The sequence below is a fragment of the Notolabrus celidotus genome, chromosome 12, assembly GCF_009762535.1.
Source record: "Notolabrus celidotus isolate fNotCel1 chromosome 12, fNotCel1.pri, whole genome shotgun sequence".
NCBI classification, from domain to species: domain Eukaryota; kingdom Metazoa; phylum Chordata; class Actinopteri; order Labriformes; family Labridae; genus Notolabrus; species Notolabrus celidotus.
The window spans coordinates 3,823,125-3,934,831 of NC_048283.1; the positions used below are offsets into that span (position 1 = coordinate 3,823,125).

At 40.3% G+C, this 111,707-nt stretch overlaps 2 protein-coding genes and 1 long non-coding RNA gene across 3 annotated transcripts; 2 read left to right on the top strand and 1 right to left on the bottom strand.

Moving 5' to 3' along the window:
* Positions 1 to 16,032: 16,032 nt before the first annotated feature.
* LOC117823447 lies at positions 16,033 to 35,144 on the bottom strand. Its single transcript, XR_004633405.1, has 4 exons — positions 34,947 to 35,144; positions 32,635 to 32,698; positions 16,480 to 16,675; positions 16,033 to 16,341 (listed from the first exon to the last, which is right to left on the bottom strand). It is a non-coding gene; the product is annotated as an uncharacterized LOC117823447 (long non-coding RNA).
* meox2a (mesenchyme homeobox 2a) lies at positions 19,514 to 32,137 on the top strand. The gene is made up of 3 exons (XM_034698649.1): positions 19,514 to 20,553; positions 25,126 to 25,298; positions 31,225 to 32,137. The coding sequence occupies exons 1-3, from the start codon at positions 19,986 to 19,988 to the stop codon at positions 31,441 to 31,443; spliced, it is 960 nt and encodes a 319-aa protein (XP_034554540.1). The 5' UTR covers positions 19,514 to 19,985; the 3' UTR covers positions 31,444 to 32,137.
* A 58-nt stretch (positions 35,145 to 35,202) lies between the features above and the next one.
* On the top strand, positions 35,203 to 111,458 carry agmo (alkylglycerol monooxygenase). The gene is made up of 13 exons (XM_034697945.1): positions 35,203 to 35,665; positions 43,976 to 44,106; positions 46,091 to 46,242; positions 64,380 to 64,483; positions 67,650 to 67,745; positions 69,829 to 69,895; positions 70,480 to 70,545; positions 72,525 to 72,604; positions 72,995 to 73,129; positions 79,798 to 79,914; positions 84,060 to 84,142; positions 87,514 to 87,619; positions 110,864 to 111,458. The coding sequence occupies exons 1-13, from the start codon at positions 35,546 to 35,548 to the stop codon at positions 110,942 to 110,944; spliced, it is 1,338 nt and encodes a 445-aa protein (XP_034553836.1). The 5' UTR covers positions 35,203 to 35,545; the 3' UTR covers positions 110,945 to 111,458.
* The last annotated feature ends 249 nt before the right edge of the window (positions 111,459 to 111,707 follow it).

Below are 111,707 nucleotides of genomic sequence, written 5' to 3' on the forward strand. Positions count from 1 at the left end.
TAATCCTGACCCTAACCCTAACCCTAATCCTAATCCTAACCCTAACCCTAACCCTAAACCTAACCCTAACCCTAATCCTAACCCTAACCCCAATCCTAACCCTAACCCTAACCCTAACCCTAACCCCAATCCTAACCCTAATCCTGACCCTAACCCTAACCCTAATCCTAACCCTAATCCTAACCCTAACCCCAATCCTAACCCTAACCCTAACCCTAACCCTAACCCCAATCCTAACCCTAATCCTGACCCTAAACCTAAACCTAACCCTAACCCTAACCCTAACCCTAACCCTAATCCTAACCCTAACCCTATGTTGTTGGCTGGTTTGACAGAAAAGCCTTCTCAATATATGACAATATGTGACCAGCAGAGGTGGGTGAAGTGACTCTGGGTGAATTGGTTGTGGGCGATAGGTCAATACCTCCAGAGTATCAATGCTACTGAAGGCTTAGCTGTCTCCCACACCCACACACAAGGTCCTTAATATTACCCAGACTTGTAAAGTGAATTGCTTCTGACATCAAATCAGCAAAGACAAAGGCTAACAGAGCTGTATCGAGGTCCCTCGTCTTTGAATCGTGGAGACGTCTCTTGTTCTGCTGGTTTATGTTCAGCCTCCCTGATTATTAATGATTCTCAGGTGTGGGTGATCCTGGTCCTCACTGAGGGGAGCGAGGCTGACATGAGGAAGACAAAGAAAAGAAGAGAGGGAGGAATCTCTTCCAAGTGAGAAAGCAGAGGAAATTCAGTGGACATAACAAACACCTACAAATGGAAATGTAAATCACTCTCATCGAAACGATCTCTGATCCAAGTTGTCGTCCCACGCTGCTTCCTGAGTGAGTCTGTTTCTTCAGACTGAACACTTCTCTATTGTTTCCTGCTGAGAGACGAACTGCAGCGATGCAACATTCAGAGACCAGGTGTTGTTCTCTTCTCTTTCAGTCTCTCTGACTCCTTTTGACCTTTGTATCTTTATGGAAAATAAGCTAAGCAGTCACTCTCAAATTTAGGTCAGCTTGTTGTGTTGTGATACTTTCTTTCAACAAAGAACCACAGAATATTTGCAGAGAGTTGATATGATTATCCTTCATCACGGTGACTCATGTATTAGTTTTGCGTGTTGATGATTTTCTGGCGCTCTCTGTTCTCTGTTTGGGAATGAAGCAGGATCAAGATGCATTCCAAACCCCCTGCAAAGGTTTTAATTATACATCTGTCATGCTTTATAATGAATATGATGACAACAAATATACAGCTAGTGATGCAAATTGTAAATTGTTGAAAAATGTGCATGTGTACATTGTGACATAAAAACATGAACACTTGGTGCTCCCACTCAGTCTCACTGCACTTTGCAAAACAGTCAAAGAAGTTTAATCTATAGATCCCTGCACATGGACACATATTTTAAAAGTCATTGCAAGATAAAGTGAGAGTGATACAACACTTAGAATTAGCATTTGTTTATTTCTTTGAGTTTGGAAGTTTAACTCAAGTGACAAAATCCAATCTGCATTAAACACCCACACTTTAATGTACAACTCATAAACATGCTGTTGTAAGTGCAGCTGCAACACCAACAGTTTCCTCCTTCTGTTCGGGGACAGATAGTGTAGTGTATGTGTAGTGTTCCTGTGCAGGTTCTTCTGGAGCGCTCGCCAAGTTTGTTTTGGTGTTTTTCCACCTCTGCATTTGTCCGCACCGGTCTGCATCTTCCCCTTTAAGACATCCAGGCAGCCAATCAGTGCAGTGCCTCATTATAACAACATCCCTGCCCACTCTGATCACTGCATGGATAATTAAGAGGCTGCAGATACTCCACACAGACTGAATTTGTGATGTTTTTTTATTTTACCAGGAATAGTCCCATTGAGATACAAAGTCTCTTTTACAAGGGAGTCCTGGCCAAGACAGCAGCATGCAACGTTTCACATTGAGAACAAAACAAATAGTAACAAGTAGCTATTACATCAATTTATAAATAAGCAGTGTTAAGCTCTAAAACATGTGCACAAGCTGATCAGATGATCCTTTATCCTAGTTTTAAAATCCTCCAATTGAATTAAAGAATCCAGTTTTCGGTGACCTTGAAGCTCAGACCAGGATGAGGGAGAAAAAACATTAAAAGTATCCATCCATCCATTATCTTGACCGCTTATCCCGTTTGGGGTCACGGGGGGCTGGAGCCTATCCCAGCTGGCTTCGGGCGGAAGGCAGAGTACACCCTGGACAGGTCGCCAACCTATCACAGGGCTAACACAGAGAGACAGACAACCATTCACGCACACACTCACACCTACGGGGCAATTTAGAGTGATCAATCAACCAGAGCATGTTTTTGGATTGTGGGAGGAAGCCGGAGAACCCGGAGAGAACCCACGCATGCACGGGGAGAACATGCAAACTCCACACAGAAAGGCACCCGCCCAGCCGGGGATACGAACCAGGAACCTTCTAGCTGTGAGGCAACAGCGCTACCCACTGCACCACCGCACACCCACATTAAAAGTACTTTTACCAAAAACAGAGTGAGACCAAGGAATGACAAATTCATCTATGGGACTGAAGATTACAGCCACCGACAACTTTAGGAGTCAATAAGGAGCACAAATAAGACAGCAGCTCCTGTAGGACGGCCTTATACAGAAAGACATACCAATGCTCCATTCTTCTGTTGTGTAAGGAAGTCAAGCCTACCTTTTCATACAAGATACAGTGATGTGTGAGGAATCCTAGACCAGAAACAAACCGCAATGCATCAAGGGACACCGAGTCCAACATGTTCAGAGAGGTTGAGGAAGCATGCATACTAAGAGAATCACCATAGTCGTACTCACAAATGAATTCAAGACCTTTCTCAAAAGACAACAAGGACATGTTGTAAACAGCAAAAATAACATTATATGGGACCTACAAAACTTCTGTGATATCCTATTGAATTTAAAAATAACAGATATTGTTTGTTTAAAGCAAAAGTTATAAAAAATGATAAAGACACATTTTAGGGGCTTCCTGTTTAGCCAGTGATCAGCGATAACAAACTTCAAGCCAAGTGGAAAAATAATAATAATGCTATAATACTCCCCTAATACACTTGTTGCTTTGTGTATTGTACAGCCAGTATCTGCAATTCAGCAATATTATGCTCTTAGTTCTAAAGCTAGAAGATACCAGAAGATGATGCTGATTTTCACAACATGCATTGAAAAAATTACTCCAGTGTCACACCAACAAATAACTTCTGCATCTCTGCATCATCATCCTCCAATCCAATTTTCCATCAGGCTGAGTAAACTATATACAGCAGCTTTGCTATCAGCTGTGCTTCAGTTAGTGACCTCTGTTCCCTTTGGGAGCCAGGCCAACATTGCTGTCTTCTGTTTACTCATATTTTCCTCATTTATCCAGAACTTTAGAGACATGCAGGTTTGCTTGCATGTTACCCTCTGGTGAAAACACAGAAGTGTGCATCATGTCATGCCTGCAACAGAACAAAAGCATGATGTAGCGTGACATAGGTAACGCAGTTTAGGTGCTATGATTATTCACATTAAGGAGAGGACAGGAAAGGGAACAAAATCCCCTGTATGCCAAAAATGAAGATTACAGATGGAAGCCAAACATGTCTAATACCAAAACTTGGTCTGGCGCCTTCAGATTCTGAACGTCTGGACAGAATCTATGAATGCAGATTAGACACCATAGATGTTTGAGTGGTTACTTTGGTAAAGCCTCATCTGAAAACTCTCTCCAGCTGGTTCTGATGTTCAGAACAGAGCAGGTTGTTGCAGCCTTGTTGCATGATGCAGAAACTCACTTAAAGATGAGTGCGATACAGCTGAAGTGTGACTGCAGACCTTCTGTCCACTGTAAAAGCTGCAGTTCCTCTGGGGTCATAGTTGGTCTGAAACATTCCAGCAGGAAGTCCCTCCTCCTCCCTGTCCTCCCCCTCCTCCTCCGCCTCCCTTTGTTTTAATGAAGCCCCTGGGAGGTTCTGGAAAGCCCTGGAACTCAATGCAGTCCATCCCGTCCAAACCGCCGCCTCCTCTTCAGTCCCAGCGAGCTCGGACCAAACCCTGCTCTGCCTCCTGCGCGCTGGCCCTGTTGCCACAGCAACTGCAAACAGGACGGGGACAGGGTCCTGCTATGATTTCAACAGATGTCCTGACACACACAGAGCAGAAATATACGCTCGGTTCTGGTCAGTTGTAGCGTGACTTTCTGTGGATCCGCTCCACAGAAAACACATTTTATATATTATGCGTGTTAGAGCGACATGTTTGGGTCATCATTTTTAACAAGGAACAACAGCTGGCCTGAGGTGTCACTGAATAAAGTTCAGGAAATCCACACTACACCGTAAAACAACCTATGTAACCCTGTCGTCATGACAAAGAGGGGGGTACTGCACCCATACGGCCTGCCTCTGTATCCTCCCATTGTCCCCGCCATGCGTCATGTCCACACGGAGCAGGCTGCAGAGACCAGCGCCTGATTGGACGACGACTTGGGATTGTTCTGGTCCATAGTCGGGAGGGAAATGCTTGGGAACTCCACTTCCCAGCGTGAGAGGAGATGCAGAGCAGAAAGACTCCCCTGGGATGCAGCCGATGACCCCGCTGAGTGCAAAATATGCAGAGGTCAGCGGGTCCCTATTGGTGGAGAGCTAAATATGACTGACAGTGAGCAGCAATAACCCTTGACTCTAGAGCTGCTACACAGACACGCTATTAATTTGTGGGCAGATAAATGTCAAGAAAACAGCGCTGCATTTCAAACCTTTTAGAGGCTGGTGGTTTGGTCCCGTCGACCAACAACAAACTCAACAAAGAATCACAGCAGCCTCTGGGGCACAGGGGGGGTCTATTTGTTTCTTTGGGTGTGTCTTGTTAAAAAACTATTTACCTTGTCAGTGCCCAATCCTCATATCTTACCTGCCCATGGATATATCACCTGCTGCAGATCCTATCCCATTAAAACCTTAATGACAAGTCAAAACCATACATCATATCTTTCTTAAATGAAATGAAATAACAGAAAATAAACGAGTGAATGGAAAATTATAAAACATATACAAAACAGTACAAGTTGCTCCAGTCCCTTTGGTTAGAAGTTTGCATATCAACTGTTGCACATCAAATTTTGGACATATGTTGTTGCTCTTGAAAGTTTTGGACATACTAGTGCATTTCAAATAATTACAATATTGTTAAAAAGTTTTTTTTTCTTCTTAATAACTCAAGTTTGGTAAATAGGGTCAAAGCAAAATATTTTTATGTTTTGAAAAAACTTTTTTTTTGGTGCTTTTTGCTAAAATCATGCATAAAACAATGTTCACATGTAAGAATTGTAGCATATCCAAAATTGTCACTTTTTAAATAGCAGATGGAAAATATTCAACTTTTTAACAATACTCAAATGATTTTGATATCTACATATACAACTGCAAATGAAAGTTTCTCACATATGTATACATACCTTGAGTAAAACAATAAAGTGTTCCTTTGTCTTCTGTATTTTGCAAGTGTATTACTTTGCAGAAAATTATGGAAAAAATCTAATTTTGCACTTTTATTGTTGCATATTAAAATTGTGCACATATATAATTTTTTTAACTTTGCACCTTTATTATTGTGCACATAAATTCAACACATTGGAACAAGTTGTGATTTATACTGAGAACAAAACAACAAGCTTCTGTGACTTAAAAAAGCTCTGTATGAAACAAGGAAGAGCGGATGATGAAATCAAGTTGCTCTCATTCTCCATGGACTTATGACTGTCAGTTCACTCCACCTTAATAATGATTAAACCCTCCAATACTAAAATAACAGCATGTACTAACTGTATTTAGTTACAACAACATTAAGAGAACACTGAATTCTAAACCTCTAAATAACTTTGTAGGGATATGCAGACATATTTAACTCAAGTTGCTCGTCCCTTAATTCCAATGAAGACAAACCTACAGGGACACTACATCAAACTTTGGCACACATGTTGATTCACAGGAAAAAAATGCTCAAATATTTGTTTGCATCTGCATTTGAACATAAAATTACTATTGGCAAGAAGTCAGCACATGTAACAGATGTCTGCATTACTCACACACTCATAGGTCTTGGCACATTTGCATGCACACAACCACATCCATACAATCGAACCTCATTTTAACCCCCCACCAGTAGAGGTCTCTGTTCTCCTGCTGCACACCGCTCCTCCTGCCACCTCAGAGGTGATGAAAGCTGCATCTGCTGCAAGTTCATAATACAACACACAATATAACACAGATAGTTTCAGAGTAAATTAAAGCAATAAAAGCAGAGAAAGCAAAGGAAGACATGTCAGAGTTACATCTGGTGATAGATAATGAAGCTGAGATTTATTCTGACTTTGTGGTAGGATTCAGGATTTTGTAGGTTGGCAAAATATCAGTGTAGCATTTGATTCCAATGTCTAAAAGACATACCAAATAAAAGTGATTGAACTAAACTCCAGCTTAATAACCTCCGCCTTTTCTCATTGAAATTCCAAAAGAGTGGTGAGGACCAAGCTGCAGGGATCGGAAGGGTTTAAGAATCAAGCCCTCATATATTATGCTGCTGTCTGTTTTACGACAGAGGATTAGGGCCATATTAAATAACGACAAAAGACACAAGTTCAATAATAAAGTTGTAATATCATAAGAATTTAGCCGTAAGAGGAATAGTCACAAATTTATAAGAATAAAGAAGTTAATATATTAAAACAATCTCTTACATTTATTAGATTTAAGTCGTAAATGTATGTGAAATAAGTTGTAAATATATGAGAATAAACTTGTACATGTACACGGCTAAAATTGTCATTGTATGAGAAAGATGTCTTAATTACAAGCTCTGATTAAAGCTATACTAAAAAGCTTTAAGCTGATTGCACCAAAATGAGGAACATGGATCATCTTGTTAAACACAGCAGCTGAGGACAAACAGGAGTTGTATAAGCGTGCACGGGGCTGCTCTTCTTCATAACAGACTCTTGCACAATATCTTCAGAGTCTCGATTCTATAGGACTATTAAAATATGAGTTCACAAGATGCTCCAAGATGTTCCCCGCTTCAGTGCAGACTGATCCTCTGATCCGTCCCTTCAAAGTTATAAAAGCCAAACCTCAGCCTTGAAGTATGACTTTGTTCTGATGCATTGACGACTTTATCCTTGTAAGTGTTCTACTGTAATTCTGAAATCTCAATTTTCTTAATTAAGGTGGCTCTAAAACTCTGTCATAATTTGTTGCCGTCTATCATATCCATGCACACACGAACAGACACTCTTGGGGTCTGACTAATACCTGAAGAAGCCACTCCTGTCTCAAAGGGTTCGACTCACCACTACCCCTGTAAATGTCCTGGCTTTTAGCAACAAATTAGTATCAACAGATTTTCCTGGTGTGTGTGTGTAGCTCATGAAGTGCTAAGGCTGAGTTATTAGCCAGGAATCTGACAATATGTTGGCAAGAACTACATTTTTTTCTCTCCAAGATTAAGACAACTTTGTAATTTGATGAATATATTGTGTGTTTTATAACTCCAGTGTCCAAACACAATTTCTCCCCTATCTTTAATGAAATACTGCAGGTACCCTAACACAGTTTTATAAATTTAAAGTGTGTTGTGAATTAATATGAGACAGAAAACAACTTTAATTCAGTACTACTTCAAATATGGAGAAGTTCAGCATTTAGATTTGTACACTTTTGGAAACTTTGCTCCATTTTAAAGGATAGAAAATTGAATCTGTGCATCAAAACGTTCCAAACGTCTGCTGCAGATTGGTTTGCACGTACGGCTGATTTCAAGGAGACGGTGTAGAGAATCGAACACTTTGACGACCCACCGTGGAATAAGCGGTGATGAGGCTTAGCAGATGTCACGGTGATGGCGCTGAGTCAGAATTAAGTGTTAATGAGATTCACCAGCTCCGACACATTGACTGAACATCAGTCAGAAAAACAGGCTGCTCCCCCTGTACAGTAAAACTCTGCAGAATAAAAGCTCTGGGATTCGTCCAGAAACTCCCAGGAACCTAAAGAGAGAAGGAAGCCGTAAAATCATAAAAGGTTGGCTTCACTCTTCTGAATGATTCGATTTATTAGAACAGCATGTTGAAGCATCAGAGGGACGCCGAGTGATGCAATATGGCTGCAACCATTGGACATAATATGTTTCAGTGTTTCTGTGCAGGAAGTTTAGCGTGCAGGGGGGGGTTTGTTGGATGGTAGGTGGGCGGGCGGGCGGGCGGGCGATCCAATTGAAGAAATAAAATCACTAATGGCCCCGTTCACAAATCGAGGAGTCTGGTTTTGTTCCCCTCCTGGCACCAAATCCCCCCTTTTACTAAAAGACGGCGAGGAGTGTGAAGGGGGCGAAACGAGGGAGGGCGTTTACAAATTTAGTCTGGGAGGAAACGGGTTTAGCGCTGCGGCTGGCTGGAGCCTGGTGCCGCTTTTGGGTTTGGTGGGTTGTGCCGGGTCCAGATCTAAATGGAGGTTTCAATGCGGCGACCCCGAGCCGTTTGAGGTGTGGTCTGAGTCGGTGCAAGGCCCTGCACAGCATCACACGCGTCTACGACAGGCTCCAAAGACTTCAAGCTGGAGGCGGAGGGGGAAGCATCACACCAGGCGGCTTCAACCCCCCTCCATTATAGAGGATGATGTCACTCTGGCTGTCCGCGGCCATTACAGACACAGAGAGCGGCCACCAAAGAGCTGCACGGCTCACACACTGTTCTCTTAGTGTGTTTAATGACTGAGGAAATCAGACTGTTAGGAACAGAGACATCATTAGAGCCAGAGTAGAGCTGTTTTATGTCAGAAATATCAACTCTTTGGAAGAATATTAGCATGTTTTTAATGTATTTATAAAGATTTGATTCAAAACTCAGAATCCGGAGAGGTGGGACATGTTTAGGTATGGGTAGTTTGTCTTATGTTGAGCACTATCCACTACTGTTTTAATGGTTATTGGCTGTAAGCAGGAAAAGAGTTGATGAGTGAAGAACTTAAAATTGAAGGCCCTAATGTACCTACTGGCATTTATACAACAAATATTTAGCTATAGTTTATGTAAGACAGACATCTACATGTAAGTGCAACTAAAAATCCACACTAGGATGTAATTTCTCAACTACACTCCATTCTTGCTTCCTAAAGGTCCTGAATGGTAATGTTTTTTTTGACGTTTCCAGAGAGCCCTCGTCGTCTATAAGCAACGTTTTAAATTTGTTTGCAAGAAGCATCACTAATTCAAAATCTGTAGAGGATCTCTGGCCTCTCATACCCCTTTTCGACTGCGGCAGTGTCAGGGCCGGTTAAGAGCCGGCGCTCAATTGAGAACCGTTTTTTCGTGTTTGGACTGCGAGTGAACCGGCTCCCGGCCGGGAAAACCGGTTCCAGAGCGGCTCCAGCTCTTTGCTGGTCTAGAACCACGAACAGCTTACATCAGGGGGTTGCCGTGATCAAAAACACAAACCAAACATGTTTCCGCCATCATCCTGCAGTGAAAAAATAAAAGAGACTAATGGATTCCAAGGCAAAGCAGTGGTCAACCGAGGAGATCAGCTGCTGTTGTCGGCCATCGTTGTTGTTATGAAGGAAAGTTTGCACTAGCGCTGCTGGGAAAAGCGGTCACATAAATCTGACGTCATGGCGTGCCTGTTCCACGGGCTCCAGCGGGCTGAAAAACAAACGGGTGCCGTGTTGGTTCGCGAGTTCAACCAGCTCTGACCCAGCGTGAGCACCAGCCCGGAAATACAACCCGGTTTACGTTGATTGAAAATAGGTATCAGTTTCTAACCTCATCATCGAGTGGGCAGGGATGATGTTGTGATAATAAGGCACTTTGCTGATTGCCTGAGGGAAGGGTGCAGAGGCAGAGGCAAAGGCGGGAAAACACCAAAGCAAACATGGCGAGCGCTCCAGAAGAACCCGCAGCAGTCCCAAGCCAAATGTTTTGTGTAAACAGCTGTGGTGACTCTGATGGCCAGTTAATTGAGTTGTTGTTGGCTGTTGGTGAAGATCTTTTCAGAGGGTCAGTATCAAAGAAAACCCACCTCTCCTGACGCTCATAGCTGAAGAAGTCCGAGGTGAAGTGTGTGGCACAGACAAAGAAAATAAGCACCAACAGTAACCAACACATTGTCGTGCTTTATGGTCCTCTGGTGCTGGGACAGAATACAGACATTTAGGTTGGTTTTTGCAACCAACTGCTCTATTGGTGGTTGCAAAAACCAACTCAAATGTCTATATTCAGGGAGTGTTATTGCATGCATGTCACTGCCAATCAATCCTGCCATTAAGTCATCACAGAAGCCAAGTCAAATCGCCATGTGGAAGCTAAGTATAAGTGGGCATCTGAAACAATGCAGAGGCTTTTACGGTTCCACATTCTCAGTGTTGGGCTGGAGAAAAACCAAAGTATTTACATGAAGGCAAAGAAAAATGTGTTCTCATTTTATTGGACTTTAAAAGTGCCAATCGGACCACTAACAATGGGGATGCACAGAAAAGAGAGTCTTGGTCTTCTGTCACTCACTGCTGGCTACAACAGGAGGCTTGAGAAGTTGGCCATCACTTCCAGGAGCTTTAACTTATCAAACAATAGCCAATGGGTTAAGAGATTTACATGTTTGGGCTTAAATTCCTTGTTACCTTTAATTTGAGTTATGAGTACCACCAAAAACGGTCATCTTTCGAGTGTTATAGCCAAGTCATAAAGTACAGCATCTTGGTCAGTGGTTAAAGGTATGAAAATGTCTTGTGTTATTTATAGATGGAGGTTGAAAGGACGGATAGGTCAGAGAAAAACAGACTCTCATTCCGGTGACAGTGGTTTCATTCCCACATAACAAGTGGTAAGGGTTTTCTTCCTTTTGTGTTAAAAAAATGTCATGAAGTAGTAGTAGTAGTTCTGTATCATGTCTTTGTCAGGGTTTGGAGGTACAATAGTACGGGTGTAATGTTACTTTATTTAGCAGAGATTTCTCGTCTCTACTTTACTGTATTCATTTCAGTCTGTCTCACAATCAGTTAAAAACTCTTCACAGGAGCTTCAAACATAAACTCTAAACTTCTGACTGGATGATGCTTATTGTTAATTCTTGATTTGTACTGTTTATTTTGAAGGTCTAACCAATTGTTGCATATTTATAATTTTGACCTTTGCATTGGTCACATACCAAGCTGCTGTTTATGAAAAGTTTGAGTACGAGCAGTTTAATTCACCTCTTTCCAAAGCAGACACATAATACTTTAAATCGGTGGTTCTTAAGTGTCCGGCAACCTCAAGAAGTCGATCATGGAGGTCCACAGCAATTTACTTGCACCGTAAATCCATCCATAAGTAACACACTGACAGAATATATGACTGTATGGGTCATCATTTTCATGCATTTAATGTAAAATAAAAAGAAATGAATAATAATAGAAAGCAAAACCAAGACCAAATGACAGAAACGGGTTCATCAGAGTGCATTCAGTCAGTTATAGTTTATTTGTTATGGAGGTATACAATATTTTATGACAGTTAAAGATTAAATGGTTAAAAAGGGAAGAAGAAAAGGCAAAATAAAACACACAATAAGCAGTGACATAGCTGCAGAAAATCAGACCTGAGTGCAGGTTTGTTGCTGCATTAACCAGGTTTCCTGCAAGAACAATTATATTTCTAAACAATATATATTTCTAAACTCATTGGAACAATATTTAATCAGTACAGGCGACTCAAATGAATAAGACTCTTATTTCTGGTTTTGATTTGAATTGTTTTTATAGGCCATAGATCAGGGAAGGTAAACTTCCTTCACACCTTTAAAAATATCAGAATCAGAATCAGCTTTATTGGCCAGGTATGCTTGAACACACAAGGAATTTGACTTTGGTAAACTATGAATGTATAATATGTTTTTCATTCAAAGATGAAAAGCAGAGTTTTGTAAGTAGATAAAATGTTGATGCACAAATGTTATTTTTCCATCAGGCTTCATGAGAAGAGTTTAAAATCAGAACACACTGTTTGTAATCAAAGCTGTCAACATTTTCCATGGATGCCTTCACTGCGTCTCTCTCCCTGAGCTGACTGCTGTTCTCCACATGTGACAGAGCCGTAAACACAGACAACATCTCGCATCGTCGTATATCACTGACGTCCTGCTGTCCTCCGAACAGACCGTCATCCCACGACTGCAGTAAATCTGCGGCTGTGTGTGAGAGGAAACGAGCAGCGACGACAGTTTCCTCACCGCTGCAGATGTTCATCTCAGCAAACGCTGTCACTGACTGTCGCTGGTTTGATGTTAAACAGGAGCCGACCGAGGAGATGTGATTTATCTCTGAGGCTAACAAAAGTCACATCAAGAGGAAACACCACAAGGATCTTTGAAGAACAAGACTAGATGGTGACATGGGGATTTTTTTTAAATGCTCTGAATCTAAAAAAGTTTAAACATCTTAATTCTGACAAAACATAGTGTGCCCCAAAATACAGCAGATGTTAAGTTTACCGTCAACTTCTAAAGTGGAAACATTTTTAATGGTCAAATAATTAATTGGCAGCAAAATTCTCTGATTTCAGCTTCTTAAGTGTGTTATTTTGTGTAAAGAAATGCAGATAACTGTATCAAAAAGGAAATAAACCAGTAAATATTCACATTTTTTAAGCTGAAACATAAAAGTTTGACTCAAAGTGTTAGCTCATTAACTTTTAGAGTGATCAGGGTTTGATAATCCATCATATTTAAGTCAAAATTATAAAAATCCTGCTTCTTAAATGTGAATAATTTCTGTTAGAGTTATGATAACACCTCTGGGTGTTGTTAAAATAATAAATTTAAGGGTGCTTTCTTGAACTTTTGAAAACATTGATGATATTTTTTGCAACTTTTGAGTATTTATAAGACAAACCACCAGTCGACTGATCCAGAAAACAACCATCTAACTTGATGAAATTACAAACAATCAAAATTATCTCAGCTCAGGCGCTGATTTGGCCTGATGGCTAAATTGCGCGCCCATGAAGCGGTTTGCCCGGGCTCAATTCCAGCCTGCAGCCCCCCTCCAGCACGTCACTCCACTCTCTCCCTGTTTCCAGCACCATCCACTGTCCTACCCACTCTAATAAAGGTGCAAAAAGCTCCAAAAATACAACTTAAAAAAACTAAAAACATTATCTCAGCTCAGTTTTGTCCTCAAACAAACAATACTCTTGATAGCTTTTGTTTAAAACTTTCAATAATAGATGCACATTTTTAAGAGCAGACATCAGGAGTTCCTCTCTGTGTAAATATAGGATCTGAAGTGAGTCAAAAGTTTCCCTAAAAGTCAGAGATCTGCATCCTTAAAGGTCTTCACTGACGCCACAGTCCTGCAGGGTTAAGATGACTCACAGAGAGGACATTTGTTATCATGCAAGAAGTCCTGCTGTTACAAAGCTCATCAGATCTAACCTCACTGCTCGTCGTGCATGGTGTGTATATCACGAGAGGCTCACTGAGTGCAAAGTTTCCCTATTAGACTGAGGAAACACACACACACACACACACACACACACACACACACACACTGGGATCTTTAAAGCTCATATTAGAGTCTGAGGGCGACATCAAAGATTTCTGCAGTAACACTCAGAACACGTCGACGTTAGAGCGAGCGTGCGAGGTGAGAGCGGCTTCACTGATGACACTTTATCAAACTGTTTCATCGACTCGAGCCAAGAATGAAGAAATCTCTTAATGCTGGTCTCCTTATTAAAAAGTATCATCAATAAAGCTGCCATCAATTCCTTTATTTATTTATTAAAGCAGCTTTTTAAATTTAAAACTGGTTCATCTCTTTAATTTCTCCCTCTCATTCAGGATTAATAAACAGTATTTATTAATATAAATATGTTTTATAACTCTGCTGTGGTTCAAATAGAAGTTTTTATCAGGTAAAGTATCATGACTTATCCTGTGAAGATGAATTAATATTATTACAGCTGTTTTATTTACTGTATCTGTCCGCAAAGGAGTTTCCACTGTCAACAAATACATCAATAAACTCTGATATGTGCTCAGATCCTTTCTAGTATAACTATAAACTCTTAAATAAATCTCTGTATTCTGTTATAAATGCAAAAAAAGGGACTAAAATAAAAGTTTGGTCCATGTTTAATGAGCTTTCAAAGGACTCCTGTGACTTATTAATGCCAAGGCCGAACTCCTTTCCCTGTTACAGAGAGCTGATCTGAAAAAGAAGTGTGTGATGCTTGTGGAAAATGGAGAGAAATCAAAAGTATACATTTCAAAAATACAATAAAGGCGCTTTAAATATGATGACGATGAACATTTAACAAGAGAGGAAGTGTCGTGTAATATTTTGATTAACGTCTGCTCAACCCTGAGAGTCTGTCGCTGCAGGAAAAACATTCTGCAAAAACCAAACTGTACCCCAGAGTGCCGGCTGCTTATTTTTCAGTGAGGACCAAACCAGAACCCTGCGGCATAATGAGGGTGCAAACTGAACCAAAGTGCTGGTTGTGTGTTTGTTTTGGTGACAGTGACACTCAGCTGTGTTTGCTATAATCCTTCCTTCTGGAGTGACTGACAGCCACAGGTTTAGCCGCACGCAGGTTCTACCTCCACTTCACTGCAGAGGAAATCTATAGAGGCCTCCAGATCACAAAAACACTCAACGAATGAGAGCCTCTCTTCATCGTTTTGACCTCCTCACCCCTTATTTTAATTCTCCTATTTATGACGTGTGTAATCATGTTAAAGGTTTATGAAATATGTGCTTTTGGAGGCAGTTTTTGGAGGTGTTCATTAACAGTCAGTGTCAGAAGTGAGCAACTGCACTTTTTATTTAACCTCCCTTTGCTTGAGGCTTTTAGCTCAACAATGCATATTTGTGGATTTACACATATCCTTAAGGACTATTTTTTTGCACTTTCTTAGAGTTCATTTTTGATCCAATGAAACTAAAAACTACAAATTAAGGATTAAATATGGTGCAGATTTAAACACACAGTTTGTACTGTTATGGTTAAAGTCAGACAGCACAAATAAAGACAGTTTTACAACTTAAATCTAACATAAGTTGAAGTTTTCTCTCTGTGCAGAGTCCATTATTATGACAGGTTACGGTCTCTATCCTTCATATTCAATATTTCTAAATGTTTCTGATATAAAATTGCATCACATCTCAAGACACATCTTTTTAAACTGTCATATTCACTCTGATTACACCTCTTCACTGCACTGTATTTGATCCTGTTCATTTTATATTTGTCTTTATTAATTGCACTGTATCATGCCTTGTTGATTTTATCAGCTTCACTTTGATATTGTTTTTTAAACTCTGCCCTGTACGGTGACCTTGAGTGCTAAGAAAGGCACCTTTTTAAATAAAATGCATTATTATTATTATTATTATTATTAATGTATTATTTTGGTAATCTATAAAGCAGAAATATGGATCACTTTGTTTATTTTAGAAGTTACTTAGTTTAGTTTAGCTTAGTTTAGTTTAGTTTAGTTTATTCACACACATCATCACAGATATACATCTATATATATTCAGTGAACATTTCAAAAATGGTCGGATGTTTGGAAAGGAGGGATCCCAAGGAAGCTATTTAAACCTTTTAATAGGGGCCCCAATACTTAGCTCCTTGAGTGATCCTTCTTGGTTTAATACCCTCACCTGAACCCCGCAGGTGTCAGGAGAAGTTTTTATGCAGCTTGTGAATATTTTGATATATTTTTTTTACACATAACATGCTCAATTTAATCACTTTCTAGCGATAAACAGTCAAAAATAACCAACTGGATATTACCTTCATGTAGTTTTTCTGTATTTAACTTCTTCCACTCAGAAGGTTCTGATAGTTTGCAAAGCAATCCTTTTGAAGCAACACAAAGGATGTTATTGCAAATAATAAAACCTTCAAATTGGGCCATTTACATGCTCAAATAAATTATTGTTGTTGATTTTTATTAAATAAAGGAGGGGAAAACATTCAAAACTGCATTTACATCACGTCAAACTCTATCAGGAGGGACTTATGCTTCAATTAGATGAATTAAATCTGTGAGGAACATTAAATTAAATTAACTGATGTACAGTATGTTATGTAGAATCTCAATCCCATCTGAATTTAACTGGCACATACCTCAAATGTTTACAAAAAGTGCTGCATGACAAGCTTGACGAATAACATTTCACATGCATACTTTCAGTCGGTGGGAAATTCTGCCTCATACAGCCCTCGAGAGGCGACGACCAGGACTGAGAGCAAACACCCCCGCCACAGGCCATCAGAGCTGCGGGACCAGGGACAGGATTGGAAACACGTGTGTATTAATACCTGCTCACGTCTCAGAGTAAATATACGGCCCGGCTAACCTGCTAATAGCTTTAATTTGTAAAGTAAACAGTAGAAGAGTTTGACACTCACTCACCTAAGGTGGCTTTCCTCTCTGCTGCGCTGCTCGCCTGCCTTCAGACTCTGCTGTAAAGGGACTGTGTGGGGGGGAGGTTTCAGCCTGCCTCCCCCGGTATATCTGTTAAAGTCATTTTCCCTCAAAGAGGAATTAATTTCCTTTCTCAGGCGGCCCACAGCGCCTGTGGCACAGCCTGGGTCGTCCACACTCAGCCCTGCAGAGAGAGAGGAGTCAGTGTGAGTCTGAGTCTGTAAAGGCCTCTGAAAACCACAAACACACAAAAACTGATTATTTTTATATGTCATTTTATTTTCATTTGAACTGTTTTCACTTTATGTAAGTGCTCTTTACCTCCTCACACACACTCACGCTGTTGGTTTGAATTTTAGAGATTTAGAAAGTAAGAAATGATTATTCATTTCAAAGTTTTAGAAAGAGAACTCTTATTTATCTCTATAAATGTGTCTGCATAAATTGCCTGACTCAAATATATTTGAAATGCACAGATGAGGAACAAATAATTAGAATTCCTTCATAATTTCCCCACAAAACCAACACAGTTCACTTAAACACCAGGATAACATCTCACATTATCGGCTCTGAGTGTCTGTCGTTGTACAAAAAGTTACATACTTGACTTTGAGGGCAAATAAATGTTGCAAATGTGCTTTACTTTGAAAAATGTAAGAATATTGCTGCTTCTTGGAGTATAAAGATGAGTAAGTGCTCTTCAGATGTGTTAATACAGTAGCAAGAAAACTGCAACATACACTTCAGTCAAAGAATGGTCATTTTAGACAAACTCCACTCATCAGAAACATGTTAATTGATCTAATGATGATAAATAAGTTTACAGCTAACACAGATTAACAGAGAAAAACAGTGAAATCTCACTCCTAATCTGGGTAACAGTGTAAAGTTGAGTGTTTCAGAGGTCCAAACAGCTTCTTCTTTGTTCAGTTTTTAATGTTCTCATGAAATATGGAATATAATCAGAGTCAGGGCTTATACTGTGGGTGGTTGTGTTTGAGGTCTAACGTGCTGTAAGTACATTTTAAATGATCTCACATGAGTGCACTGGATATTATTATTAACTGCTCACAGAAAACATCTCTATCCATCAATGTTTATTTCACTTAATATGCTATTTACTCCTGTTGACCATTTATCTCAATTACTTATTAAGACTGTGGTAAATATTTCAAACAGTGACTTCTATGGTGCCGCTTTTCTCATTTTGTCTATTCTATTTGTGATTGAATGTTTTTGAGATTTCGAGGAGTCTTGATAAACCTCATGAGCAATAATAAGAGTAAAGAAGAGGCTGAGATCACACATCATTATATCTTGTATGAGGGAGTAGGTTTATCTTCCTATAAACACCAGAGGAATGAGGCATTGGTTCATCCTCTTATATAAGGCCATACATGACCTGACTCAAACTGTCAGTGGCTGTAACATTCAGTCTCATGTAAACATCACGTGATCCCCAAACTCAGTCTGTTAAAGTGCTGTCAAAGCTGCACGTTCACCTTAAACTTTATTAACCTGGTTGGAAACATATAAAACTGAGATTAAGGATGATCTGACGAGTGCATGAACATGTTTTAAAACTGAATGCTGCTGATTTAGTGATGGATGTTCAATGTGAGTCACAGTCTGTTGTTGTTTGTGTGAAATGTTTCATACTGTCCACTCAGCAACAACAGGAATATTCTCAAATCAAATAAAGGTTCAATAAAAAAATACTACAGATGATTAAAATTGGTCCAGACCTTCAGGGCTGAGATGTGTGATGAGAGTATTCAGTTAGTTTATGGATGAGGATTAGGACTTATGGACATTTTTAAGATCTGACCCTTTTTATTTGAAGAATTATGAGTTTAAAGTAGAGAAAGGGAATTGCAAAATTAAGTCAGACTTTTTTTTTTTAAGTGGCAGAAGTGTAGAAAAAATTGAGGATGCAGTTCGGATTTTTCTTCAGAATTTGGATTTATCTTGTTTTGAAAAAATGATGACTTTTATGTCTGAATTCTAATTTATATTCTAAGAGTTTTGGTTTTTAAATCTCAGAATTGAAATATTTTCTCAAAATTCAGATTTTTTTCTCAGAATTTTAAAGGAAAAAAAAGTCAGACCTCTAAATATATGCATAAATAAATAAATAAATAAATTGGCTGGGATCCTAATCATCTTAATTATTCTGTTTGTTGGTTATTGAAATATTTCATCAGAATAAACTGATAAACATTTCATTTTTATAAACTTTTAGTTTCTGACTTTATTCCAACCATACAAGTTACATTTGTAAATATTTATCTATGTGTATAATGTTTAATTATAATAAAAGAGTCACAGGTTTGGCTTCATTGACAAATAATACTCAATCAAAAATATAATTACATAAATTAATTATTTAACAAAATGTTGTATTTTTCCTAAACTATGAAAATAAAAGCTGCAGTTTTATCTTCATGACCTCATATTGAAGGTCTCTTAAGAAAGCACTCTCATACATGAGTGGCTGTTTTATAACTTGTTTTTTGGAAGGATAAATGTGAAACCTTATTTCAGGCAGTGCAATTCATATTTTCTAGTTTTTGCTAATTATTTTGTTATCAAACTTTCATATTCCTGTAAAAGTAGTGAGGAGTCATAGATAAAGTGACTCACTAGAGCTCTTAAAAATCACAGCACGTTTTTTCAGAGTCTGCAGACGAAACTTTGGGCAAAGGAAACTCTTTCAACTCTGAAGGAAGCAACAAGCGTCCTCGCCTTCCCCCTGAAGACTAACACTATTTTAACGGGTCACAACTGACAAAGGCAGAGTGACACACTGAATTAACCCCTGACACCTCACCCCATATCCCTTCTCTTATCCCCCCTACCCTCAAACCTCTCTCCCCCAGCCCCACCCGTGAACTATGAAGGCTGTATTCTCACAGGAAAAAAAAAAAGAAAGATGGCCACCGGAGGTCAACTCCAAAATAAATGCCCCTCTTTCCTGAGACTCAGCCATTTTTAATAGTGCAGATTTATTGTGCTGAGCTTTTTGGAGGGCGATCATATGTATGTGGTCAGTAGCGCGTATGCAGTCTGTGACCCAGCCTCCCTCTCACGTTACACCCTATTTATAACATCCCCTCCGCCGGCTCCCCTCGTTCTGCAGTTCCTAGGAACCTCCTTCTGCTCCCAGCCTCGAGCTCCGGTCTCCTGCTTCTCCTGACATCCGAGAGGCTCTGCTGCAGCTGATCTGGGCTCACTGTTTATCCTGTACAGCCTGGCAACCGTCCGCACGCTCCGGATTATCACAGGACAAAAACACTCACTTTACTTTTTACTTCACTTTGTTGAATTTTTTTTTTTTTTAACTTAAGGGGAAAAAAGTTTTTGGGAGTTGAGGGAAAAGGAGAATCATCCTGGATATGTGCTTGGATCTTTTTGTTTTTTAACAACTTTACTTTTTTTCACCTAACTTTCCTGGAGGATAGTGTGTGTGAGTGTGTGTGTGTGTTTAACCTACGATGGATCACACACTGTTCGGCTGCCTGCGGAGCCCACACGCCCCGGCTCAGGCCCTGCATCCCGCCTTCACCCAGTCCCCCCTCACCCTGCACGGACGCTCGGACCACGTCTCCTACCCTGACCTGGCCTCCTCCTCTTCCTCCTCCTCCACCTCCTCTCCCTCGCCCTGCATCATCTCCAGCTACCAGGTGGACGACAGCCTGTTTCCCGGGCAACACCACCACCACCACCACCTCCCCCACGCACACCGCGGCCACCTGCCCTCCCAGCAGCATCACCACCCACCTCAACACCACACGTCCTGGCACATCCCACAGATGCCCTCACCTGGTGGGGGCACGCGCCACAACCTTTGCCACCCACACTCCCACTCGGCCCACGATAATGGGCCAACAAACCCTGACCTGGGCCACCCGGGCGCACCCAGTATGTGTGCCAGCACCCCTAGTCTGGGCAGCGGCAGCACCCCTACAGGGGCCTCCTGTGTGCCTGCAGACTTTGGCAGACAGACTCTGTCACCTGCTGAGGCCGAGAAGAGGAACGGCAAGAGGAAAAGTGACAGTTCAGGTAAGAGGAGCTGAGACCAGAGAGTTTTAGTCACTTTTTTAAGACCAAAACCTGGAGAATCTTGTTCTGCAGACTCACTTCTACAAATATTCTACATGAAAAGGTGATTATGACAAAGAAACCATCAAAGGACCTGATAAAAAAAAATCATGTTTCCAACAGTAAGTGTCTTCTGTAAGATAAACAATCACACAAAAATATCAGTGTTGCAGGAAATATCAAGACCAAGGAGGTCAAAGATCAACACACATATCAGTATCTTTAATTTAAAGACTTAAAGACAAATAAAGGTAGATAGAGTGTGAAGTTCTGCAGCTCTGACTGTCCTTAAAACAGTCTGAAGGTGTTGGCTGATACACAGGGAGGCTGAGAGCAAATCTAACATGTTTGATATAAAACCTAATCACATTTGTTGGGAATAAGATAAGATAAGATATCCTTTATTCATTTAGAGGTTAGAAAATAAAGCTCAGAGTAAAGGACTAATGTCACAGATTGTAAAAGACGACACTGACGCCTTGAGCAGCACTAAACACCCGACAGACGGAAACTTCTCAGACTTTAAAACCTGAAATAAATAACCTTAAACTCAACAAAATGATTACAAAATGTTGCAGATGTCAGCGGCATGCTGTTTTATTTGTTATCTATAAAAAAAAGTGTATTAGTTGTTTATTTAATGAATCAAATAGTATTATATTTACACGTACAGACACACTGTGTGATCTGTGAGGTAGAGTTCATCAGCGCTGTGAGATCAGGGTCACTTTTGGGGTTTTTGGAAAGATATGACTTTATTAAATTAATACTCAGAGCAGGTTCAGGTGATCTGTGCTCAGTTTCTCTTAAACCTCACACATGCATTAATTTTTTGCCTTGTGCACGGCTGTGTTGGAGACTTTGGAGTTAAGACTCAGTCCTCAAACAACCTGCAAATCAAATATAATGTGCTCAAAATTTTAAAGCTAAATAAAAGGTGCATATTTCTGAACAAATTCCCACACAGGTAAAAACCTCTTACACAACCTGCAGGAAATTTCCCAACCTGCAGTCACCACAATAATCCATCACTGCGTGACAAAGTGCCAGAGTCGGGTCGCCGGAGTTCTCCCAGGGAACGTGATATTAGTGAGAGCTCTTAGTTTTCCAGGGAAAGTGTGCTCGTCGTTCTCCCTGTCCTTTTGAGGATTGTGGCGCCGTCAGCGCTGACATGCAACCCCTTTTTTTAGAGGCTTCTTTGTACGCACAGATTAACACCTGCAGGTCTGATTTTTTAACTGTTGTGGCTGTGATCAGGAGTTTTACTGGGATGCTGGTGGTCTGCTACTGCTGCAGTTTACAGACTCAAACAGAGCACTTGTTTGTCTTCAATTTATGGAGAAATAAAATTCACTGGCAGCATGTGTTTGAAGATTTAAAGTATTAAGTACTAAAATGTAGAAAGAAGCTTGTAACATTGATCTTATTAATTATTTTAAAGGACTTTGACAGGATGAGTTTCGTGTTAGATCAAATAAGGATTCAGATATTTCCAATTTATGACAGCTTTTAGAGAGCTTAGACAGCTCAGTGTTATGGTTTCCCTTGTGGTAAACATTGACATGGAAACTGTTGCGATAGTGCACCTAACCCCAGAATGAAACATATTTTCTTTTCTCTTTAGTCCAGTCGTCGGGAGACCGAGCCTCAGCTTCTAAATCCTTCTTCCCCCTGTTGCACACTCATTACATGTGCTGTGCATTTTCCCCCGTGCTAACACCAATCACACTGATTATCGGGGCTAACTGGGCCGCTGACTCAATCAGCTGTCTAAATATTACACCGCTGCCAGTTGCACGAGATCGAGTCGTGATCAGGTTTCACCATCTGGACCAGGAACTCGAGCTAAAACCTGAATTTAGACGCAGAAATGAAAACAAAACCTGAGAGCACATTTCCACACTACCTCCTCAGATATCGCTCGAATATGAAGCGTCTTGACTTTCTGCGTGTGATACTCCGGTTGTGATTGTTTCCTCAGGGTGGGCTGACGAGGTGAGTCTGCCCCACAGTGTGTTTTCTGGGAGTCTAGTTTCTGTGGAGTTTTTCAGCCTGTATGGTGTCAGCTTTGTGCACTTTTCTAAACGTCTGGTTACACTAATGTTGTGAAGGGAGTGGTCGTCCTTAAAAAGTTACTAGATCTGCTGTGTGGAACAATAAAAGGGGCTTGAAGTCTCACTCTGTTGAGTGCAAAGGTTGTAAAAAAAGAGTGCACTGCCTGGGACACAATAGAAGAAAGTTGGTGGTGCATTTTATTTCTTTTTCGCGTGTCTGCCTTTATGAAAATTTTGCAGAAGAAAAACAAAAATATAATGCAACTTCTCTTGAAGAAAACACAATTTGCAACCACAAAAAGAATTCACATTTATAAATGCTTTGACTTTCATGAGGAATAAGACATTATTTCTGAGAGGGTCCCTTCTGTGCTGAGCTGAGCTCATTTTGGGATCCCTGGATGACGTGCCCCGTCTGGGTGTGTGTACTTTTCTCATATTATTCCCCCTTTTTTGTGGAGAGATGAAAGTTACAGCGGGGACCTAATTGCTGCGGTGTCGTGGCTGTGTCATAAAAGCCTGCCGCTGGTTTTAACTCCAGGCCTGCTGCTCTGAACCAGCTGGAAGTGTTATTCCTTTATTTCTCTTTACACAATGTCTGTGTTTTCCAGACAATGAGAGGGAGAGAGGGAGAGAAAGCGGATAAATACGTCTTCAATCGGACGCACATTGCTGGTGGAGTGAAATTACAGGGAGAGAAAGAAGGTCAAGGGGGTGCCGGACTCAGCCTGCGGGTCAAGATTGATCTGTTTCATTTCATAAAACTCATGCAGGAATTCCTGCAGTTTAAACGTCTCTTAAACTGAGCTGTGCCATACAAATAGAACTTTTGTAGAGCCTCCTGAAGGACTTATTTTGCTCTGAGAAACCACCTAATTAGAAGGGAGATCCAAAAGCAGACCATCAGGGGTCCCCTCTGCGTTGGAAGTCTTAGGTGAAGAGATATTCGCTGCTCTGACGTGACTTCAGGCTTTCGCAGCGTTTGTGAGTCTGGCTCGGGGCTGCAGGATATTTACAGTCTGGCTTGAAGCAGGCCTGCTGGATTAACACACACTACAAAACAGGACCGCAGATGAATTAGCATGCAATCACTGCTGCAATGCGTGTCCAACACAGAAACCACAGAGGCTGAGCACAATAGGAAAGTTCTGGAGGACGAATTAAGCGTGCGTGTTTTGTGCAGAGAGTTTGTGGAAATAACGAAACAGAAAGCATTTTTCCAAAGTTATGAGCTGAAGTGGAGATGACGGGCTTGGGATGTGAAAGCTTTACTAAAATCTACATCTCACATTTTTATATCATGCACCGTTGCAAGTCCCCACCCTGCATTTTGATTATCTTTATAAGAATATTTCTAGTATTACAGTTCTTTTTTAAACACTCCTCTAACTTTCCTTTCCTTTATTCAGATCCCAATTAGCTGCCACTAACGCAGCAGCTACTCTACCTGGGGTCTACATTAAATAAACTTAACACACAAAATATACATGAAATACAAAAAAAGAAAAAACTACAAACATGAACAAAAATGCACAACAGGAAGTACAACTGAAAATGCTACAAACATAACAAAGAAAAACTGAATGCTACATAGAAATAAAATAGAAAAACACTTTAACACTGTTGAATAGATTTTAAGTTATGTGTATTAATTAAAATACAAAATTTAATTAATCTATCTTCTTTTAAAATATCATTAAATCTGTAAAATCTGATGTTTCACACTAGATATGTAGATTTAAGCACATTTATGATTTAAGTTTTTGGGGTTTATAATCTGTTTTTTATTAGTCACATTTTTTGCAGGTGTTATGCAGCACCACGGTCCAAGCCAGATTTCTCTGCAGGAGTAAAATAGTGTTTCTTATGTTATTAAATGTTGAAACTTAGCTTGAAATAGCAACATGTTTTGCATATAAAAGACTGGAAAAGGATGAATACAATTACCGAAGTGTTGTACTTTTTGCATTCTTACCCTTTCTAATTAAAAATACAATTAAAAAAAAAAAAAAGAAATATCAATTTTTTTTTATTCATTCATTTTCTGATAGTTTTTTTTTTTATTGTACATCAAGAAATTAAAAATCATGAGACAGAAAATTTAAAAAAGAAAGAAAAGAAATGTATATTTTTAATTTCCTGCCGAGCCTTTCTGTTCCATTTTAAGAATTGAAGTTGCAGCAGCGGATACTTTTAACACTCAGACAAATTGAACCCATGTTGGCAGTATAAGAGCCAGACGAGTGTAGCTGCACAGCTGCCACATGTGAAGCTGCCGTGAGTCCTTCCAGCCACTTAAAGTCTTCATAAACAAAGAGTGAACAATAAAGTGTGATTGACAGCTTCCATTGTTTCTCTTACTTTTCTTTTCTTCCCCTGACGACCAGCACCTGCCACATAACAGCACTTTATTTTTATTTTTGCTGCATATAAATCTGCTCTGAGTGGAACTGAAAACCTGTGTGGTGTTTGGTTTCAGAGTCCCAGGACGGGAATTACAAGTCAGACGTGAGCAGCAAACCCAGGAAGGAGAGGACAGCGTTCACCAAGGAGCAGATCCGAGAGCTGGAGGCCGAGTTCGCCCACCACAACTACCTAACCCGGCTAAGGCGCTACGAGATCGCCGTCAACCTCGACCTCACTGAAAGACAAGTACGTTCCCACCCACCGCAGCTTGTTTCCCCCTGGGCTCAGACATTATTGAACCCCCTATTAGCACATTAATGCCATGTTGTGAAAACAGAGGCGGCTTCAGGACGACAAGGAGGCTTTTCGGCTTGCTACTGTGTTTTCGTAACTCCAGTGCGAGGGGCTATTGTGCTCCAGATGTGGCTGTGTGAGGGGACTATCATATTCCAGATGTTCCTGTCTATTCTTTCAAACAGGCCCCAGCCGAGGCATGGAGACGGGTTGAAGGAAACACTGTCTAGCAAGTCACTTCCTCTCTCCCAGTACCCCTGAAAGCACAAATTGGTCTCTGAGCGTGGGCCGGCTGCTGTAAAAACGCCCGCACATGAAATAAATAACAGGAGACAAATGGAAGGGGGAAGGAAACGGCGTACAGCCTGTTGTTCTCTGACACCCGCTTGGAAGCTATAAGTCACACTTAGTTGACACCTTGCCAGTGATATGTCGCCGTGTGGATTGAATGTACAGAACAGACAGGTGTGAGAAATGAGGGTACAGTTTAGCGGTGAAGATCACAGCGCAAAATACCAAAAGTATATTTAAGTGAGCCTTTCAGATAACGTTTGTATAGACTTAAAGCTATTGATTCTGTGAGCTGATTTTTCTTCATGTTGACATTTGGACCAATAACTTACCAGGGTAGTGTTTTTTTTTTCTTTGTCATTATGCATGCTGCTTCAGCCGGCCGGATTAAGGGGGCACCTAATTGGAAAATAGCCATCCTTAATGCAGGCTGTTCTCATTCACTGCTAGAACTAATACCTGTGAAATCCTCAGTAATTTGTATTTAACCCATTTAATGGAGAGCCAAGTTGGACAAATTAGATGCTCAGGGCAAGTGATCCAGTCGTCTAACATGTGGGAATTAAGTTGTTGCAACAGAAAGAACGATAAAGCCAGACTGGGGTGGAAGTCAAGGGTGGGATCTGAGTCCGGAGTGGAACAAAAAGTAATGTATGAGTTATTGTTTACTTCACTACACAGTGTTTTTTGGCATTAATCTAACCTCACAGGCCGTGTTAGCCACATCTCAGAAGGAAAGGAAACTGTAGACAAAAAGCTGATTGACTGTAACACACACATAATTATATCTCAAAACAGCCCAAAGGATACCTTGACACAAATTGGCGACCTCTGGTCTTAAAGTATGAAGCCTATGTGGAACTGCAGTTCATCGAGCGTCCACTTGAGGCAGGCTGCAGTAATGCCAGAAACCACATCCACACCCATTCAAAAAGAGGATCTTTACAGCAGAAATAAACATGCAGAAAAATCTCAACACTTCTCTATCGGCACACACTGTACGGAGGGTAAATTTATTATAACTTGTTATTTTTTAAGATATTACACAAGTTTTGCCCAAATAAGGGCATGGCTGACTTGATTGACAGGAAGGCACCAGGTAGCTGTTAGTGAAAAGGTTGAAGGCCCGCCTCTTTACCTCACACTAGCTTGACGGACGCAAGGTTGAGTTCAGCATTTCCAATTCGGCACCCACCAACGGTCGGCTTCAAAACAGGGCTTCAGAAACAGATGGATGATGTCATGGACATTACGTCCATTTATTATACAGTCTATATTTAAAACAGACGGTATAGGGTACCTTAGCCCTTAAAGACCCAGACAGCCGGCGGCGGCTACTTGTTCTTAAATGTTTGATAACTTTTGAACTGCCAATCCTATCAACAAGCTTTAAAAACAGCTTTCCATTAATACTACATTCGTCTCATTTGTCTCATATTCAAAATAAATTCAGGAGAGTCTGGCGACCCAAATATTGGTCTAGGTCTTTAAGGGTTAAAACACCCAGAATGAATAGAAAAATGAAGAACTTTGAAGAAGACGGTAGAGATGACACTGCGTAAGAGAGGAAGAAAACAAAAGCTCAAATCAGATGCTAAAGGGCTCCTCAAAACAGGCCTTGTAACAGACACTTAATCATGCTATGAAACAGATCTAATCACACTGTGAGACATTCGATTTTGCCCCAATATAGATGGTTGTAATTAAGTGTCAAATTCTGGGTACAGTGATGCTCAACACTTGCACAAGGGTACCTTGAAACAGATCTAAATATAGGTCAGAAGAGGCCAAACAGACTTTTAGATACACACTTGATACTGTCACTCAAGGGTGGCTTGAAACCGATGCAAAAAAGGCTTTAAAGTACCTTGAATCTAATAATACACAGACAACAAAAGATCCTTTAGAAGACTCTTAATGGTTCCTCAAAACATTACAAGCTTTGTTTTAGGAAAGATGAAAAAAGCTCTTAAAAGAGATGCTTAAGGGCAGCCGAAGAGAGAAGAAAACAAATTGGCCTTTAATAATGCTAAGTCCTTAAGGGGTACCTTGATACAGAAGCTTAAATGACCCTGTGATAGAACCTGAATATATGTTTTAAGGGGAACTTTAATTTCTGTTTTCTTAAGATAACACATTGCATAGTTCTGTAATTACTTGCTCTACCTTGAACAAACTATCCGTCTATTTCAGTGTAACTTTTTGTAAAAGAATGTCATTAACAAAGTCAGGGTTCATGGTTTAATTCCCACTTGGGCTGCACATGAAAAAGTAGTGCTGTGTGCTGCGTGAGGGGCGTCAGATAAAAGTGTCCATCAAAGGAAATCTTTTCCAGGAAATAAAGATGTCTGCAGGAGTGTTTCAAGTTCCTCTCGAAGTAATGTGAGCAGTAAACCTGTACAGCTGCATTTAGGTTCTTATGGCTCAATCTAAAAGGAGAGGGAAACTTTGACATGAGCAGAAACAAATGGATCATAAATCATGTGACTGACCCGCAGCTTTTGCTTTATATTACCAAGGTGTAAAAAACTTTGAAGAAAAACTTCTAAGTACCTCTATCTCGGGGAAAACTCCATTTAACTCTGCAGAGCCACAACTCACAGAGCCTGCCATAATTATTCCACTTCAGCCTCCCAGACTGTTGCAATTAATCTCTCTGTGGCTCCAAGCAGCAGAAAAAGTGCATGAAATTTCCTCAGCTCATACAGGATAAGTTATGTGTGACGTCATTTTTTTGTCAGGGAAAATATACAGCCAGGAGATAGTGAGGTAAATATTGGCAATACAAAGAGGCGGCTACGGGGACTTGATTTATGCTGCATGAGCTGTTTGGAGTTATTTGATTGATGTTTTATTGTAGACCATGGCAGAGGTGGAGCTACAGGGCCAAAACTTCTTAGTGTTTGGATACGTTTTTGGATAAAATACCCTCAATAAACATATATTAACAGGAGGTTTAAAAATGAACACTTTTTCAACCTCTAAAGTTGCATTTAAGTATCACTTTAATTACATTTCAACTGCTATTACAGACTGAAGCAGGTTGTAATGACACAATGAATTATACTTATTGAAATTGCATTCAAATAAGGTTATGAGTCACCCTGACGTCATCTACCACAGATTTTGGCCTAGTTTAACACGGATGGCTAGACCAGGGGTTCCCAAAGTAGGGGTCGGGACCCCCTGAGGGGTCGCCAGACACTGATTGGGGGTTGCAAGATTTTTTTTTTTCAAGTTATCTAAAATTTTGTATATTGCAATTACTGTAAATGTATATTTTTTTCAAAAGTAGCTCATTTAGAAATAAAACCTTGCAGATACATTTTTTTTCATTAGTTTTCTGCCTTCCTGTACATGACTGATTAGTTTTAGGTTAGGTTAGAGTTAGGGTTAGTTTACAGTTAATTAACAAAAGCATCAGTAGCAGGGGTTAATTCATAACAGCACAGGAAATACAGTCACATGTGCATGGAGGTGGCTTCTTTTCTGCAGACTAGCTAAATTAAGTATGAAGCTACATTTAATCACTTTAAAGGGACAGTGGGGGTGGCAAGTCTTTGGTACCTATATTTTGGGTGTCGTGGGCCGAAAAGTTGGGGAACCCCTGGGCTAGATGTCTCTAGACTTGCAAACCATGTTGCAAAAGAAATCCCATAGTTGTTGTTTTGAATGCATCAAATAGCTCTGTCCTGTTTCCTGGTATGTTTAGCGTTAATAAAGCACGACTCAGTGGCACCACACGGATGCTTAAATTAGCCCATTTCACAAGTTGATGGGTCTTTTAGCATATCAAAGTGTACAAACGGACGCTGAAGTAATCAGTCTTGTATTTGATGTGTTTAACTACAAGTCTTGCAGAGTGGCATTTCAAGGTGGGATATTTAAGTCCCTGTTAGGCCTTTTCTGTGATGTCTAATACACAGAGGCGTAATGTGGGAGGACCAAGGCAGTGTGTATCATGGTGTGTATGTCTGAGTATGTGTATTAGGGATGGGCATTTCAAGCCAAAATACTATTCAATAATTATTGGAATAATAATTTCTGAGATTCAGAAACTGAGCAAATCGCCCCGACTGTTACTAATGTTCTTCTTCTTCTTTTGCTATTTAATGCAGTTAGCATTCTTCTTCTTCTGTTTGCTAATGCAGTTTGCTAACAGTTTTAAGACGCTCTGTAGCCACCGTCTGGCGGGAATATCATATTACAACCAGGCACCGGTGAAAACGGTGACACATTGTACTTTTAAAATGAGAAAATATTGAGAAAAATTAGTGAACGAAAATTGGAATATTGAATTGCCCATCCCTAGTGTGTATGTGGAGCTCCCACTGTGTCGGGCCTCCCGTGCTTCCACAACACCGCAATGCAATGTGAAATCACACACTAGGACACCAATATTACTCCACTGTGGAGTTTAATGCGCAAGTACAACCGCAAAATGATGGAGGAGCCTCATTACGGTACTGATGTGCAATGAGTAGCAGGTTATAAGTTTCACTCTCTGTTATTGGTCCAAAGTGCTGCTGCTGCTAGACACCACTGAAAAACAAGACTTAACACCAGCCCTGGCCTCCCTGTGTTGGCTTCCTGATCATTCCCACATTGATTTTAATATTTTATCGCCGTCTTCTAAGGCCTCTAATTATATCCAACAACTACTAACCCCAGCTTGGGGTTTGAAAAGGGCTGAGTGGTTGCACCCAGAGCCTGATGACTAACAGCTATCAGGCTTCTGAGGTCCGGTTGCCAAAGCTGTGAGTCGACCTCCTGAAAACCAACTTGCTAATCTGTCACTGCTGTCTCAAGAGATAAGTTGTATCTCTCAGTTTTTGTTGTTAGAGCACATTTCAACATTTTTAAAACTTTTTAAAGCTGCCCCTGAAGTGTGATTGCATGTGTAGCGTTATGGTGCAGTGCAGGTAAGTGAGTCTGAGTAATGTGTGTGAATGCACGTAACCCTTGAGTGTCACATGTTTGGTTTGACATCAGACCCTGGCATATATAAGTGATCCTTCGCTGGACTCTCCCCCCTCCTCCCCCCTCCTCCTCCCCCTCCTCCTCTTAGAAAAGGCCCTGAGGCTTGTAAAGAATCTGAGGTGAGACTCAGCACGCCGTACACCCCTGACGTTTAAGACAAACGTTTGTGCTGTCAACTCACTTCCTGACCACGTGACCGACCGCTCAGTCCCCCAAGTATGACACTCCCCAAAAATAAACTCTACCCACCCTGCGTGACAGAGGCGAGCCTCCCCCCTCCTCCTCCTCCTCCCCCCTCCCCTCAGGCGTATGTGTCGACACTCATAGGGCCTCTGCTGCTTCTTGACGTCTACGCCGTTTTAAGCAACAGCTTAATCATCAATCTGAGAGACGTAAATACGGAGTAGGCTGTTGAGTCAGGGGAAAACAGGTAGAGGCCAAGTGGCAGACGGAGCTGAACATCCACGTGTAGTAGCTGCATTAGAAATAGCTGCTAAACTTCTCATGAAAGTTTCTGTTGATCTTTCTAATTGCTTCCTGATTATTGTTGCAACTGTTTGCTCTCTCCTTTAAAGCAGTGAGTTTGATCTTCTCTGTCTGTTTGTAGGTGAAGGTTTGGTTCCAAAACAGGAGGATGAAGTGGAAAAGAGTGAAGGGCGGCCAACAGGGGGCAGCGGCTCGAGAGAAAGAACTGGTCAATGTGAAAAAGGGCACGTTGCTGCCGTCAGAGTTCTCTGGCATCGCAGCGCTCCACCACTCGACGGACTCCTTAGCCAATGAGGACAGTCACGACAGCGACCAGAGCTCTGAGCATGCTCACTTATGATGCCCCGCCCCCCCCTCTTCTTCAGAGAATCGGCCCTGCCTCTGATCCAGGACCGTCCTTGTAAGGACTGCTGTTTGCTGATTTGCCATCGTCATACAACGATGCTAAAAAAGTGTACAAATGTACAGAGGAATTATGTATAAAGCTGTCATCATGCAGGCAAAATGTAAATGTCAAGCACATAAAGGGGAGGTTGACTTATTTCAAAGCACCAGTGGTTAAAAATATCTTTTGCTAATGCAAAAAAAAAAAAAGAAATAATATAAAATCTTATTGAATTTTTTCCCCACACAAATTGACTTCATGTTGAATAACATTTGGGAAAAGACTATTTAGTCAAATTGTTGTAAACATTCCATGTTGTGTGCCTTCATAGAAGCAGACTAAGTCTTAAATTTGCACTGTTGAACCCTTCAGCTTCTACTGTAAAGATGTACATTACAATGTCAGTGAGTAATTGATCAAATCAAGAGCCAGGAAATCAAATTAGCCGAGCTAATATAATGATCTGTAAATAATTCTCAGTGTTGTCTTCCCTTAAAGACATTTTTATACCCACACTGTTCAGCACTGACGGTTCTTTAGTCGACACTTTCCTGCCTGGAGATGACATTTTGTAAACAAATCTGAAACCTAACATTAGCATTTCATTAAATCCCTTCAGGGAGAGTTGCAGATCAAATAAAAAATTTAACCAGTGGCAAAAAGACTCTGTATCCTTGAATCATTTTTCCTCCAACATCCATCCACATCAGCTCAGGCAGGTCTGCGTGTATTTTTCATAGAGTGAAGCTGAAATGAATTAAACATTGCAGCAGAGAGTGCAGAAAGCTGGTGATGAGGGTGCATGCTAAATTCACCTTAGCCTCAGGGCAGGGTCGGGACTCCTGCCAAGAGTCGGAGAGTGAACCCGCAAAGGATCGGATTCTGTTACAAAATCCAGTTGAAAATAATTTCATGACATGATCTCGCCTTTCAGCACATTGTGATTGTGCATTCTAATTTTTCCAGGAGAAACCTCACACTGCATGCGAGGTTTTCCATTTTCGTTTCATAACCCTCGAAGAACCCCTCCAGGTTAATGTGAATTCACAGATACAGAGGACATTCACCTTTTTTCACTCACTGGACAATATCTGCACATTATCTGCCAAGTTACCACATAGACTTACATAAGATCATAACACTCACCTCCAAATATGGTCGTTCCTCTTCATCTGCAGTGAACAGCTGATGCATCCCTCCAGGTTCTTAGCTGTGTTATTTTAAAAAGCACAAAACGGAAAAACATTCGTCTTAAAACTGAAATATTTGCACTCTATTTTATTTTCAAGCATCCTGCTTAATCAAATATCTTGATGCTTCAAGATCAGAGTGTGACATTTCTTGGATAGAGTTTTCTTGAAGTATTTTCCTCTGAGATTGAATCAACATTGAACTCCAAAAACGCTGCCAGAAGTTTGGTGAGACTTCATGTAGACACATGTAACTTCTGGTTACAACATCTGACCCTGCGGTGAGATCATGCTGTGCCGCCATAAATCTTCTGAGTCATCAGGGGTTATGATAACCCTTCCTGAACTAATCTTTCAAATGTCCTTGAATCCTTCCCTAACCAAGAGAAAAAGTGAGCAGGCCTCATATCTGCAGAGATGTAGACAATGGCTGTCTCTGCTTGTTGTGAAGGTACTTTTATCTAAATGTCACCCGTCTTAAATTTACAACCTCACTGCTCTGAGGAACTTTCATTTCACATTTCAGTCCAACTTTCTTTTGTTCTGTCTGAACAAAGACCAACACATCTTTGATATTAAGTTTTATAAAAGATAGAGAGTGCAGACTTGACTTCACAGCCACAGGTAGTTTGGCTAAAGAGAAGCTACAAGTGCAGTCTTTCCTTGACTCGGTTAGAGAATCCAACTTCACCATTAGTCAGTCAGTTAGTTCAGCTCACCCTGCACCAGACATTACATTCTCCTCCTCTCTCACATCTGTGACATTGTAAGCTTGTATTTATCTTCTTTTTTTTTTTTGACCCCCGAGGCGTTCAACAATCCTGAGGCTTTTTATAAAGTCTGGTAAAAGTCAGTTTTGATTTACTCCCGCCATGTTTCTATTACCCGCAATAAAAAAAGGGGATACTTGTCTCGTCACGTGGAGCGAGCATGCTCAGTAAGAATAGTTTTACCCAAACAAGGACGAAACAATCGGATTAAGACCTCACAAGGTTAAGAAATCCAATATCAAACGGCATAAACTGAGATTGAATAAAAGAGGTATAAAGCATCCCTCTCCAAATGTGTAGCATTAGACCACTTTGGGTAACGTCCCAAAGGGATATAATAATCCACTCACTCATCATACTATCCAGGTTACAGGCTCACAATATGACATTTTCATGTTTTTTAAGGTGTACATAACTGTGCTTTCATTTTGCCTTTTTACGTCCTCACACTTCTGCCACTTTATTTCCTGTTTTGATTCCAAACACACTTTTTTTAAAATTCATATATTGGGGTATTTTTTGCCTTTTTTTTTTTTTGAGAGGATAGATGAAGAGAGACAGGAAATGTGGGGAGTAATTATCTTTATTTAAACTCGGAAATCATTGAGAGCAAAGCCCTCATTTATGATGACGTCGAGCAAAAGATAAAACCTTTAAAGAATGGTGATCAATTAAAAACAGACAACAAGTAAAAAGTAGTGTTAACACAAATTCAGTTAAAACAGGTACAATCAGAGGTTAAAAAGTCTTAAACTAATGATTTAAAATGACTAAAAGAAACCAGTGCATTCATTTTTAAAGTGCTTTGAAGTGAGTTCCACACAGATGGTGCAAAAAAAGAAACAAAAGCAGATCTTCCCAGCTCTGAATTAACTCTACAGATTAGAGTAGAGAGCGGGGGAAGACATGCAGCTAATGGTCGCCGCCGGGGATGGAACAGGCAACCTCTACGACAAGGCCTGTGGCCTCTGTATGTGGGGCGCTTAGACTGCAAGGTGCACCATACAAAATCACTTTTATTTTGATAAGGTAAGATACACTTTATTGGTCCCCCATTGAGGGAAATTATTTTGTTACAGCAGCTTAGAACACGGGACAGGGGAATACAACAATGTACTAACATAGTTAAAAAATATAATAACAATAATAATAATAGCAATGACAAAGTAAAATAGAATAGAATAGAATAGAATACAATAAAATAAAATGAAATAAAATAGAATAAAATAGAATAGAATAAAATAGAATAGAATAAAATAGAATAGAATAAAATAAAATAGAATAGAATAAAATAGAATAGAATAAAATAAAATAAAATAAAGTAAAATAAACTATGTACACTATGTACACTTCTATCTGATAAATGGATAGTAAGGTATGTTTGTCTCCTCTCTCCCTCTCTCTGTCACCTGCAGAGAAGAGCAGGGTTGAAGTCAGGACTCACTCATATAAGAAGAGTAATCTTATATTATGGATTAAATGGGAAACTGTAGCCTACCTTTATGAGCTTTATTCATCCAGTCTTTAATCTAGGATGAAAGGGGGCCAGGGGAACCTTTCTTATTTGGCTCCTGTTGAGTTTCCTTTTTGCTACTCTTCTTACATTTCTAAATCTTTTAAAAACACAACACGAAGTGTGTAAATAAGCATGCCAGTAAATGACTCTACTTCCCCTAACTGCCATGCACACTCTACACCCTTGTAACACAGCTGTGTGCTTGACACGAGCTCCACACACTAACTCTCGCGAGATTAAGTGACACGGAATGCGTCACCTAGCAGCCTCTCTGTGACTAAAGGTAAACTCGCCTCCTATAAATGAAGCTGGATGAGCAGATAAATGGTTACAGTAACAGTATCCAGCAGCTGCTCCAAACTGACCCGGACTGGGTTTCCTGAATGTGACAACTTTGCTGGCTTGCTCTCATTTCGTAATTGACCTACTTTGACTGTCCAGAGAAAAACAAGGGTGTTATATAAGCCAGCAGAGGAATCTGGTGTGGAGGAACGTGCCCAGAGGGAGAGTACCTGCTCAGGTAGTATAACACTCACCTGCAGCAGCAGCAGCAGCAGCAGGGAGCTCGGGACTGCCTCACCATGACTGCAGATATGGATCTGAGCGTGGCGTTTGCAGGATTCAGGGGCATGTTTTTCATGCTCACACCCAACGAGTCATCTTTTGAGAAGTTGGAGGAAGTTCCCCAGTATGTGCAACAGGTGGGTAAAACTTCTGCCTCACACACACACTTCTATACAATGTGTTTGTCATGCTCTGATTTCCTCCTCTCTGGGAGGGGAACCTCAGCCGACCTTTGCTGTCACACAGGGCTGGAAAGATATGCAGACTTTTTTTTTTAAGAGTTTAAAACAACACAGGAAACATGCAATCAAGTTACACAACAATGCAAATTAAAGTTGTTAATTTATTGATTTGGAAGAAAATAGTTTTTACAAGCAAAAATGCATGTACAGATTAAAGCTGCTCTAATGTAAATATTTGCAGCTTTTGTTTCTCCAATTTCAAACAGAATATGGACCTTGCATTCGCAGTTGCAAAATTACAATTTGATTAAAGACAAAACATACTCAATAATCACAGTTGCACCATAAAGACCAGCTTACCCTGCATGTCTGGTGCACAAATAGCCTGAATATTAGTTTTGTACTTGCAAATTTGGCTTTAACTCCTTCCAAACTGAAAGTTGATTAAAGACAAAACCTACTCAATAATCAAAACCTACTCAATAATCACAGTTGCACCATTAATACCAGCTTACCCTGCATGTCTGGTGCACAAATAGCCTGAATATTAGTTTTGTACTGGGAAATTTGGCTTTAACTCCTCCCAAACTGCTGAAAGTTTGCAAATATTTGGTGCAAGAGCTGCCAAGTTGGCTTGTTGTTATGCTGAACATAACAGACCAAAGTAGATGATTCATTCTAAAAAAAACAACCTGTATAAACGTATTTATTTAGGCTAATTACCTTAGTGCCCGTCAGTTTTATTACATGTTATATGACTCCAGGATTAAAACAAACTGTGAACTTTGGTCCATCTGTGTTTACCAATTATCCTGATAACAGGTCAGGTGTTATTGTAGCTCGAGGGGAGGATTTGGAGACGTACTGAAAGGCCATCAACATCTTGTGAAAGCTTTCACGGTACACACCTAAAGCTCATGAACAAAACAAGATTGAAGACTGACAATAAGCAGGATAAATGTGTCCATCTGAGCAGCATGTGACTGCGGCATTATTAAGTGTTAAGTTGTGGAGCGTCATGGTGGAGTGGCATGAAAGACGGAAGTCCATGGAAATTAAAGATGCAAGATTTTTGGCGGATGGGATGAATATTTACAGAACTAAAACTTGATTTATATCATGAGGAAATGTCCTGATTATATACTTGTTTGTTTGAGTATAGTTAAATCATATAACACTAATGCTAAATGCTTATTAGCACTGAATTCAGTTCAATTAGAAACGCTGACTCACAAACAGAAGTCCAGCAAGTACTCAAAGTTGAATAACAAAAAAATAGATACAAGCAGATCACCAAAAATCAAGTAGTTACTTGAAAATAAACTTGTGGTACATGAAACTTTTGATTGATGTGCCTTATTTTTAATCATCACTGAATTCAGTTGAATTAGAAATGCTAATTCACAAACAGAAGACCAGAAATTACTCAAAGAGGAATAACCAAATGAAAAATATAAACAGAATCAAGTAGTTACTTATACACTTGTGGTAGACGAAACTTTTGATTGAGGGGCCTTATTTTTTTAATAACTTTATTTATGTTTTTTTCTTAATTTTGAACAGATATGTACACGTACAAACACAAACATCAACATCCCCAACATCCCCCAAACCACCCGACACCCAAAAGGTTGTAAAACAGAGAGGAACATGACAAATAAAGGTACAAAAATATGTTATAATAATACATAAAAAAATAAATAGTAATAATAGTAGTAGAAAATAAATTAAAAAATGTAAATAACAATAAATACATAGAATAAAATATATAAAAATAAATAAATAAATAAAAGCCGGAGTGTTATGACATTCAATTCAATTCAATTCAATTTAAAAAACTTTATTTGTCCCTGGGGGGCAATTTAAGGTGCACAAAAAACAGACACTTAAATTATAAGGATTGTAAAAAAGAAAGAAAATAGTTATACAAAAAACAACAAATTTTACAGGCGACAGTATACCCATATACCCACACATACACATGTGCATACACACACATGTAGAGCATTCAATTCTTATTCCCACACATAGGATAAAAAGCAAAAAGCTTCAGGAGACTCAACATTATGTTAATTGTGAAAAGGGAACAGTGAGAGGCCCAGGTAGTGATGAATTTCTACTTGCTTTTGTCGTATGTGAGTTTTTCAAGAGGAACTAATGACAATATTTCTTTGATCCAGCTAATAAATGATAGGGGTTTGTCTGATTTCCAGTTTGGAAGAATGAGTCTCCGGGCTTCAAGTGTGGTGGATGCCACAAAATTAGCTTATAGAGGGGGCAGAGATATTTGTATTGTCCTTTGGAACTCCAAAAATAGCCAGGATTGGATCAATTTCAATGGTCTTTTGGCAAATATCTGAAAAAGCTTTAAAAATGTAATTCCAGACGGGCAATCCCAGAACATGTGCCCAGTTGTAGCTAGGTCGAGGTGGCATCTAGTGCAAATGGGATCTGTATCAGGGTTAGAATTTAGATAGTTTCTCTCTGTATAGTGCAAATGATGAAAGACAGAGTGAGCTGGTGTGTTGACGCTGTTCGGCTATATTCCAAGCCTCAATTGAGACTTGAACATTAAGGTCCTGTTCTTTTGGGGGATTTTGACCTTAAGCAGAACTGCTGTACAAGATAAGAGAGTTATCCAACAGTGTCCAAAGTAGAGTTTATAAATGAACCAATCAATTTTATAGAGGAAGAAGTTTTGAGGATACAAGATTGTTATCAAAGAACAGTATGATCTTCGTCCTTATCAATAGGATTTGGCCAGCTGACTGTGTTCAGTGTGGTCAGGGTGAAGATATCTGTATCACATGAAGGAAGACAAGACAGTCACACTAAAGTGTTACTTTACTCACAAACAATGAGGGTTTTCTGCCACTACCTAATGTCATTTTACAGTGTCTGAGTTGTCATTTATTACAGCAAACGTCTGGTGCAGATTCAACAACACATGTTTGTCATGAGGTTTTATGGAGCACATCAGGGGAGGAGAACAATAAACCTCACAACAGGAGTTCTTATTATCCACTACCAACCGTGATTAAACAGATTTGTTATAGCTCGCAGGGCTTTGTGGTGATACAACTTTTGCAAGGGTGTGTATGAGCACTTTGTGACTCAGCATTTTGTCATTAATTATTCAGCACAACTGTTGTTCTCTGATCCCAGCAGGCCTCATTAATTAGAAAAAAGCAAAACAAAATCTTCTTATTTTGGAGTTGTTTGGAATTATTGGGTTTTTTTGGGGGGGTTGTTTCCAGGTCTTTCAGCTAGTCACTGATTTAAAGGCAAACACAATATTTTCCTCCTCAGACAGCAGTGATAAAAGTCTATTGTCAGCCTGCGTGTTCTCAGAAAACATCAGTCGTCCGTGACCCTATAAAAAGGCTGTTTGGGGAAAGTACAGACATCTGGTCAACAAATGTCTTCATGTTTAATGTAATGTCGAAATTGTGAATATAATAATATTATTGGATACCACAACAGACAGCTCACATGGGATGTAAGCATGCTGGATTATAAAATAAGATTTTTTTTAATACAGATTTTTAGTTTATTTGTGAAAAGATAAAAACTTTACAAAGGACATCTGAAGTGCATGCTAGATCAAAAAACACAAATATCACTCTTTAACAGGAAAAATAGAGCCGCGCCTCTTACAGTCCACCACACATTTATCAGTAAAGAAGGTCTTTGTCAGCAAACTTAGTGGTTAGTGGCACAGAAGAGTCTTGACTGAACCGGTTTTGTGTCCTGAATGTGTGAGATCCATCTGTTGTGAAACCAAACATTTCCCCATATGCTCACTTCCCTCATTTTCGTGCATTTCCCTCTAAGAAAGATGGCCTTGTTTTGAAACAGTTGATGAGTAGTTGTTTTGTTAGCTTGATAGCAGCTGAGAGCATCGGTGAATACAACAGAATAAGACTAAAAATCATTGGTTTTCCAACAAAGGTTTGAAGGACTACATTGGTTTAAATGATGTTTAGTCTGATTGCTTTGTTTTCCAACACTTTCAAGAACATAAACATTGCCACTCTTGTCATTAGCACGAGGCTAAGGCCAGTTAAATCCGCCTGAGAAACAAACCAGTTGTCTTCTAGCTGTGATGAGGAGGACTAAATCTGGGGATAGAGTTATACTATGTTTATTAAATATGTAGCTATCTCTAATTTTGTCTTCCTTTTTTAAAATCAGTTTCAGCTGTATTACCAGCTGCATTTCCGTTAGCAGTTCCGTTAGCATACGGCTTGCATTATGTGCTGACTAGTACTCTGCCAAGTCACTTTTCACTCTGACTAAAAACTTTCTCTTTTTGGGCAGAAACTTCAACCATTCTCCATCTCCACCTTAACATACACTACCAGTCAAAAGTTTAGAAACACCTTCTCATTCAAGGGTTTGTATTTATTTTAATTATTGTAAACACTGTAGATTAATACCAAAGACATCAAAACTATAAAAGAACATATATGGAATTATTCAATTAACAGAAAAGTGTTAAACAAAGCAGAATATGTTTTATATTTTACATTCTGTAAAGTAGCCCCCTTTTTCCTTCATGACAGCTTTGCACCCTCTTGGTATTCTCTCAGTCCGCTTCATGAAGTGGTCTCCTGGAATGGTTTCTAATTAACATGAGCCTTGTCAAGAGTTCATTTGTAGAATGACTTGCCTTCTTAATGTGTTTGAGAGCATCAGTTGTGTTGTTCAGAGGTAGGGTTAGTACACAATGGGTAGCTCTATTTGACTACTGTTGTAATCCAGATTATTGCATAGTTTTGATGTCTTCAGTATTAATCTACAGTGTTTGAAATAATTAGAATATATAAAAACAATTGAATGAGAAGGTGTGTCCAAACTTTTGACTGGTAGTGTACGTCAACTTTATCAGACAGTCAACCAATTGTTTGTTTTAAGCTTTTTGCCACTCACAATAAATGTTTTCTCAAAATATCTGCAAAGAACCAACATTAAACTGCCATGAACAAGACATTTGGCAACATTTAGCAAGTAACAGTGGCAGGGAAACAGGCAGAGACCTCAGGCAGAAACAGACTCATGTTTAACCGTCATCTGCTGCAACAGTGTTGGGCCTGGCAAGTGAGATAGATGCTGAAGGGGAAGAATAAATGCACATATTTATAATTTATATTGATCTCATAGTTTTAACGTTCGTCTTAAACCAACTAGTACTAGTCAAGAAAAAATCTTCAGTCCCTAAAATGATGATAGGGTTCAAATAACATTAAATACAAAGACATGGAGACTGATGAAATGACCAAAGGGGGAATTATGTGAAAAAAGATAGTTAAAGAAGAGTTTTTCCCTTGCCTTCTTTTTTCATGATAATCATCTTTCCATGCTGAATAACTTTGTCCAAGCTGTCAGGACCCCAGAGCTACAAAGGTAAAACTATCTGCTACACAGGAGAGAATAAAAGAGTGAAGTTTTTAGTCCACATCCAGAATGATAATCTGTCTCTCAGCGGGGTTCGAGGGGGTCTGCCTGCGCTGCAAGCACATTTGTTCGCTGCAGCCCGGCAGTCTGCTGCCAGATGTTGGAGCGTTGCGTGTGATCGCAGGTCCCTGGTGACGCTCTTGCCCTCTGCTTGTGCACACACTTTCACACACACTCACACCACACACCTGCATGCTGTGGAGTGGAAGCACTCACATGTGTATGAGCACACACACACACACACACACACACATGCACATTTCCTCCCTGGCCACCTGCAGATGTGCTCCTCCGCGGCCTCGTCACGCCCCTCATTCCTCGCTCTCAGCAGGGCCATGTGTCCCGGTTACGACTGCAGTCACTTGGTCAATGAGGGCCTTGGAGCTAAAGCTAACCAGCACGTCTGACACACTGCTGAAGTCTCAGTCGTGACCTGTTTGCTAACTCCGTCCCTCACTAATTGTTTCCATGTTTGACAGACCCATTAAGAGGTTATTACATGTTTCCAGCACAGTTAGAATAGAGGCCTGTCACTGACTCTTTGGTTTGTGCTTACCATTTGTTTTGTCATGACAAGTTACTAAATGTCATCCATCCTTTGAAACAAGAAGTAATATGGCTTTTCGAATATTTTATTTGAACCATAAACAGAAACAAAAAAAGAAATCATGTGGCGTCAAAAATAAAATAAAAACAATGGTGAACAAAAATAGATGATTAAAGTGAAGAACATCAGCTGTGTTGCTTCAGCATGTGTTTAAAGTTAGTAACAGAGAAACAAATACATCAAGTTATTTTTGATTCAGAGGAACTCCTTTAGTCAACCAAGATCATTTCACTTGTGTCACTTCAGCAGGAAACAAAGTGAAGAGATAAAAAGTCTATCCTCTACCTGGTTAGATTCCAAAGTTTACAGGGAAGTGCTGTCCTTAAAATTTTAAGTAACTTGGAGGTCAATATTTAAATTTGCATTGGCAAACATAGTTAAAGACAACAGCAGACATTAACATAACAAAAGTGGTGAGAGAATTACAAAGACTACAGGCCACTTAGATAGAGTAGTCAAGGACATTGGTGCATCTTGTGTGTGCAGGGTGTTAGATGTTGGTGAATGTATTGTATCTGTGTGTGTTTGTGTGTGCTTGTCAGTGTATGTGTTTGCGGGTGTGCGCATGTGATTTGTAATTTGTGATTTATTTATTTATTTTAGGATAGCCCTTTGAGATGCAGCATCTCGTTTTCAAGGGCGTCCCAACAAAAACACAAAGCAAATTAATCAGTCCCTCCAGGAAGTTGCGATTTCGCGATCGCAACTATCAACGCAAATTCAACCAATCAGCGCGATTTTTTCGCGGCCCTGCAATTTTTTACAATCACCGCAACTTTCCCGCAAATTTGACCAAATACCTTAATCTCAGCCCCTGAACGTCATCGGGTTTGGCATCAATTTGACTTCCTTGGAACATAAATGTAAGTTCTCACTTGATCGGCACTTTTCAAAACACGCACAGAGAACGGGCCAAAAGAGAGGACAGCAGGCAGGACAAGTGACCATGACAACGTTATTATTCATAGATTGAGGGGCACAGCGTTCGCTTGGTCTCTACCTGCAGCAGGTGTACTTCATGAACCAGCTCTCCTCACAATAGATAGCATCAACAAAGAGAAAGGCATCAAAAAAGCACATTAACACACGTCAGAAACAGGAACAGCTTCTTTTTAAATGATAAAACAAATTTGATTTAAAGCAGTGGATGGAGGTGATGGATTTAAGAGAAGGGGGTAGATTATTCCAATCGGACGGGGCTTTGACTTTGAATGACCTGGGACCAATTTCTTTATGGATTCTGGGGTGCAGGTGGACATTCTCAGTTACTCTCTGATGATGGGGCTTATAAGGTTGAATTATGGAGAAGAAGAAAGTGTTGTTGTTTTTTTAATTAATTAAATAAATAGATAAATAATAATAATAATAATAATAATAATAATAATAAATTGGTTTCTAATGAGACCTTTTAAAGCTAGATGATGGCTGATGAAACATGTTTTGAGTTCTTTTGTTTCTTTACTCTTTGTGTTTCCAAAAATTGTTAAAACCCAGAAACATTTCTAATTTAATTAAGAGTAAAAGCAAGTCTAATTTGGTATCCTGTCTTTAAGAGAATCAGAAATGTCTGGATATTACTTGAGAGGGACAGGAAGTCAATGAGCTGTTTTCATTAGCCGCTATGTCATTGGGTGAAACTGCAATAGTGTGAAGAGATGTGACTAAATTTAACATGGATAAGGACTTCTGAGTTAAATCTAGAAGAGGGAAATAAATGACAATGTTGTGTTTATTTCTGGCTAACATGATTATTATTTACACTGTTAAACTTCAGTGAAATCAAGACATTGTAGTTTGATTCTCTGACGTAGAATCCTCCTTCTCGTGGTTCTGAAATGTTTTATTCAACCAGTGGGATTTTTTCTGCCTCCATTCAGCTCTCCTCAAACAAATGTTTGTGATCTCTGATCTGCCAATACACTGTGGCTTTAAACCCGCTGCTCCTGCCTCACAGAGTGAAACAAACATCACGGATCACAAGACATGAAAGTCCTCCAGCTTTTAGTTTGTCTGCCAAAACAAATATTCAAGCCTGACACAACTGCTAGAGGCAACAGCAGACATTAAACTGTTGTGTTTTCACAGCATGTAGCACTGCTGAATCATGATTACTAAGTTATTCTATGTGTGTGTGTGTGTGTGTGTGTGTGTGTGTGTGTGTGTGTGTGTGTGTGTGTGTGTGTGTGTGTGTGTGTGTGCAGGCTACTCCTTTCTTCATAGGCCTGATGGTGCTGGAGCTGGTTGTGGGCTTTCTGATGACAGGAACTCCAGCGATTACGCTCGGTGATGGACTCACCTCCGTAGCTGCTGGAATGATCTCCAGACTCCCAATGTGAGTGATTAGGCGGCTCATCTTCAGGTCACACATAACACATCTGACAAGTTCAGCTGCCTTTCCTATTCTATAAAAAGTCTGACTCTTGCATCAGACACTTGTAACTTAACATTTTTTTATATAAAGATGACCATAGCTTTAATAAGGTACAGAGAGTAGAAGAATCAGAATCAGGTTTTTAGTAGGTTTACATAGTTGGGATTTTGTCTTCATGTTTTTGTGCAAAAGAGAAGTAGAACATAATGAAGAGAGCTAAAAAGCACTGTTGAACAGTAGAGCAATCTTTGTCTATCACACCCTTCATTCACTTTTTTGATTGCAGGGTTTTATCCCCACTGGAGACTGATGGAACAGTTAAGCAAGGTAGTTAGGTGTGTGCTGCACCTGGGTTCAATACAAATGTCCCCAAGGAGTAAAGTAGAGTAACCTATCATATGATACCACATAGTATTGCATCTGCACGTATCATGTCATATTATTCCATACTGTGACTCCAAGTAACGTGACTTAAAGTAACGTGACTTAAAGAAACGTGACGTAAAGTAACGTGACATAAAGTAAGTAGCGTGACGTAAAGTAGCGTGACGTAAAGTAACGTCACGTAAAGTAACGTCACGTAAAGTAACGTCACGTAAAGTAACGTCACGTAAAGTAACGTCACGTAAAGTCACGTAAAGTCACATCACGTAAAGTAACGTCATGTAAAGTCAAGTCACGTAAAGTAACATCACGTAAAGTCACGTAGAGTCAAGTCACGTAAAGTCACGCAAAGTCAAGTCACGTAAAGTCACGTTAAGTCAAGTCACGTAAAGTCAAGTCACGTAAAGTCAGGTAAAGTCAAGTCAGGTAAAGTCAAGTCACGTAAAGTAACATCACGTAAAGTCACGTCACGTAGAGTCAAGTCATGTAAAGTCAAGTCACGTCAAGTCACGTCAAGTCACGTCAAGTCACGTCAAGTCAAGTCACGTAAAGTCAAATCACGTAAAGTCAAGTCACGTAAAGTCAAGTCACGTAAAGTCAAGTCACGTAAAGTCAAGTCACGTAAAGTCAAGTCATGTAAAGTCAAGTCACGTCAAGTCACGTAAAGTCACGTAAAGTCACGTAAAGTCAAGTCACGTAAAGTCACGTAAAGTCAAATTACGTTAAGTCAAGTCACGTAAAGTCAAGTCACGTAAAGTCAAATCACGTAAGGTCAAGTCACGTAAAGTCAAGTCACGTAAAGTCAAGTCACGTAAAGTAACATCACGTTAAGTCACGTCACGTAGAGTCAAGTCATGTAAATTCAAGTCACGTCAAGTCACGTAAAGTCACGTAAAGTCAAGTCACGTAAAGTCAAGTCACGTAAAGTCAAATCACGTAGAGTCAAATCACGTAAAGTCAAATCACGTAACAAATGTAACGTCACACAATGTAATGTTACGTAACGTGAGATTTCTTATTGTTACTTTATCGTATCGGATTGGAACATATATTATTTTGTTGTATTGTACCATATCATATAGTATCATAACATAACAGATCACCTCATAACGTGTTGTTTATAATTGTATTGTATGGTACGGTATACTATGATTTCTTATTGTATTGTTTGTATGGTATCGTTCTGTATTTTATGGTTCAGTATGGTATTGTTTGATAGGGTTTTGTCTTGCACTGTAAAACTGTATCATATTGTATTGTATCTTGTCGTTACATATCGCATCAAACTGTGTTGTACTCTTTTGTGCCGAATTGTCCTGGACTGTATCAAACCGTTCTGTATCCTTTAACATTGTATTGTCTTGTCTTGTACCGTATCATCTCCTGTTGCATCCTATCGTATTTTATAATTATATAACCCACTGCTATTGTTGTTTGTTGTTTTTTTCGTCCCTCCTTGTGCAGTGTAAGGTTAAAAAAACGAATCATCCAGTAAACAGAAACAAGTGTGATCTGCATGGTGACACTGTGTGCTGACACAGATCTCTGTCCCTCTCCTCAGGCTGCTGATCAGAGGATGTGAGCTGTCGTCATACATGTACGTGTGGGAGAAATACCGCCTACTGGAGCTGCCCTGGGACTCTGCCTGGACCTGGTGGTTCACCTTCCTGGGCGTTGACTTCTGCTACTACTGGGTCCACCGTCTCGCCCACGGTAGGTACCAGCATATGACAAACACCACCTGCAAAGAAGGAATAAGAATCACAACAAATAAATGTAGCTTACCTGAACTTCTTAATCTTTGTATTAATTTTAGTGATAGATTTGTCCCAGGGTATTTAGTGCTGCTAATCTTGCTTGCTATTCATGGATTTGATCCATTTTATGTTGCCAACATCACCACAGTTAAAGCAGGTGTTTACAGGTTGTTGTTTTTCTTGTGCAGCTCATAGTACCACACTTCCTTGGTCCACTAGGCTGCCAGCCTGTGATCGAGATGGTGGAACAAATTAGTTGCGCTGCTGTTTTTAGTTGCCACAGACTTTAGACAAACTTTACAGAGGACAGTGGTTTTTCTCAAGGTCTGTTTCTGCAAAAGTAAACCACTACGAGACGACTGAGGTGACTTTTTGGGGAACGAACTTCTTTCTTTTTTTAAGCAACTCTTGCATTACTATGAATAACAGAAGCTCAAGAGAGAAATGGTGCTTCCTTAATTTTATTACTGGTCAAATAAAAAAAGTGTCTTTTTAAAAATAATCCTGACCTGAAACTAAAATAAATAAACTGATTTATTTCCCAGCTCTGCATAAATCATGTAAGGGATAACGTGTAGTGAGTGGGTGGTTGAGCAAATTGGAACCCTGACATGGTGAGCACATAGACTGTATAAATAATGGACGTAGTATCCGTGACGTCACCCATCTGTTCCTGAGCGCTGTTTTGAAGTCAATCGTCGACGGGAGCCATATTGGAAAAGCTGAACTCAACCAAACCTAGTGTGAGGTAAAGAGGCGGGGTTTGAGCCTCCTAGCCAACAGCTATGTGTTCCCGCCTGTCAATCAAGTCAGTAGAATAAATTCCACCCACACACAGTGTGTGTCAATGGAGAAAATTAGCTATGGAGACCCAAGCTGCTTTTCTAAGCAGGCTGTAAACATGTTTATTTCTGCTGCAAAGATCGTCTTTTTTGAATTGGTGTGTATGTGGTTTCTGGTGTTTCTGCAGCCAGCCTCAGGTGGATGCTCAATGAATTGCAATTTATAACACTTCCACATGGGCTTCATATTTTGAGACCAGAGGTTGCCGCTTGGGTGAGCAAGACCCCAGCTCAAAGTAAAGGTTTAATAACTTTAGAGAGTAGGTCCTCAGGCTGCTCTCACATCTGAGCCTGCTAATAACTCATTATTTACCCACTGTCAAGACCAGCCTGAGACAGACACTAATGTTTTACCACAGTGTCAACAGGCAGAGGGGAAATGTGCTGGACTCTTTTCTGCAGCTCGATTGATAATTAATCATCATTGTTCTCTGGTTTAGACCAATAAGAATCAAGTAGCAGAGCTGGGCAATATACTCAACTTATACTCTATCTAATGCTTCAAGCTCCATGGGGTTACCTTGAGTTTGGACTATCACCCTTAAGTTTTTTTTAGATCTAGGCATGATTTTTATTTTTTTTATATTTTTTAGGCATTTTTGCCTTTATGGATAGGACAGCTGAAGATAGACTGGAAACACGGGGAGTAGAGAGAGGGGGAGGACATACAGCACATGGTCGCGGACAGGAGTCAAGCCGGTGACCTCTGCAACAAGGACTATGTCCCTTGTATGTGGGGCGCTTAGACCGCTAGGCCACCAGCGCCCCAGATCTAAGCATGTTATTTAAAGTATTCACAACAACACGAACAAAAATAGATGATAATGTGGTTTTTGTATTTTGATGTCATCGCAAATGCAGAAAACTTCAAAATTTTCGAGCATCATATGCTGTTTGTCTTTTCAGTGATTAGTTCTTTGACTGTTGGATTACTTTGCCAAATAATCCCTCTAGCTACCAGCACCAAACAGACGACCTGTGCCCTCCTCTTCCTCAAAGTCTCCCTCAGATAGCATGAGCAGAAAACTACAAAGTGATATTCTGATTAATGGTTGTAAAACCTTGATTTAGTTGCCTTACCCTCCAGAGACGAGCCCTGTAGATACACACATCATGCTTCCCTGGACTTTTTTGACGGAAGCAATTATTTTTGAGTTACATGCAGCTGCTTCAGAGCTGTGCACATGTGAGAGAGGTCGTGGTCTCCAGAGGGCTGTGGTCTTGCAGCGGCAGCGAGATGTATGTAGTCATGGCTCTAAGGCAGCAACAACATCCTAAAGCATCACTGTAAAACCAGGAATATAAAATGTGTAGCGGACACAGTATTTCTGCAGATGTCGGTCAATATTTTGCCATGTGTGTTGGCTCGCTGATGCACGTGCCAGCTGCTCGCCTGCCACACAGCACACCGGAAAGAGGCATTTATTTGTGGCCCACGCTGATGTTTATTTGTGTCATTGGCTCATCAAACTGCCCGCCGTCTGGTCAGCGTAGTTTTAGATGAAAGTCCACTGAGGCTGTGTTGGTGTTAGAACCTGACTAAACACAAACTGTGTTTGTTTTCTGCCTTGGCTTGAAAACAACTGGCCTACATGACACTGAGGTGACCGAGGACGTTTTACTGAATGCTAGCTGCAGGTTGTTTTTACTCTTTTGCACCCCTCTGTTTCGATCAGGCACTAAAGGCCTGCTATATATTCCTGCTGTCATGGAGGAGTGCTGGGTTTGTGTTTTTGCCTCGAGGAAGTGATGACTCAAAAAGTCCTCCCTGCAGAGAGGCCATCTAATTGGATTTTGGGGCATTTTGCTGCATCAGATTACCTTTAGTTTTTTAATCAGCGGGTGAAGTTTTAGAACAGCAGAGACTTTTGTCAAACAGTGATCCAACAAAACTCAGCATCTTCAACTTTATTTAACCTGGGAAACTTCCTTATTATGACGACTTCAGCCAACCCTGTGGTGGAAGCTGTTTGTCCTGCACATGTGTAAGTAGTGTTTGTTGACAAAGAGTCTCATACTGCAGACACACTCAGACTCTCATACCAAGGACAGTGAAGGCATGGCAGTGATAGTGGTGCGTTGACATGCTGGATCAATACGAACCCCTGATACCAAAATGATTCAATCCAAAGTCTGAAAAGTGAACGTGAACTTCACATGAAATTTACAAGAACTGGAAAAAAAATCTGTTATTTCATCAATTAATTTCGATTGAATCAGAATTAAAGACACCAAGACTGAATTATTAGGTCCTTTTAACCAGGATTAATTAACTTTATTATTCTTCTATTATTCTTTTTTTAAATATGCAACTTTATTGTTCAAGTTTTTAATGTTGTTGTTGTTGTTTATACCTTCAGGCAAGCAGGACAGGCAGTAAGCTCCATGATACTGATTTACATGATACTAAAGGCACTCCATTTAAGGAGCAGTTCTAGACTACACTCCTTGTTGTATATTATTTGCATGAACCCAAATAAATCAACTGCAAGCATGAGCTCTGTTGACCCTAATGTCCTTTTTAGTCCTTACTTGAACTGAACAAGTGGCATCATCTTATATTTGGGGTCTAGACATTAAAAATGCCAGTCTTCATTCACAAAAGCCCACAGCACTACACACACTATCAGTCAAAAGTTTGGACACACCTTCTCATTCAAGGGTTTGTATTTATTTTAATTATTTGAAAAACTGTAGATTAATACTGAAGACATCAAAACTATGAAAGAACATATATGGAGTTATTTAATGGACAAAAAAGTGTTAAACAAAGCAGAATATGTTTTATATTTTAGATTCTGTAAAGTAGCCCCCTTTTTCCTTCATGACAGCTTTGCACACTCTTGGTATTCACTCAGTCTGCTTCATGAAGTGGTCTCCTGGAATGGTTTCTAATTAACATGAGCCTTGTCAAGAGTTCATTTGTAGAATGACTTGCCTTCTTAATGTGTTTGAGACCATCAGTTGTGTTGTTCAGAGGTAGGGTTAGTACACAATGGATAGCCCTATTTGACTACTGTTGTAATCCAGATTATGGCAAAACCAGATTATTTCATAGTTTTGATGTCTTCAGTGTTAAAAGCCATTGAAGGAGGAGGTGTGTCCAAACTTTTGATTGGTAGTGTATTTCATTTATTTGTGTTTGCGCAAAGTGATGAAACATAGTGTTAATGGAATCTTCGGTTTCGTTTTTAATTTGTGTTTATTCTTGGTGTATATTTGGACGAGGGTTTTTGTGCGTAGTTTGTTTAATGGCACTATGAAAACAGATCGATACCTCCCTTTGCAAACACTGTGGCGTTTGCTGTGGAAACAAACTGGCATGGCTTCAATTCCTTTAATCTGTGATTTAAAATGACCTTTAAGTGTTTAAGTCAAAACAGTGAGATGAAAAATATGACTGAATCTTGTTAGAGCAGCGTTTATTAACATTTCCAGGGTTGATTAACCCTTTTTGTGACTGTTCTCTCAGAGATTCAGTGTTGATGTGTCTGCTGAGTAACACTCATTGAGATTTTTATGAAGTGTGTGTGTTCCTCGTCCGCCGATGCAGAAACATGACGTCTTCAGTATCACGTACCCTCTTGATTCATCGGCTCTGAATTCTTTTATTTTGGGGCAGCACAATCATCTCTGTGTCTCAAAAACTTTTCCACTTACTTTATTTCCTCCTCTTCCAGCCTGTTGGGGTTGTTATTATGGAACATTGTGGATAATTGTCTGGTGCTGTGTGCCCGCAGGATATAAGCTTTCCCGTTTGTTACCAACGTGAGGCGGCTTTCCCCGACCGCAGCGCAGGGCCGGCACGGTCCTCACCCCTCACTCCGGTCAGCCGAGGTCGTCTCGGTCAACCAGATTCTGACCTCCGGCTCTTTCCACAGCGAGGTTCAACCAAAATATTCCAGCGTGTGGGATGAAAGCTGCCTGTAATGAAGCTCTGAGGAATGACACAGATGTAGGATGTGGGAAGAAAGTATTTTTCTGCTGTTTAATGAGTGTCAAATCATCATGTAACCCCTCTTTAGGAGTGTCTGTCTCTTTTTTATTGCACTCATATCTTGGAACAGTTTTACAATCCAGCCTCCAAACAGCAGGAATACAGCATCTGTAATCCTATTGTGTCAAGACATATGAGCAATAAATCCTAATATTGCATAATAAGAGAAAGATTGCAACAGAAATCTGCAAAAAGAGGCATAAGTGACATCCTCTGCAGGGATATACGAGCCCTTATTAGCCTCAGTGTAGAATATCACTTTCAGTTTGACCATTTTTATGGCCCTTATGTTCATATTTTCCCTCTTATGACTCCCACATGAAAGGAGAGTAAAAAGATAATTACATGGAAAGTCTTTTTGAAGGGGCCGTCTGTGCGCTGGCTGATGCCATCTTTACTGAGGTCATGTGACTGCTTGGCTTCGCTCTCTCCAGACGCAGATTGAAAGGGCAGAGAGGTCCGCCCTGTCTGAAGGTCTGAGGGATGAAACTCAGGAAATGTTAGCAAATAAAAGTCTTGACGGGATGAGGTTTGAGTGACCTTTGCTTGGCATCAGGTCTGAATGTACATGAGCAGTTACCAGATGTGGCTGCAGCTGGGGTTAATCTGGAATTTCAAATATTTGAATGACCTTTGTCATGTATCTAAACTCTTGATGCAGCTGTTTACTTGAACTCTTATCATTGGTGCATTTCCTAGAATCCATGAAATGAAACTTCAGCCCGTTCTGCTGTCTGACATTCTTCTGCTGGTGGCATTTTTTATCATCTATCTTGCTTTTACAGAAAGTCAGACGTATCTTATTAATGGATGACAGATTGCTGAATGTGTAACTCCCCATCTCAGCTCATTTGTTTAGGGACTGGCACGCAAACTTGCAGCTCAAAGTGCTTTACATAGGACCAGACAGACAGAAAATAAAGCCTCTGTCACACACACACGCACGCACACACTCCTCGTGAAGATTTCCAAACATCATCCAGTTGGGCTGCATAAGTGATCGTAAACAGTCAGATCTTTTACCTCGAGTTTAATCTTGTTTTTCCTGTCGCCCTCTAGTGAATGTCCACGTGGAGTCAGGGTGAGCAGGTGTGTGAACACAGCAGATACAAGTCTGGAACATTCAATCAATCTTTATTTGTATAGCGCCAAATCACAAACAAATGTTGTCTGAAGACTCTTTCCAAACAGCAGGCTAAACCGTACTCTATGTTCTATTAATAACAAAGACCCAACATCAAGACAGGATCAGATCCAGTCCCCTCTTACAGACAGGACTCAGTCTGATCTCATCTTAATCCACCATGAGCAGAGCACTTTGCAGCATTTAGCAAGTTACAGTGGCAAGGACAAACTTCCTTCAACAGGCAGAAACCTCCAGCAGGACCAGACTCATGTTAGACACACATCTGCTGAGACTGTGTTGGAGAGAGGGATAGAGGGAGATGCAGAGAGAGAGAGATAGTGGGGAGACGGATAGTAGTTGTTGTTGCCGCTGGAGTCTGGCCCGTCCACAGCAGCGACTCATAAAACATGAAAAACGTGACAACATGGCTGAAGAGAGAAAACTGCGAAACCAAAAAATTCCAAAAAAACAATAAAATGATGAAATCTCTGAAAATTTAAACACTCAAAGTTTGATACTTACTTTGTTTTTATTTCCACATTTTCTTATGAATTTATCTCACATGTACAGCTGTAAGTTTTCATGGTTACCCTCTTCTTTCTGCTCAACTTAACTTTATTAGTGTCACGTCTTTGACACAAATCTGCAGCTCAAATTACCTCACATTAGAACTAATAGAAAATAAGCTTAAATTATGAATTTTAGATCAAATTTTAGAAATATTAAAACTCAACCACAGTTATCAATCAATCAATCTTTATTTGTATTGCGCCAAATCACAACAAATGTTATCTCAACACACTTTTACAAACAGAGCATGTCTAGACCATAGTATATATCAAATTAAGTACAGAGACCCAACACCAAGACAGGATGAGACTCAGTCTGACCCCACCTTAATCCACCATGAGCATTGCACCTTGCAGTATTTAGCTAGTTACAGTGGCATGGGAAAACTTCCTTTAACAGGCAGAAACCTCGAGCAGAACCAGACTCATGTTAGACAGACATCTGCTGAGACCAAGTTGGGTCTGGAAAGAGGGATAGAGGAGAATAAGAGACAGAGGGAAGGATGATAGTGATGAGTCGAGTAGAAGTAGCTGTTGCCGCTGCAGTTCAGTTACAAATTAATAAATATGAACCTGTTAAAAGTTAAAGACTACATGTTTGTATTTACTTTTTTCTTCTTGTGTCTTTCGATGTTTTTAAAGAAGTAAATGTGCAACTTTTCAGTGGCTTAAAGATTGAAAGGCTGCGTAACGTTTTACCTTAACTCAACTTCATTTATATTTCAACTTCCACGCAAACCTGCATTTCAAAATGCTTCACAGAGGAGCAACAGATGAAACACTGCAGAGCTCAAATATAACAGTATAAACAATAACATGTTAGAAATCAATGAATAGAAGTGAATAATTCAAGAAGACAAAATAAACACCAGGGAAAAATCTTACTCAGGATGTAAGATAACTCCAAAACTAAAACAAGATTTGAAAATTTGGTCTTTAATCTTCCTTTTTCAATGCCCAGAGGTAGCAAGTTTAGAGTCCTAAAAACAGAGGACTTTTTTTGTACATACTCTCGAGGTAAACATCAAGAACATATTAAAGAAAAGGACTTCATTGATCTTGCCAGCAGTTTCAGTTGATGACGTTAAATAACAAGCTCTGGTGGTTCAGCCCACCCCTTGCTTACGTATTAACATCCATGGAACTCACCTCATGTAAACCTTCAGGTTCAGTAACCCGGAGCCTGACAAGAATCCAAAACAGATTCCATGTACTCGACGTGTCGTCTGCTCCTCCTCAGTCAGACGACTATATTTGTTTAAACCCTCTCTGATCTGAGCCCGTCTGCAGCAGACGGTTTGGGCGATCCATAGGATGGCCCGGTTCATGATGCGGCCTTGTTGTTGACAGGCTTGTTGATTCTGTTTATTCTAACCTCATATCGCTAACACCACTAATAGCAGCTCTGCTCTCAGGCTGCATCTATATCCAGGCGGAGGCCATTAATCAGTCAGTCAGCTGTCCGAACGCTGATTATATGTGAGGTAATGGAGTCAAGCTGCTTTTGTCTCACCACACTGACCGTGCTGGGGGACACTTTTAGCTCAGACGCATCAGACGAATCCTGAAGAGCAGAAAGAGGAGCGTTTATCTGTCCGGGTTTGTAAACACAACGTTTGAAGATGATACCTGTCCATGTCTCTTTGATGATGCTCACATTTTCACTCCAGAGCCTTCCCGTTCAGAAGATTCAATCTGGATCTAGGGATCCTCTCTTTTCCAACCCAGGATCAGTTAATCCAGATTACTCATTCTTTATTTTGTGGAGAGACGGCACGGCTAAGATTTGATTATCATGAGAAGCAGTTTGTAAATCTGTAAGCAGAGCAGTTATGTAGTGAGTAAAGTTTATGTAGAGTTGTTGTAACTTCAAATATGACAAATATACCTGATAAGATTTGAGTTTTTGCAGTGTTCAAACTGTAGCAGGAGTTATCTTGAAGTTTAACTTCTCTTGTTTAACGTCACATTGCCTGTTACGTCTGTGGCTGAATAGAGGCATTCAGATGTGGCAGCAGCAAGTGGAGATTTTGCAGTTGAGGATGAACTGCCAGTGTTTTAGATGATGCAGAGGCAGTCTGCCAAAAGTATATTAGCAGACCATTTTAGTATCTTTGGGTTTTAACTTGGATAAGATTCTCATCCACTTTTAATAACCAAGTGGACAATCTCTCTCTACTCTATGTGCTTGTGTAGTGAGTCTTGTCTCCACACCTGCTCTGCAGGTAACACAGAGAAAGAGACACATAACAGAAAGCTCTACCTTAACACTAGGGATGTCAACAATTAATCAAGTATGGATTAATTGATTGTTAGGAACTTACTCAAACACATTTTTTAGTTTTGATTTTCTATCACGTGGAACAAACATCATGTGGTCTCATATTTGGTTCAGCTATCAGGGAGGTGTTTTAAGTTTAAAGCATGTTTTGATGTGAATCAGCTGACTGAAGGTGTTGCTAAAAGTGGAGACGCTCAGCTGGAGGCTGCGGCTGAGTGACGGGTCTCCACGAGCGCTTTTTTTCTCTGCCGCCGGACTGATTATGACTCAGTTGCGCTCCCAGCTGACAAATGACCGCGTTCACATGCTTATTTTTCTCAATAAGAACGAGTAGACAGAAAACTGGACACTGTGAGTCTAGAATATGTTTCTGTTCAGTTCCCTTGTTGAAGTCTGAGAGATTATGAGCCTGCTCCACATGATATTCAGCTTGTTTAACATTTTGAACACCTCAACACGATCCGTAGATAATTAATACTGTCAGTTATATACATTGTGTCTTGAAGAAAAAATTTATTTAGGGGAAAATACTTTAAATTAACATCCCTAGTTAACACACAAGCTCATACCTCTTTGCACTTTTTCCTTCTGTTGATCCTTCTTTTAGCTGTTTTCATTCACTTCCATGGCATTGTAGTCTAGTGGAAGTACCTTTGGCATCCTTTCAAAACAAAAGCATGCATGTAAACAAAACAGGAAAGAAATAAAACTGTGCATAAGGCAGTTAACAGTCAAATAAAAGCATCACAAAGAAGAGTTATATGGGGCAGTGTCTTCTCTACAGCTCTGTATAAATTGGGTCATTTGCACTTTTGATTATTATGAAAACATCATGTTGTGCACCCAGCATTGTGCATCATGCTTTGTGCAACATATGTCGAGTTTAGTGCATCATCACATCTCCAGTTTTCCTCCATCTTGCCTCCCAGCCTCCTCTTTGCATCGTGTTTGCGTGCACCTCACTACATCCTCTTCATATCTGCTGCTGTGTCCACACGCCTCCTGTCCCTTCAGCTCTGCAGACAGCAGCAGTTGTTTAGACAAACAGATGTGCTCAGCACTTCTCCACCTCCTCTCTTGTCCTCCGTCCCTGAGGACACCAAGCTGATGCGGATGTTATTGTTTAAAGAGGAGCTCCTCCTGGCTGTGTGGCAAGGTGAAGGGGTTGGGGGTTGGGGGTGGTGTTGTGGGGGGGGATTAACCTGCCCCCCAGGCTCCATAAATCTTCACCGTGACGGCGAGTTCCTGGCCCGGTGCAGGTTGCAGGGCCGACTAAAGAATCCGGGTCCCCTCTTGGTTTGCTGGTTGTGTGGGTGTGGTTTGGTCAGGATGTGAGGGGGGTCTCGCTCATGGCAGCAAAAGAGAGCGAGAGAAAGGCCTCATGGGATGCAGAGATAACATCAACAGTGATCTATAGGTCAGTGTGCTTTCACTCTGTCTGCTGAGTGTGCGATGAATGAGAGAGGGAATGTCTACTTAGAGAGAAAGAGAGCTAGACATCACAGAGGGTTCATGTCTACATGGCCTGGATGTACAGAGTGTACAGACTGTAGAGAAGAGGAGGGTCGCTGGGCTCAGCAGAGGCCAAAGTCCGGCTGTCTGCTGCCCTCATGTGCTCCTCTCACTGTATGGAGCAACATCCTTCTGTCAGAGTGTTGATGGACGAGGAGAATTCCACTGCTGACACTGCAGACGACAAACACCCTCATTGATTGGACGGATAAGGTGTGAAGATGGATGATCGTTCGTTGGGGTGCCTCACGTTTGTGTAACTTAAAGTGTTTGTTACTTTTTTCTGTAAAAACACGTCAAAGTTAATAAAGTGTAAAGCTCACATAAGGAGTTTTTGTAATAATAATAATACAAATTCTATTTGTAGAGCACTTTTCAGAAACATAGTTACAAAGTGCTTCACATAAAATAAAACAGGCAGGTCATAAAAACACATAAGTCAAGATAAAGAAATAAAACCTATTTTAAAAGACGTAACATTCCCCTCAAAGAACTCAAAAGGAATACAATTATTTTAAAATATATTTCTTAAGACGGTTAAAATAAAATAAAATGAAATGAAATGAAATAAAATAAAATTAAGATAAAATCAGGAAAGGCTCTACAATAAAAGTATTTTTTCTAAAGCACTCACTGACTCAGCAACCTGTTGTAAAACTAACTGAACTTAATACTAACATTTCAAATTGAGCTAAAAAAACAAACTTTATGCAGCAAGATGGACTATTTCTATAAAGTTATATTTAAACCTTTAACTGCTGTCACCGGGTATCAGGTGAAGAGATTGCGAAACACCCTGTTTGATATCTTCAACAGCAAAGACTAGCAGTGAGATATATTGTTTGATATTAATAGGAAACCAGGATGAGATTTACTTTCCCAAAGCATGACTTTTGCGTTCGTACTAGGGGTGGGCAATGATTTTCGAATATTCGTTCACTTTGTAAAAATCGAAGAGTTACTTGGAATATTTTCTCATTTTAAAAGTAAAATTTTTCATCCTTTTGACCAGTGTGTGGTTGTAATATGGTATTCCCGCCAGACGGTGGCTATGAAGCAGAAGAATGCTAACTGCATTAAATAGCAAAAGAAGAAGAAAACATTTTTTCCATTTCTGAATCTCACACTACTACACACGTATTTCCAGAGACTGATGATGACTGTAAAATGTAAACACACACACCACGCTGCGTCACAGAAGCATAAAGATCAAGACAGACTTTTAACTGAGTTTCATTCATTCTTATAACAGTTTCATTTATTTCTTCATTTATTTATTATCTAGTTCAAATTGTATTCACTTTTATTCTTTTTATTTATTTATGTACTTATTTATTTTATCTTTTAAGTATAACATATTATTTTCTTTTAATGGTTTAATATTTTAGTGTTTTATTATCTTAGAAATTTATTTTATTTTGGTGATTTCAATTTCCTGTGTTGATGGGATTATTCAAATAATCGTTGAATAGATGCCGATGAGTATCAAATAGTATTTTGGCTTGGAATGCCCATCCCTAGTTCGTACCACTTTGTCCACAGGGGGCGCCAAAGCTGACACACTTAAAGTTACTCACAGGAACGTAAACTGTCTTTCATCAACCCTTTTTACCTAATTATGAAAATCTTAGCTTAAACAAATAAAAAAAGTCTTAAATACTATCAACTTATTTATATTGTTTGATCTCTTTTAATTCAAGCATTCAAACAGCTTCTGTAAACGACGCTGAGTTCTTCAAACATCAAGTCTACCCTGATTACTTGTATTCAATCACTTTGTATTCAGAGAGAAAAAAAGGAATGATAGATTATTAAAATTTAAAGAATGAAACATTTTATGGCTATACATGTTTTTATTTCAGTAGAATAGGGAATATGATAAATTGAAATAGAAAGTCAGTCTAATTAAATATGAAAGAAAAAGCTCCTTTCCATCACTCTCTGCTGTCCATACTGAGTTTTCCTCGTGTTTGTGGGAGCTGAAAGTGGGCCTGACCGGGGTGAGTGTGTTTAGTTTAGTGTGTGTGACTGAGCCGTGTGGACAGCATGAAGTATGGCAGCTGCAGAGGGGAGTCGGCCCACCGTCCCTCTGAGTCCACTGCTCGCTGTTTGGGTTGGCATCCCATCCAAGAGCCCTCCAATCCAAACACTGGAGGGCTGTTCACCGCTGTGATTGACAGGTGAGCCCACCACTCAGAGGCCTCCTCACGTCTGTTCGTGCCAGGAGTTTGTCGCTGAGGGTGATGATCCGGCAGCTGATTGATGGAACAGTTTCATACAGTGTGCGTTGTTTATAAGAGTCGATTAAGATCTCCTTTTTCACGAGTCATACTTTCTTTTAATAGCAGAATTATCAAGCACTTTGATAATTATTGGCCCTTACAGCTGGCTCTTACTTGAGCACATTTATGGCGCTCAGTAGGACTTTGCTTCTTAGGTTTATATGACTCTGGTTATGTAAGCACTCTCCTGACAGGCTTGAGGTGGACGTAAACAGACTGTTAAAGCCTAACTCAGTCACATTACATGACTGATTATGACTTATAGGCCCTGATTACGTGTCAGGGTATAATTCAACTGTACCCTGAAGTTGAAAGATTACATCACCTTGTTTCAGCTGGACTTCTTCTCACAGCAGGGTGTGTTCAGGTGGTGAATAATGGACAAACAGAGGATATTTTAGTCGCACAGTGTGCAGCAATGCAGGTATTATGGTCCCACCTACTGCAAGATAATCCAGCTTCTTAACACGATAGTTTACCCAAATCATCCCTCACTTGTTCAGATTTTTAGATATCCATCCATCCTTTCATTAAGTGACTGAACTAACACCTTCATTTCTCTTCTACAGTGTTTCAGAAAGGTGTGGTGTTGTGTCTAGCGTAGCAAACATTGAAATCTTAGTCTAACAAACAGAAAACTAGCTTGCTTCATCCATTAAAATCAGCAGCAACAATTTTTAGAAGTTTGGATGTAATAGAAGCAGCTTTGCAGGACATCACCAGTCAACTGAATATGAATTATATGAAAATTGTAAAGCTATTTCATCAATGAGAAAACATATTACTTCTCCCAGCAACCCTTACATAACAGTCCTGGTTGTGGAAGTCAGTAATGTTGCATCCCCTCTTTTTAAAATAAGATAAGCAGTCAAAACTAAGCTTCTTAGAAAAATGAACACTTGGAGATAAATCAACGTGATAAGAACTGACCGTAATGATAACAGCATGTTTGAGAAAAATGGATTTGGCGTGAATTTAAATTCTGTTCCATCTGTTAACATTAAGAAGGCGTTGTTTATGACCTACACTACCAGCCAAAAGCTTGGAAACACCTTCTCATTCAAGGGTTTGTATTTATTTTAATGATTTGAAACACTGTGGATTCATACAAAAGACATCAAAACTATGAAAGAACATATATGGAATTATTTAATGAACAAAAAAGTGTTAAACAAAGCAGAATGTTTAATATTTTAGATTCTGTAAAGTAGCCCCCTTTTTCCTTCATGACAGCTTTGCACACTCTTGGTATTCTCTCAGTCTGCTTCATGAAGTGGTCTCCTGGAATGGTTTCTAATTAACATGAGCCTTGTCAAGAGTTCATTTGTAGAATGACTTGCCTTCTTAACGTGTTTGAGACCATCAGTTGTGTTGTTCAGAGGTAGGGTTAGCACACAATGGATAGCCCTATTTGACTACTGTTGTAATCCAGATTATGGCAAAACCAGATTATTTCATAGTTTTGATGTCTTCAGTATTAATCTACAATGTTGAAAATAATTAAAATAAATAAAAAAACATTGAATGAGAAGGTGTGTCCAATATTTTGACTTGTAGTGTAGATTCCAGCCAGCAGAGGGAGCTCTGAATCTTTTGGCTTCATCGGCAGTGAACACTTTAATACTCAGTCAATGGTTTTACCAGTTAGCTCAAATCTTGGCTAGTAGTAACTCTAGTAAGTATCCAATTAGCCAATGTTTCCTTGTAAGTAAAAGGCAAAACAGGTCAGTTGTCAACTCAGATCTTGAAATTTGCTCACAGTCTCAACTAGAAATCACCTTACATGATCATTATGTGAAGTGAAACAAAGGGACAGGTCATGCTAGTAAATATCACAAAGACATGAATTGTATGGTAATATTTTTGAGCCAATAAATCTGTCCCTTCCTAAACCGTAGATGATAAGCTTTGCAAAAATGCATCATATGACTTTTCTTATCTAGGGTGAAGGATTGTTTGAATTTATACACAAACACTTCAAAGTTTATAACTAATTGGATGTCTTGTTGATCCGCCCTCCTCATTAGAAAGGTTTCAAAGTGCCTTTACAGCATTGAGCTTCCATACTGCCTCTGCTGAGCAAAATACTCCTCTCAGTATCTGGAGTTTAATGTTATAAAAACTGAGTTCAAGAATAAAAAAAAAACAAATAAAACTGTCATTTTTATGGTGAGAGAAGCCTCATGAATGATCTGAAGTGTCAGTCACCTGATTATCGTTCACTCATCCTTGTTATTCCTGAGGAAGCGTGAGTTGGGGCTCGCTTGAGTCCAGCTGGAAGTGCCGTCCTCAGCGCTTCTCTGCTCTTGCTGGGAATGCGGGCTCTGTGGCATTGGTTCTCACCATTAACAGGGTTTCCCTTCTGAATAGGCCCTGCCAAACTATGCAGTGTCCCGCCGAGTCCAGAGATGAGGACATGGGCTTGCAGTGAAGCCTAGCTATTCCTACTTCCTATCAGTGACAACCGGCATCAATCTTAGCCGCCCTTAGTCCTGGACCCTGCCAAGCACCATTCCAGTGAGGAGGAAAAAAAGCAGGGCTGCTGGAATTAAACAAAGGCTGGATTATCCTCAGGATATGTCTCTTAGCGAGACTGTTCATCTCTGACTCCCCCATGGTTCAGAGCGGAGGGACTGTCATAATTTTTCTGCTTAACTGCCGTAGATACAATAAGTCTTCTTCTGTCTCCTCTCTTTCATGAGCGTCATTGGCCTTTGGAGGGCAAATAAAGCTGGAAATAAAATCCACTCTAATTTAACTCACTCCTGACACCTGTAGAGACTCAGCAATATCTGTATTAAATAACCAAAGTTTGGAGTTCTGCAGAGGTTTCCCTGAATGCTTGAGGGATTCCCCTTTAGAGTCACTGATAGGAGACAGCTCCTGACTTACTGCTCAGCTCAACACACCTTCAGGTCTCAGCTATGCGTGTTCTCAGATGCAACCAATCCATCATCCCCTCAATTTGGTTTTGCAACTTCAAACAGCAGGTGAGGAGGAGTTTAAAGTGTGTGTTTTATTAGATTTTTTGGAGAAACCAGGAATCCAAAGATACTGGGCAGAACTTTAAATACATGAGCTTGAAAACTCCAAGTAGGTAATCAAGCTCAACAGTTTGAAAAACATGCACACATATTATGTGGCAGATGGTGGATAAAAACATTTCATCACTCTTGTTTCTCTTTCAATATTAAGCCAGAACCCAAATGGTAAGCTTAGCCTGAAACAGACAGAGCAAGATAGGCTTCATCCAAAGATAAAACAGCCCATCAGTCCTTCTAAACGTTGCCATCTTGTGTTTCAAATTTTCACAAAACCAGTGCCTAAAACCACCAGAACTCCAGGTTACTGATCTGGGACCAAGACTTTCTCTAGTCATTGTTTCAGTCAGACCACGGAGTTTAAAAAAGATGGATGAAATGACAGCCCCTCAAAACTGAAGCCAATATATTCCTCTCCCACCACCTTCAAATCCCGCCTGAAAACTCACCTTTTCCGCCAAGCTCACTCACTCTAATCCGTGTCTTTGGGACTGGAATGACTTCCCCTCCCCCTTTCATTGTTCTAGTATTGTACTCTTTATTCTAATGTATGTATTTATTTACTGTTGAGTGTTGCTTTTATTATTGCTATGTTGTAAGGTGACCTTGGATGTCCAGAAAGGTGCCTATAAATAAAATGAATTATTATTATTATTATTATTATTATTATTATTATTATTATTATTATTATTATTATTATTATTATTATTATTATTATTATTATTATATTTATAACTCCCCTCACTGACTGGCTGCACTAAAGGTCACAAAGTCTGCTTCCTCCATCTTACGAGATTGGATATAGGCCAAACTGTAAAATCAAAATCAATGTCAAACATGGTTCCTGTTGTTTTCCTTGGTGCTTATCCTGCAGATTTATGTCCAAATATTAATTTGCTTTTAGTGAAAAGTTAGCTATTAATTAGTTATTTGTTCCTAACATTTTCTCTGATGATAAATACGACTCCTGATTAGCAGAGCAGTCATTTTGATTACTGACATCCAGGGATTCCTCGTTAATGCAACGGCATTTGCACTTTTCAGGAGTTTCACTCTGGTTGCTTTCTCTGTTTCAGACAGTTCCTGTATACTGAAACTATTGTCCCTGATTTAAACTTCACAACTGAGCCGTCTAGGAGTCTTTAAAGTGAAATGTTACATTTAAAAGGGCAGTGTTGTTGTTATTCTCCTTCCTGTTGCAGCAGGAGAGGTGGCTAAACCATGGTACACTGAAAGGGACATGAAAAGCCCAGGATTAAAAAGTTATATGCCTAATAAATACATTTAAAAACACAATGCATTAATCTGGTATAATTCTATATTTTTTCATATCTCAGCATTGATTTTTAAAAGATGACATGGTGGAGTGTCAGCTTCTTTTTTCTAATATTTACCGGCCCTAATATGGATGGTCCAAACTTAATTCCTTGCCAGAGGGCAAACAAGCTTATTTCCAAATATGTGTAACTGCTCCCTTTAAGGAAAGGCATGTGGACTGATGAGATCCTTGAAAGTCTTTGGATAAACCAAGAAGTGCACCGTCATCAAGCCTAAAATAAGGATTTGTGTATGCGCAGGGAACAAACTTCAGTTCCTGTCATATTTGAGTCCTGAGATTATAACTTCTTAAACCACATTCCTTCATCCATTTTATTGTTTTTACTCAACTTTAATTGTTTGATAATCGACCCCTCAATCACACGTCCCCTCACACATAAAGGCTGCATCATAAAACTCGAACCTCTTTCAATAACTTCAGCTCCTTTTCATTATAAATAATGTATTTCACTATACATAGTCTGTATGGGGTTTGTGGTCGGGCAATATTGAAGGTTACTGTTCTCTGTTGTACGGCTGCAGAAGCCAAAGTGGACTGGAGGTGCCAAAAAGCACAGACCAGACGGGGTGGTCCGGAAAGCGGCCCGGAGATCCAGTGAAACTTAACAAGCATGTTCCCTTGTATGTAAAAACGAAGTGTAACACAGATATTAATGTAGCAAGTATCACAACACAGCAGAGGAATGTAAACTGGAGCACTGGGACATCAGGCTGGACGCTAACCAGCTGCGGCCCAATACCCCCACAGCCATAATAACCTGAGCCCCCCCACTTCAAACTGAACGGCCGGCTAAACTCAAGGCTCAGCTTTTCATCGCGGCCGGCCAGAAGTGGGGCCGAAACGACTCCTTCAGGGGATGGAAGTATCTCGTTTCTTATCTTGGGAAGCACTCGGGTTGATTTTTCAGATAAATCACTCGTAAAGACAGCTGAATGTGTGTGAGGGTTCAAGGCCTGAGTGTGAATCTCATGAAAATGACATCGCTGCCGTTAGCTCTGTAACACATTAATGAGCAGGTGGAGAAACTGATAACCTCATATGAGATTTGGACTCTTTGGCGTCAGAGTAAGTTGGATCTGTGTGTGTGTGTGTTTTTCTCTGCAGAGGTGTCCTTCATCTGGGCTGCTCACCAGGTTCACCACAGTTCAGAGTACTACAACCTCACCACCGCCCTCAGACAGTCCCTCACGCAGCAGTTCACTTCATGGGTAAGATATCATTTTGGAATACAAAATAAGATGCCCAATTTCTTCATCCTCAACATATCCCATGTTTTAATGGCAGAATTTATTAATTAACTGTCCTTCCTATCTTCGTCCTTATTGCCTTAAAGGTCCAGTGTTGTCCCAAAAACTACTGAGCCTACAATTCAACATTTTTCTTAATTTTAATAGAGTTTATTTTGTTTTATTTTTTTACTTTATCGTGTCAATATTATGCAAACATGAGAAACATTTCTTACAGGTTCAAATCTTTTAACACAACATTTAAAAAAAATAATAATTGTGATCCTCCATCCATACAAAATCAGAAAGTAAATTATGTTTAAAAAAAATAAAGGAAAATAACAAAATAAAAATTTAAACATTTAAAAATAATAAAAAAGTAGGGTGTATAAAAATAATCAAAACTAGGATTTAAAAATATATAAATAAATGTATTAATAAACAAAATATATATATATGTAAGGGGCATAGGCTTCTATATTTTCATACACTTATACAGGCACATAACTTTACATTTATTCATCTCCTCTCCTTGCTTTGAAAGACAGCCATCTTTTTTCAAATTCCTTTGCATTTTTATTTTTTCTATAAGTTACTTTTTCCATCAAGTAAAAGTTCTCTACTGTCCCTAACCACTTGTATAGTATAGAATATATATTTGGGGATTCTTTTTTATGTCCCCATTTTCTTGTGATTTGCTTGAGTGCTGTTATTCTCAATATCCAGAAGTAATTCAGTTTATTTTGAGCCAATCCAATGTTTACAAACCTGTGGCCAGAAATATTTTGCCAAATCAGCAGCAAATCAAGTCCAGAACAAACACACCTATTTACTCTTTCTTGGTTAATGTTTGTTCAAAAGCTGCGTTGCCAAGCCGTGCCCCGAAAATCCTGGAAATGGAAAGATATCTTTTACAGTCATGGAAAGAAAAACACTGAAATGCGTGACACGACCAAATAATCTAGAAATAGACTGCCTAAGTAAACCGGGGTGGCATTTTATCTGAATGATTTCCTGGACGATCACCGCCTATCATGGACCCCGTGCTGGAAACTAGCTTTGGCTATTCAAACATGAACACCATATTAGACACTGCTCCTACACCTGTCAATGTTTCCCTAGCGCCTTACAAATTAAATAATTAACTCAACTAAACTTCCATCACTTCTGTGGAGCTTTTGTCATGATGTTTGATGTGAAAGTCCTGATGTTGTTTGCATCAGATGTTGATGCTTTCTTATTTCACTCATCTTTACACATAAATGTGGAAAATGTCTCAACTTTGAACATTGTTGCTTTCATCTCTACCAGTGATGGTTTAAGTGACTTTGTAGAGATCAGCAGCTTAGAGATGCTCTCACCAGCTCTGGATAGCAGGACAGGATGTTGCTCCACTTCTCCCTATCAGATATGTTTGGGGTCCAGTAGCTCCTCAGGTTGCTCTGACACCTGTGCCCACTGATTGTCATTATTTTCCCACTCTCAAGACCAGTATAAGACCACACTAACGTTTTTACCAGTGTCAACAGGCAGAGGGCAAATGTGCTGGATTCCTTTCTGCACATTGATTGATAATTAATCATCATTGTTGTTGTCAGATTTAAACCAATCAGAATGAAGTATTTAACAGAGCTGGGTAATAATAAGGCCACCATCCGTTAAACATGGAACAACGCTCCACTATAGAGTAAGGAATCAGGAGATATTTAAACAGTGTTCACACAGCAGAGAGCAGCACTGCAGAGGGTAGTTTGTCCAACTTAAGGCTAAACATTTGTATAATGTTCAAAATCAAACCTGAACCAGCTAAAGGGTTTTTAAATCTCTGAACAGAACCTTTTAAAACAGTCTTTCATCGTGTCTTTGTCCGCTTGAGTCTTTTCAAATTGTACGTGAGGAAAACCATCGTGTGTACGGGCAGAAGTGTGCTCCTGTCTTTGTTGACTGTAAATCCTGTCTTTGAGAATATCCTCTCTGATGGTGTGGAGGTGGATGGGATGCTGTGGATTGTTTTTGAGGCTTCGGACAGCTTTGGGTATCCCTCCTGGTTCTTTTGGCCCCTTACAGTTTTTGTGTGGTCCGGTAATCCTTGATCTCACAGCCCTCTTCATGAAGCTGCTCCTCATCTTCATCACTAGTTTTTAGGATCAACTGAAGTTTTATTTCCTGACATTTTGAGCTGCTATGAACGTAGAAAGATTTAAAGGCCAGCTGAGGTACGTCTGCTCCACAGGTCCCCGCTAAATGGGAGAGTCCACCTTTAATTACCAGGGGAGATTTAATTACCACTTTAAGGAGATTTAACACTTCAAGAGCTGTTCTCAGAATTGTATAAAAATAGGCTAAATGAGACACTATTTTTACGGGAAACAGGAAAATAATGTAAAATTAGACATTGAGCACCCCCATGGTTTGAATGGAATGATCCACGTTTCATATGCAAATATTCAACTATAAGATTGGCAGTCGACTAAGACTCGTTAGAACGAATCGTCCAATATTCGACATTAAAACATTTAAAACAGTAGCAACATAAAACTATAGTGTTATGTGGCATCATTAAACAGGCCAGTTGCTACTGGGACAAAAGAGTTTCTCTTTCTATTCGTCCTGCTATTTGGCAGTGTGTATCTGCGGCCTGAGGGAAGCCGCTGAAACTCACTAAAGAGAGGATGGCACAGGTCAGCCATGATGGACCAGGCTTTATTGAGGGTCCTGGCTCGATAAAGGCCTGACATGTCAGCCAGGGATGTGCCCGCGACCCTGCTGCATATCTTTACAATAACTTAAAGTCTCTTTTTATTTTTCAAACTTGTCGACCCATACCAGCAAACAGGAATAAAACATCTGCATGAAAGTCTTGTCAACATGTGTACATCGAGAGATTACTTTTCCAATCATGGAAAATCTAGAAGATGATGAAGATCAAAATCTGCCCAGGAAACAATCTGTGTTGTTATGGATTATATTAGTTTTTTAGCTGCTGTACATCTCTAAGGTAAAGTTTGATCCATATTTTATTGGTAGGAGAAGTTTTTCCCATCAAGGGACTTGCTTTGAAAACTAACAGATACACAACCGAGGTCTGATGCCCCCGAGAGGTAAATGTGGTTATCTCACAAGATGTTTTCTTTTCTCTCCTCCTCAGATCTTTTACGTGCCGCTGGCTCTGGTTGCTCCCCCTTCCATCTTCGCTGTTCACATCCAGTTAAACCTTCTGTACCAGTTCTGGATCCACACGGAGGTAAACACTTACACCCAGGTTAAAGACTCTGTAGTTTCTGTGCACTCTTAACAAAAAATACCCAGACTGAATAAAAAGCCTGTAAAGTTATCATACTCCCTGTGCCAGAAACAATCTGTCTGCTGAGCCCAGCCTTTGTAGACGCAGCGCTGCAGTGGAACCTGTGTTCAATAAAAAATAATGAGATTTTATGAAATATTCCAAACAGAAGCATGACCACTCTGCCTTTAAAGCAACTGGGAGTATCACTTTTACAGTCTTCAGAGGGAATGAATGGATTTGAGACGCCTTCCATCTTTAAGTGCACTATTAGTGAAAACAGTCGTAATAGTCACAATTTTCTGAGGGGATGTAATTTATGCCTCCTTTATGGCCTTTTTTTTTTGATGTCACGTAATTTATTGGCACTCTGTTGGCTGCAGCAGAGCCTCGGAGTGAAGTGGTGGAGACCCTTTTCATTCACGATGAAACTCTCACGCTCGGCTGCCAGACGCAGCCATTACATGGAAATAATGAATCACTCAGAGATTCGGACCAGCGGTGCACATTTCTGCAGACGGAGAGGTCTGTGGTGTTAACGCAAAACATCAAAAATATCAGAGCATCACAGTCAGAAGAGAAACCTGAACTGTGGGGAATATAATCTGTATCTTTAATGATGCTCTGAGAGATCTGATTGATGTGTAAGAACAGTAAATGCTTCATATTTGATTACTTTATGGATGAAATGTGTAAAAACTCTTTATGAATGTGAGGTAATGGGTTCAGATATCAGCATTAACACTCTCACGTTCTCACTGGTGAACTTTTGTCCTTTATTCTCTTTAAAAACCATCAACATGTAAGGTATTTTACAACACCATCCATTATATCAAAATATGCACAAAACAGTGGCAGTTGCTGGAGAAAATAATGCAGACCACACACATATATTTTTGACATGCAGAAAAATTCAAAGTTATTGGTCAGAAGTAATTAGCGAAATTGAACAGATACTAGGCAAAAAGAGCAGCGTTGGAAAACAAAATATACTCCTGGGAACACGACCTAAAGGGCTTAAAAAACGAGTTATACCTCTTCTGTGTATTGAGAATAACTGCGCTCAAGCAAATCACAAGAAACTGGAAAAAAAAGGAATCTCCAAGTGCATTCAAGTGGTTAGGAACAGTAGAGAACTTTTACTCAATGGAAAAAGTAACCTATAGAATAAATGAAAATGAAAAGTTACTTGAAAAAAGATGGCTACCTTTCAAAGCAAGGACAGGATATCAATGAATATAAAGTTATGTGCCTGTAAAAAAGAAAATGTTGAAGCTTATGCCCCTTATATGTTTGTATGTATGCATGTGCGTGTGTATGTGTATGTACATATATGTATATATATGCATATGTATGTGTATGTGTATGTCTATGTATGTATGTGTGTATATGTATATAGATATGTATATTTATTTTATTCTACTGGGTTATTTATATATGAATTTATGTATTTTCAATTTTTGTGTTTTGATTATCTTTAGATAACCCTTTCTATTTATTTTTCATTTCTATATGATTTACTTTCCAATTTTGTATGGGTGGAGGGTCACAATGTCAAAAAAAAAGTGTTGTGTCAAAAATGTTCGAACCTGTAAGAAATGTATATCATGTATATATAACATTGACACAATAAAGTATTAAAAAATAAAAACCATCAACAGATGATGAAACTGGTCAGGAAAAAATGCATTAAACATAATCTGGAATATATATTATATATAAACAAAGTGGGCGTAGCAGTCATCACTTAACCTGCATTTTTTCTAGCTAGCAGGTGGAGACTGTAGATCACTAAAATAGGGCTGATTCAATAGAAGTCTACAAAAAAAAGACCCTACTTCGCTTTGATTTATTTCCTCTTGATGCATATTTTCCACATTATTTATCATCTCAAATTGAAAGTGTTAAATCTTCATTATGCCATTTTGAACTAAGGCAGCTTTCTGTGATTGACAGGTTGTGTCTGTCACTCACTATGGAACAATGTGTATATTTCAGTTATGGTCTCTTCTGGCGTATTCAACCTCTTTTAATGTTCTTTCAGCTGATCAAAGATCTTGGACCTCTGGAGTGGATCTTCAACACCCCAAAACATCACAGAGTTCATCACGGTGAGAAACCATCGAGTGAAACAGTCTAGTCTGTATTTTCTCAAAAGTCTCATTTGTCCAGATGGGGTTCATTCATGATAACTGGGGCACTGGTTTTAGTGAGCAGTTGAAGTGTGTGCCCCATTTACAGAGGCTATAGTCCTCTTCACAAAAGTCCCTGGTTCAACACCCATATTTCTTGTCTCTCTTCAGCTGCCCTGTCCTAAATAAGGAAAAAAAAAAGATCCCCAGAAAAAATAACTTTAGAAATAATTGGTTATGAGGTGCCAGTTTGACGTAGTGGTTAAACCACAGGCCTTGTGGAAAGAGGCTGTAGCCCTTGTAGCTGGTGGGTTAGATTCCAACCTGCGTCCCTTCACTGCATGTCACTCCCTTTCTATCCCAGTTTCAAGCTCGATCCACGGTCCCATCCTCTCATTAAAGGCATTAAAGCCCAGAAATTAACTTGTAGGATAAATTGATTATTTTCTGGACTGTCATTTTTATGTTTTTTTGTTTGTTTATAGGATCAGATTAATCTTGTGCAGGCTGATACACAAAATAACATGGTATCTTGTTAGATGACACTTTTTTTATTTCAACAGGGAGGAACCTTTACTGCATCGACAAGAACTATGGAGGGATACTGATCATATGGGACCGGTTGTTCGGTAAGAAAAAGTCATTTTAAATACACTACCAGTCAAAAGTTTGGACACACCTTCTCAGTCAATGGTTTTTATTTATTCTAATTATTTTCAACATTGTGGATTAATACTGAAGACATCAAAACTATGAAATAATCTGGTTTTGCCATAATCTGGATTACAACAGTAGTCAAATAAGACTATCCATTGTAAGTAAGTAAGTAAGTCAATTTTATTTAGTATAGCACCTTTCACAGAATAAAATCACAAAGTGCTTCACAGGAAAATATCCAACACATTAAAAGAAACAGACAATAGCATAAATAGAACATTAGTGTGAACACAGTGAGCCGAAGGCCTGTTTAAATAAATGTGTCTTCACAAGTTTTTTAAAGGCGACAACAGATATAGCAGAACGGACATTTACAGGAAGAGCGTTCCACAATGTCGGTGCCACAACTTCAAAAGCACGGTCACCTTTTGTTCTTAAGCGCGCTCGGGGGACAACCAGCAAGCCCTGGTCAGAAGAACTGAGTGGCCTACTGGTAAGGTAGGGGTGGAGCAGGTCAGCGATGTTTTCAGGAGCCTGACCATGCAGAGCTCTATACACGAAAATGAGAACTTTAAAATGAATCCTAAATTTAACTGGAAGCCAATGTAGGGAAGATAGAATCGGAGTGATGTGGGTTGTCCGGCTGGACTTGGTCAACAGCCTTGCAGCAGCGTTCTGGACTAATTGAAGACGATGTGACGATTCTGTACTAACCCTACCTCTGAACAACACAACTGATGGTCTCAAACACATTAAGAAGGCAAGTCATTCTACAAATGAACTCTTGACAAGGCTCATGTTAATTAGAAACCATTCCAGGAGACCACTTCATGAAGCAGACTGAGAGAAGACCAAGAGTGTGCAAAGCTGTCATGAAGGGAAAAGGGGGCTACTTTACAGAATCTAAAATATAAAACATATTCTGCTTTGTTTAACACTTTTTTAAAAATCAAATAATTCCATATATGTTCTTTCATAGTTTTGATGTCTTTGGTATTAATCTACAGTGTTTCAATTAATTAAAATAAATACAAACCCTTGAATGAGAAGGTGTTTCCAAACTTTTGACTGGTAGTGTATGTTGAAGTGTCTGCCTGAATGCTCGATGTGTGAATGTGTTTGCAAATGCATTCAATAAGGGAACTTGGAGGTTGTGTTGATTTTGGTGCACCCTGTGGACAAAGCTGCATCCTATCTCTTTACATATCTTGCCCTGTGTTCATGTGTAGGTGAGGTTTTCTGACAGATGAAATTTCACTCATCAGAAATCTCTGCCTACCTTCTACCAGCGGCTTTAGACATCAAAAATAACTACATAGAAGATATCAGTCTTGTCTTAAATGCAAGATTGTGTATCCTCAACAATGCCAAGTCTCTGGTAGTGACTGTTTAAAAGCAGCAAAGGTTAAATGATGTCAGGTTGTTTATTGCGTGACACAAGCAGGCAACAACAGAGGAAAGTAAGGTGGTTATAAATGATTGTTAGAAGAAGAAGTTCGTCTGAACGGCTGGAAAACATCTCCCCAGTAAAACACTGATGTGTATGGTATGCAAAGTTTCAGTGGCAGTTATTACACAGAGCGTCTGCAGGCTGAAAACAGAGAGAAGGAGTGTCAAACAAATCTTCTTCATAAAGACGTGTATTTATTTATCTTCTCTTCCAGTTATTACTGACAGTCACACAAAATAGCTACGGAGAACATTTGGCATTTATATTATGTATGTGTTTATGTTTCACAAGGGGTTCACCCAACCACAATGTCAGCTATTGTATCACATCCATACAGGGTTAGGAGCACACAGCTGTTTAAAATCATAACAAGATGTATCTGCTTTTTGATCGCTCTGTAATTTCACGTTCAAGTATCAGGAAGGAAAGAACGATGCTGGACGATGAATCATTTCATCCCTGTGTTAATAAAAGTGAGTCAAGAGTCCGTGTCGTCCTCAGGTACCTTCGCTGAGGAGAAGGAAAAAGTCATCTTCGGCCTGGTGTACCCCATCAACACCTTCGACATCCTCTACGTCCAGGTGAGCCTTATCTCCCATCCATGGTGCGTCTACCATCCAGCAGCTCACCACCATCTGTTAAAGTCTAAACACCTCCAGCAGATGAAGCCTGAGCTCATGTTTCCCTCGCTGGCTGAGCGGCCATTTTGTAACCAAAACATTATTACTTTACTCCAAACAAACTGCCTGACTGAGGTGAAGGAGGCCAATAAAGTGAAACACCAGGAGGGGGATGTTGTGATTACTTTAGCTGCCTTCACTGTTGGCAGCACGGAGCCTGAGCGATGTTGAATGCAGAAACATTTCCACTCAGGAGTAATTAACGCAGCTACAGCTCAGTTAACTTTGATCAGGGAAACGTGCCTTTGATTCCATATTGATGTTTCATTATATTTGTTTACTCTCTTTCAGTTGCACTACTACTTTGGTTTGTGGGAAAGGTCCCAAACTTACAAGACCATCGCCGACAAAGTGTCAACTTTCCTCAACGGTCCAAGTTGGTCACCTGGAAAAGGTCGGCTTGGAGATCACGTCGACAATCCTGTGGTGAGTGTAGAATAAACATCAAGAAAAGATAAGACTCTGAAAGACTCTCAAAATACAGCTGGAAAAATGGAAACGTATTATATTCAGGGTTTGGTAATTGATTAACAGTATTGGTTACAAAAGACAAGTATGCCCCTCGTGTATACGATACCAGGGGGATGAAAGATGGAGCGACACGGCAGACAAAGTCGCTCAAAAGTAGGACAAGTTATCAAGAAACTGAGGCAGGGCTATGATGTTTTTTTTTAAAGACAACAGTTATCAATGAAGCAGAGATGTTAAACAACAGTCAACCAAGAAATATGGTGTCACAGAGCATAATGAAATAAGATGGGGAGATGGATATGGATCATGTTAAAATGCACGTGTGAGTATGTAACTTATAAACAGATAAAAGGTTTGCCTATTTGTCATTCTTCCAACAGATGAGGGATGTTAATTTGGAACAAACATCATGTGGTCTCATATTTGGTTCAGCTATCAGGGAGGTGTTTTATGTTTAAAGCATGTTTGGATATGAATCAGCTGACTGAAGGTGTTGCGCACAGCAGAGTTGCTAACCTGGAGGATACAGCTGAGTGACAGGTCTCCATGAGCGCTTTTTTTCTCAGCCGCCGGTCTGATTATGACCCGGTTGCGCTCCCAGCTGACACCTGACCACGTTCACATGCTTATTATTATTATTTATTTATTTATTTGTTTATTTTTAAGTCATATTTTTGGCATTTTGCCTTTATTTGATAGGACAGCTGAAGAGAGACAGGAAATGTGGGGAGTAGAGAGCGGGGGAAGACATGCAGGAAATGGTCGACTGGCCGGGAATCGAACCGGCGACCCCTGCAACAAGGACTGTAGCTTCTGTATGTGGGGTGCTTAGACCGCTAGGCCACCAGTGGCCCTGCTTACTATTTTTCTATGCCTCTATATGATCTGTAGCTATTTAATACCTTCAATTATATACATTGTGTCATTAAGGAAAATTGGAGTAAGGGGAAAAAATGCATGATTAATCAATAATTGATTGCTAATATTTCCAAAGATCGATCATGGTGAATACTTTAAATTGACATACCTACAACAGACTGCATTTTGATTTGTTCAGTGTCAACATAGTGATAGCATAAGAGCTTCATTTACACACCTGATGGCACTTTCTTCCATTTAAATTTGACATTTTATTGTAGAAGACTCCAAAAACATGCTCTCCAGGTTAATTGGTTACACCAAATTGCCCGTAGGTGTGAGTGTGTGTGTGTGTGCGTGTGTGTGTGTGTGTGTATGTGTGTGTGTGTGTGTGTGTGTGTGTGTGTGTGTGTGTGTGTGTGTGTGTGTGTGTGAATGGTACCCTGCCTTCCGCCCGAAGTCAGCTGGGATAGGCTCAAGCCCCCCGTGACCCCTATAAGCGGTCTAGATAATGTATGGATGGATGGATAATGGATGAATTTTAGAAGACATTCAAAGTGTTTGTTTTATCATTATTGCCATTTTTAAAAATGTTCTGAATTAAAAAAAAAAGTATTTGGTCCTCAAAAAGTCTCTCATCTTATAATCAGGGTCCTCCTATAGTAGGGCCAGTATGGTAATTGGCTACCTCCTTGGACCACCTGTTTTATCATCTTCACTGTAACGCCACACATCACACAGATGGATCTCTGTGGCGGTTTGGAGAAAGCATTAGGACTTGAAAGCGGTCAGGTTTGCAGGATTAAAACCAGCGAGCCGCAGCAAAACATTTTTATGGTTCAATTCAACAACTTTTATTCTTTCCAGTCTTTGCAGTGCATTCATTTTCTTCTGTTATGACCAAGCTCATAGGGGGAAAGAAAACAACATAAAACCAGATGGTGATGGTAAAGTAATTTATTACAAAGAGAAGTAAATTGTGCAACAAAACAAAGAAAGGCAACTAAAAAGAGCCTGTGGGTGCTGATCACATCCAATGTAGGAACATAACAAAAAGCAAACTCTAAATTTAGTGTGTCCAACAGAAGAGTTCTCCTCATGAATGTGTGTGTGTGATCCTGAAACTGCATTATTACTTGCCTGAAGCAGGATCTAAGGGAACGATATGAGCTCTGTTTAATGAACTCTCACAAAGCAACGGCTATTTCATCCAGAGGCACAAAAGCAAGCTGATCTCCAAGAAGCTGTGCGCTGAGTGGCGGCTTTGGGCAGGCTCAAGCTGAGTTGTCAGGTGGTCTCTGATTGGTTGATTGTTTCATAGCAACTGTGCACCAATCAGACTTCTCAAACTGGCAACACAGGTGGAAGGTATGAAGCCTGGAGGACGCACGCAAACTCCAAGGCCCAATCTCAATGTCCATCCTCACACACTCAATGACTTTGAGGTGCGTTCCTGCTAAGCCTATGAGGGCTTAGAGCTGTCCCACTGTCCCAGTGTTTGAGGGATCTCTCACAGATTTTTTGAGCCCTTTATACCCCCTTTCCATAAGTGGGCATTTTTGCAGACTTAGCGTAAGGGAATTACCCAGAGTTCATAGCATTGTGACGTGAAACACAGGATTCCCAGGGGAAGCCTGCGAGCTTGGAAGGGTATAGATGAGCGCTGTAACATGAAATTTAAAACAGTGCAATAGTAAAGAAGATTGCAATGAAATTTAAAGGCAAAAAAAGGTTTGCCTGTAAGTATAAATATAGAAAACAGCCTAAATCTATTTATCTTCACACATATGTGTATACAGTATAACTTATATATTTAAAGTGTGTGGTTAAGCAGTCTGTACGGTAAGAGCCTGGATCACATGTCAGTCCCTTAAGTGCCTTGAATTTGAGGAAAGTGAAAATTGTGCAATAAAAATTCCTAATATCGCTAAGGTGAGCTGGTGATGTCATGCAGGCTATCATGCAATTAAGTCAAGAAGGGCTCAAGGCTCAGGGTTTAGGGAGGACATTAATATTGGGCCCCAGAAATCTGCAAATTATATAAATCCACCCCACAGGAGAGGGGCGGGGCTTTGGCTGTAACATCAAATAAACAAATAAACGTCTGTCTCAATTAAAGCCAGGGAGAGTTCATAAACTGTTGTAAATAAAAGCCTGGGCTTTCAATTGAAGTTTCATAATTGGATTAGATTTAACTTTATTCATCATGAAGGAATTTTTTGTGCTAGACTGCAACAAAATGATGCAGAATATAGGTAACACACACACGCACACACACACAGAGAAAGAAAATCCAATACAAGTGAAATAGACATATCAAAGAAATGAAATAAAAATGCACAAGATGACAAGGAGTGACATATTCTCACAGTAAAGCCCTCAACCTTCATTATCCGTCATTTTGACACGCGAAACACAAACCCAAATGACTCAGAGCATTCCTCATTGAAGGATTCACATTTTCTGCAAGTTTTACAAGAAACTGCCACATCAAATAAAAGCTTTGTAGAGGGAACACAATAAGTTCATTTTCACCGTCTTTAAAAGCAGTCTGCGGGATTAAAACCACATGCATTTAAAGTGTAAATGTGTGTGTGTGTGTGTGTGTGTGTGTGTGTGTGTGTGTGTGTGTGTGTGTGTGTGTCTGTGTGTGTGTGTGTGTGTGTAGAGAGAGAAACCCAGGCTCCAGTTGGTTAGCTTTGAAATAACGCTGATGGTGTCACATTTTTAGTTTCTTTGTATTTCACACTTAAAATAAAGAAGAAGAAAAAAAAACTCCACTTTGACTTCACAGTTAAATTGGCTCCTAAAACCAGCAGGGGGGCTTCTAAACATGCTCACAGCTTGAGTTTAACAGAAGTATCTTGAACGTGAACGGAGGAGACGGCAGCTTATTGATATTTGTAGTGAGGGAGGGAAAAAGGAAGGCAGGACTCAAAATGAGAGAACACAGAGCAGCCTGATGAAATACCTTCAGGGTTGGTGGGTGGATGGGATTTTGGGGGAACCCACATGTGGTGATTCAGTTCCTCAGGATCCTGGGAAACCCCCTGAATGAGAGGCAGGCATCCGTGATTGGCCAAATTTTTTTGTGCTTCGTTCCCAAAAAGGATGCAGTTTCAACAAAAAGCCCTGCGGCCTGATTACTTATTAATAAGAAGCACAAAAACAGGTCAAGTGACTCAGGGAATTCTTGCACAAGGACTCATATGTTCCTCTGTGTTATGGGGAAACCGCCTCATCTATTAAACACTGGAGGACTTTTAGCTAAAACACAACAAACTAAGTGACAAAATAACTATATTTGTGAGATAGAAAATTACAACAATCTCCACTTTTTGTTAAAAAACAAACAACTTGTAAAAAATAATTCATGTGAGCACTTTTGGAACAAATTAAGGTTTGATTATTTAAAGAGGGGGAGAGTGTTGTGCTCATTGTCAGGCTTCATATCATCCCTCTTTGTTACAACTTTACATTATTTAAAGCTCAACACATCTTTACTTATCTCAGGGAAATCATCAACCTGTCTGAAACACTTAAATTCAGCTACTGTCTCTTTAAGACAGCTCTGTTTGTCCATATGCAGATTAAACACAGGCTGTATGAACTCCTTATTTGGATTTTCTTAGTTTTTGAGGCAGTTGATGTATTTTCTTCCTTACATGTGGACTGATGTTTGTTTTTTATGTTTTAATTTATTAAAGCTGGGGTTGGTAATCAGATTTAGATACACTTTTTTTTAATACTGGTTAAAATTATCTTTATGTCCCGATGGTAATAAATACATAATGTGTTCTTAAAGGTGACATATTATGCTCTTTTTCATCAACATATATTGGTCTAAGAGGTCCCCAAAACATGTCTTTAAAGTTTATGCTCAAAAAAACACTTTGAAATCAGATTTTGGCAAGCCTGAAAACCCCTCTTCTTCAGCCCTCCTCAGAACACTCTGTTTTCTCTCTGACCACGCCCCCTCAGGAAGTGGGTGTGGCCTCGGCTCTCCAGCACGTTGATCTAATGTTTACATGTTGGCTGAATATGCACGGCTGCTCACAGACCCGCGTACCTTCAACCCTCTGAATCTGATCCAGAATCTGATCCTGACAGGGAGGCGCTATTCATCAGTATGTCGACGTGTGTCTTGGTACACAGCTACGAACATGTAGCTATGTGGCTATGCTAACTAGCGCTAGCACTTTCCATGATAAATAAAAATCATCCACTAGATCTTCAAATCTGCAGACGTGGGGAGTAAAACCGACCTTTGTGTTTATTAAGACAGCCTACAACTAGCATGCCTCCCTCCTAAGCTCCTTGTTAGCACACATGTGTGCAGGGAATGAAAAACGGAGGAGGGGTTGAGTTGTATTTTATACAGTCTATGGGCTGAACAAGCTCCGAGCTCTGACTTCCTGTTACAGACCGGATGTTGTTGTGACGTATGAAAAACACTGAAAACTGAAACGGCTCGTTTCAGCACACATTTACAGAAAGGTGGAGAAATCAGAACAGGGGCAGAATGGATTCTTTTCATTCTCGGGGGGTTTGTAGAGAGGGACACATATTTCAGGTAGAGAACCATTAAAAAGTCGATTTTGCATGATATGTCACCTTTAAAAAAGAGAGGGAAAAAAAAGGTGCTATCTACAGCCGGAGTCAACCTGGGAAAACACCAACCAATCCCTGCCATCAGGAGCCAAATCATGAAACCAATCAAATCCCGTCCTGCCGTTCTGCCCGCCTCCTGCAAAGCGTACATTTCCTGTTTGTTTGTGTTTTTAACTTTCACCATGAGAATGTTTTGGTGTTTTCTTACCGCTGAGTGAGACATGAGTTGACGTAGTGCAAAACACAAACGATGTGCTGAGGACCGGTTTGGAATCAGTCACCATCATATGGTCCCGAATCAGTGGCGCTCGTGTATGTGAGCTCCGAGGGGAAGGGGGGAGGGGTTAGACGGAGTCTTGAGAAAATGCTACATTCAAATTCATGCTAGTTTTCTGTGTCTACCAACCCTAGCTTTAAACACAGGCTGGAGGAACTCCTTATTTTGTATTTTCTTAGTTTTGCTTGAGGCAGATGATGTATTTTTTTCCTTACTTATGGACTGATGTTTGCTTTTAATGTTTCAATCTATTAATAGGGAGGCAATTGAGTCAGTGATGGTAGTCATATTTTGCAATTTCTCAAAAAGACACTTAAAGGCACTATGAGGAGTTTTTAACTGGCTGAGAAACAGACTGAAACTGATACTGATGCCTCTTTATGACCCTCAAAAGCAAACAAGACCATCTACAACAACACTGATACCTTCTCTGTTGTCATTTTAATGTCCAAAACTGCTCTGAGGGGGTAGGTGTCAGAACAGATGATGGACATCTCGCTTTAGAAACACCCTTTTTTGGCTGTTTTCATTGCAAAATAATCACATTGTAAGATGAGTCTAAATGTTCAAAGACAACAGGATGAGGTTATTGTCTGAAGACACTCATTTTGCATGTACAGGACAAGAGATAAGAGGTATCACTTTGTCCACAAGGGGGCGCCAGAATCGATACAAGCTAAAAGTTCCTCACAGCAGCTTTAAGTGTGTCAGATCACATCACATCGTAACATATCTGATCATATTCTCTGTTTTCTTTGTGTATTTGTTTTGCTTGTTTGTTTGATGTTAAATGTTCTATGTTTAGAAATCAATTAAGATATCATGAATGAAGCTTTTGCGGTCTGGGAAATAAACTTGTGATGCTCTCTCTGTTCAGGTGACTGGAAAGGAAACCCCTCATCCTACCGGCTGGTCTCTTCCTCAAACAGTTTATGTGGTCATCCATTTCCTGCTGGTGTTACGGGCTTACCATGACATGTTTGAAAACAAGGCGGTACGTATTTAATAAAGACTGCAGAGACAGAAACAGAAAAGGTTTGTTTAGTGCTCTAAAGAACAAAAAGAGTTGCGCTCAGATAGAAAGATCTTAAAGATGGAGACAGCCTGGTTTCATTCAGCTCCTGCGATGTTTATGTCCTTGTAATCCCTCGTATAAAGTATGCCAAGGTGGTCCTGGGTTCTTAATTTGAGACTGAGACATTATTTTACCCAATTATGCAGTTTGTTTGTTGTGGGTGCTCCATGCTTGAGAGGAGTCCTCTACTTATCCTGCAGCAAAGGAGCAGCTCTGTCTCACATCGTGACAGAATGACTGATGGACATTCCCCTTTAGAACAACCTTTGTCTATTATTTTCCACTCCACGAGCCAAGAGAACCCCTTCCTCCTCCTCCCTCAGAAAAAAAAGAGAAACAGGTCTCCTCAGCAGTTATCTTTGGAAGCCTCTTTTCCCCAGACATAGTTTTGGTTAGCCAGAAAGCTCTGTCACGCCCAGGCCCCTTCAAACTCCCAAATAAAACGTCCCGTCTTCTTGTGACGGCTACCTCCATGGTGCTGCTTCAGTTGTGGTCCCCCACCCCTCTTTTAAACACACACACACACACACACACTCACACACCTCCCATCCAGGGTCGAGGTTTCCTCTCCTCTCCTGCGAATGAAACACCAGCTGGTGGTCCAGCAGTGAACACAAACGCCTTAATTGTCAAGTCAACCATTTCCCAACCCAAACAGCCTTCAGGATGCAGCAATCAGGACTTGGAGGGAAAATAACAAAGTGAGCTCTCCGGCCCGGCGATAAATCATGTCACTCTTATGTATTTATACACACATGTTCGCTAGCTGCTTATTTAGCTTGACAATTGATGATACACTGCCGGACAATTTATGGGTCCAACGTTAATTCAAAGCCATGAAAACAAGGTTATTTCTAACGAGTCAAGCTACTCTTCAATTACATCATCAGCAGGCCAACGTGTGCGTTTTATTACAGGGCTGATGATGTGTTACTATTAGAGGCAGAGAGGGGAAGTGACCACGTCATAATTTCTCATCTCAAGACAACTCAACTTGACAAGTAGTGTTTTCATAAGTGCAACATTCAAACTTTAAATACCTGCTGCGGCACAAGTTACAGTTTGAGGGCTGGGCCATAAAGTCATTTTGAATTTTGCACGTTTCTTTTTCTGCAAGTTTTAACTCAGATTTACATTCGACAGTACAGGACGTGTGTTACTCTTCGATTTATGTCAGTCCTTCACTAATCTTGGAAACCAATCGACTACTGTCTGACTGATTAAAGCCTCAGGTGACGACGGCGAATTGTCCAGGGCTTCAAGCGCAGCTAGCAGGAAGCCGTTTACAGTCCAGCAAGTGACTCAAAAGGACTGGATGTAGAGTTTAGAAACAACATCTAAAAAAAGATCATAATCTGCACTTGTATAGAGATAGCTGATTAAAGATGTGGCACTGTGGCAGATTGTGCGGCCACATTTTTTGCGCTCCACAGGGTCTATTTTCCTCCACACTGTTTCCCTATAGATGCCAAATGCTAGATCACGATACGACTCACAATTCAGACAGAAACCTGAATACTTCTGATACCAAGACATGCAGCAAATGGTCAACCGGTTGGGAGTCGAACGGGTGACCTCTGCGATGAGGACTGTAGCCTCTATACGTGGGGTGCTTAGACTGCTAGCCCACCAGCACCCCCACTTATTCTTTTTTAATGCAGAATCTCAGAATCCATAAATAGAAGTTAGCTTCACATTAGATGGTGTTCCTTAGAAGACCATTTCCTGATGTCAGAATAAAATGAGAGTTTTGCTGGCGTTGGTGTTCATATCATCTTCATTATTTGGTGAAGGCTTGTAAAAAAAAAACATTCATACTATCTGTAGGTTGTTATCCTATTGCATGCAAAGCAGGTAAAGTTGAATGATGTGAGCATTCACAATAACAGAAGTTGCACCACCTGCAGATCGAGCCTGAACCACCCTTTAAGATATTTGAAATATTACAAGATGTGCAAAATATGAAAGTAGATTTAACAGTGCTGTTTTTACAATACTAATAGATTATATACAGTGTGGAGTAAACAAACATGGCAGACTGTAAGCTAAATATTGCTACTTAGTGATCTGGTACATCCACTGTGGTATTCATGTCTATTCAACTCATCTCTTCGCCAGATGGGTTGTAGTGAGTTTTATAGGACACGTTGTGTTCCTACAAATCAGCAAGTTTGGTCCTCCACTTCTAAAGTCTCTCTAACTTTATGCTTCATGGCTGTGTCTGTCATGCTTCCTTCTTCAGACAGCTTGCTTCCTGATGCATGCTCAGCTGTCCTCTAGGTTCCCCCAAAACAACAAGATATCAGATTATACTGAATATGTTTAATTATGATCTCATATTGGTGCAGCCCTGATCGACTCCTGTCCTGAGCAGACTGGAGGAAGTAAAATCACTCTAGACATCCTTCTGGCCACAAGAAAATCTGGCAGATAATCTTAAGAACCATCAACAAATGGTGTCTTTGCTGACTTTGGATTAAGGGGGGAATCTGGTCCGATATCAGCCTGAGTATTTAGTCGTGTGCACCCGCTTAATGCAACCAGTTTTACCAAAGAGAGGATGTGTGACCAGACCAGTCTTTGCAAAATCTTTTAGACTGACAAAATATGTAGGTCCCATAATGAAGTATTTTTGACATATCTGTATGGTAGGCATAAGTGTGTTAACATTATATAACTTTAATACAGCTTTATTTACTCAGTGGTAACTCTGTCCAACAAGCCATCATGAACTTCATCATAAAAACCGCCACAGTAACGTCCTGAATAATGAGTTAATCTGCTCCATCTCAGGGGACAACAGCATAACACCATCAGTCTGCTGCCGCCAGATGTTAACTTTCATTTCTGTCCTCAGCTGTTATTGCTGCAGTCTGATGTTGGGTCATATTAAAAATAAGCCTGATGAAAGAAACACAGTTCACCGTATAGAAGAACACGTGTGTAAATTTGACTCCACCTGACGAGCGAAAGCCTGGGGATTTGTGGGGGATTTTCTCTTGAATGTGTAACGCCCCGGGGTGATAGATAGCCAAACAAAAAGGAAGATCATGTGACTGAAAGCTCGTCTGGTGTTTGAGCCCCCTGGGTTAAACACACAGATACATTCACATAACCTCTGATACCAAAATAATTCTCCTCTAATAACACTTCTTTCTAAAAATAACTGTACCTGTAGCCTTTGACCTTTAACACAATAATCATTCAGCTTTAATATGCTTTGACAGTTTCGTCTGACTCACTCTGATAGATGGATTGAAGCCAGAAAATCCCACGTTTGATTCACGGAAAACATGATTATATCAGATCCCATATGAGCGTTGGATAATACTGGGGGTTTATGGATTACGACTCTTGGATAAACATAAAGACGTGGTGTTTTATTGCATCCTGTTGATGGCTTGATTTTTATGTTTACTATATATGGCTGCACAGTATGGGAGCAGTCAGTGAAATCTGGCTGTCGGGCTCTGTATTGAGTGTCGGAGAAATCCAAACCTAAGCTGACAGCCTGCGGCATCCTCAGGAGACACCGTGCTTCCAGCTGCTGCCCTCAGCCAAGGCCGTAGGTTAGAGAACGAAAATTAGGCAGTACATCACGTCCTGTTCTTCTGTCAGTTTAGTGTGTGCGTCCAAAAAAGCTCAGAAAAGGTCAGCTCGAATCTGCATGGAACTTCTGCAGGGACTATGATTGTTTTGGCTCCGTGCATGGGGCTTCAAACTGCAGTCTCTTCTCGTGTGGTTGAGTCCCCCGTCAAGACCCATCTGGGCTGATTAGAGCATCGGTGTAAACCAGGCATGTCAGTGCAAAGTAAGAGGCCGATTGCACTAAATTCTGCAGGATGCCGCATGTGCCAGTACACTTATTCCGAAGGTCAGACATGTTTTGGTTGGCACTGCCGAGTCAACAGCCCAACAGCCGTGCGGTTTCTGTCTGCTCTCCCAGTAAGCTCTCCTGTGATCGTAACTCAACCAGCCATGAGATTAATTTAAGGTTTAGGTTCTAATGTATTTTTTCCCGACCGCATTTCTCATGCCATGCAAATGTTTCTTCTGAATCCTAGGTGCTGTCCCAGTTAACCATCCTGGGAATGGTTCTCTACATCCTGCTCACTCTCACCTCCATGGGCTACATCGTCGATCAGAGGTACAACACAGCACTGACAGACGTTCAGCCATTGACTGATTGATCGACTCATTTGCACATTTAAAAAAGAATTCAGAGGTTAAAGGGAATATGCAAAATAAAAAAAGCATTGGTTCTACTGTATATGTCAGTGGTTCTTATGTTAGGCTATGAAACCTCTCCAAGATAGCAAACAGTATATTCACAGACGTCATGAGTTACAGGACGCTGCAGAAACAGACACTGTTTGATTTTTTCACAGCATACATTCACAGTGAGTGTTTCTATAAATGTTGAAAGGAAGCAGGAAGAGGTTTTTTTCATCACAAAACACTACTTACACTCGTACAGGAGAGATCAGCCAAGACATAGATTGTACCAATTTGTCCACAGGGGGTGCCAAAACTCACACAAACTGAAAGTTCCTCACAGGAGCTTCAATAAGCAAAAGTGTTTGTTTTATGCACTGTTGCAATCTCTTACAAAAGAGTTTGATCAAAATAATAACACTTTATTTATATAGCACTTTTCAATACAAGTAACAAACTGCTTCACAGTGGGCAATAAAAGCAAAATGAAGCAAAAAAAGAAAAACTTAAAAACATTCAAACTTATAAAACAGACCCTTAAAATCAGAGCTAAAATTAAATAAAATCACACAATAAAAGCTTTCCTGTAACAATGTGTCTGAGTAATGACGTAAAACAAGGAACTGACTCTAGTCAAGTCAAGTCACACTTGTTGTCATTCATCTGGATAGCTTGTATACAGCTGAACAAAATTGCGTTTGGTGCAAAGCAGTGCAAATGCAAATAAAACAACAGACAAACAATACACTGACAACAAGAACAAAATATTAAAACAAGACGAAACAACAACAACAACATGAGGACAGACTAGAAAACAGCTGACTGTGAGTTAAACTAAACTAAATTAAATATGGATAATAGACTGAATAGATAAATAAATAAAACAGTAAGTGAGGTAGCACAGGGTGCAAATGTTGCAATATAAATATATTGAATAAATATTACAGCTAAAATATTGAATTAAGATAAATAGTCAATAATAAATAACTATTGATACACAGAAGGCACAGTGGTGGTCATTGTCCAGTATAAAGTGACATGTCTGATCTCCTCTGGCAGGCTGATCTGACTGAAAAAGGCCTGTCCACTTTAGTTCTCAGTCGGGTCCTTGGGACAGCTAACAGAGCACTGCCAGAGGATCTCAGACTGCGTCCAGGTTTGTAGGGGGATAATCAATCAATCAATCAATCAATCTTTATTTGTATAGCGCCAAATCACAACAAACGTTATCTCAAGATGCTTTTACAAACATAGGAGGTCTAGACCACTCTATGTCAAATTATGAACAGAGACCCAACACCAAGACAGGGTAAGACTCAGTCTGACCCCACCTTAATCCATCATGAGCATTGCACATCGCAGTATTTAGCAAGTTACAGTGGTGAGGAAAAACTTCCTTTAACAGGCACAAACCTCAGGCAGAACCAGACTCATGTTAGACAGCCATCATGCCTCGACCGAGTTGGGTCTGGAAAGACAGATAGAGGGGAGTAAGAGAGAGAGGTGATAGTGATGAGACTGTTGAAGCTGTTGCCGCTGGAGTCCAGCATGTCTGGATCAGCTGGAGTCCAGATCGTCCGCAGCAGGAGGACGTCTACGGCAGCTCAGAGGAATCTACGAGACAATGGAGCTCAGGGACTCCAGAAAGGTCTATGGTTAGTAACTTTAATGGGACAGGCAGAGTTAAAGTAAGTGATGAGGGGGTTGGGGGGAAGGGGGTGAGCTAGGATCCCAGTGTGTCAGTGTGCCAGTTCCCCCGGCAGTCTAGGCCTATAGCAGCATGACAAAAGCTGGTCCAAGCCTGATCCAGCTTAACTATAAGGTTTGTCAAAAAGGAAAGTTTTAAGCCTACTCTTAAAAGTGGAGAGGGTGTCTGCCTCCCGGACCCTGACTGGTAGATGATTCCAAAGGAGAGGGGCCTGATAACTGATAAAAGCTCAGAGATACAGAGCGGGGCAAATCCGTGTTGTGTTTTAAAGTCAATAAAATAATCTTAAAATCAATCCTAAAATCAACAGGCAGCCAGTGTAGATGATGTGGGCACATGTTTTAGTTCCTGTTAAAAAACGAGCTGCTGCGTTTGGAACTATTTGAAGACGGTGGATTGATTTCTGACTGAGACATGTGTACAGGGAATTACAATAATCAAGATGGCAGGATATAAAAGCGTGGATGAGTTTCTAAAGATCTTTTGCTGACATTAAGGACTTGACTTTTGATATATTTCTGAGCTGATAAAAACAAGACTGGACAACTTTTATCAAATAATAAGTAAAACAGGAAGTAAAATCAGAATTTGATCCATATTCATCAGATCAGATTATAGATTCAATGTGTGCAGCCAGAGCAGACTGATCCTGACCTGCATGGACGGCCTGTTTGCTGACTTTGTAAAATGCATTATCCTTGAAACATTAGCTTGATACTAGCATGAGGCACTCAGAAAAAAAAAAGTTGAACTCAGGTCAGATTTTACCACCATGCTGAGCTGAAAGAGAAGGAAAACTCTTAGACATGTTTGCTGTGAGGTTAGCTTCAACTAGCAACAACAACACCTCACAAGTTAAAAACTAAACGGTCTGAACACTGGAGAGTTTGTGTTACATTTACATCTGACTGAACTCTGGCAGCATCGAATACGTCTCGCTCCACTCCTCATGGCAGTGAGCAGGGTAGAAAATGTGAAGTGACGGCAGCCACAGGGTGTTCTGGACGGGCTGAGAGGGTTAGCTTTGAATCCAGTCAAATAAACTGGATGTTACTTCAGAATAGTTCAGACCTGATTTTTTAAGTTGTACTTTATTTTGGCACACTGAACTGTTGGCCCGACGATAAAGAGGGATTGAGAAACAAAAAGAACTCTCTTCATTTATTTTATTTCTTTAACAACTGGTAGAGTATGAAAAGAACAAAATTGCAGCCTCATTCAGTACACACTTTCACTCCAGCTTTTACCTTAACAGCACATTTTGTGGTTAAATACAGTAAAGTTTATCTGATTCAGGATATTTAAATCAAGTCAAATGAGACTGATCTGAGAGGGAAAGTCTTCTTTGATGGTATTTATCACTGACATTGACTCATTTGTTGCTGAGTGATCTCTTGTATTGACATTTAACACTGTAGATGACCTCCTAATAAACCCTGACGCTCTTCATCAACATTTTAACTCTGTAAATTGAACCTTCTCCCTTAAAAAGTGTATCTTCTGATGTAAAGGTTACAAGATCTTAGAGGTGAAGGTATTAATGTAAAATGTCACTCATACTTAAAGCTGTTGTTGGTTGTTTCTTTGTTTTTCAGCCCCTCAGCGGCTGCCCTGGAGACGGTGCGTTGTGTCATCATGGTGACGATGCAGAGCTACGGCTACGTGACGCCCCTGCTGCCTTCACTTGCTGTCCCCACTGAGGTAAGACCACCTGAGGAGTGTGACTTAAAGCCGTGCCATGATGGCTGAAAAGCTGCAGCCAGTATATGCAAAAATTAGCAACATCCAGTGTTTCTTAACTTTTTTGCTTAGTGCCAAAAAAACAGTTCTACACATGCACCTGCACTTTTCAAATCCTAAACAAACTTCAGTGGGTTAAAGTAAACCTTAACTACTGTACACTTTAGCCACTGTTCATTTACTCCACATATTGAAGGATAAGCAAGCTTACAGACCCAAATCCTGGAGCTCCTGATTCACAGCTTTGTGTATGATTAGCACAGGGCAACATAATACTCTAATATATCTGAATAACTGAAATGTAATCTGCTTAAAAGAGAGCTGTAACTACAGACTGCAGTCTCCCTCTTTTCTTCTAGGAAAGAGAGTTACTGCTGTTTTTATGTTTTTGAACCACAAATAAGTCTTTTCCCTTTTGTGGTAACTGAGAAGTGTAACAGAGTGATTCATCTTTCTGAGAGAAACAATCTTGAACTGGACGAGCCTGAAATATCCCAACATTTAGAAAAGTAAAAATGTCGTACCTCCTTTCAGAGGAGCTTCTAAGAGCCAGATTTTTTTCAGATGTCATGATATTGTACATTTTTATTTTCTTCTGAACAATTAAGGGACTACTTCTCATCTATAAGAGTCAGTTCCAATCAAGTAATCTGATTGGACAGTCAATGAGTGTAGGTGTAGAGAACACCGTCACTGGGACTTCTCACTTCCTGTGTCACTCTGCCTCTCTCAGATGATCTGATCTACTGTATGTGAAGTAACATCACAGCAGACAGATGGTTCCTCTGAATCAAACAACACATTTAATCTCACTGTTTAAATTATATAAATGATTTGAACTGTTAAGTAGATGCTCTGTTGAATCAAGCTGAAATTATGGATCTGTTGTTGAGTTTAATTTTTTGCAGCTATACTCTGCTTGTTGAACTGTTGTTTTAAAGAAACATCACACTTGAGGTTGTGATGTTGTCCTGAAATCAGCACTACTGTTATCTTTGGCGCTCGGCCTGCAGTCTCATACCTACAACAGAATCACAGCAGTGCTGATACCAGTACGACTCCACCCCTTCTCAAATGCTTAATCATTCTTCACCAGGTTTACAGTTTGAGTTTGTCGAGCTGTTGTTTTCAAATTTCTGGAAATGATTGTTATTTGGAAATGTCTAATTTGTCTCTGGTCTAAAAATGTATTATTCTCTGGCATCAAGACTTTAAAACTGCTTCCAAAACATGTTTAACAAATTGCTCTTTGTAAAATGTTATGTAGTCAGAATGCTTAGTTTGGAATTTTTGCCTCTTTTTTTTTATATGCAACAGTGCAAAGACATAAAAGTGCTCAATATTAAACAGAACATAAAAGAAAGGGTCGGCTGCACAGTGGTGCAGTGCAGGGTAGCACTGGTGCTTCACAGCTAGAAGGTTCGTGGTTCGAATCCCCGGCCGGGCAGGTGCCTTTCTGTGTGGAGGTTGCATGTTCTGCATGCGTGGGTTCTCTCCGGGTACTCCGGCTTCCTCCCACAGTCCAAAAGCATGCTCACCAGGTTGATTGATCACTCTAAATTGCCCGTAGGTGTGAGTGTGTGCATGAATGGTTGTCTGTCTCTCTCCCTGTGATGGGTTGGCGACCTATCCAGGGCTTACCCTGCCTTCCGCCTGAAGCCAGCTGGGATAGTCTCCAGCCCCCCGTGACCCCTAACGGGATAAGCGGTCAAGATAATGGATGGATGGATGGATGGATGGATAAAAGAAAAGAAAAGGCAGTTTTTGAAAGCAATAATCACATAAAGTTATCCGGTATAGACTACCTTACACAAAAAAGAGTTTAGAGAAAGGGGGAAAAAAAGACTTGTTTGGACAAGTAGTTTGGACTTCTAACAACTGGACCGACACCATCTATTCAGTTTAAAGTTTAAAGTGCAGAGCAGAGAAGTGATGTGTGTACAAAATACAGAAAAGTGGAATATTGAACATGTGTATATCTTGTAACAGAAAAAAAATAGACAAAAGAAATCTGTTTAATTCTCAAACCAGTGTCTTTGAAGTGAAGAATGCACGTGTTTGCATTCCTGTTACTAAAAGTTTGCCTTTTGCCTCGTCAAGTAAATGTTCTGGAGGAAATTCTTTCTGTGCAAAGTTAATCAGACGTGCAGTGAAAACAGAAAGGAGTATGAGGAATCATTTCAGTGATATGTCTTAATAAGTCTGACTTAGTGATGCCAGAGGAGAGAAAATGAAACAGAAATCTCTCCGTTCTGAAATAATTATCCAACGAGGCAAAACTGTAAATGAACCGTTTACATTGAGATCTCAGTATGACTCAATCATGTGTCCCTGGCGTGTGTGTGTGTGTGTGTGTGTGTGTGAAGCCTGTTTGGCAGTTACAGTGTGTGTTGTGTGGTCTGGTTTGTGTATGAGCTGGGTGCTAAGTCCAGCCCTGCAGGCCTGTGATCTATGAGTCCAGATGCGTCGCCCAATTGACCATAAAATTGGCGTTTCTCTCTGGCTCTGGCAGCCTGACTGTAGATGGCGGCTGACCTCTCATTACTCGCCCTACCTCCTCTTTTTTCCTCACTCCCTCCCTCTCTCTCTCTCTTACCGCTCGCCTTCGCTGCTTGCCATCCCAGCCGGTGTGAACGAGAGCAACACTTCTGGAACCAATTAGCGCCGTCTGCTGCTAACTAGAGCTGGCTGATGAGATTTGCACGTGAGCGCTGAATCGCAGCTTTTTTATTATGCTCTGACTCCACATCTGCTGCGCTCAGGTGCTCGAAAGACAACTCCAGGCTTTCCCAGCCTTTTCTTTTTCTCACCGTAAAAGTAAATAAAACTGAATGAAATATGATTTGCTTAAAGCTGTGTCTAAAACTGAGTGCATATCCAATCAGCTTCAGAGCAAAGAGGTCTTGATTTACGCCGCACATGCTGCACGCCTGTGTCACTTTGACAGCACTGTAACTTAAATGCAGCCGTTTCCTAAAGCGAGTCATTAGGCCTCATTTCAAGTCGCAGTACATCAGTTTGAGCTGAATAAATGTCTCGCTTGCAGGTGGGGCTCATTGAAAAACCTCAAATTTACTTGAAAAGGCTCTTGACATATTTGTACCCTTTGCTCAGAACCAAAGAGAAGGGAGAGAAAAAAGAAAACCACCCTCCAACTTTAAGGTACTTTAATGATATACGAGTCTGACGCATGAGGTGAACGGCCAGCTCTTTGTCTCAGACGGGGGCGGGTTTTGAAGTCGTGCCAATCAATTAACCGTCACTTGAAATGGAGGAGGGGGAAATTCACATTTAATTGTATTCAGGCTTATGCGACTGTACGGTTGAGAAAAAAAGAAAAGGAGGGGTTAAGAGAAAGAAAAAAAACTACAGAAACTAGGTCGGTTTGTGGTCCTTCAAACCCAGTGGTGTGATATACTGCACCCTTAAAGCTCACAGTGGTATTTATAGTGGCTCTGGAGATTTCCCTTGTAAAGCTGCAGGCTTGACCCGTAAACCAGGGCTGCCTCTCTCTCGCTCCCAGCCGCCCACTCGCTCGCCCAAACCAAAGTCTGTGCAGCCCGCGTGAAGACATATGGGTGTTATGTGTGTGTGGTGATATATGTGTTTGTTGGTGTGTTTGTGTGAACCAGTATGAGCATCTGTTGGTGTTGATAGAGGCTGTGAACTCGTCTGAACCTTACCTGTAACATCATGGATACACTATAGACTGTATAATTAATAGACCTAGTATCCTTAACATCACCCATCTGTTCCTGAGCGCTGATTTGCAGCCAACCATCGGCGCGAGCCATATTGGAAATGCTGAAATCAACCAAGCTTAGCGTGATGTAAAGAGGCAGGGTTTGAACCAGGCTGTAAACATGTTTATTTCTGCTGCAAAAATTGTCTTTTTTGAATGGGTGTGTATGTGGTTTCCTGTGTTTCTGCAGCCAGCCTCAAGTGGACGCTCAATGAACTGCAGTTTTTAGCACTTCTGCATGGGCTTCATATTTTGAGACAGGAGGTTGCTGCTTGCTTGGGGCTCATGTATAATCAGACCCATGATTGCTCCTGTCTTGAAACAGATTCTTGGAGCAGTTTGTAAAACAAAGAAGGTCTGGTGATTAAACATCCCACATTTTTCAGCCTTATTTATCACATATACTTCTATATTATAACTGAGTGTAATCAAGGTCGCAAAATACATAAACAGAATGTGGATATAAAGTTCAGAAAATGTTAAAGTACTGTGTGGTGCTTGGGTACAGTGTCTGTCATCAGAGAGGCTGCTGGGTGCTTAGACTGAGTCTGGTATATCTCATTGAGGAGTTAGGATGGATTCATTTTTATAAAGGAAATGAAAGGCACCTTGTGTTATTCAAATGCTTGTTAAATCCTCTTTGTGTAAAATTAATTGTTTCAATGTGCAAGAAAAACATCAAATCCTTCAGCCAGGCAGAGCGAAGTGATGAGGTGGGAGATTTCCAAGCTTCAAGTATTCCATGCCACGCAAAGAGGGTTCTAACAGCAATGATATCTCTTTCTTTAGTGCCATATATACTAGATAGTACTGGTTTACCATTACTTTAACCTGAATGGATCATGCTGAAATGTGTGTGCTGTATGTTAGCACACATGTGCATGTATTTTGCAAATCTTATGTGAACACAGGACTAAAGGAGTGTCATATTTGGTTGGGTAAATATTTTCACCAAGGTTTGTTTTTGTATCAGATATTATGCTAATCTGGTACAAGTAGCTTAAAATTCTGGGCCTGTTTGTTATAAGAAGGGTTTAAATGTTAAATAAGATGTTTGTTCATACCACTTCCTGTTTTATAAGCTCAAAGGGAAGACGAGGGATGTGTGTGTTTAGTCGACGTGGTGCTATAGCGCTGTACTACCCGGATGTAAACAAGCACAGTGACAGGTGACATCTCTTAGTGCAGCACAGTTTGTCAGTATTTGATGTAGGAAATGGAGATTAAGTTGTTTGCAGACTGTCTGATTTAACTTGCATAGAAACACTCATCAATTGCTGGTTGCTTTGGACCAACCCTTGCAAAGATTGCATGTAAGAAATGGGTTTAGCAGATGTAACATCCCTCATTAGTTTACAGACTTTTTGAAGCCTTGAGTTTTGTGTTTTGGCTACTGCTAGCTTGATTTTCTGGAGTCAGAAGTGACCATATTCAGCCAAAAGCTCTGGTTATGCATCACTACACCTGTATCCAGACCGGCAGATTCCTGTGGTGGGGACTAGTCAACTTTTGCAGGGCTCAAATCTCTCATTTCTTCTTCTCATCTCTCATCTCTCTGAATCAAAGAATAGCTGCAAATCATCACACTGGAGCAGCTGGACTCCTCTAATGGCATTCCTACTTAAAAAAAAAAAGACTCAAATGATTAAAATTGTTGCAGATTATTTGTCTGGAAATCAAGAAAGCATTAATTGTGTGTGTACTTGTTAAGCTGCCAAAGAACGATATTACCTTCTCAGCCCACCTAGATTTAAAACGAGTGTTTGCGTAGTTTCCAAAATAACAGGAAGTGAAATCACTAAAACCCCGACCTCTGGGACCAAATGTCACAACAGTTTAACTACGTTTTTATTGCAGGGTTGTTGTACCTGATTGCATTTTAATGCCTGCTGTTATTTGTTACACCCTCTGTCTATGTGTGTGTCCGCTGTATGCTGAGTGTGGGGTGGGCAGAAGGAAGGAGGGGGGTCTCTCAGTGTTTGTGCTGTAATGCTGTAACACATGGTTGTGTTATTGTGCAGCCCTCCAGTTTGCCTGGAGGCACATGGAAACGTGCTGCCGAGCAGAAACTTGTATATTTCAGAGTAATGAAGCTGTTTTTTTCTCTCAAATCAGCCTCTGACTGGAGAGACGTAGAGAGAGGGCAGGGATCATAAAAATACACCTGTCGGTAGCTGAGAGGAATAAAGTATCTTCAGGCTTTCTGAGGGCAGGGGAGGAACAGTTTTTAGGTTATGGGTTCAAATAAAAAACAAAGAACTTGATTTATTTAATGATCTTTTTCCAGTTTCACATCAGATTTAACTTTACTAAATATGAAACAAAGCAACTGTAACTCACAAAGAAAGGAAGAAACTCACACGTTTTAAACCTTTAAAAATGGACTGCATGTGTGTGACATCTTTCTATCTTACATGACCCTGTTTGATGTGATCTGAGCAAAAATCATCATAGCTAGGGACTTTATCCTTTTTGCAGGTAAAAGGAAAGGCTTCAGTCTTTTTGTCATCTTGTAGTTGGATTATTGATGATGTAATATCATAATGACATTATGCAGGATAAAAAATGCCATAACAGTGCACAGGTAGCTTGAGGATAGTTGCTCAGGGACATTTTTTACATCGTCCTGTTTAAAGTTATCCAATTGATGAACTGTAAAAGCTTGACCTGTCATTCTTTCTGCAACAGACAGCTAAAGCTTTTCTCTTTTGCATCATAATCATGAATGTTCGTTAATGATTTCATTACATTACACTGCATGCGTCTGAAACTGGAACAAAAAGCGTGAGGAACAGGGTGCACCAGTGATCTAGTTTTGCAGATAAAACTCAAAAGCATCTTTGAACTCTACCCAGACACAAAAAGATTATCTAAAAACTGAAAGATGTCCAGGATTTGAATAACTCCTGCAGTGTAATGAAGTATTTTGTTCATGCTACTATGTTGATGATTGCGTTTGAACAACATTCAGAGGGCGGTGCAGTGGGTAACCCTGCACACAGCAAGATAGTACATATCTTATCTTAACTAGAGATTTTATATGTGGCTTTGCATGCTAGGCTACCTCCCACAGCCTAAAGGCGTGCTCACTAGGTTAATGTGGGACTCTAAATTGAGTGTAAGGTGAGCATATCTGTTCGGAGACAGACTGGCGACCTGTTTTTTGGCCTCCATGACTATGAACAGGATAACTGATGGAAGGATGAACGTAAGCCCATGTGGAAGTGCTAAAAAACTCTTGAGACCGGCTGCAGAAACACGGTAAACCACAAACACACCAATTCAAAAAAGACAATCTTTACAGCAGAAATAAACATGTTTACAGCCTGGTTCAAAATACGGTTTATTTCTTTTTGAAGATATTAAACTTCGGAGTTTTGCCCAAATAAGGGCATGGCTGACTTCATTGACAGGCGGGCATCCTGGAGCTTTGAGCGAAAAGTCTAAAGGTCCGCCTCTTTACCTCACACTAGCTTGACTGAAGTTTGGTTGAGTTCAGAATTTCCAATATGGCTCCTGCCAGCGGTTGGCTTCAAATCAGCATTCAGGAAGAGATGGGTGACATCACGGATACTACGTCCCTTTATTATACAGTCTATGATGTGAACTCAAGAGAAATCTAAGTCTGATTTTTGTGTCTTTCCTCATTTCAAAACTGTTATCAGTTATTATAAATTGTTGACATACATGATGTCTGTGGGTATGAAGCATAGGAGGAACCACCAAGAAGCAAAAGTGCCGATGTATACATTGACAGACTCATTTCTTCTGCAGAGTTCAAAGGGTTAACCTCGTCTGCTTTCCTTGTATTCTTCTATATGGATGGCATACTGTGTGTCCTTGTGATAAATGACTTCAAGAAGTTGGTTTATTGGCTCATGCAAGTTTGACACTTGAGAAGCGAACCTTAAATCTGTATAATCCAGCTCAATCCAAGATATTAAAAAACATTTAAATTGTTCTCACACCCCGTTACATTTTCCATCTTTTCATCTCTGTGCTGATCGTGTTCCAGTCGCAGAATGTGCCACTTTGTCTCCAAGGTATGAGGGAAAGATGAATGCTCTGGTCAAAAAGAGGAGGTCAGAACAATATTATGAAGTGTGTGTCAAACACAAAGGCCCATGGATTTATCTTTAACACATCACTCGACTGCTTTGCAAAACTTTTGACAATCCCGCCCGGTCTTTCCCGCTCTGAGCAGATAACAGAGCGACCGGGGAGAGGTCGGTGTTATCAGAGGGAGTTGTTTCCACTCACCTCACCTCAGGTGGAGGAGGTCAACACACTTTCTTTTATTGAAGCAGGAATGTGTGGTAGCGAGAAGCAGCGCAGAGGTTAACAGGATTGTTTGGAGCAGTGGAAACTCTGTGAGCATGACATCATGTGAGCGCTCGCAGGAGTGGAAAGGAAAGGAAATCTCCTCCCAGGGAGAAAATGGAGGGATTTGAAAGAGAAACGCCGGGCAGGACTGTTCCGTTGGAGTAAACAGCGGGGTGGTCGAGCGTACACAGTGTGAAATATTATCACTCAATGTGCAGGGGATCGAGCCCGTCAAACAGTAACCGCTTGGTTTATGTTGTCAAACCACTTGCCAGGTAAAGCTGTGGAAATCTCACAGAAATTGGTCCTTTGGGGGATCTCCAGCAGTATTTAGTTTGGCTTTGTGGGGTTAGTTTCGCAGGCCAGCATTGACTTTCTTTTGAATTTGTCTTCCTATTTGTGCTTTAACTCATGAGTGAAACACAACAGTGATCCAGTTTATGATGGAGCTCCAGAGCCAACATGTGAACCTGATTGAACCTGACCAGAAGTGTTCTGGAGGCAAAAAACACAAACACTCAGTCACTGGACTTCAGCGCAGGTTTCAGGTGTCACCACTTTACTGGTTTCTTTATTCTTCTGACAACTCTTCACTTTTACTCCTTACACTTTATCAAACGTACATGAGCTTTCTGAGGCTCCTTACCTCACTGTAATGGGGAGTAATCATTTTATTTTACTGTATCACATGCCCAATGTCAAGTACAGGATAATGAACAGTGAGCGACTCCATTGAGCTTCCTGTCAGGATCCTGCTCACCATGGAGGGGCTCATCCTCTATAACAACCTGCCCACTGTTATCCTGCTTCCTACATGGTTGTTTACTTAAAGGGATAGTTCATATTTTTGAAGTGGGATGGGAATAAGAGTATATTAACTGGAGGTTACGGTCAGCTCGGCCTCTTTGTTGAATAGCCAGGTGGACAGCCAACCCAAACATTCATGTTGGGGAAAGTTTGCACTAGGGTTGCAGCGAAAATTCAGCCACCGAAAAAACAGAATGTTGTGATGACGCACTGCTAACTAGGCCAACTATGTGTATGTGTGATATAAGTGAAGTGGCAGGTAAACATAGTAGCGTAGCAGAGTGATATGTGACAGACAACCGGACCCCCCTCCTCTGTTACCTTCTGTGACACAGAGCAGAGACATTTATCAGCTGCAGTAGCTGCAGCAGGCGATGCAGGGATTTTATCTGTTACCACGACTCTACCTCCTTCATAGTGTGTTAAAAGTCTGTTTTATAAAGTTGAAAACATGTAGGATTGATGACTGTAACTGTGGCTTGAAGCTAAATGAACAAATGTACATATTTTTACTCTTATTTTTAAGCTACCTCAAAGATAAATATTTAATTTCCAAAAAAAACTTTTTACAATAAAAGTCCCCTCGTCTTATGTAGTCCAAAAAACTTTACTTTGAAAGGGCTGTAACAGGAAGCAGCATGTTGTCAGCTGCAATAACTTGCCAGAAAATAAAGTACCTGTAGATGTGTAAATTATATTAACAGGAAAGGAGGAGAGAAAATGAAAGTCAGATAATACAGATTTAGTATGAAGCTACAAAGTCCTGAGTTCTGAGCACAAAGGGGATTATTAAATCATCTTTCTGTAGTATCAGGCTCAGACATGAGTAGTGTTGCATTGCAGACTTGTTTGATTGGGGTCACAGTAAGTTAGCATATTTTCACGTGTGATCTCTTTTCATTTTGTAATATCATTACCTAAAGAATCAACTATATAAAAAGTAAAATTATAAATGAATCACAAACAAATTAAAAAAATTAATAAACAAATGAACTAATTAATAAAGAAATCAATAGATAAACAAATACATAAATAGGTATGTGAGTGTGTCTATGTGTGTCAGTTTTGGAATTGATTTATTCTTTGAAGCATTAATATGAAGCATCCCTAGTTTGCACTCTTGATTCAGAAATGATCATCAGAAGGCCATCTTGTTTAAGCACTATTTATAGATCCAGCATGTACAAGTTTGTCAGGTGCGTCATACAACCCTATGTCAAAAAACACATACTGAAAACAATCCCTCTAAGATATAAAAAAACAACACTAAATATTGATGTTGAAATTATTTTAATGATTTGGTAATGGTAAATTCTGCAGCCTTCTTAAAGTGAGCTAACTTAGCTGTTATCACCCACATTAAATTGAAAGTTGAATCTTGATGGTGAAGTAAAACGAGACGAACAGGACTGCGAGAATCAATGCAGCACCTGATTGAGATTTTCTTCCTGGTCACAGTCAGAGTCTGACATTTTCTGAAGAAATTTAACAAGTCTCCCAAATATGATGAGAGATTTAGTTGTATTTTCAGAAACCAGACAGTAGACTTGTCCATCAGAGGACTAGTTTTTTAAGTTATATTCTTTAGGCGTTTTAACCTTTACTTAGAAAGGATAGGAGTGAACAGAGCAGGAAACAAGGAGAGGAACTTTTAAATCTTAAACTTCTAGTTTATCATAGAGCGTGTGCTTTTTCACGTTTATCACAACTTTTTAAAGGGGACATATCACGCTTTTTTCATCAATATATATTGGTCCCCAAAACATGTCTTTAAAGTTTATGCTCAAAAAAACACTTTGAAATCAGATTTTGGCCTGCCTGAAAAGTCCTCTTCTTCAGTCCTCCTCAGAACACTCTGTTTTCTCTCTGACCACGCCCCCTCCGGAAGTGGATGTGCCTCGGCTCTCCAGCACGTTGATCTAATGTTTACATGTTGGCTGAATATACACGGCTGCTCAGAGATCGCGTTACTTCAACCCTCTGAATCTGATCCTGACGGAGAGGCGCCTGCAGCAGGACCTTTCTGAAGGATTGGTCACAGATTTAGTGTTTCTTGTTGTTTTATTTGTCAGTATGTAGACGTGTGTCTTGGTACACAGCTACGAACATGTAGCTATGTGGCTATGCTAACTAGCGCTAGCACTTATCCATGATAAATAAAAATCATCCACTATATCTTCCAATCTGCAGACGTGGGGAGTAAAACCGACCTTTGTGTTTATTAAGACAGCCTACAACTAGCATGCCTCCCTCCTAAGCTCCTTGTTAGCACACATTTGTGCAGGTAATGAAAAACGGGGGAGGGATTCAGTATTTTATTATACAGTCTATGGGCTGAACAAGCTCCGAGCTCTGACTCCGTGACAGACCGGATATTGTTGTTACGTCACAAAAACACGGAAGTCTGAAACGGCTCGTTTCACACACATTTACAGAAAGGTGGAGAAATCAGAACAGGGGCAGAATGGATTTTTTTCATTCTCGGGGGGTTTGTAGACATGCCAGGGAAACATATTTCAGGTAAAGAACCATTAAAAAGTCAATTTTGCATGATATGTCACCTTTAAAGGTTTCTAAGAACATGAACTCTCTCTGTAATATGAGCCAAAGGAGACACTGTCTATTGATTACACAATGGTGACCTCATCCATTACAGTCCTCTCAATATCAAAGTGACAGTGACGTTGCAAACAAGAGAAGAAGAAAGGTACTTTATTGATCCCCAGGGGTCCCCAATTTTTTCACTCATGCTATTTTGGGCATGCTACTCATACAGTTTTTTTTGGTATATACATACAATCATGCACACACATGCAGTGAACATGCTTAGGGAGAGATGTCAGAGTGAGGATACTGCCGTCAACCAGCCCACCCCGAGCAGTTGGGGGTTCGGTGCCTTGCTCAAGGGCACCTCGGCAGTGCCCAGGCAAGTGAACCAGCATCTCTCCAGCCACCAGTCCACTTGCCAAACTTCGTCCATACTGGGACTCGAACCGGCGACCCTTCGGTTCCCAAGCCAAGTTCCCTATGGACTGAGCTACTGCCACCCCAAAAACACGTGACTTCTTATCAACAGATCTGTTTGTGACTTGAATATTTGAATCACTTTTTAACGCAGTAAATAAATGAAACCAGTGTTTCAATGTTGTTTCTGTTTTTAAACTGTGATCTCTCCTTCAGTTTGAGCAGACTGTTATTTTCTGCCCCCTCTGTGTTCCTGTCTTTGTTCCTTATTCTTAAACCCACATACATCCAGAGCTGTAAGAGTTCTGAACACAAATTCAAAACATAAAAAATGTCAATGCCTTTCATAAAGTTCAAATACAGATAAGTCAAAGAGTTCTTCCAGTAAAATCTATCAGGATAATCCTGAATGAAGCCTCAGCATAATGATTCAGTAATCTTTATTAGAGTGAAAGCTGTCATCAGTCTCTTCTCAGTTTATTAATCCCCCTCTCTCCTCCATGCTCATTGGCTCCCTGGCTAACAATCACACATTGAGTATTGTAGTAAAATCAAACTCTTCGTGAGTCTTTTTTTTATAACAGTTCATGCTTCAGAATCTCGCCTGAAATGAGCCGGAAAAAGCCTCCAGCTGCCAGCATCTGTCAGCGGCAGGGGGTCACGAGTTTGGATGGGTTTTTACATCTTAAATTTAAGCCGCCGTCGACTCACATTGATCCACAATTAGCTTCTCCTCTGTGCTGAACAGCTACAGTCTTCAAGACTGACAAAGAATCAATTTGTAATCAGAAAGCCGAGCTCAAATAATTCCTGGACGGGGATTGGGATCCATCCAGCCGACATTTGAGCGCCTGATTGATTACCAAGACTGTCAAAGCTCAAGACTGGGGATGTGGAACTCCTTTCCATTACAGTTGCCTAAAGCACAATAATGAACCCATGCTAGGTTTTGGTGGTGCAAAGCAATGCACAGACACCAACCTGCACAGGTGAAGCAAGTGCAACAGCAAAGGATCATCACATATTCAGTGCACAAGTGTGAACCAAGCTTAAAGAAGATAAATATCAGCAAATATTAGAATAGCTGATAAGTTGTTTGAAAGAAAACCGCAGATTGCATTGATAAGTGTTGACTTATTTCCCATTTTTCAAGTAAAGCATCAACATTTTTCTGTTTCCAGCTCTTTTAATGTGAGGATTCTCTGGTCTGGGTCCTTTGTCATAGTACATTGAGAGTATTTGGGTAGATTGAGATTCAGTCCTGGCCTTGGTACACTGGACTACAGGAGGATGCACAGGAGTTTCCTCATCCAGTCTGTGTATTTGTGGACATTGAGAAGGTCTACAATCGTATCTATTGTGGGTGTTTCTGCAGGAATATGGGATTTTAGGCTGTTGCAATGAGCCATCCTGTCCCTGTATGACCAAAGAGAGAGCTGAGTCCGCATACTCAGCACTCAGACACATTCCCAGTGCGTGCTGGCCTTTGCAAAGGTTGCCCTTTGTCACTGGTGCTGTTTGTGATCTTCGTGGACAGAATCTCTGGGCACAGCAGGGGGGTAGAAGGTTTCCGGTTTGGGGACCTCAGAATTTTGTGTCTGCTTTTTGCGGATGACGTGGTTCTGTTAGCTTCTTTTGGCTCAGACCTCCAGCAGACATTGAGGCAGTTTGGGTGCCAAGTGACGGGGATGAGGGTCAGCACCTTTAAGTCTGAGGTCATGGCTCTCCGCTGGTTTCAGTTTAAAAGTCATACTTGGTTCCAGCCCTCACTCATGGTCATGGCTTTGGGAAGTGACCGAAAGGATGAGATACAAGCAGCTGAAATGTCTTTTTTCCTCTCCAAACCTTCCTCTGAAAACATCCTTTTCTTCTTGAAGCACTTTGTTCAGTTGGTAAACTTGATTTTTCGTCCCTTTGTCTCCCTTTCTCAGCCTTGCACTCTCCAGTCGGCCTTTTCTGGTTGAATTATTTTTGTTTGGGCTTGTTTATGTTCTTAAAAGGAGCCTATCTGATCTTATTTCGGATTTAGCATTTCATCCTCTAAGTCAAATAAACTGAAGCTGGGCAGTAGATCTTCAATTAGTGTGTTTGTTGTGCTAACACCTCAGACCAGGCTGGAACAGAGGAGACATTTCTTCTCATCACTGAGCTGATTACAGCCTCACCACTTGAGTTGCCGTACTCCAAATTGGTGATTTTGATCATGGCAGGAACGCAGGATGCTTTCAAGAGCAGCTGGTTTTAAACTGCACAGGAAAAATAAATAAATAGATGTTGTTTTAGTTTTATAAATATTGGTGGATGGAAATATTTGGTTGAAATGCATCCTCCCATGGAGCTACTCCCCAAAAAAGTACTGTTGAAATGGTCTGTTTAGAACACACCAGCCTGCAATTTCTCAGCTTGATATCTTCCTTTTTTCCGTCTGTATCTTGTGCAGGAGGGCAATGATGGAGAATTAGTTTGGCAGCCTGCACACCTCCTAAAGCAGACTCTCAAAATCACACTTTGTTCATCTTTTATGAGGGTTTTTACTGGGAGTTAAAAGACGAAGAGTTCCCCCCTTCTTCAAACACAAGCCAAAACAAACCAGATCCTGTGATTGGAACCAGTTAAACAGTAAAAAGAGATCTTAAATGATTATTTAACAGCCAAATCGAATGTGACTGACACTTCCTGGGTCAGGTACAGCCCTGTTGTCTTTCTCACTTCCCCCTCATAGTTATCCCTCCTGGATGTGCGATCATACCCTGTCTTCATGAAAAGGTCAGGCAGTTTGGCCACCCAGCAAACTGCAGCGGATGATGTGAAGACTCCTCTTATTGAGGGTGAAGTATCACAAAGCTGCTGGAGTGTGAGGTGAACTGAACAGATATGAAAAGTCAAACTCGTACGGATGTTTTCAATGATTCATAACAGTCTGGATGAGTCGTTATTGACCTTGCACGCGGCCTCTTTTGCACACACGGTAAATCAGAACAAAAAAAACCCAGATGTGAGACCCTCCGAACAACTGTATCGTTTCAAATCTGCGTATCATCAAACTACTTTGTGTTTTCGCTACACTTTCAGAGAGGAGCAACTGCAGTTTCACATGTGTTTTGTCTGGCTGCATGTGTGTGTGTGTGTGGGAGTGTGATGGCCGTGTTTCTCATGGCTGTGCTACAGAGCCGGCTCCACTCGGCCTCTCTGGAGGGGCATTAACCTGCTCAGTGCATCCTTCCTGCGTCTGCTCAAACGGCCCGCGCACGGAGACGTATATCTGCTTCTAATGAACAGGCAGAGATTGATCTTTGAGTGTAGGCGTACATTAGGAAGTGGATTATGTGTGTACATGTCACAATATGTTGCTCCTTTTTGATTATACAAAACAGGTGCATTTAAGGTTGAGTAAAGGGGTGGTTTCATATCAAACTTAAACTGTGTTAAGGTCATAGACTGTAGAAATAATGGACGTAGTGTCCGAGACGTCACCCATCTGTTTCTGAAGAGCTGTTTTGAGGCCAATCATCAGGGGCAGCCATATTGGAAATGCTGAACTCAACTGAACTGCTGTCGAGTGAGTGTGACGTAAAGAGGCAGGCTTTGAGCCTCCTCGCTAACAGCTACAGTGTTCCCGCCTGTCAGTCAAGTCAGCTGTTCCTCTCCTAATGGAAAACTAGTACATTTTTTGTACCAGGCTGTAAACATGTTTATTTCTGCTGTAAAGATCTGCTTTTTTGAATTGGTGTGTATGTGGTTTCCTGTACTTCCGGAGCCCGCCTCAAGCGGACCCTCGATGAACTGCATTTTGTGACCCTTCCACATCGGCTTCAATTCTTGCGGCCGGAGGTTGCCGCTTGGTTAAGGTGCATGAGAATCTTATTTAACACATCTAAACTCAGGATCATAAAGTCTACGGGTCAACAATGTCAAATTGGTTTGCCCAGTGTGGCTAACATTAGCAGAGCTAGCACCACCAGCCTTTGGTTAACGTCCATACACCTGTGCTGCTTACACATTGCTCCAGTCAGGTGGTTTTATCCCAGTTTACCCAGACACAGCTTAGATACAACTGTATCTCCATCTACTAGATCAAAATACCGACAAATCCCACCAATGTGAGACCCCAGCTGTCATCTGCGTGTGTTTACATTAGGGTAGTTAAGCATTACACCCCTATGCTTATAAGAGCTACAGCTTTAACACAGATGATAATAATAAAACTATTAATAATTAGGTTAACAGACTTGTAATGCATTTCCATACCTGGAAGAAAGCACACAAGCTTATCTCGAAGCTACGCCTGTTAATCAGATTGTCCTGAGGAAGTTAAAGAATGTACATTCAGTGAAACTAGACGAGACTACGTACATGAGGCGGGGTCTGCTGCATTATGATGTTGTAAAGCTGGCCCAAAAAAGCCATGGAAATATGTATAACAATGTTTTTTTATTTAAGTTTTGATAGAGAGATCATCTACATGCATCTTTCTCTCTCATAGCATTCATATATCTGCTCAAAGGAACAAACAGGAAGCGCTCTTTGTGTGTACAGTGGATATGTGTGTGTGTGCAACGTCATGTTCTTGCATTCTTTTACTTTGATTTTATGAGATTAATCTTAACAGGACTGTTTTTTCTGATAACCTCTGGTTGCTTTTAACATGTTTAGACTGGTTGTAGTTCTACTTTCAATTTTTCCCCTATCACACATTTTAGTCTGCTTACAGTGGAGAACTGCCAAGTAACCAGAATCTCCAGACATGTTTTTTTTTTTCTTTTTTTAAAGAATTACAAAAAGTGGACAGAAATTAAAAAAAACATTTCTGAAAAGTTTTGCCAATGTGCCAGAAAACAGAAAGTCCTGACAAACATTGAACTACAGCACTCCTACAGCTGGTGCACAGAAAAGTGAGCAGGGTTTTTTCTTTTGTTTTTTTTTCTGACTTGGAATAGCTCCATGTGGAAGATTTGGATCAAACCATATCAACAAAAACTTTCTTAAAAAATAATAAATAAATTGAGGCACCAGCCTGGCCTAGTGGTTGAGCCATGTGCCCCATGTACAGAGGCTGCAGTCCTCATGAAGGTGGCCTGGGCTTAATTCCAACCTTATATCCTTTAGTCCTTTATTCAGATCCCCATTAGCTTCCACTGACGCAGCAGCAACTCTTCCTGGGGTCCACATAAAACAAACATAACACACAAAATATACATGAAATACAACAACAGAAAATGCTACAAACATAAAATAGAAAAACTGGAAATGCTACAACCATTTCAAAGAATACACATAATGGATGTAATGTACACGTTCCCCTGAGTGAATATCAATAAACATTACATAAATTAAAATGACCTGCGGCCCCTTTCTTGCTTTCACTCCTCTCTCTCTCTCCTTGTTTCCTGCTCTGTCCACTGTCCCATCCTCTCTGAATGAAGGCTAAAAAATCCAAATATAACAGCAACTAATAAATAAATAAAATTGACTTCAAATTGTCGTGACTTGCTGCAAACTGTCTTAACACCACCCTTCCACTTCTGCAGCCAGATTAAAACAAAAGGTCTGGGATTATTTTCAGATACAGCTCAGTCCGGTCTGGTGGACTGTAGCGGCCATATGGAGCGGGAGCTCTGCAAACATACTATTACAGGTCGTATATCACCGGCCTGACAGCAGCCATTCTGCACTGTTTTCATTTCAATCACGAGTGCAGCTGTGCAGGAGAGCAGGAGAGCAGCACGGCTCTGCCACGTTAACCCGCTGAGGGCTGGAGGATGGTCACCAGGGCAACGCAATGCACCCTGGGATATTAAACGTATATACTTGACAGCTATATGGATGTTTTATATTGGTGGTGTTTATTGTCAGTACATTTGTCACAACATGCTGCATTCACAAACTCGGTCTGACTCCTGGCTAGTCCTGTTAGCTCGTCCATCTTATTATCCAGAGATCTCACGATGCCCATGATGAGAGAGGAGAGACACGGCTTCTATCTCCTCTCCATAAACCTCAGTCTCCTTATACCAGCTCTCCTCCCTCGTAGCTCTATGCCTCCTCTGCCTCCATGCGTCCTAAATCTCCAGAGTTCAGCAGGAAAAACCAGCGGTTCAGCCGATGATTACGCTTGCAGGCTAATAGAGGGAACATGATATGCAGGATAATTTCAGTAATCACCTGGCGATGGACGATAAATGCTCTACAGAGAGTGTTAAAATGATAGATAATTGTAATGCTCCTGATCCCCTTCTGGGGCTGCACAGTGGTGCAGTTAGCCTCACAGCAGGAAGGCTCCTGATTTCAATCTTTGCTGGGGCCTTTGTGTGTGGAGCTTGCAAGTCCTCCCTGTACATCCTGGTACTTCAGCTTCATCTCACAGTCTGTAGGTGTTTGTGCAGTAAAAGGCTCCAGCTTCACCATGACCAGATAATGGATGATGCGCTTTTGAAGAATGTCTCAGTCCTTTATTCTCATCCTTATTTAGGAGGGCTCTTTGTGAAGTAAAAGCTTGTGTATTGAAAACAAAAATATTATTTTAAACCCAAAGTTAAAGTTTGTGATGGCTGTTAAGCAGCAGAGGTTCAAGTAGGAAATTGTTTGCTTCTAAAGACGGCTTGCATTCAAACAAGCAGATTTTGTAGGGAGACACCACGTCAGTTGGCGGCTCATCGTATTCGTCTGTAAGAAAAGCCATCAACACAAGCAGACCTGTTCATTAAATCAGTGTTAGGAGTAAGTCCATCCATCCATCTTCCTCCGCCTATCCGGGTCCACCAGTCTCGGCAGGGAAGCCCAGACCCTCCTCTCCCCGGCCACTTCCACCAGCTCTTCTGGGAGGATACCGAGGCGTTCCCAGGCCAGCTGAGAGATATAATCTCGCCAGGTTGTCCTGGGTCTTCCCTGTGGCCTCCTCCCAGACGGACATGCCCAAAACACCTCCCTAGGGAGACGTCTGGGAGGCATCCTGACCAGATGCCCGAACCCCCTCATCTGGCTCCTCTCGATCCGGAGAAGCAGCGGCTCTACTTTGAGCCTCTGAGCTCCTGACCCTCTCTCTAAGGATGAGCCCAGACACCCTGCAGAGAAAGCTCATTTTGGCCGCTTGTATTCGTGATCTTGTTCTTTCAGTCACTACCAACAGCTGATGACCATAGGTGAGGGATGCAACGTAGATTGACTGGTAAATTGAGAGCTTTGCCTTCTGGCTCAGCTCTCTCTTCACCACGACAGACCGGTACAGCGTCCGCATCACTGCAGACGCCATTTGTCAATCTCTCGTTCACTTTTCCCCTCACTCTGTTCCTCAGATGTGATCATTGAGTTAACTGCAAGAAGGCCAGGCTGTTCGATATCACTTCTATTTCTTTAAATATACCATTGGTGTTCTCATAAATGCTGCTGACCTTGTTCAACCTGAAGCTTATTGATCATTTAGTTTGTTAGAAGAGATGTTGGATATTTTTGGCGCACTCAGTTCAACATTTTTCCCCCTAAAACTCTAAAAAGAGTGTCTTCCCCTGAGTCAATAAAGGTTTTCAAAGAATCAGAGAAAATCTCCAAAGCCACATGTTTGTGGGTTTTTGTATAACTGCCCTTAACAAAGTACCTTCAGCCCAAAACAAAGTGAGTGTGAGCCGATTTGCTGAGATCTCTACTTTGGAAGCGGCTGCCGGCCGGCCGTAGTGCTTATTTGTAGACGATCAAACCCGCTTCCTTCCTTGATGTAATCTGTCCCACATGGACTTCTACTACTGAGTCCATTAAAATGAAGAGCAGTGGGACACATGAGGAGAGATGGAAACAGAGGGAAGTAGGTGCCCTTCTTTTTGCCTCCACATGAGGGTTTGATAGAAGCGTCTGTCAGGCTTCAGGCTGTTTGAGTGAAATGTGATTTGCGAGGCTGTGCTAAACCTTTCGATCCCAATCCGTCTCCATGAAGGACGTAAAGCAGTTACATCCTTCAAAGAAGTTAGACTTTTCATGTTGATGTAAAAAACAAATGAGTACAGTTAGGAGGAGAAAACAGATTGGGAAACACATTTATTCTTGTGGGAGTCAAATAGAACATCGTTTTTTTATTTAGGTTACATTGCTGACTTTACTCACTTCCATTAACCCTCCTGTTACCCTCAAATTTACTAAAATCTTTTATCCTTGGGTCAATTTGACCCCAGCAATTTAAACCTCCAGAAACTGATTGTTACCCAGATTTATGTGTCAGGTACTTTGTGTTTCTTTGTTGACTACCTAAATAGACCTTTAAATAAAATATATTTCAAACATAAAAACAATTTAAAGCATTTAGAAGGACTTTATTTGTACAACAGAACTTCAAACTGCTGTGAGTTTGTCATGCTCTCGTCAGCCCTGCCTTGTTTCTATAACAATAATAATAATAATAATAATAATAATGCATTTTATTTTAAAAAGGCACCTTTCTTTGCACTCAAGGTCACCGTACAGGGCAGAGTTTAAAAAACAATATCAAAGTTAAGCTGATAAAATCAACAAGGCATGATACAGTCAAATTAATAAATACAAATAAAATGATCAGGATCAGATACAGTGCAGTGAAGAGGTGTAATCAGAGTGAATATGACGGTTTAAAAAGATGTGTTTTGAAATGTGATTTGAAAATGGAAAGAGAGTTGATGTTTCGGGTGTCTGGTGGGAGGGAGGTCCAGAGGCGGGGGGCAGACCGGCTGAAGGCTCTGGACCCCATGGTGGTTAATTGGGCGGGTGGTGTAGTGAGGTGAATGGAAGAACGTATGACACAGGACTCACCATTGAATGTCTTTAGAGACATGGTGGAAATATTATATCTCAATGTAAAGGTTGGCGGTTCGATCCCAGCTCCTGCAGTCACATGTGGAAGTGTCCTTGGTTATAGTGACCTCAATATCATCCAAAACAACCAAAACAAATGTGAAATGTTGATACTTCTTATGTTATTCAAGCTAAAACAGCCTGGGGTCAAATTGACCCCAAGGAACACTGATGCGTAGTTATTTTTTCTACAGGAGGTTGGAACAAATCAACATTTTAATATTTTCCCCAGTTTTCTCCACTCAATTAGGATAAGTCATGAAATATGAAGCCAAAAAAATTACGTAATTTAGAGACGTTAAATATGGAATGGGGTCCAATTGAGCCCAAGGATAATAGGAGGGTTAAACCAGTTAGAAAGTTAAACACCAGGCGCTGGTTTGGCTGCAGTTTTTAGAGCAGGTGGCCTGTAAACAGAGGCTACAGTCCATGACCCGATCACTGCACAGTCGCTGGTTTGACTCCCGGCTTGACTCCCGGCCTGCACCCTTTGCTGCATGTCTCCCCTGCTTTCTGCTCTCCACATTTCCTGTCTCTCCTCAGCTGTCCTCTCTAATGAAGACACTTTAAAGAATAACTTTAAACTTTAAAAATGTGTCTCCCAACCTTAAGTAGTATAAACTGTAAATACTGACATTGATGACAAAGATTTGAGCAGACTTAATCAATTATATAAAACCCAACCCTTCTGAGTTTAGGTTTAGAAGTTTGAAACAGTCGTATTTGGACAGTGAAAGGGAAATGTTTCCTCTTGAAGGATCAGGGTCGGTAGAAAACAGAAGGCGGCCTTCGCTCCGTCTCTTCCTTTGTTTCGTTTGTCGCTCAGCTTTTATTCTCTGACGGTGCGTTGGCAGATTCCAGAGCAGGTAGTGAAAGGTAGAGAGCAGAGCTAGCTTTGTTTTTATTCTCTCTCTCTTTTTGTGTCTCTCTGAGGAAAACAGCTGCCGTGTCCACGAGGAAACGCTGCTTTTTTTCCCATCAGGCCGTTCTGCCTGTGATGGACTGCGGTCCGGTTTTGGCTCGGGCTGCGATGTAGGATGCAGTTTATGAGCCAGAACGCAGCGAGGGGTGGAGGCCTGGCTGTTTCTGTTAGAAATACCCCTCCCCTCTCTCCCCTCTCTCCCCTCTCTTCTCTGAACAGAGAGGTCCCCCATGACGGTGACCTCCTGACTCCGTCGTGAGAGAGTCAGGGGAGAAGAGCTCTGAGCTCACTCTCCACATTGTCCCCCTCTGTTTGCTTTCAATTAGAATTCACTTCCACTGTTTGTCTTCTGCTCACTGCTCGTAAAAGATACCTGTCACACTTTCAGGGTTCTTGTTTTTTTGTTATGGACCTTGTAACAGGTATGATAAACCAGCTAGATGCAGCCTTCAGTTCAGATGGTGTTTTCTGGAGAGGGTAAGACGACGGCTCTCGTTGGCCAGCTTCAGAAGGGAAATAAAAGAGTGGGACATTCATCCAAAACAAATCATATCACTGTTTCATACGACGTAAACGTGATGGAGTGCTGTTGTATTTTCCTCTTCCCTTTGCTATTCTTCTAAGGTGAACACTTCCCATGTTTATAGGAAAATGATTCAAGATAATGTTTTTAAAAGAGAAAAAAAAAGTCAAGATCTGGAGTGTAAAAACAGAACCAAATGTACGTCAATATTTTTGGGGATTTCTTTCTGTTTAAACATGAAGAGTGTCTGAGAAAAGTCTCACTGTAATATAATACTGTGTCAAATACTATAAAGAAGCGATTATTTCCAAAATAAGAAATACATTTATAGAGTAAAAAAGCACATCTGATGTTTTAAAATCAAGTGAACAGGATAAGTAATTTAATTTTTTCACAATTTTATTGTTTGTAGCTCTTTATTTTGATCGTTAGAAACTCCAGCATACACAAGGTGTTTCATTTAGTGACTATGTTAAGAAAATTGTGAATATTTGTTGACAAAAATGTTGGAAAATTTCTAAGAAAAAAGTTAAGCTGTGGTAACTGATGTGCTAAAGGGATAACTCTTACAAATATCTACATTTGAGACCACTTTTTAATTACTCAGAGACTTTATCAACATTTTAATAATGGATAAATTGTCATTTTCTGAAGCTAAAATAACTTAAAACCAGTGAAATTAAGTCATTTTAGCTTCACAAAATGACAATTAACCCATTATTAAAATGTTAATTAATTAATTTCACTGGTTTTAAGTTATAACCTTCAGTTTATATGTTAACTTGTGCTTTTAAAAATATTAAAGTGCATTATTGTGATTATTTTATTTTTTGAACACCAAACACTCAGGTAATGATTTAAGAATAAAAATGTTGGATCCATTTGTCATGATTATTATCTTTGGTTTACTGCAGGTTTATGACTGTTATTCAAAATATCCTCTACACTAATAATTCAATATTTTGACTCAGTATTCATGACGAGTGTAATTAAAATTTAAGCATTTGGGTCATTTCAGGTCAATAATCATCAGTTTTTTATTTTCTATAAGGTGTCACAGCCTTTTATTTTGAAGGAACAACACTAATGCGATCCTCTCTCTCTCTTTTCCAGGCCTTTGTCTCCCTCTCTCTGCTGTACTGGGCTCTGCAGACCTTCTCTCAGCTCCTCAGCATCAAGAAAAAAGCCGACTGAGCCTCAGACCGATGCGCCGGAGGGATTTCTCATCTTTTTAAAGTCATAATTGTTGTACTAATTAAACATTAACACATTTCAATCACCTGTAAGAGTGTGTTAAACCTATTCTGTACGTGCCATCCATCAACTTCTGCTGTATTTTATTGGAGACGCACAACAAAAATTAACTTTTTACTTGAATTTTAAACTGTTTTAAGTCTGTTTTGAACTAAAGCTTCATGTACGTTTGCCACAAAGTAGAAAAGGTAGAACATTTGTCACATAGCCTCTTTTTGAATGTCTCTGGTGCTGTTTGAACGAAAGGTGCTACTGAGATAATTAGAGCAATAATCAATATCCTGTTCTATGTGTCGCCTGAGCCGCCATGTAATGCCTTTACTATGCAACATATACCTCTTATAAAGCACATACTGCTCACACTGATAGCTAGTAATTGTAGTTTTAACTTGCACAAAACTGTACCATACATTGTTTTCTTGATTGATTGCAATAAAACACAACCCGACCAGTCTCTCTTTTGATTCTCTTAAAAATGCAAACATAGAAGACAAAATAAAAGCACAAAATGAAAAGCAGGGGAGTGTGTAAACGTCCAAACGGCAGATTGATCGTGTGAAATTTTTCTGATGACCACCAGATCTTGTGTGGGAGTAAAATTTCACAGCAGATGGTGCTGTTTTCCTCCAGCAAAGCTCCCCTATTGCTTCTGTGTTCTACAATGTTCTATTCAATTAAAAAATGGTGCAAAGACATCATACCA

Excerpts from the sequence above, each read along its gene's own strand:
- meox2a (XM_034698649.1), top strand. The coding sequence starts at position 19,986 with ATGGATCACACACTGTTCGGCTGCCTGCGGAGCCCACACGCCCCGGCT. Across the intron at positions 20,554-25,125 it reads GAGGAAAAGTGACAGTTCAG|AGTCCCAGGACGGGAATTAC; the intron begins GTAAGAGGAGCT and ends GTTTGGTTTCAG. Across the intron at positions 25,299-31,224 it reads TCGACCTCACTGAAAGACAA|GTGAAGGTTTGGTTCCAAAA; the intron begins GTACGTTCCCAC and ends GTCTGTTTGTAG.
- agmo (XM_034697945.1), top strand. The coding sequence starts at position 35,546 with ATGACTGCAGATATGGATCTGAGCGTGGCGTTTGCAGGATTCAGGGGC. Across the intron at positions 44,107-46,090 it reads ATGATCTCCAGACTCCCAAT|GCTGCTGATCAGAGGATGTG; the intron begins GTGAGTGATTAG and ends CCCTCTCCTCAG. Across the intron at positions 79,915-84,059 it reads ACATGTTTGAAAACAAGGCG|GTGCTGTCCCAGTTAACCAT; the intron begins GTACGTATTTAA and ends TCTGAATCCTAG.